The sequence below is a fragment of the Hemitrygon akajei genome, chromosome 5, assembly GCF_048418815.1.
Source record: "Hemitrygon akajei chromosome 5, sHemAka1.3, whole genome shotgun sequence".
In the NCBI taxonomy this organism is placed as follows: domain Eukaryota; kingdom Metazoa; phylum Chordata; class Chondrichthyes; order Myliobatiformes; family Dasyatidae; genus Hemitrygon; species Hemitrygon akajei.
The window spans coordinates 32,309,782-32,453,960 of NC_133128.1; the positions used below are offsets into that span (position 1 = coordinate 32,309,782).

Genomic DNA, 144,179 nt, shown 5'->3' on the forward strand with positions numbered 1-144,179 from the left:
AGAGATGAGGAGGACTTCCTTTAGCCAGAGAGTGGTTAATCTGTGGAATTCATTGCCACAGGAGGCTGTGGAGGCCAAGTCACTGGGTATACTTAGAAGTGGAGATTGAGATTAGGTTCTTCATTAGTCAGGGCATCAAAGGTCACGGAGAGAAGGTAGAAGAATGGAGTTGAGAGGAATGACAAATCAGGTATGATGAATGGCAGAGCAGACTCGATGGGCCGAATGGCTTAATTCTACTCCTGCATTTTATGGCCTTAGATTTTTCACTGTATATGTGACAATAATCAATCAATTCCAATGCCTTTTGCCCAAATATTCTGGCTTTATATAATTAAAATTTGATGCTCAATTGTGCTTGGCTAATTTTCAAACTAATTGCTTAATACTTGAATAAGCAGTCGACCTTCTACCAATGCTTCCTTGACCAACGCCAGCACCGACACCCTCCCTTCAGTTTTCTCTTCTCATATTTTGAAGGTGATAATAAGAGAAGAGCACCTCTAGTTCCAAAGATTAGATGTTTCTCACACAAAGATATCCTAATTACTATATGAACTGCAATGAAAGCCTTTCAAATACGAAGGCGTTATCGCTTTAAGTGACTCCTGTGCAGATAGACAATGCTATCCACATCAAGGGACATCAAGTCTGCTCTTTATTTCCTTGATATTTAAATAGAACCAGTGAATATGAACAGAATGCTGGAGTCCATGTATAGATTAGTGAACCTTAGAGTCAGAATTGATGTAAGCAGGCTTACAGGCTTCTATATTGCATTATATTTTAACAACAGACACTGGTGAGTTTTGTATACAATTTAAAAATAGCCAAGCTACCCTTTTGTTGACTAACCTGAAGTGATGAAGACCACTACCAGAAAGCATTATTTGAGTAATTTTTAATTTTATTATAGAAGAAATTCACTTGAATCAACAGTTCTTTTTAACTGTGACAGTACAGTACTCGCACTAATTTATTTAAAAAGTATAAGTAAAAACAAATAAACTTACTGGCTTCTACATTGTGTAGAACTGTCTGCATTAATTTCAAATAGATTTTTAACACAATACAAAAATTAAGACAGAAAACTTGATGCATATTTTGTTTTTATATAAACTGAACCAGGAAAGATTGTCTTATCTAAAAATAATGAGGAAAAGACAAGTCTGTGACCCTCACAATCTACTATCAGGAAACATCTCTTGCAGTTTCAGCGCAAATTCAGTGATTTACATTAAAATAACAAGGTGCATCTTACAAAATACAGAGGATTGACAAATTGCTGTGCATGGGCCACACACATTGGTTGACATGCATTATAAGACCAGTAATCCTGTACGCTGGATTTATTTTTTAAATGTAACATTCAATATTAAACTTCAGGCCTTTTCTGAATTATACGGACTGTGTAAAATAAGCTCAACTCCGGTGATTTTTGTTGAAATTCTCAAAAACTTTAAAAAAAAACTGAAATGCACAGATGCAAGGATTAAAAACAATAATGGAAATAGTAAAGAAAGTTTAATAAATTGCAATTATTGTGTAGATAAGAGATTGGAGAAGAACTAAGTTGATTGGGTAGCACCAACAGAGGGAAAGTTAGATGGGTTCTCGTTGTGGAACATTGTTCCTACAAAAGGATTTTACAAAGTATTTATTAAAGAGGATATTTTGTTGTGTTGGCAGTTATAGTCTAGGAAAAGAATGCAGCATATTGTAAATTATAGGAAGTAAAGGACAATAGAGAGGCACCAGTGGGGAGTTCTTTGTGAAATTGTACTTTGTTAATAAAATCTGAAAATTCTATGGTGTGCTGACAATTACATCCTACTAAAAGAATGCAGTTTGCCCTGCTATAGTGTAGAGCAAGTACTAATCAAAACTATTATTTCACAGAAATAAATCCCTTTGAAAGATCGAACACACCTTACAGCAAGATTCATAAAATAATGTAGAACAAAGAAGCTCTCCTTACGATAACAATTGCTGTCCTTCTGTGGCATTTCAGTAGAGGCTTTCATTTTCCAGAAGTACGTACCTTTAAACAAACACTTGCACTCTAGTTTGTTAAAACTCAGTCCCACTGGTTGAATTTTCTCTAGATGTCAGTCATCCGCAGAATTCTGATTTGCTCCTTTTTCACATTGTTTTCAATTTGACCTCTGCCTCTGAATGAGGCCACTGAAGACGAGGCAAAACCACTGTCTCGGTTGTAGTTACCACAAGTGGCTTTCGCTCGGATACTTTTTTTGATTGCACTGTCTGGTAATTTTAAAAATGCAAACTAGCCATGCTTTAAAGGAAAGTCAATTTTCCCATTTACTTTATAATTTTGATTAGGTTTACACAATAAAGTTGAAAGCTTTCAGTGAAGTTTCATTGTTATAAAAAAACATTCTGAACTGAAACTGTCATTCACCCCAATCTGGTTTTTCAATTGATAGTATCTGATCACAGGGCACTTTAACCAATCTTAATTTAAACCAGAATTTCCTTATCACTGTGACAATCCAGTAAGCAACTTCTGTGCTTTAAGACCATTCCTTTCAATTCTATAAATGATGAAGAGCACAGATGAACTTAAGAACAAAGGCTAAGTGTAGCTTTGAAATAGTAAAGCCATTGGTGTGGAGTATATCAATGGAGCTAAAATATAAGGAGTTCAGTGACAGAAATTACACTGATGTGGAGAATCATTTCCTGGCTACTTCCTTAAATTTTCCTCTATTTAACATTTTCAAAATATCCTATTTGACAATAATAAATTATGATAATTACTTAACAAGACTAGGGTCCTACATTCAACAAATGTACCTGCTCTGGTATAGACCACCTAACACATAAAGTCTGAACATATTCTTGATCAAATTTACTTTAACGGGTTTTCTTACAATATGGAAATGTTAACAAACTGATTATGCTATTAATATTATCAGGAAGCTTATATGAATTCATCATTCATCTTCAGATTTCTAGATCCCAAATAGCCCTTAAAAGATTAGAAATACCCAAAATATGAGTGATATAACTAGAAGGGAAAAAAAAGGCAGCTAGCCCACTGTGTAATGCTGGATCTCTCAACTATCTATCAATTAATCTCACTCACCTACTCTATATGCCTCAATTATGAAATACATTTTTCCTTTTTCTTTTCTAAGAAGTTTCTTAATGTTTTCCTTTTCAAGAACTCTCTTAGGTTCCTTGACCATTTCAGGCAGAATATTCAAGTGTGGTTGACCAGGGATATTATCTTCATAGATTTGAACAATGGGGTCAAGCACATTTGCAGATAATTAACTTAGAATTAAATAAAGGAGACACAGATGTTGCATTTAGAACATAAGATGTTCAGTACCTTTCACGCCCACTCATCTTCCTCTGAGCTGATCTATTCCTCCTGGTCTTTCCCTCTCCAATTCTAAACAATATGTAGAAGAGACAAAGACAGGTACTCTACCTCCCCCTCCCCCCCCCCCCCCAACAACTTGGAACACATTTGCTTTATCACTTTTCCAATTCAACCCAAAACAGTATCTGTTTCTCTCTCTATAGACACTGCCTGACACGCTAAGAGCACCTCCAAGATTTTTTTGTATTTTACTACCATTACTGCATCTTATTAACTGTGGCTTGAAAATTAATTTTAGATGCATTCATTGGGCTGGCATGAACATTAGCATTTCAGCCTTACCTCATAGGCAACACCAGATATTCTGAACGTGCGTACCGTTTGATGCCTCTTAAAAAGGAAAGGTTAAATTGCAGTGAAATTCAGATACTGAGAAAATAAACCAAGTTATGTTTTAAAACAAATAGCCTCAACCTTCTGCAAAGGTCAAACCCAGCACCGGGTCTGGAATAAATTTAAGTCATTGCAGAGCACAAGGAAGATTCAACCAGTTGTAATTGAGACTGAGGGCTCCAATAATTTTCTATCAGTCAGTTACTCATCTGATAATCTATAAACATACATTTCAATCACATATCAAATCATCAAAAATTTTTCACTCTATGTATACAATCTAAATGCTACCAAAATATACAAATAATATCCTGACTACAGTACAAGTCAAGGTAACAAAAGGAAGTAAGTCTTTGCAGAGATTTGATTCATACTGGGGGCTTAATGATAAATGCTAATTTAAGGTGAAAAAAAAACATGTTATCTGTCACCAACAGGACAACAGAATGGGGATCCAGTGCCAAATGGAAACAATACTAACTTTTTTAGTAAATTACAAATGGTAGGAGTGCAAAATAATATTGTTTCATGTTTCTTTGTCTTGGAGGTTAGATAATCAATTATATGAAACTGAAGCAACTTGTAATTCAATGTCCTTTGGACTGAATCTTATTTCTTACTAATCCTTGGTATAGGTGACATGTTTAACTATTTACTTTCATTACAAACAGCCCTAAGGACAGAGAGAAGAGCTAGAGAGAGAATAAACAAAATGATTAATCGTAACTCAGTAGATTTTACTTATAATAACCCTGCCAAGATAGAATCTGACTCAAATAACTAGCAATTTTCTTCAGAGAATTAGGTATACTCTTCTCCAATTTGTCCTGTCCTTGAGCAACACTTTGTGCCAAGAGCTATTAGTCTGAAGCTTCAGTCTTACGTTTATGGCTAATTTGGTCAATACTTTGTGTTCATTTGCCAAGGGTACATGAGATTCTGAGACATAAAGGAATGAAGCTCTTTTCTAATTTATTTTATTTCAATCATTTACCACATGCTTAGTATTACAACCTTTAATTATTGTTAATGCTGTCAGATCACTTGAATAAGGGTGCAGGAAGAAACTTGTATGAATCTAATCTCTCCATCTTTCTCTCAAGGCACAATGCTACTAGTTGGCAGCAAGATCATATTTTCAATGCCAGCAACCATTATTGTGGGTAAATCATTAAGACAACATTTGCAGCAGTGTAACTGCATCAATTCAACTGTAAAATAATTATCTTTTGGCACTTGGTCTTTCCAGGAATGTGAGGAGTTGCGGGAAAAAAAGAGAAATAATTTAAACAGTTGCAGTGCTCTGCCACAGTAAATAAAGACAGAAACACTATTAGCGAGAAGAGGCTGGTACTAATTATTCTGTAAACATCCTAGGAAGTAGACAAAGATAATACAGTGAGTCACCTGCTGCACCCATGATCCAGTAGAAAGTTAAAATGAACTTGTCGAATAAATAGCATCGAAAATGTGACATTAAGAGGAAGGCACTGCAATGTAATGGGTTTCTTGGCTTAATTTCAATGGAATGCAGATGAGAAGAAATTCAACAATACAATGCTGCACTTTTCCACGTCACTTTACATTAAATGTCAAAATGACCATGTATACACTTATCAAAGGCTCCCTTATTAAAGGATTATGTCACCATGTCAGTTTCTTCACAGGATCAATGCAAAACTTGTACCTTTAAATGACAGGGCACTAGGAAATGTTAGTGGAACAGAGGGACTAAGTTCATAGTTAATTGAAAGCAGCATGACAGGTAGACAGGTGGTGAAAAGACATTTAGCTTCATTCAGGGCATTGAATATAGGAAATGGAGTATTAAATTGCAGTTAAGCAAATCATTGGTGAGGACGCACTTAAGAGTACTGTGCACAGCTTTGCACATACCCTGTTATAGAAAATATTTAGTTAAAATGGAAAGGGTACAGAAAATATTTAGAAGGATGTTGCAAAGACAAGAAGGCCTGAGTTATTTAGCTAGGCTACGACTTTATTCATTGTAATATAGAAGGATGAGGGGCAATGTTATGGAAATGTTTAAGATGAGAGTCATAGATAAGGTAGATAGTTTAACAGCTTTTACCCAGGGCAGTGGGGGACCAAAACTAGGTGAGAGAGGAAAGATTTAAAAGGGATCTGAGTGGCAACATTTTCATGTGGTGAGTATACAAAACATGCCAGAAGAAGTGGTTGAGGCAGGTTAAGCTGCATTATTTAAGATGCACTTGGATAAGTACACAGGGCTTATAGGGAATCTGGGACTAGCTGGCATAGACTCACTGGTCCAGTAAGATAGCAGAACGCTCAGATTCAGCAGGCACCCTGGGTCCAATCAAAGGTGTATTTGTTCAATGTGTTTGTCTTTTTTACAATCATAAGTCACTGCTGGATACGAAGAACATCAAGTACCGCAGGACTATTCCATCAGTGAATTGCTCGATAGCAATGGAGCTGGACTTATTGTGTACCATTGTTGTGTTGTCATATGGACTTGTCATGTACCACTGGACAGTGTGCAGTGCGAGTGATTATCTTGCACGTTTTTATTGTGATCACAAGACCCTGTTGGACATTGGTAACATAGTATACTGAAAGTACAGTTTACTGGTTCATTGGCGAGACTGATGACATGGCAGCTGCGTGGCCTCAGTTGAGCAAGGCTCATGCCACGGAGTTGCCTGTGGCAGCCAACCAGGAGAGGAGACACCAAGGTGGTGTGGGAGATCCTCTGTGGGGTTGTCTAGAATCTGTACTTGGGTTGGGGGCTGCACCTTCCCATCAGTGTAACCCTCCAGTGTTTGCACAGTGGTGTCCTCCAGCGTTCACTTGATGGAAGAGCAAGCTGGACCAGGCCAACTTAACTAACATCAATTCTACAGTTATGCCACTCAGGGATGAGAGCTATATTACTCTTTTTATCTTTGCTTCTTCTGTGTTTTTTTCTGAAATGGTAACTGTGTTACATGCAGTGTGCTATGTGTTGCTGGTAATGTGTTTTGCATCTTGGCCCCAGAGAAACACTGTTTCTTTTGGCTACATTCTTGAAAGGTTGAATGTAAAAAACTTAAACTTGAACTAGGGCCATGGGAGCTTATACCCATACTGAATTGCTCTAGGACTCTAACCAAACTTAGACTATAAAATGTTGTTTGATAGGTTCAAGAAAGTCAAACTAGAGTTGGACTTATCTTAGTTGAAAAATATGAGGTGTTACACCAATTAGCTTTGCACATAGTTAACACTAACATGAAATGTCTCTTAGATTTAACACTCATCTATGTCTCTCAATCTAAGAAGGGTTTCTCAAATGGAAAAGCTACAATTGCTAGTCTTCAGTATGAAATGAGGCAAACTGAACCTGATGGACTGACAGAATCAAAATCATTTCTACCTTTTAGTGCATTGCATTATCTAACCCTTTGGTATGTGATGGTGTAAAATACCAAGCCAGTATGAATCAACTACATTCCAGGCACATGCAATAGAATAGCAATCAATTAAGACTCCATGTTCCATCCATTAGCGGTAACAGGGAAAAGTCTCTCAGCAATCATCATGTCTACCCATTAGCTTTGGACAATCATTTCTTTCACCATGGGAATGGTCATCTGAACTCACTTCCTCCTCCGCATGAAAGTACACTCTGTGTGATGTTCCCTTTCTGAGTTCACTCAGCATGTGACGTTGTTGGTATCTGTGATACATTATTTGGTACCTGGTATACTTGTTCCTCTGCAGACACTGGGAGTATCTTTCCTTTTGGTGTATCATAGCCCATCGGTCCTGAAGGAGGACCCTCAGTCCAGGGTAAAGAGGGGCCCACATTACCCACCAATGAAGGCACTGTGCTCACTGTTGATTTGAAGGTGGAGGGAGCCATAGATCCCAAGGGTCCTGTTGGGTGTGCAGAAATTTCCATGATGATTGGAGTGGCATATTCAGGGCTTGAAGCTGGCAAGGGTTCTGCATAGGCATGGTAAATCTCTGACACAGGTGCATCATAGTGACCATTGCCATCGGGATCACTGAATCCTACTTCAGACTCTTCCTCTGGTTTGAAAGTGGACTTCTGCCGTAATGTTCCTGTAACTCCTGCCACAAGTGGCTGGGCATACTCTGTAAACAAGAAAGCACATGAAAGTGCACTGTTATGCCTCTGAATAATGTACAGACATCAGTGACCTTACCACTTCTGTCAAGTAATAATTGTTTCACAAATGGGGCTATTATTCTCATCCCTTCTCCTGTCACCTGGTGGTATAAATGGACAATTAGCAAGTGTAGCAGCAGATCAGCCATCTCCCAGATGAAGGAAGAAACAAGACTACTGTTGAATAAATCTCCATTTCCATTTCAGCTGAAACTATTTAGCATCTCACTTGGAATTAAGAGTGCAAGACAGCAATGTGTTTTTGCCACTATTTCTCCATAATTAGCATTGAGCCAAAGTCTGCTGACCTCAAACTACAGACCCACACCATTGTGCAGGAGCCACCAGAGGATAAATATTAATATGAAGCAAATAATTAATAAAGATCCCTCAAAATTATTCAGCAGAACTGGTTGTAGGGAATGGAGCTGTGAACTCTTTGAGCTAGTGGAGCCACAAGGGGAATGTTGTAGCAAGTGTCTTGTTAAAAGAACTAGGATTTAAAGATACAGTGGATTCTGGTTAATTGGGCCATCGGTTAACCAGAGCAGCCACATATTTGGTGACAACTCTTAAAAAACAAAACCTAATCAAATAGCTGAGATCTCCCAGTGGCCACCCATTTCAATTCTACTTCCCATTCCAACATGTCAGTCCATGGCCTCCTCTACTGCTGTGATGAAGCCACACTCAGGTTGAAGGAGTAACACCTTATACTCCATCTGGGTAGCCTCCAATCTGATAGCATGAACATTGATTTCTTGAACTTCTGGTAATTACCCACCGCCTCCCTTCCACCATTCCCATTTCTCTTTTTCACACCATCTCCTTTACCTGCCCATCACCTCCCTCTGGTGCTCCTCTCCCTTTCCTTTCTTCCATAGCCTTCTGTCCTCTCCTAATGGATTCCCTCTTCTCCAGCCCTGTATTTCTTTCACCAATCAACTTCCCAGCTCTTTACTTCAACTCAACCAGCTCCCGGTTTCACCTACCACCTACTACCTGTACTTCTTCCTCCCCCTGCCCACCTTCTTACTCTGACTTCTCATCTCCATTTTTCCAGTCTCGATGAAGGGTCTCGGCCTGAAACGTCGACTGTTTACTCTTTTCCATAGACGCTGTCTGGCCTGCTGCGTTCCTCCAGCATTTTGTGTGTATTACCGAGATTCACCATGACACTATGTCACTTAATTAGGATGAGACAGTTGCTGAACAGTTTCTGAGTAGTGTCAGTCGCATGCATTTGTGTGGCTGTTAGACACTACACACTAAGGGTGAACAGTTTTTAAATAGCATCAGTTGTGTGTGTTTGAAAAGCAGTGACTTTTGTCACTGATAGTTGGTGAAAAATAAACAGTATGACAATTTGGAACTGTTTTGCTCACTGCAGGTTCAAGCATTCAGGCTTGGAGATGCCAGATATAGCCGGGAGGGAAAATGAAAATGAACTTCAAAAAGTTACAAAAAAACTGCAAAAAATTTGAAGGTATCGATAATCATCTTAAACATTAAAATTAAAATGAAGTTTTGGAATTGTTGACAGCATTGTATCAAGGCAGTCCATTATCTGCACTAGATGTCTATGCTAATTTTGTCCATTTACAGTCAATCAAAAGAACACAGCAGCGTACCCTAGATGAACCCCAACATCTATAACTATTAGGAACGATACATACTTCTATAGTACGATAGTAGCATTTGTCGTTTTCTAATTTGATCTGTACTTCATTGAAGTACATAATTTGATAACCAATTAAATGGTAGTTTGTTTTTACACATTTTTAAAAACTATTTTCATGAAACTTCAGCTAAATGGAGGAGCCATTGATCCCAGTGTGCCCCAAGTAACTGGAATCCACTGTATTTGGATAAGGCCGACACCATGATATAAAGCAAGAGTAGTTGTTCTGGGAAGGGAAAAGATGGGTAGATCATCAATTCTAGCAAAACTAATTTAGTGGTGTTTGGAAAGGTGACTGGCTTAAAATTAGCTTTGTTCTGTAAATGTACATTTTTAATTCTATTGAGAACTGATTTTGTTTCTATGGCACATACAGGGAGGACCTTTCAGGTTACATCCTTTAATTTTAGTTTTACAAATTTGACATTTATCCACAGCTGATACTTTTACATGAATAAACTGTCAAATAATTAATACACATTTGAAATTCAATTATTGTTAAACAACAGATTGTCACATGTACTTGTTATCATTTGATTGAGATAGAAACAGTCGGAAAAATATTTTGCAAAAGTATTTGGCCCAATGCCATGAGGCTGAAGTGGATGAAACTTAAGAGAAAGAAAATAATATCAAGCTAAATCCCTCTCCCACAAATCTTAGACATTGCTAGATGAGGAAAAATGTACAGATGCAAGGAAAAGTTTGTGAACCCTTTGCAATTACCAAAATTTCTGCATTAATTACTCATAAAAGATGGTCTTATGTTCATCTAAGTCACAATAGTAGACAAACACAATCTACCTAAACTAGTAACACACAAACAACTGTACTTGTACTTGTCAATACTGAGTACACCATTTAAACAACCACAATCTAGGTTCAAAAAAGTTTGTGAACCTCTGGGTAATGCCTTCTACAAAAGCTATTTGGAGTCAGGTATTCCAATCAATGAGGTGAGATTGAAGGTGTGGGTTGTCGAGCTTTCCTGCCCTATAAAAAAGACATGAGTCAGAAATCTCTAGAACCTGCTAAAGTCTCTTGTTCATGTGTCCACTATAAGAAAAACACTGACCAAGAAATGTATTCATGGAAGGACACCATGGAGGAAACCACTATTATCCAAAAAAAAATTGCAGCATGTCTCAAGTTTGCAAAAGACCACCTGGATGTTCCACAACGCTTAGACCGTAAGACCATAAGATACAGAAGCAGAATTAGGCCCATCAAGTCTGCTCCACCATTTCATCACAGTTCATCTATTTTTCCTCAGCCCAATCTTCCGCCATCTGCCCATATCCCTTCATGCTCTGACCAATCAAGAACTTAGCAACATCTGCCTTAAATACACATAAAGACTTGGACTCCATTGTGTGAATTCCAGATCCACTACTCTCTGGTGAAAGAAATTCCTCCTCATCGCTGTTATAAAAGGACACCTCTCTGTTCTGAGATTGTGTCCTCTGGTCTTAGACACTCCCACCATAGGAAAAATCCTCTCCATACCCACCCTATCAAAGCCTTTCATTATTCAATAGGTTTCAATTAGGTCACCCCTCATTCTTCTGAAATCCAGTGAATACAGGCCCAGAACCATCAAACACTCTTCATACCACAAGCCATTTAATTTTGTAATTATTTTCATGAACCTCCTTTGAACCCTCTCCAGTTTCAACTCATCCTTTCTAATAAGATAAAGGGCCCAAAACTGCTCACAATACTCCAAGTGAGTCCTCACCAGTGCTTTATAAAGTCTCAACATAAGATCCTTGCTTTTATATTCTAGTCCTCTTGAAATGAATGCTAACATCACATTTACCTTCCTCACCACAGATTCAATCTGCAAATTAACCTTTAGGGAATCGGCACAAAGGATTGGCACCTCAGATCTTTGAGTCTTCTCTCAATTCAGAAAATAGTCAACCCTTTCATTTCTTTTCACAAGATGCATGACCTTGCACTTCCCAACACTGTATTCCATCTGCCACTTCTTTGTCCACGCTCCTAATCTGTCTGTCCTTCTGTAGCCTCTGTAATTCCTCAAAGCCACCTGCCCCTCCACCTATTTTTGAATCACCTGCGAACTTTGCAACAAAGCCATTAATTCCTTCATCCAAATCACTGACATATAATGTAAAAAGAATCAGTCCCAACACAGAACCCTGTGGAACGCCATTAGTCACTGGTAGCCAACCAGAAATGGCTCCCTTTTCTCCCCCACTCTTTGCCTCCGGTCAATCAGCCACTGCTTTATTCATACTAGATTCTTTCCTGTAATACCACAGGTTTGCAGCTTGTAAAGCAGGCTCATGTGCGGTACCCTGTCAAAGGGCTTCTGAAAATCCAAATACACAACTTCAACAGATTATCCTTTGTCTATCCTGCTTGTTTTTTCTTCAAACAATTCCAACAAATTTGTCACGAAACATTTTCCCTTGAGAAAGCCAGGCTGACTACAGCCTAATTTATCATTTGCCTCCAAGTACCTCAAAGCCACATCCTTAAGAATCGAATCCAATATCTTCCTAACCACTGAGGTCAGATTAACTGGACTATAATTTCTTTTCTTCTGCCCCCCTCCCTTCTTGAAGAGTGGGACAATGTTCCCAGAATAGAGCTTCTGAGATAATGTTCTGTGGGCAAATGAGACAAAAGTTGAACTTCCTGGCAGAAATGCACATCAATACCAAAACCTCACCCCAACTGTGAAGCATGGTTGAAGGAGTATTATGGTTTGGGACTACTATGCTGCATCCATGCTTGGACAGCTTGTAATCGTTAAGGGATCAATGAATTCAAAATTGTATCCAGACATTTCACAGGAGAATGTCAGGGTGATGGTCCATCACTTGAAGCTTAATAGAAGTTGGATGATGCAAAAAGACAAACTGAAACACAAGAGTAAATCAACAACAGAATGGTTTAAAAAGAAGAAAATTCGTGTTTTGGAATGGCCAAGTCAGAGATTTAACCCAATTGAGATGCTGTGGCATGATCTGAAGAGGGCTGTTCATGCAAGGTATCCTACAAACATTGATGAACAGAAACAGCTTTGTATGGAGGAATGGTCTAAAATTTCTCCTCCTTGTTGTGCATGTCTAATCAGCAGCTACAAGAAACAATTGTTGGAGGTTATTGGTGCTAAACGAGGTTCTACCAGTTATTAAATACAAGGGTTTACATACTTTTTCCAGCCTGGACTGTGAATAATTATTTAAGACATGAAAAGTACAATTGTTTGTATGTTACTCATTTAGGCAGATTGTGTTTGTCTACTGTTGTGAACAAGATGAAGACCTGACCAAATTTTATGAGTAATTATTGCAGAAAACCAGGTAATTTCAAAGGTTTCACAAACTCTTTTTTGCAACCATTATACGTATTACACATAGCAAAGTATTTTAAGGTATTCATAGGTTAGTTATCACACAAAAAAATTGACCTTGAGGAAATATTGGAGAAGAAAAATTAAGATGCTTGAACTAGAATTTAAGGAGTTTTTCAAGACGGCAACAAAATGGGAGATAATTTAGTTAGAGACGTACTTCTACAGTGTTGGGCTTGTCATCAGCAAAGTTCGCAGTTGTTAAAGATGGAAAAAACAAATCTGGGAACGATCAAAACACTGGAATTTGAACTGCACACATACATGGGATTCAAAGAGAAAATGACATTAAGATCAGAAGGAATGAAATTGAAGAGGGATTGGAAAATAAAGATATGATTTTTTAAATTGATGATTTGATTATCTGAGAGATAACTGGGTCTTGATGAGTTAAGGCATGCAGCAAAGTTTAGCATATGGATGCTAAAGGCAATATCATGAATGATATAAAGATTGGTGGATTGAAGTCTGGTAGGTAGTCTTAGGCTGCAAAGTGATGTCAACGTTTGGATGAAACGGGCTGTAAAATGAGAGCTTTTTTCTCCCAAATGCAAGATGATGCATTTGGGAGCATCAATGAGGATAGAACATGCTCCTTGAATAGTAGGGCTTGAGCGGTTGTTGAGGAACAAACAGGCACATAGATCCTTGAAGGTGGCAATGCTGGGACAGAGTGCCTAAGAAAGCATACATTAATCTGAGCACTGAACACAGTAACTTTATAAAACCATGGTCAGACCTCAGCTGGAGTACTGTGTGCAATTCTAGTCACCAACGTACGGGAGGGATATGATGGTGCTGTGAGAGAGAAAATTCACCAAGTTGTTGCCTGGGTTGAGTAGATCAGTTATGTGGAAAGAATGGAGAAGCTAGATCTTTTCTCTATGAAGCAAAGGAAGTTACGAGGGAATATGACTGAGGCATATAAAGTATAAAAGGTATAGATAGGATGGACTGCAGGAGCTAGATAAAACTACATGACAGAGATTTAGAGTAAGGGGAAGAGGTTTAGAAGGGATATGAGGGGGAAACTTCTTCACACAGTGGCGAGTACCTGTAATACAGTCTAAGTGAAGATGGGTCACTGACCGCATTTAACAAGTGTTTGGATGAACACTTCAATTGCTTACGCACAGAGGGTTATAGACATAGTCCTGGGAGATGGGGTTCATAAGGATGCCCACTGCTCAGTGTGGACAAGTTGGGCCAAATGTCTTGTTTCCATGCTGTATGATTCTATGATTAATATTAAATATTCTACATCAAGAATTTTCTGTACCTTATTCCCATCTAAGAAAATTAAAGCAACAAAGGAAACAAGGGTTCAAAACCCCTGAGTTAGGAAGTACAAAAGTCAGCTATGGGTCTCTTATAGTAAGTCTGACTGTTGTGGACCATTGCTGCAAGACCATCTCTAACGAACAGAACCCGGCTGAATAATTCATATCTATGGATCAGAAACCACCTTCCAGAAGGAAAAGATATGAAAGTTAAAGCAAAACATGAAAACAAAGACAAGACAAAAAGCATTTAATCTCTTTCCACCAAGCAGATGCAGCCCACAGGACAGGTGCTAGATTCGCAGCAATATATTCTGATAGGAAAGGTGATTGAAAACAGCAGCAATTTTCCTGTACATCACTTCATTCTGCATTTGAGACCATAAGCTTAAATGCCATTAAGTTTATGTTATGGTGAGTAGCTTCATGGCATTAGGCCTTTAGTAACCAATTATCCTTCTGGAATACCTGCAGATTCTGTCTGGATCACTGTACTGCCATTTCGGGCTCTCAGCCGGTTCATCTCACTGCTGGTGTAGCGCACTGAAGCGTCGTCAGACTCAGCGTTCTTTGCAGGCAAAAACTGCTTCATTCCCTTCCACCAGCCTGTACCATAATTCCAGGTGAGTAACATTGTGACATACTGAGTGAAACGGACTTACTTTGCTCTCCAAATATCATCAACTTTGGTAGTTATAAGGAGAGATGCACTTTGCAACAAGTAGTCATGATGATGCAGGTAGATCAACTCTGAGCCTTTCCTATCTAATCCAAAGATCATTTTCTGTCTAAACCAGTAACTTAGTAAATTTGCTGCAACATACATTTGCTTACAGCGATTTCCTGTTTGGACTTACTATTTATTTAAACTGCCTCTGTCTGACCTTCTTTAGAATTTTAGAACGATTTTAGCGAAAGGACCTTCAAGAGGACCGCAACTTGTGGTTTGGAGCAATGACCCAGACAGCTATGATGGCTGGAGTCACAGCTTTATGCTGTGGCTCTTAGTAGGGTCACCCATGCCAAAAAGGTCAAAGAGTAGAGGGCGGACTAAGTGTGGTCAGCTGGTCCTCCAAGTTCGGGGGTTCAGCTCAGGGCTAACAAACATGAGTGGTGAAACAAAATTGTTACAGAAACAGCAATGAAGAATCCTTCTGCATCTTAGTGAGATGAAAAACGAGAAGAAGCTCTGACACAGCCTGAGATGGAGGACCTTCATTGCTGTCCTAAGTGCCAGAAGGCATAATGGGCAATAATTTAGTTAATGGAAGGAGAACCTTACAGAAATTTTGCCTGTGTCAGTCCAAGTGAAGACTTATCCAGTTAATCTCACTCTCCTACACATTAGCCAGTGTCATCAATTACCTCTTCTAGTACGTATCCAAGTCTCCTTACTATAAAATCAGATTAATGGTTTGTATTTATACTATCATAGTTCCAGATCATGAAAATTTGTGAAAAAAATGTTAACGGAATCCCATCTTTCATTTCAAATTGCAAAAAGGCCTGGATTGGAAGACTTTCTTCTTGTATATATTTTTAAATTTTTGTTCATAACAAAAATGTTCCTGTACACCTCTGTACTTGTGTGTATAAGAATCAGCAATAGAGAACTGTGCCATCACCTGCTACCAACATGGCCCCCTCATGTTAAACTAACAGAATTCTTTGATCATGTCAGCTTCCCCTCACATCTACTATACTTAAAGCCAGTTTTGTTTAATGGAGTTAGACCTCTGTGCTTCACAATGTTACATTATGGATTGCATTACTGTGCCCCTAACTTGTTTTGTTACTGACCTGAATCGTAAACTCTTTCAGCTGTAGCCCCATCATGTATATTCTTTTTAAAATCCCTATGGTAGGAATCTTAAAACTTTGAACTCTACTGCACCAGAACAAAATGTAGAAATATTACTTCCAGTAAAATAATGGATTGTATAGAATAGAGACAGTTACAAGGGCGTATGCATTCAGAAAGAACTATTGACAACCAGTAACTCAAAACTTAAATATATTTAATAAAAACAGTATCTAGTGTTTTATTGAATGTTTACTTCCTTTTTTTCCCCCTTTGAGGCCCATTTCAAAACACCAGCTTTCTGTCTTTCAGTCTGTAATTCCTAGTTTACAACTTTTTGTGCCACCTGGTCAGTACTTTCCAATATAGTTCTGTTGGTGCCTACAGTGCGGGTCTTGTCCCTATACCTTTAAGTTTTTCTTAAGATTTTCAAAAAGTAACTATAGAGTCCACATGAATTTCACTTAGGAAATGATGGGAAACACTATAATTTTATGAATATGGTCTGAAAATATTGTTACTACAACAGCAATGGAATTGTTTTGTACCTTAGCAACTGCCAATCATAAAGTTCACTGAAGCTCCCACTGCAGAACTCAACACCCAAGTTGGAGTAATACATCAGTGAAATATCATTACTTTGGAAGAAAAGCTAGTTTCCCTACAGGCTCACTATGATGAAAAGTCAACACCTACCTGCTCGATCCCAATAAGGCAGACTGTATGGTCCTTCAACAGGTTTCTTTCTGTAATGGGCAAAAAAAACTTCAATTACTAGCTGCCCAGTTGTGAATAATACTTCATACATATACATACTGCATCAGACAGGAAATTAAAAACGTACATTACCAGCAATAAACAGTTGTACATCTAGACGTGAGTAGAGTCCACGTAAAAAATTGTGACAGCATAGAAATTATCTATTAAAGTTACAACCAATTTTTCCATAATTTTATTACATGCATTCCTCAAAAACAATAAGTTTCAGGGTTTCTTAAAACATACAAACAAGCAATTTACTGAAAAAAATCTTGCTACTTAATTACCAGGGCCAAAGGAAAAATATTCCAATAGCTTTAACAAGGCTCTTCATTTTTTTCCTAAAGTATATAAACATTATTTATGTGATTGCAGTGTTTTGGCGATCCACATGCTCACCTGTTTCTCCAATGCCAGCCACATACAAGGACCATTATAAAAGCAGTGAGCACCATGACTAATACAGGCACCAGGACAGCAGCCAACGCCACATCTGAAATCCATTGAAAACAGCTGCAATTCAGCCACAGCCAAGTGCAGACTAACATTTTTTTATATATAATAAAGACCTGCAATCTCATATTACTATACTTAAATTGGAAATACAAACTTAGGTTATATTTTAAATTCTGTTGAAGCATCTGGGAAACCTGTAATATTTGCATTTACAATTACTGATTGTGCACTGCAATCAAAACTTCAATGTCAGGTATATTTGTACAGTTACTGTAGATAGGATAAAACTCTGCAATCCTGAATTGAGTATGCATGATCGATCTTAAACATGAGAGACCAGTGTAAAAAACTTTAAAACTTTATCAACCTATCTAGTAAAACAAATTGAACATGTGCAAAAGTTACCTCAACTGATGTACATCTCCCGCAAGCTGATAATGAATTAATGATTTACAAAATATTGGGTGCACATGTAAGAAATTGATCTTGTTATTCATCTAAGATCATGTCAAATTAGAGCTGGGAATGAATATAAAAAGGAAAAAAGCTTACAAACGTGCAGTATATAATGCACTGGAAAAGTTTATCCTAGCAAGCCTTAGTTTGAAACAAACTGTGTGGTTAACTTTGCATCTTAACATTTATATTTTTATTGCAAACTGCAATTGTGGTCAATAAAACATCCTTATACTTGACCAAATTATCTGGATTACCACACTGTTGATTTACAGTATCATTTTGAATAGAAAAGCATTTAAAAACACCATCAATGAAAACAGGAGGTTAACAGTAGGCAACTGAGTTCCATTTGGGAATCCGCCACGCATCCTGACCCAAAGGATTAATAGTGGGGCATGGGAATAATTCTCGATAACTTCATTTAGTCAGTGAAGTACCCAGAATAAATCTTCATGTGGTGCTTTGTAAACCGATGTCAGCTGACCTGAATCGAAGTAATGGGGACCAGAAGTTCAACTTCTGCATTCGCCTTCTTTCTTAAGAATAGCTGGTTAACATATACTATTCCATATTATATACCAACAGTGAATAACTGGCAGGGTCTGGTGTGTCTTGCTATGGCGAATTACACTCAGCTATTGGCTATAATTTTCTGGCAAGGAGGTTGGGAAGAGTGAAAAAGACTAATCAAGAGAAGATTTTATCATGAAAATAGTTGAACATTAAAACAAACTGACCATTAGTTAAATTTTGCATTCACTTGCAGGATTTTCTCTGTTTTATTGGGACTGAATTAAGTACTACTGTTGTTTCTACTGATGTAGAAAAATGGGCTGTTTATCACAGGCAAAAATCATGATTATTTCCTGTAACACACACACACACACCACTGCTTCAAAATTATACCTTGAATGTTGTTTAAATGGAACAGTATTTTTAGTATTTTACTAATGCTTTAAGGATTATTTTACACAATTTCATCATTTTTTTCTGGTAAAATGAACACTGGTAGTCTTCTCCAATTATTGTGCAATGTTCTGCTGCACTGTCTATCATCTGACCTTAAATAAGTGTGAACTTGCCCACCACCATATATATTAGTGATTTGCATGTCATTCAGTCATCAATTACACTAAGAAATACATCAATGGACTTGACTTGCTACGTTTCTAACAGAGTCACATTTCACTTAATAAAGGACATCACAGATGGCTTTGGTTTACCTTTGGACACTTTGGGAGTCACTGAATTGTTCTTGACATCTGGTGTAAATGTAGTTTTTTCAAACTTTGGAGTGATTTCTGTCCTGAGCAAAGGAGGTCGAGATTGAGCTGGAGCTCGAGCTGCAACACATATCAGAAATTATGTAGTAACACAAGAGAATTAGTCAGGAAATCATTTAAATGTTTATTTTTATACAATGATTTATATAAATACATATAAAATATTTATTAAATTTGTGATGACTCTATTGAAAATACCAGTTTTCTTTTCTATACTCTGGAAACAAGTCTATGGTTTTGTGTTTTCCTAAGGAAACAACTGACCAGAATACCAATTATTGTACACTCGGAACCTCAACATGTAAGCAACAATGAAAGAACTTCCTACACTATCATTGACAAACATGTTTGCACCAGTTGTCCTGAAACAGACCAAGTCAGCAGTTCCAAAGAATAGAAGACCTGAGTACATCCATTGCCAAGGTAAAACCATTAGCCAAAAAAAAATGCACTTCAGAGAAAATCAGCATCAAATTCCCATCCCTGGGTTACCATTTAAAACAAAATTTTAAAAACCATGTTGGTGGTGCAGTGGTTAAATTACTGGATTACTAATCCACAGGCCTAAACTATCTATCCAGAGACTTGAGTTCAAATTCCGCCAAGGCAACTGTGGAATTTAAGTTTAGTTAATCATCTGAGATTTGGAAAAACAACAACAAAGATGATGTAAAAACATCTGGTTCCCAAATATCTTTCAGGGAAGAAAGTATCCCAAGCTTACATGATCTGGCCTACTCTGACAAAAGACCAACCTCAGTTGGTGACTTTTAAATGCAACTCAGTTGTACTATTCCTGCTACATTCAAATTGAAGTAGTATACATCCTGGACCTGACATCAAAGAGCGACTCCCATTTTCCAACTTCTGGCTCATATTCATATTGAATAAAAAAACTAGAAAGAAAGCCAGTCTTCAGCCAATTTAATTTACTCCATTGGATACAGCAAAGGCTTTGGGAGCAGGTAACAAAGCAGGTGTGTTCCAGAACTAGTAGTGTCTTCAGCCAGGCTGTTACAACCTGGCATCTATCCAACAATACTGCAAATTGCCCCCGTGTGTGCAGCTCACTTAAAGCAGGACAACTTCAATCCAGGTTGAATCAGGTAAAGAGAGCTAGACTGTGAATTAGAGAGAATGAAATTTGAGTGGGAACACAAACTATTAAGGAGTAGTAGACAATTTTGTTCTTACAATATAACTCAGTGCACGAGTTAATATGGCTCCTGCATTGTTTTGCCAAAGACAGCCTGCTTGAAATATTATGAAGACAATTGCTTCAAGTAGACTGCCGAGATAAGGCTACCCTCAGGGTGAAGGAGCAACACCTTATAGAAACATAGAAAACCTACAGCACAATACAGGCCCTTCAGCCCACAAAGTTGTGCTGAACATGTCCTTATCATAGAAATTACTAGGCTTACCCATAGCCCTCCACTTTTCTAACCTCCACGTACCTATCCAAAAGTCTCTTAAAAGACCCTATTGTATCCGCCTCCACCACCGTTGCTGGCAGCCAATTCCACGCACTCACCAGTCTCTGCGTAAAAAAACTTACTCCTGACATCTCCTTTGTATCTACTCCCAAGCACCTTAAGCCTGTGCCTTCTTGTGGCAGCCATTTCAGCCCTGGGAAAAAGCCTCTGACTATCCACACAATCAATGCCTCTCATCATTCTATATACCTCTATCAGGTCTCCTCTCATCCTCCGTCGCTCCAAGGGGAAAAGGCCGAGTTCATTCAACCTGCTTTCATAAGGCATGCTCTCCAATCCAGGGCAACACCTTGTAAATCTCCTCTGCACCCTTTCTATGGTTTCCACATCCTTCCTGTAGTGAGATGACCAGAACTGAGCACAGTACTCCAAGTGGGGTCTGACCAGGGTCCTATATGGTTGCAACATTACCTCTCGACTCCTAAATTCAATTCCACGATTGATGAAGGCCAATACACCGCATGCCTTCTTAACTACACAGTCAACCTGCGCAGCTGCTTTGAGCATCCTATGGACCCCAAGATCCCTCTGATCCTCCACACTGCCAAGAGTCTTATTATTAATACTATAACCTGCCATTATATTTGACCTACTAAAATCAACCACCTCACACTTATCTGGGTTGAACTCCATCTATCTGCCACTTCTCAGCCCAGTTCTGCATCCTATCAATGTCCTGTTGTAACCTCTGACAACCCTCCACACTATCCACAACACCCCCAACCTTTGTGTCAGACCTTATATTCTATATGGATAGACTCCACCCTGATAGCATGAATATTGGTTTCTCCTTCTAATTAAAAAAATCCCTCATTCTCTTCTTCTATTCCTCACTCTGGTCTCTTACTTTTTCTCACCTGCCCATCACCTACCCTGAACCCTCTCCTCTCCCATCAGATTCCTTCCTCTCCAACCCTTTATCTTTCCTACCCACTTGACTGTAACTACCACCTTCTAGCTCTCCTTCCCTCCTCCCACCTTTTTATTCTGCCATCTTTCCCCTTACTTTCCAGTCCCGAAGAAGGGTCTTGACCTGAAACATCAATTGTTTCTTCGTTTCCATAGATGCAGCTTGACCTGCTGAGTTCCTCCAGTATTTTGTGTGTCACTTTTGTAGTGTAAATCTGTCAACCATTGTCAGCTTCCAACTTATTTTTCTCCCCTTTATCATTCTATATGAATGACCATGTTTGCCATATATGAAAGCTTTACATCTGATAAACTACTCAACAAAATGCCTTGCCCAAGTTTATCCTGGCACTGGCCTAGTTTACATCTGTTTTTGACAAAGTTAAAGGTGAAGCACATGGGAAGAACTTATTTATTTTTGCTATGCCAAATTTGGCATTACCAAACTATCAATATTTTCTACACAAGGTTTAGCAAGCTGTAGTCCCAAGTTGGATTTCAGCAATTTTAAGCCCTATAAGAATAAAAGTTTCGTTGCATTCCAACTTTGAAGGAGACTGGCACTTTTAATCACCAGAAAAGATCCTGCCATGGATATTAGAAGTTTCATGTAATTTGACTTTACCTGGCACTTTAATGAAGTCTTACCCAAAGATGGTTGGAGTGGCTGACACCCCAGTAGCTCTACTTTTAGTGCTGCCTTCTGATGCCACTGCACTGGATTGATCTGGATGTAGCGGGCCATAATAGGTGGGATGAAGTTGTTCCGAACCTCTTGGTAATTGTTAGCATTTCCTTGGAAAATCTGAGAAAAATTGAAAAAAAAAAATCTGAAGTAGTTAGATTTTCTTTCTGATAGTGAATATGTTTCTATTATTTTGTTATTTCATTGTTTTTCCATTCCCCCCCCCCCCTTTTTGTTGTACAACAATCAAGCTAAGATCAGAATAGCAGATTGGTGGTAACAAGGAAGACTTCACAATCCTTCTGCAACCATAAACAAATCCCAATCAAATGTTTCTTTTCCCCCCCTCGTAAAACATCTAACTGACATCTCCAGCACAGCAGGTGGTAGATGTGAGCTTGTTCAATGGAATTGCAAACCTGTCCAAAAAATTTCTTTCAAGAAGTACATTGCAAGAAAAACAGTGATGCTTTGAGTTTACTCTCAGGGCAAGCAGTCTCAGTTAATTACAGAATTTGTCTAAACAGCTTGTATCCAGTATTATATCTGTGCTGTTCAGCAGAAGAACATTGGATCAGTGAAACAGCTGGAGTATCCGCTGGCCAGAAATGCTCCCTCACAGTGGACAAGGAGTTGGGTGAACACCAGGGCATCCAACTGAGTGTGTGAGGAATAGTCAGGGAGATAGTTACGAAATGTAGTGGAGTGTGGGAGCAGAAGATAAAATAAGATAAATATACTTGTCAGTATAGCTAACCACTTGTGCTTTCACATTATTTATGTGTAGGCAGATGCCTTCTTGTTGGATGGATAACATTGATTTATCAAAAAAATTCGTAAGAATATTGGTTACATAGTATTCTCTGCAATTAGAATAAATAAAAGGAAAACTGCAGTCACAAATATCTAGATTTTGGAAAAGTGATTTTTTGTTTGCATTATTGACACCAGGTCTTAAGATTCAGATTCACTGATTTTCCATGAAATCTATGATCAACTAGCCAAAAAAGAAAATCAAATGCTCTGAAAGGCACTTTTTGTCACTGTCCATTCATGAAAGTACGTTTAAAAAAGATCTCAGTTTAATTTTAAAATCCTAAATATGTTTATGCAAAATATTAAAAATATTTGTGCAGAAAGTCACTTAGAAAGTCCTGTTTTCAAAATCTTATACCACATTTCTATTAAAGTACCTAATCTACATTGTTCAGAGCTTAATATTATTGAATAAATATTATAAATTAATAAAGCATTCTTGTTCCTTTAAATAACCCATTATGGTTATACGCAAAAATATGTGAACTGCATATGTCGTCGCACTACCACGACACGTGCATGCCTAGCTTAAAGCAAAAAGACGAAGATATACCCGCATTCCCAGACTCTCGTGTCTTCCTTTAATTAATTTAATGTTTTTAAATTAAAGAGCTTTTATCAATACTGACCTTGTCCAGGTCACTGTTTGGTTCTTTATAAACCTTCCAATCCTCTCCTTCATCACGGGATAGGATTCGGTATGCGGAGACATAAAAAGCATATTCACCCAGAGTGGAACCAGTAGTAATTATACCTAAGAATGGAAACAGCATCATTTTGTTTTATAAACAAACAGACTTCAAATGTTACTTGCTCAAGTTAATGAGGTTAGGTTAGTCTATTTCATTAATCTATATAAACAACTGAAATAATCAAAAACCTTGCACCAAAGTGAACTGATGTGCAGTGTGTTTAAGGCCTGGAGCAATTTGCCATGGCGAGGCCTGGGTCCTCGTGCCACTCCTCACATTGCTTGGACAATCTAAATGCCAGCCCATATAGACTGGAAGGGCAGGGTGGTGAGAGTTGGGTGAGATTGTATTGCTCTGGATGCTGAGCTGATATGGAGAGGTTCAGCAGCAAAATCTAAGCCCAGTGCAGTTCTCCAGCTGCGGGCCCGGTTCAGACGATTTAAATGCCGGCCCAGAGTGTCTGAGGGCTTCTCTCTGCATGATGTTAAGGCTGTGTGACTGCCGGGCTGCTGTGCTTTGTGTCTGCAAACTTGGTGGCGATTTGCCCCTCTAATATGATGAACTGAATACCGAGGCTTTGGGCCTACTCCGGGGATTTGGATCTAAAGACTCAATTTGGTTCTGATTGTTGTTGTTCACTTGTATTGTTTATATGATTTGTTTTGTGTTTTTTTCCTCTTTCCCTGTGGACATGGGGGGGGGGGGGGGGCAGGGGTGGTGTTGGTCTCTTTTTAATTGGGTTCTTTCAGATTCCTTATTTTGCAACTGCCTGTAAGCAAACAAATCTTAAGGTTGTATAATTTATACCTTATTTGATAAAAAAAAAATTCACTTTGAAACTTTGATTTGCCATGGTTGTAAATGGCACTGTACAATGAATAGTGTCCTTATTTTCACATTTCTAGTCATCCCAACTTTGAAATTCTGATCCAATTCCTCCCTCCCTCTCATTGCCTAAAATCTAATTTTGTTTAAACTGTTCTTTCCAGTTATTACTTCTTGCAGTGTATCTATTCAATGCTTTAGGAATCTCCTAAGTGTGCTTATTTTTATTGTGATAGTTCAGAATCAGCTGATAACAGTACCTACCAATAACATGTGCAGTCATCAATCCTGAAGCGGCTACATCAACTATTTATGATCATGACAAATTTAAGATGCTCAAATGAAGTGCATGCATCAGCAATAATAATCCTGTCATGGAACTTTTATGGCATGGAAACAAATCATTTGGCCCCTTGAGTACGTACCAGAAACAAACAAAAGCAATCCAGCTAATTGCATCAGCTCTCTCCTCTAACTCTACAAGATATCTTTGACTTTCAGAGACTTTTCAGCTTTGTTATCATAAAATCAGCCTGCAGTTCACCCTTGACATTGCACCGCAGATCTTAACCATTCACTATTTAAAACACAAGAATCCACATTTCACTTTTGATTCATTTTTACCAATAATCTTCATATTCTGCCCCCCCAGTTCTCTCCACCATCCAGAGGGAAAATCTTAAAGCTCTTTTGTATTGAAGTGTCTAGTGTACTGACTACCCTATCTTTATCCGTCATGATTTTAAATCCTTTTACCTAGTCTCCTTGCACCCTTTGTTCCAAGAACAGTCCATTCACATTATTAAAATTCTTTTTATCTCTGGAATCATTCTGGTAAATCTCTGCTACACCTCCATAATCGTCACATTTTTCCTAAAACCCTGGCACCATAACTGGACATAACCCTCCTGTTGTAGCCAAAACATTCCCTGTGTTAGAAAGGTTTATCATATCTTCCTGGCTCTTATACTCTAATAATCCATTTATAAAGAACAAGACGTTGTTGCTTTTTTTGACAATTACTTAACCTACCCTGCCACTTACATCAAACTATGCACAGATCTATTCTCAGATCTCTATGTCCCTGTACTCCTTTTATATTTGATCTTATGGTCTAAACTTAAGTTGAACCTGATGGGCCTCTTCAGACTCAAAATATAGCACTGCATTAATTTTTGATATGCCACATGACCATCCACTTTCACAGCACAAGTCTACTATCATCTTCCTCACAGGTCACTGTGTCTCTAGGTTTTACATCATCTGCAAATTTCACCATATAAAAAATATATTAATATATATCAAGAAAAGCAGAGATCATAATACCAGTCACTGGACAACCACATTCTGAAAATCAATTTTTTACTACTACCGTTTCCTGTTAATGCAGCCAGCCTTGATGACGTGCATGTTAAATGCACATTATCAAATGCATTTTGACCCCGTTACTTCATCAAAAACTTCTAACAGGTTAATTAGACATCCCTTTATTAAATCTATGCTATCCTTCCCTGAGTTAGGTGACTTCTAACCCTGTCTGTTTATTAATAGTTTCTATTGGTCTCAAACTGAGAAGTCAAAAAAGGAGGCCTTTAAGCCTATCTTTCTGTTAGTTTCAAACTCCACATCTGATAAGGAAGACAAAAAAATAACATCTTTGGTCAAATTTCAGTGATGAAATATTAGAGCCAAAAGCACCATGATGCAGTAAGCACTAAATAGAGGTTGGAGAGGACTAGAAGAGGCTAAAACAGTATCACCAAGTGGACTGAGAGGCTTCAAAAGGGAATTGGATAGGCACTTGAAAGAGAATAAAATGCAGGACTATGGGGAAATCAGCCAAGGATTGGGACTGCTGGGACTGGTCTACTATGAAGTGTCATAAATTTAATAGACTGAATAACCTCATTTTATGCTTTAACAATTGTACAATTTTAAGATGAGGGAATCCATATTTTACAGCATAACCAGCTTCTCCATAAAGGGGTCTATAAGTTTTACTAGGTCTCCTCACAGGGCCATTGCACCTGAACCACACACCTGGACACAAGTTCAACCTCTATTAAAAGGACAATTACTGTTAACCTACCTGTTATTTTCTTTTCCTTCTTTAAGTCTATTTGTAGCCACTGGGCTTCATCAGAGTGAAATGCAGCCCAGGGGGAGCCTGGCTTCTTCAGGCGTGCTTTTTCTGGCCCCCAGACATGGAATTTTCCTGAAGGATCATGCCACTGTAAAACTGAAGATGCATTGATCTGGCTGTCTCTAATGACGCCAGATTCCATTCCCAATGTTCCATAGCAACCTACAGACCATGTAATAAGCACCCAAAATCATCAGTTTTCACATGTACATAAGTGTCAACCTTTACAAAATAAAAACACAAGCCAGTATCTTATAATGACGTAAGAATTACCCACTACTGGAGTTGGCCTGGTAGGCAAACTATCCTTTAGTAAGGCAAATTTTGCTTGGATGAGACCACATTCTACTTAGAGCCAAGAAGGAGGAAGCATCTCAATAACAGGTAAATCTACAGTGTTATCCAAGTTAAAAATCAGTGTTCCTTCTCATGAGAAAATTATTTGGTCCTTTATCCTTCAAATATGAATGGAATAAAGGCCCCCCTCAGAATATGAAACATCTAAATCATCTGTAAAAATGAAAGAATGCCTCAATTTAAACTGAGATAAAGTGATAACCTCCCTTGGAACTCTAACCAGCATGAATCACAGACTCGTGGAATAGAGAGAATTATATCTGTAGACCTAGGTGCCTGTATTTGGGAGGGAGGAGTATCCAAGCAAAAAAGATTAATATTTAACAAACAGCACAAATACAAGTTTATTATTGATCCCATCATTTTTAAATGAGAAGCTGAGTACTTAAAGCTGTATGTAGCACAAATAATTAAAGATGGTTATATTGAATGTACACTCACCATTGGTCTTGAATGTAAACAGATTAGCCGATAACGGTCCTCTGTAAAATTAAGGGAGACTGATAAGATTAAGTTATGCACCGGCAAAAAATTAAATTAGGTTACATTCAGTTTAAAATGCACTACTGAATATTTGTGGTACATTGATTGAGGCAGTCTCGTTGGGTTTGAATGAGTTATCTAGAGATTTAATCTCACTGCCGTGGAATAAAGCAACAGAGAGGAATACAACTCCAAACTGGGAGGTATTTCAGAAATTATATACAATACATAAACAGAGAATGAGGATTGTACGTCAATTCGCTGACTGGAGACATGTGCCCCAGGGGTCTGTTATTCATTGTTTTGCATCCATCATCAAAGATCCTCACCATCCAGGCTTTCTTGCTGCTGCCATCAGGCTGAAGGTAGAAGAGCCTCAGGACTCACACCACCAGGTTAAAGAATGGTTTCTACCCCTCAACCATCAGGTCCTTTGAACAAAAGAGGATAACTACACTCATTTGTTGAGATGTTCCCACAACCAATGACCTCACTTTAAGGACGGTTTATCTTGTTATTTTATGCACTTGTTATTTATTGCTGTTAATTTATATTTGCATTTGCAGTTTGTTGCCTTCTATGCTCTTCTTGATCTTTCATTGATCCCGATTACAGTAACTATTCTATAGATTTGCTGAGTATGCCCGCAGGAAAAAGTATCTTAGGGTTGTATGTGGTGACATATATGTACTCTGCTAATATAATTTATTTTGAACTTTGAACTTTAAATTATTTGGATGTTAATGTACATGAGGCAATTAGCAATTTTCCTGAGGAAATTAAATGAGGAGGTCCACAGTACACTGGATAAATCCGTAACCAAGCTTTTTCTCTTCGTTTTTACCCTCCGTCCACACTAAAACTGCGTTTTTGTCCCCTGAAACCGGAGCTTTTCAGAAACGCTTTCCAGGGTGGGTATTTTTGAAAACGCTGCTCGGGCAGATCAGTGTGGATGGGGTAACTGGAGAAATCTGAAAACGCTATCAGACAGCAGTGCGCTATTTCATTGTTTTCTTGAACGCAACCTAACAATTTCAGAACAGACAGCAACGAGACCGAAGCCAGAAGAGTTAGAAGTGTACTCACCAAACACTTTGACCCATAACTTACTGAATAAATAAGTATACTCACTTTGCCCTGTTTTCTGTCCTTGCTCGTATGAAGGTGGTTTACCTGTTTATGCAAGTACTTCTCTGACAATAGATGTGTAACAGCCTAATGTAACATCGTATGGAAATACAAGATAATACTGATGCTGACATGTTTTATACATTTAACAAGGTGCTTTATTAATGCAACAGAGTTAGTCAGTTTTTCAATGTTCGTCGTCAGCCGGGTCAATCTGTCTGTGAACTCCCTGTCGGTTGCCCCCATACGCTCCAGTATTTGTTTTTTTTACTTTTAAGTTCTGCTGCGCGAGAGTCAACAGCTGTCCATCATTTTAAGTTTTTCTAGTCTGTAACTACACAAGCACGCACTTTTACGGCGAGATTCAACACCAAACATGCTGCTTGTTTTCAGTAGATGTGTCCTGCGCATGCCCAGTAGGAGGAGATTCGCCGAAATCTCCGTTTCAATGTGGACGGAGATATTTTCAAAAATGCATAGTGTGGATGCCTATCGTTTTTACGTGAAACCAGCGTTTTCAAAATTATCCGGTCTCATGTGGATGTAGCCTTATTGACAGCGAAGCAGGTTGCAATGAATCACAAAGAGATGTCAACCAGTTAGGAGGATGGGGTGAGAAATGGCAAATGGTTTTCAATTTAGGTAAGTGTGAGGCGAGGGCTTACATAGTGAATGGCAAGCACTGAGCAATGTAGTGGAACAGAGGCACCTGGGGGTACAAGTGCACAGTTCATTTCAAGTGGCAGCACAAGTAGACAGGAGGAAAAAGTACCAGAAGGGAAAATCAGGGAAATCAATGTTCATGCCATCAGGTTGGAGGCTACCTAGATGGAATATGAGGTGTTGCTCCTCTACCCGGCGAGTGGCTTCATTGTGAAAAAAGAGGACCGAAAGGCCCGAAATGGAATGGGGATAGGAATTAAAATGGTTAGCCACTGGGAAATTCCACTTTTTGTGGATGACATGGAGGTGCTGGACAAAGCAGTCCTCCCCCCCTGCCCCCATGGGGGTAGATCCTGTTGAAGATGATGGAAGTTGCAGAGGCTGATGGGGTGCTAGGTGAGGTTAAGAGGAACTCTATTCCTGTTAAAGGTGGTGGGAAGATGCAATGAGCGCAGATGTCCAGGAAATGAAGGAGATGCAGGTGATGGCAACATCAGTGGTGGAGGAAGAGAAACCCTGTTCTTGAAGGAGGACATCGCTGATCTCCTGGAAAGAACAGCCTCATCCTGAAACAGTTGTGGCGGAGATGAATGAACTGAGAAAAGGGAATAAATATTTTAAACAGGTGATATGGTAGGAAAAGGTATAGTCAAGGTGGCTGTAGGAATTAGTAGGTTTATAAAAGATATTGGTAGATGCTTGTCTCCAGAGATGGAGACAGAAAGATTGAGAAAGGGAAGTGTCAGAAATGGACCAAATGAACTTAAGGTCAGGGCGGAAGTTGGAGTCAAAGTTGATGCAAGTGACAAGCTCAGAAGAACTCCCATCCACTACCACTAAACTCATTGTTCCCTTACCCGGCACTGTTCATTTCTACCTCCAACCCAAGATCCACAAGGAGGAAAGCCTTATCCTGGGAACAGATCAGCTACATCTGTTCCCATGATGAGGCCTTCCTTTCCAGGACATTAGGAATGTCCTTCTTCTTCAAAGAACAGGGTGTCCCTTCCTTCACAATTGATCCCTCGGTTCAGTCTCTTCCCACCTACATCTGTGACACTTCACATACTCTCGACTCCTCAATTCCCAGGCCCGGATCGCCTCACCTTAACTCTGGATGTCCAATCCCTATACACTTCTATCCCCCATGAAAAAGGCCTTAAAGCTCTCTGCTTCTTTCTCAACGAGAGATCTTGACAGTTACCCTCCACCTATCTCATCTTCCATCTAGTAGAACTGGCCCTTACCTGTAACCGTTTCTCCTTCAGCTCCTCCCACCCTATCCAAAGCCAAGGGGTAGCCATGGGCCCCAGCTATCTCTGCCTTTTTCATTGGGTACATAGAACAGTCCATGTTCCAAGCCTTCCATGGTAATGCTTCCCAATTATTCTTGCACCACATGGACAAGTGCATTGGTGCTGCTTCATGCACCATCATGAGCTCATCAACTTCAACACCTTTGCTTCCAAATTTTACCAGCCCTTAAATTCATTTGGTCCATTTCAAATACCTCTCTCCCCTCTTTTCATCTCTCTGCCTCCACCTCTGGAGACAAGCACAATCGATATATTTTATAAACCTACAGATTCCCATGGTTATCTTGACTGTATTTATTCCCACCCTGTCTCCTGTAAAAATGCCATTCCCTTTCTCAGTTCCTTCAACTCCCAGGATGAGGCTTTCCTTTCCAGGACAGAGTTGTTCCCTTTCCTCAAAAAAATAAATAAAAAGGGGTTTCCCTGCCTCCACCATTGATGCTGCCCTCACCTGCATGTCTTCCATTTCCTGGACATTTACACTCACATCATCTTTCCACCGCTTAACAGGGATTTTGTTCCTCTTGTTCTCAGCTACCACCACATGAGCCTCTGCATCCAACATTATTCTCTGCAGCTTCACATCTTCTGTGAGATCCTACCATCAAACACATCTTTACCTCCCACACTCCACTATCTGCTTTCCTTAGAGATCGCTTCCTCAGCGATTCCTTTGTTCATTCATCCCTCCCCACTCCCTCCTGGCACATGTCCCTGCAAGCAACAGAAATACTACACCTGCCCAGACACCTCCTCCATCACCTCCATGGCCTCTCTTCTGCCACGATGAGGCCACTCTCAGGGTGGAGGAGCAACACCTCATATACTATCTAGGTAACCTTCAAGCTGATGGCATGAATATCTGTTTCTCCTTCCAGTAATCTTCTCCCTGCCCATTCTCTTCTTCTATTCACCACTCTGACCTGTTACCTCTTCTCCTCACCTATCACTTCCCCCTGGTGCCCCTCCTTCTTCCCTTTCTCCCATGGTCCACTATCCTCTCTTAGCAGATTCCTTCTTCTCCAGTCCTTTACTCTTCCCGCCCACCTGGCTTCATCTAGCACCTGCTAGCTAGTCATCCTCCCCCTCCGCCCCATCTTTTTATCCTGGTGTCTTCTCCCTTCCTTTCCAGTCCTGTTGAAAGGTCTCAGCCTGAAATTTCGACTCTTCACTTATTTCCATGGATGCTGTCTGACCTGCTGAGCCCTTCAGTTTTTTGTTTGGGTTTGTACAGGACTTCCAGCATTTGCAGAATCTCTTGTGTTTGGTATTTTGGTCACCCTGTTATAGGAAAAACATTTTCAAGGTGGAGAGGGTGCAGAAGAGATTTAAATGAGGATACTGACTGCACTAGAGGGCCTAAGTTATAGGGAGAGGTTGGCTATGCTGGATCTTCATTCCCTGGAGTGTATGAGGATGAGAGGTGACCTCCTAAAGGTTTATAAAATTGAGGGGAATGGATAAGCTTTCTCTCCAAGATTAGGGAATCCAAAACTAGAGGGCACAGGTACAAGAGGGGAAAGAATTAAAAGGAAAACCAGTCATAGAGTCATAGAATCCTACTGCACATAATCAGGCCTTTTGGCCCATTAAGTTGGTGCCAGTTAGCTGATGGCATGAACATCTATTTCTCCTTTCCTCAGTGCCATTTAACTGATCCCAGACCATAGCCCTGTATCCCATCCACATACCTATCCAGATTGTTACAATTGAATCTTCATCTACCAATTCCAATGGCAGCTCAGTCCACACACATATCACCCTCTGAGTGAAGGAATTCCCCTCCAGATTCCCCTTAAATATTTCATCTTTCACCCTAAACCTATGATCTTTAGTTCTAGTCTCACCTAACCCAAAGGGAAATAAACTACATGCATTCATCCTATCTATACCCCCTCATTATTTTGCCTACTTTTATAAGAGCTCCCCTTCCTCTGCATTCAGGGGAATGAAGTCCTAACCTATTCAACCTTTTACTATGACTCAGGTCCTCAATTCCCAGCAACATCCTTGTAAATTTTCTCTGCACTCTTTCAAGCTTACTGATATCTTCCCTGTAGGTTTAGTGGCTAGAACTGCACATTTCGGCCTCAACAACTTCTTCTACAACTGCAACGTAACAATACAACTCCTGTAGTCTGTTCCCTGATTTATGAAGGCCAATGTGCAAAAAAGTTCTTTTTTATGACGTGATCTACCTGTGATTCCAGTTTCAAAGGATATTGGATCTGTATTCCCAAGCTCCTTTGCTCTACCACTGCCATTCACTCTGAAAGCCTCATGCTGGTTTCAGAGATAACTTCCTTACACAGAGGTCAGCGAGTACCTGTAACAAGCTGCCAGAGGAAGTGATTGAGGAGTGTACAAGTTTAGCATTCAAGCAGCGTTTGGGTAGGTATATGGTGGAGAAGGGCTTGGAGAGTTCTGGGCTGAACGCAGACAATTGGAGGTATCAGGGAGGTGCTCAGTGGCTAAATGGGCTGAAGGACCTATTTCCATGCTGCATTACTCTATGACTCAATAAGGGAATTGACGTTGGGCTAACCTGGTACATGGGCAGATGTTTTGATATATTTAACAAGTATATATTATACTGAGCTCTTCAATTACAATTAAGTTAAGAAATGAAGCCACTGGTAGCGATCAATAGAGATGCATGTACAATTGCAAAGGTAATGTCATTGAACAGGATGATGGAAGAGAGACAGGCTGCCAGAAGATATTTCTGATCTTAACACAGATGACAGATATGTTAAAGAAATTAAATATTCTCCAGCAAAATGCATGCAAATCTAGAGATGAGAATATTGAATAATGTGAAGAGGAACAGTTCTTATCATGTAAAGGGTCAAAACTAGAAGATACAGATATAACATGACTGACAAAATAACCAAAGTAGCCATAAAGAACTTCCTTCTTTTATGCAATAGCTGGTTCATTTCTAGATTACACTGCTTGATAGATTTAACCAGGGGTTTTGAAAGGAATTAGATGAATATTTGAAGGAAAAGAAAACGCAGGACACAGAACAAAAACAAGGGTGTGGGACAAGATTTTTCACTCTTGAAAGCTGATATAGATTCAAAGGGCTGAAAAGCATTCTGCTGAGTTTGATTCTACTAAATCTGTGTGTCCACTGTTGACTGTAGCTGGCTTTATGACCAGAAGCCCAAGAAGGGGAGAGATGAAACAATTTGTGTAGCCCTGCATACTCAGCAGTTCTAATGTTATAATGTTCCTTTCCTTTTTAGCACATTTTCTGCCTGTCATCTAGCCAGGGAAGGAATGCAAAGGAGACTGCAGACCAAAAGCAGTTAGGATCCTATAGCTGGGTTAATTATAGCACTGGGGGTGGTGGGTATGAAGTTTCTAGATCTTAGGAATGTTGATGAGTGATGTCTGATACCAGCAAAGACGTGGATAGTTGCAGTGGGGATGAGTATCCAATAGTGGATGGGAGAAAAGGTAAACCTGCTGCATCAAGTGGAATAGATAAGTTCCAAAGTTCTTATCCAATACCAATTATCACTTCTTGGTGCTTACTTTTACACATAAAACAAAATATTTTTACTCTATTTATATACATGACAATTTTATAAGATTATGAATCTCCCCTACCCAAGTGAAAGTGACATTTTTTTCTTAATTTATGTACTTACAATTTCGAGGACACATTATTTGCAAGAGTGCTTTCATAATATGGAATGCCTTTACTGATCACAACATTGATCCGGCCACCCAGAAAATTAGACACCACACCAGCATGAACACCAGCCATACATAGCAACGAAGACTGAAAAAGAAACAACAGTCAATGTTCATTGTGCACATTAACTCACTGCAGATTTATACAATAAGTTACAGGCTTGAATCGTGAAGGAAGGTTTCTCTTTCCTTTAAAGACATTGTTTTATTTAGAAACATTGATTTTGACAAATTATTCACAGTGCTGGCAACTCAGGGATTTAATACCTGAGAGATCAGTTAAAGATGGTGGATTTAGGAATATGAAACAAATTAAATTATTTGTTTTTACATAGAAGTTAACATGTTTGCAGAATACATTACCAAAGAGGACCTCTGAGAGCTAGTCAGAATTCCTGAAAGTAGAAGAAGTTGGGGGGGATGCATTAAGAAAGACAACATTGCAGTGGAAATCAATCAGAAAACTAACATTTTGGAATTTCCAAAGGGATTATCTCAATTTCCTGCTAAACTTCAGATGAACCTTAAGGGACCAGTATAAATGGTTAAAAGTGCTTATTTATATTGTTTTTCCAAAGTTTCTGAAAAATTTCCACTGGGAGGAAATTGGGAGAACCAAGCAAATTTTTCCCTCAAGCACGATAGGCCTAATGACTTTTTTCTGCTCTTAAAATATCCTGCTGGTTTATATTGTAATATAATGATGTAAGCTAAATTCTTGTTGATCACAATGTAAGCTAAAACTAAGTGTCTTTTTGCATTTTTAAAATCAGTACCTAGGAATTCATTCCAACTTTCTATTGGACAGTCACAAAATATAAGAACTCAGCAAGTCAGGCAGCATCTATGGAGGGGAATAAATAGTCATGACTTCATCAGGATCCTTCATGCTGGTTTGACTCCATAGGTGCCTCCTGACTTGCTGAGTTCTTCCAGCATTTTGTCTGTGTTGCTCAGGACTTCCAGCATCTGCAGAATGTCTTCTGTTTTTGATTGCATAGTGCATGGACAATGCATATTCTGAGACATCTTACTAGCATGGATAAAGCAGTGAGTGGCTGACTGGCAGGAGGCAAAGAGTGGGAATAAAGGGAGCCTTGTCTGGTTGGCTGCTGGTGACTAGAGGTGTTCCATAGGGGTCTGTGTTGGGACCGCTTCGTTTTACATTATATGTTGATGACTTGGATGATGGAATTGACGACTTTGTTGCAAAGTTTGCAGACAATATGAAGATACATGGAGGGGCAGGTAGTTCTGAAGAAGTAGAGAGGCTACATTAAGAGAATGGGCAAAGAAATGGCAGATGGAATACAGTGTTGGTAAGTAAATGGTCATGCACTTTGGTAGAATAAGTGAAAGGGTTGACTATTTTCTAAATGGAGAAAAAAATACAAAAGAATTGAGAAGCAAAGGTATTTGGGAGTCCTTGTGCAGGATTCCCTAAGGTTAATTTATAGGTTGAGTCTGTGGTGAGGAAGGGAAATTCAATGTTAGCATTCATTATGGGCGGGGGGGGGGGGAAATAAAGTATAAAAGCAAGGATGTAATGTTGAAATTTTATAAAGTACTGGTGAGGCCTCACTTGGAGTATTGTGAGCAGGTTTGGGCCCCTTATCTTAGAAAGGATGTATTGAAACTGGAGAAGGTTCAAAGGAGGTTCACAAAAATTATCCCAGGATTGAATGGCTTGTCATATGAAGAGCATTTGATGGCTCTGGGTCTGTTTTTGCTGGAATTTAAAAGAATGAGGGTTGACCTCACTGAAACCTATTGAATTGTGAAAGACCATGATAAGAGTGGATGTGGAAAGGATGTTTTCTATGCTGGGAGAGTTTAAGCCCAGAGGACACCCTCAGAATAGAAGTGCACCCTTTTAGAACAGAGATGAGGAGGAATTTCTTTAGCCAAAGAGAGGTGAATATGTGGAAATCGTTGCCAAAGGCAGCTGTGAAGGCCAAGTCTTTATGTATATTTAAGGCAGAGGTTGATCAGGGCATGAAGGCAGGAGATTGAGGCTGACAGGAAAATTGGATCAGTCATTATGAAATGACAGAGCAGATTCAATGGGCCAAATGGCCTAATTCTGTTCCTATATCTTATGGTCTAATGGTCTCACGCCCCAGGCTCCTTGGGCAGTTGCACGACTCTTTCCTTGAGTTTACACCAAGAGCAAGTCAGTTCAACCATAATTTGTGTCAACCATGGGATTTGGGGTCATACTTCCATCTCCCATGCATAGCCATTATCTTCTCTAGGACAACAACTCATTACAAATAAACTTTCATACAATCAACATATTATAAGCAAATAGATATACAATTGATTTACTAAATGAAGTTCGTAGACTGATTAGTTAAATGTTGATGTCCAATTAAAACCAGGTCCACATCACCTCTGCTCCATTTTTTAAAGATAGGTTTCAGCTGTTCCTTGACAGAGCAACTTCAAGGAAATATCCTATGATAATGTAACGGATGCACCTCCACCACATGGTACGAGGTGCAGCAATCTCTCATTTATATTGCATCCTGTAATTTTGCACGAATATGCAAATATAAGAATAACAAAAAGCATCGGTGCATTTTGGTGATGTGCACGTTACCTGCCACTCATCTGTTTGGGCAATTATGAAAATAAACCATGAAGGATTAAACAACCCTTGAAATTGTTTATATTATTATTTCAATCATCTATTTGCAAACAAGCTTCTGGAACTACAGAAGTTAAAACTGGTTTGAGAGGCTAGAGAAGGAAAACACGCACATCTAGTTACTCTTTGCTTTTTGATCATTTCAACTGGTGGTCAATTCTGACTTTGACTATGTACATCATGTGCAAGGGAGACTAAAGTACTTGTATAACTGAGAATGGAGTGAGGAAGCCATGGGCCGTTTTGTTTAAAAAGACAATAGACAATAGGTGCAGAAGTAGACCATTCGGCCCTTCGAGCCTGCACCGCCATTCTGAGACCATGGCTGATCATCTACTATCAATACCCGGTTCCTGCCTTGTCCCCATATCCCTTGATTCCCCTATCCATAAGATACCTATCTAGCTCCTTCTTGAAAGCATCCAGAGAATTGGCCTCCACTGCCTTCCGAGGCAGTGCATTCCAGACCCCCACAACTCTCTGGGAGAAGAAGTTTTTCCTTAACTCTGTCCTAAATGACCTACCCCTTATTCTCAAACCATGCCCTCTGGTACAGGACTCTCCCAGCATCTGGAACATTTTTCCTGCCTCTATCTTGTCCAATCCCTTAATAATCTTATATGTTGCAATCAGATCCCCTCTCAATCTCCTTAAAAGAGTGATGTATTAATTGTTCCTGTGAATATGATGGCTAGCTGCTTCCTTCAGTTTGATTGGAGGCACTCCATAACGTCATTAGGTGGAAGTACCAGCAATAATGTAGAAATAGGTTTATATTTTGAAGTCAAAACATTGTACGAGCAGGCAGAAATTGGGGGATAGCTTCACCTATATGGATCTGGATGGCACTGTTAAGCAAGCCTTGGTAAACTGCTGCAAACATTCATGTGGCAGACATTGTGTTATAGTGGTTGAGTTAATACCACTGATGGATACAGAGCCAGCTTAGTATTATTGCATCCGTAAATGGCATTGAGCTTCGTGGTAACTACATTTCCAATCACACTCATCCTGGGATACAGTTTATTCATCCACAGAGTCATGGTATGGAAACAGGTCCTTAAGCCCAACTCATTTGTTCATGCTCCTGACTTAGCCGAGTACGTGGAGAATTTATTATTTTTTTTTAAATTTTTTTTTATTAGTTTTTCAAAACATTTTACAAAATTAAAAACCCCAAATCCCAATGAGGAGCATTAATACAGAGCAAGGTTAAGCATACAATATCAATATGCTACAGAGGAAGAGAATTTAACAAAAAAGCACCTAAATTAAAGACAAGTGAGCTTAGTGTCCTCCCCAAACCCCACAACACAAGAAAAAAAAACAACAATTCCAGACCAACCACCACACAATATAGAGAGTATAAGTCCGGACAATCAAACTCCCAGACTGTGAATACACTTAGCAACAGAGGATAATAATGCCTACTACCAGAAAAGAAAGGGAGCTGAAAGCAAGGGACCGAAGGGAAAAAAAAACCCTAGTCAAGAGGAAGGTTATGAAAGTAGTCGATAAAAGGCCCCCAGATCTTATGGAACTTTAAATCCGAATTGAGAACTGAATAATGAACGAATATGAGTTTCTTGGAGGAAAGCAATGTCAGCTTTGAGTTGTTTAATATGTGAGAATACCTTCCTCCTTTTAACAGGGTGGTTCAGTCCCTTTACATTCCAGCTCACAAATTTAAGTGCACTAGCCATTATCAATTACTAATACATAAAAGGCAGCAGGCATATAAAAAGTCCAGCAGTACAATAGCAGTCTGGGAGCAGAGATGTAAACATAGATTCGTAAGGTCAAAATATAAACATGTCCTAAACAATAAAGAAATGTTGGAACTGGAAAATCCGCCCCACCCACACAACCCAAAACTAGACGGCTACCAAAACAAGTAGCTAGCTCTACCAAAGAAATTATCCCAAATACAACTTCCAGATCTGTGTCATTGACAGCAGTTCTGTATAAATGCTATAACAAACAGTAACTAGTTTATGCACTAGGAAACATAACTACAGATTAGAACACCTTCTGCCGAGATATACAACTTAATACAGAGAAAATCGTAAGAAAACCAAAACTAATCTACCCGCGAAATATTATAGGATAAAGTAAGAGAAAGGGGAAAAAAAAGGTAATAAGGAAAAAGAAAAAAAAGAGGAAGGGGAAAATTGTAAATTCAAGACGAGTATTTATCAACCGTTTACCGAGAAGGGAGAAAAAAACATTCAGAGAATGGAAAATAAAAGGGGGTGAAGAAAAGAAAAAGATAAAATAAATAAGTATTTAAAACAGAGGAAAAATAAATCAGCAGTTGAACTGTGAACCGACAAACAGGGAGGCCTTCACTAAAGACTTCAAACCTCCAAAACAAGTTAGATTTAGTTGTAGAACTCTGTAGGTAAAGTTATACAGAGGTGAAAATAGATTACACACACACCAAATCCCGGGAGAGATTGTCAACAGCCTTTAGAGTTTCAGTGAATAATGTCTGAGTGATTCAAGTGAATTCCGAGTCCAGAGAAAGTAATTTTACTACGAGGAGTACTTATCCACCATTTTAGGAAGTCCGATCAGATTCCGAAGATGACTGGATAGCCGGAAGACTTGCCACAAACGCTTCGGCTTCCCTCGCTGATTTGAACCACTTGAATTCCCCGGTATTAAACTTGATTCTTAGGTCAGCAAGATTACGAAAGGAAGGTTTGAAACCACGATCAAAAAGCACTTTCATTACGCCTTTATACTCAGCGCGCATCTTTAAGGTCTGGGGTGCAAAATCTTCCACAAAGCGAATGGTTGTATCCTGGAAAGAAAAAGAGCCTCTGCGACGTGCCTCCACAATCAGACTGTGTTTTACCTGGTATTGATAGAAACACAAGATTACTGGTCGCGGACGGGTGCCCAGAATTCCGGGGGGGACATTAACTCTGTGTGCCTGTTCAAGCTTGGGCGGGTTTGGAAGCAGATCCTTCCCGAATATCTCACAGAGAAACTCGGCGAAAAACTTCACGGTTGATCCCTTTTCAGTCGCCTCTGGTAATCCCAGAATTCTGATGTTACAGCGTACGATTTTCGAGATCCACCATTTTGGAAAGAAGTTTGTTAGATTTTTCCTCTAAGCTGGAACAGAGAGTCTCCAAGTATCGAACCCGACTTTCTAAAGCTTCAGAAGTCGAATCGATGCGAGATAAGTGTTCAGCATGTTTGTCCACTTTATCGTTGATCCAATCCAGTTTGTCTTCTAACTGTTTGAAAGCGGTTTTAATTTGCTTTAAGATTTTGTCTCGGAGATTTTCAAGCGCCTTCATCGTCACGTCTGACGAAGTCGTAGTTTCTTTTCTCCTGGATTTAGAACTCTTGCTAGACATTGTAGGTTAGATATGTTCACAGGCAAGTAAGAGATACCGAAAAAATTCCTATCTAAGCTTTATAAAATGGAGACATTTAGTGCAAAGGTAGCGACAGTAACGGAACAAAAGTTCGGAGCAGCTAAGCAATCGCCATCTTACCGGAAGTCGGAGAATTTTTGAAAGGCTTTAGGGACCATAGAGGCATGACTCAGCAAAATACTAAATCTCCAAACTACTCTTGGTGTCACAGTTTTGCTTCTATTCGATGGTGATCCAACAGGGTATTGATAGAAAAGTCAGTACCACTAAGTATTATGGAAAGGTGGTTAGAAGCACCTTTACTCGAAATGGTCACTGTCTTTGAACTTTTCTGGGCAAAATCATTTTACAATAGTGTTGTTTATGCCTCTGCCCATTTCATCGTATCAGGATTCCAGACAATAAGCAAATAATGTGTAAAAGTGCTTAACATTCCTGTTTGGGATGTTTTTTAATGTGGGAGTTAATTTTTCAATTCCCATACAGACTAGAATTTGTTCCACATACAATGAGGTGAGGTCCATTCTAAACATTTACAGATTCAAAATTTTAACATGCAACCTTTTCTGTTAATCTTAAGTATTACTGCATTGAAATGTTATTGCATTTACATCATATCCCCTCCAACCCCAGCCAGAATGAATTTTTATAAGCAGAAAAAGAAAGTTCTTTCAAGGACAGAAATGACTGAAGAAGAGGAGATAAATACATGCATTCACACGACACCCAGCTGTCCACAACTTTAAGGCAGAAGCTGTGCCATTTATTTTAAATTTCACTGAAAGAGGTAGTGAAGGGAATACATTAAGCTACAGTGCATCTTCTCTAGACGTCCATAAACCAACATGTCAAAACACAAAGTAAATGATTTGTATTGGGTCTCGTCACTGGGAATGATTCAAACAACGGTTTTGAAACAGGATGTTTCGCTGAGGTATGCTGCTAATTTGCAAGTGTGACCACACATCACTGGGCTGTACAGTACCAGTCACTATATCATCACATTTATAAGAAACCACATTTAGAATAAACAAGCATCATTTGAGTGAGTAATGGGCAGAATTTGAATTACACACCATTGCATTTTCCACTCTGAAATGACCTAACAGACTGGAAGTGTCTGACTCAGCTGGTTGTGCCGTACTTGATGAGTTTACCTGCCATCTTCAATTATCTGCTGCGTTTTATCAGATCCAGTTTAAAATGCTTTTAGTTTTTCACCCCTCAAAGTCTTCAATTTACTCTATTTGAATATTATAGATTTTTCAATCAGTAACTATAGTTTAGAATTGAGATTGTAAATATTTTGCATTAAACTTTAGGTAGCAGTTAAAAATTTAGCTCTGTTAAGAAAGGAAAGGGAGTGCAGTCAAAATGTGAAAGAGTTAAAGGACAGATTTCCCCAGAGCAAGGCTTAAGGAAATATATAATAGTGATGTTCAAAAAATTACAATTTGGTTTCAATCACAATAAACTGTTTCCATTGGCAGAAAAGTCATTAACTTGACGGCTCAAATTTAAAATAATTGTCAAAGCAATATAGAAATGCAGAGGGGCAGAAAAAGGAAAATACAACTTTTTAATGCAGGAAATTCTAATTATCTGAAATATACTGTCTTGCAGTGCTGAATGGAGATTGAAATGTCAAGTCAAGTCACTTTTTATTGTCATTTCGACCATAACTGCTGGTACAGTACACAGTAAAAAGGAGACAACGTTTTTCAGGACCATGGTGCTAAATGAAACAGTAGAAAAACTACACTGAACTAAGTAAAAACAACACAGACAAAAAAAAAATTACACTAGACTACAGACCTACCCAGGACTGCATAAAGTGCACAAAACATTTCAGGAATTACAATAAATAACCTGTAACAGGAAAATAGGTAATACATAGAAACTTTTAGAGATATAGCTTTAAAAGTTTAAGAGACTAAATGGAGATATCCTTTAGAAGCACCAAGACAATAGCCTACTGTAGGTTGAGTTCCACTCTTTCACAACAGTTAATAAACTGTAAAGTGTAGTACACTCTGCATGAAGCATTGACATCTTGTTATGATGGGCTAAGTCGCCTAATTCTGCTCACATATCTTATGGTCTTATAAAGCATTAGCAGTCACTTACTTGAACTGTATTAAGTCCAGCAGTTAAGGAGTTCAAATGGCAGGGCTGAGTGACACAGAGAATAAGACACAATGATCTAACTGCATGTTTGCTAGTGTGGTTCAGTTCTTCTCACCCAAGGACAGATCCGATACATACATGCTGTTACTGCATGTCCATTGACTGAGCAGGACAAAGAATTACACGAAAATCATGATTCAGACCCACTGGCAGCTCCAAGAAATGGTAGAAGAAGAAAGCAAAGGAATAGACGTATTCAGTGCAGGACAGTGGGGAGTTCACAAACTTCAAGATTTTTTTTAAAAAACTTTTTTTTAACTTTTAGAAATTTTAGACATTTTATTGTTTTCCAAAACAAATATTTGGCCTGTTTTTGTGTGAATTATTTCTAAGGTTTAATCTCATTAAAGTAATTAAATGGAGGTCTTCTCAGGGCTTCTGAATAAAAATATTACAATGACACCATTGGACTGGTATTTGATTCACCTCTGAATGCTCTTGATATTTCACAAAAGTAGCAGATGTATCCAGTCTCTGGAATGTGTGAAATACACGCACTAGAAAGTAAGTGTCTGGGCAAAATCAATACCTTCAGGCATGATTCAGAGATGCCCACTGACTCATGCGTGCAAATTGCTGCAATCAGGCTGGTTCTGTGTAAGTCCTGAAGCAGGATCTGATAAATCTCATCATGAATGCTTCTGTATAGTTTAACTGAATGCTCCAATCGCTTGGAACACCTGATAGGCCTGTAGCTGCCAGTATTAATTCTTGATGTGCTGATGTTGATTCCATCATACAAATGAAAATGATCTGAATTCATTGTTGCGCAGAATGAATCATAGACTCATCAATTTAAAAAAAGTACTTCAATCAAATATTTTCTTTTGGCTGATATAAATATTCTCTTTTGTCTATGAAGAACAATGTTAAAAAACCACACTTGGCTACAGATGAAAAGGATTTTCATTTCTTCAGAGCCTTTTGCAATCTCGGGAATTCTGAGGCTTTCAGAGTCAATCAGGAGCCCAGAGTACTCTTGACAGCACTTGAAGGAATTTCATACTTTATGAAACTGCTACTTTCTCGCCAAATCCCTTGATTCACTTAATATTTAAAAATCTGATCTCTGCCTTGGATACATTCAGCAACTAAGGCTCCACAGCACTCTGGAGTATAGAGTTATATAGATTTAATAACTCTGGGTGAAGAAATTTCTTAAAAGTCCTGAATTGTCAATCCCTTTGAGACTGTGAAACATCAGGTCCATACCTACCCCTTTAAGCCCTGTAAGAAACTAACATGTTACAAACGAGATCACAAAACATAAACCTCCCCCCATCACCCCAACTTTTCTAAGTTCAAGATTAGAGAGGTAGTCTGATTAATATATTCTCAAATGAGAAACTGGGAGCCAGAAATTAATCAAATACACACTTGCTGCACTTCATCCTATTGAGTATACCCTTCTAGTACTCATCATGTGCTTTCACCTTATTCATCAATATCATTTCCTATATCCCACTCAGTGAGAAAGCTGCATTAATATTTGCACTTTTTTCCCTTTTTCAAGTCAAGTCAAGTCACTTTTATTGTCATTTTGACCATAACTGCTGGTACAGTGCATAGTAAAAATGAGACAACGTTTTTCAGGACCATGGTGTTACATGACACAGTACAAAAACTAGACTGAACTACGTTAAAAAAAAACATAGAAAGCTACACTAGACTACAGACCTACACAGGACTACATAAAGTGCACAAAAGCAGTGCAGGCATTACAATAAATAATAAACAGGACAATAAGGCAAGGTGTCAGTCCAGGCTTCAGGTATTGAGGAGTCTGATAGCTTGGGGGAAGAAACTGTTACATAGTCTGGCCGTGAGAGCCTGAATGCTTCAAAACCTTTTCCCAGATGGCAGCAGGCAGAAGAGATTGTATGAGGGGTGCGTGGGGTCCTTCATAATGCTGTTTCCTTTGCGGGTGCAGCGTGTAGCGTAAATGTCCGTGATGGCGGGAAGAGAGACCCCGATGATCTTCTCAGCTGACCTCACTATCCGCTGCAGGGTCTTGCGATCCGAGATGGTGCAATTTCTGAACCAGGCAGTGATGCAGCTGCTCAGGATGCTCTCAATACAACTCCTGTAGAATGTGATGAGGATGGGGGGGGGGGGGGTGGGAGATGGACTTTCTTCAGCCTTCACAGAAAGTAGAGACGCTGCTGGGCTTTCTTTGCTATGGAGCTGGTGTTGAGGGACTAGGTGAGATTCTCCGTCAGGTGAACACCAAGAAATTTGGTGCTGTTTACGATCTCTACCGAGGAGCCGTCGATGTTCAGCGGGGAGTGGTCACTCTGTGCCCTCCTGAAGTCAACAACCATCTTTTTTGTTTTGTTCACATTAAGAGACAGGTTGTTGGCTCTGCACCAGTCCGTTAGCCGCTGCACCTCCTCTCTGTAAGCTGACTTGTCGTTCTTGCTGATGAGACCCACCACGGTCGTGTCATCGGTGAACTTGATGATATGGTTCGAGCTGTGTGTTGCAGCACAGTCGTGGGTCAGCAGATCAAACAGCAGTGGACTGAGCACGCAACCCTGGGGGGCCCCCGTGCTCAGTGTGATGGTGTTGGAGATGCTGCTCCCGATCCGGACTGACTGAGGTCTCCCAGTCAGGAAGTCTAGGATCCAGTTGCAGAGGGAGGTGTTCAGGCCCAGTAGGCTCAGCTTTCCAATCAGTTTCTGAGGGATGATTGTGTTGAATGTTGAACTGAAGTCTATGAACAGCATCCGAACGTATGTGTCTTTTTTGTCCAGGTGGGTTAGGGCCAGGTGGAGGGTGATGGCAATGGTGTCATCTGTTGAGCGGTTGGGACGGTATGCAAACTGCAGGGGGTCCAGTGAGGGAGACAGCAGGGTCTTGATATGCCTCATGACGAGCCTCTTGAAACACTTCATGATGATGGATGTAAGTGCAACGGGACGGTAGTCATTTAGGCAGGACACTGAAGACTTCGTCACGGGGATGATGGTGGCGGCCTTGAAGCACGTTGGAATGGTGGTACTGCTCAGTGAGAACATCTGCTAGCTGGTCTGCACGTTCTCTGAGCACACTTACAATTTATCTTCATGTTTCTTGCAACCCTACTTCTGTTAGTGCTTTCCCCTTCCTTATCAATATCTCTATTTTTCCCTTTCAGGGTTCTTTTGAAGACCCTGACCTGGAGTCACATGCTGACTTCGGTTCTTTGCGGGAATGGGACCCGCTCTCAGGGTTTCACAATTTGCTGTTATTCGATATGCCAAGGATGCGGCCTAAGAGATTAGCTCACCTTCAAAGTTCCGGGATCTCGTGGTTCTGGAGATGGATGCACTGAAGGTTGGTGCCTCTGCAGGAATCCGGTGTGTCATGAGAGACGGAAGGTCAAAAGCAGCAATCTGGCTGCTGGCCGTGTGCCCAGAGATCCGAGTTCTTTGGGCACAGAGCTTGGCAGAAGTGACGCGACAGACTTTTAACACCATAAATCAGCTTTGTTATGTCTCCCCTCTCACTATGAAATGGGGATACCTCTCTCTCCCCTTATTAGGGAGAGAGAGCCTGTGGTATGTTGAATGCTGGGTGAACGAGTAGTCTTTGGGGTGCTGCAAGTCTGTGTCTTTGCTGATGCTTTGATGCACGCTTGAGTACTCGGTGGTGGGTGGCAATGCTTTTTTTTTTGCTGGTGGGGGGATCGTTGCTTTGCTACTGCTTACGCGTGGGAGGGGGGAGCTGGGGGGGGCTTTGGGGTTCTAACATTTTACTGTCATTCATTCTTTGGGAGCACTCCTGTTTTTGTGGATGGTTGTGAAGAAAAAGTATTTCAGGATGTATATTGTAAACATTTCTCTGACATTAAATGTATTTTGAAACCTTTGAATACTTTTGCCCTTTGCTGAATTCTTGCTTTCCCCTACTGTTCAGTTCAGCTTACTAAGCAATGCTAAATCTTTTTCTTTGATCAAATATGATGTTAACTTTTATTAATAGCCACAGCTGGACCACTTTCCTGCTTTCTTTTGCCTTGAAGGGTTATGTATTATGTTTTAATTGTTTGACTTTATTAACAGTTAGCTTTTACATTCAATCATTTTCAAATCTTTATATAAAAATTCCATCATGTTATGATTATGGCATGGGTGATAAAATTCATTTTAACGCTCTGCATGTAAGCTATGCTTTTCAGCAGTGAGTTGTTGGACAGGAAAAATAACTTACAAAAAGTGTTACTGTAATGAATAAAAAACTGCTGAAAACATTAAGGGGGAATTTCTAAGGTCACAGCTTTAGTTAAACACAACAAATATCTGAAGTCTCGTGGACTGCAAATGAACCTACCTATTATCATTGACTTAATGGAGGAAACATAATAGTCATGTCACTTCAATATGTTTAACCAAGTAGATTGCTTTTTTATAAAATATTAGTGAATACGAAATTCTTAACAGATTTGAGTGCTAGAGAGAAGCAGTCAACAAAACTGAAAGCTGAACCCTTTAGCAAAATAGCAGAATGCAAGTCAAATACAGTTAATCGTACCTATGCATTGTGTATACTTTTTACAGTACAAAAGAGAAGCTGCATTTCTAAAGAAACAGAACTAATTATTCTGGCACACACATTTTTTGAGCAATTATTTGTACTTGAGCAATAAGACAGGGGAAAATGGGGGGAAACTGAACAGCAACCTTGCCCACATGAAATGAAAAGGGATCTAAATGAGCTTCTTTTATTTTGAGCCCAGGTCACAGAAAGACCATCTTTAACATCTACCCATTCTTTGGGTGATTTTATTCCCAAATACTTTCTCCTTACTTTACATGTAACCATGAAAAAAAATGGAAACAGAGCAATTTACAATGAGAATGGGACAAAAGTACACAGATGCATGATAGCAAAAAAAGCACAAATTTTGGACAGCTTTATCAGATACAATTTATATTCCTCAATGAGACCTTCAAGATCAAGTTTGGAAGGCAGTGCCAATGTGGAGAGATTTGAGACATTAAAGTTATTTCAAAAATGTAATTTTACAAAGCAATATTCACCTGTAGAATGCAAACAGAATACCAAAAGGAAAGGCATAATCTAAATATTCTTAAACAAAAAACAATTCAACTGCAGATATCAGAGTACAAATGGTGTATTATGCTTACAGGATTCCCTCTGGTAATTAATCCCCAGAAGCTTGCTCTCTCTTTCTATACTTACATCGCGATAACCATGAGGGATAGTTCCAGAGATGTCGCCAAAAGGGGTCAGGCATCCAGCAGGACAGTACCTGCTGAAAATGAGAAACAAACAAAATATCAACCCGGTAGTACTTAAAGAGATAATTCAGAGACAATAATGAGAAACTCATTTTAAGCAAACCACAAGGGCCAAGCAGGGAATTACAAAAAGATTTTTTTATACAGTGAATAGTTAGAAGGTGAAAGTTAAGGTTTGCCAACTATTGTTGCAATAACTCTCTTAAAAAGGGAATTAAATGCTCACTTAAAAAAGTTGCCACAGAAGTTAACAAGATCTGAAAGAGGGAACTGCCTTCTTGTCTGCTGAAAATTTACAATCCCAGGCTTATCGGTTAGCATAACACTATTACATCTCGAGGCATCGGAGTTTAATTCTGACGTCATCTGTAAGGAGTCTGTACGTCCTCCCCACTGAATGTGTGGGTTTTCTCCCGGTGTTCCGGTTTCCACCCACAGTCCAAATATGTATTGGTTAGTAGGTTAATTGGTCATTGTAAATTGTCCCCTGATTAGGCTAGAGTTAAATCTGGGGTTGCAGAGCGACTAAGTAAATAAAATCAAATAAATTAAATAGCTAGAGCTCCGTTGAACTTTTTACAGTACAGTTAGTTTCTTCAAGAACATCACACTGTCAGTGTAACGCAATTTAATCGCAGGGCTATAAGTCAGGATCAAATTTGTTCCACATATTGTTCCTGTACAAATGCAACCAGAAGACACGTGATTTGAGGACATAAATCTGAGCTGCAGAAATGAGTTCTTGGCTAATCAGTAAATGTTGTATGCTTGGGATGAATGGGTAATATTGTACTTGGTTCCTGTAGCTTTCAGCTTTTGGAGTTACCTCATAATGTTTCTTTGACTGACATAAACTGAATGATGAAGGTATATGGATGTTTAAGTCAATTGCATATTGTATCACACAATTATTAAGGATATCAAAAGGCAAACTAGATGGACAGCTCATTTTTCTTCTGGCAATTTCATGCTCTTAGTGCTGGGAGCAAAATCAAATCTGCTTTATAATTAATAAATGGCTCAGATAGGGCTGACAGAAGTAATAACAGCTTTATGCAACTTACCAGCCCAATTTAGACAGTTTTACCTCCCTTATCCTCAAAATTTCCCAAGGGAGGAGGAATTTCTGATGAATGCTACTTGAAAAACCAAGCTGTTGGAATACAGTTCAAAGCTCTCTGGAAAAACTACTCAGCTTGGGCCCAAGAATGAGGAAAGGCCCAAGTTTTGATCAATTTAAGCACCAGGCTGAATTGGAAACAAAATAACTCAGGCTGAATCGAGGCAGTGGTACCCAGGCCCAAGAATGTAGCGACATGGCAGGGTCCAGGTCCGAGAGTGAGGAACAACCTGAGGTTTGGACTATTTAAGCGCCGGGCCAGATCGAAAAGGTCGGGGTGTTGGGGCTGGAAGTGAGGGACGGGACATTGTTCAGCTCACTGCTCCAGGAGGTTAACTCGTCTCTGCACTGAACTGAGGCTGTGGTCTGCAATTAACGGGCTCCTGGATCGGCTGCAGTGGTGACTGGCTTTGAGGCAATGGACTCACTTTCATGAACTCCAGTTGTTTGTACAATTTCTTTTTTTATCTGCACTTTGGGTGTTTGACGGTCTTTTTTAAAATGCATCCTATTGGGTTTCTATGTTTTCAGGCTGCCTGTAAGGAGATGAATCTCAAGGTTGTATAACTTTGATAATAAATTTGCTGAACTTTGTACCAAATAGTAAAATAATACTAAACATAGATGGCACAGTATTAGAAAGGGCTTCCATGCTGACCAGTTTATGGGCCTCAAAGGACACTAACTTGTTTGTTCAGAATCACTAAAAACAGCAGCAAGTTTAAAAAAAAATTCTATACTTTAACAAGATTCTTGCACATCAGTTACAAAAGAGTTTAATGACCTGAACGCTGACCAACTATAAAATATCTATGCTGCTTAATCCACAGTAAATAGTTCCACATTTCAGTGGAATGAACAGTACGATTAATTTATTTCAGCAGATATCAGTAGCAGAATTTTTAAAAAGTACATGCTGATCCATTTAATTTTTTTTCTTCCTTTAAACAGTGACTCATACAAGGTTCAGAGAGTGCTTTACAGTGTGGATACTTAGAACATAGTTTCCCTCATGAGAAAATGAGCACTTGAGGACATAGGGATTTGGAATAAAGTTTGTCCATTAAGGAGGAATTCCTTCACAGTGTCAGAGTAGGTTAAAAGTTCGGCACAACATTGTGGGCCAAAGGGCCTGTACTGTGCTGTAATGTTCTATGTTCCATTATGATTCTTCTGTATGCTCTTCCCAGAGGGTCATTGATATAGAGTCACTGAACATATTAAAGAATGACACAGACAGATGCTTAGACTGCATGGATTTTAGGCAAGGATAGGAAATTGGAAATCATGGTCAATCGCTCATGGCCTTTCAAAATGGCAGCGTGTTCACCTCCTTGAGCTCCTATCTCTTACATACATTGAAATATGTATCCATATTTAACAACTACTCACTGATGTTTAATGTCAAACAATTCCTATCACATTAATAGCAAATGTAATATATTTGGTAATAATACATATCCTGACTCAAATTTACTAGAATATGAAATGCAAATACATTTCAATAATGTTACCTTGCATCCAAGTTGGCTGGGTGCACAGCTTCTAAACTGGGTCTGCTGCTGATAATGTTAGCAAGCATATCAAATCTTGCAGAAAAATACATGCTCGCCCACTTAATTATATTTGATTATACTTGACCTTTCCCATGCCAATCTACCTACAGCAGATGTATTTGCCTAAAAGAGCTTAGGTGGAAGTAACCACTGCACAGTGTTTGCTTGCGGAGACAAAAGTCGTGGTGCATATTCTGGACATCTCCATTGTGTTGTGTGGCACCAAAATTATGCTAAACGGGGTAGATTCAGAACAGAGCTGGCAGCTCAAAACTGGGCATTCTTCAGGCACTGTGCCCCATCAACTGCATCAGAAATGTACGTCAGCAAAATCTGAAAAGTTATGACATACCACAACCCTCACCCACTACTACCAAGATAAGGTGTTCAATGAGGAGTGCAGAACTTCTGCACAAGACATAACTAAAAATGAAATACCAGCCCAGTGAAGCTGGAATGAAGGACCATTTGTGAACCAAACAAGTGAAAAAACAGCAGTAGGCAATCTCACAACCACTGGATCATATCAAAATTCTGATGGCCACATCAAGCTGTGATGTGTGGTGGACAAAGGAGGCTTTAGGAACATCTCAATCCTCACGTTACTAGAGAAATACGGATGCATTTTGTTTAGCCAGAAATGCCAAACAGATCTTCTACCTCTGCTTCCTATGAAGATCCCCACCATCACAGAAGTCTTCCTCCAGCCAACTGAATAAAATGCACATAATATAAAAAAAAATACTCAATACACTACAGACTTATAGGACCAAACAATATTTCACTAGTGACACTAGAGACCTCAGCTCCAGAATTAGTGGCACTTGTAGCCAAACAATTCTAATACAATCTTCAGAGTAAAATTACTTAGGTACACCCTGATCACAAAGAAGTGGAATAAATCCAACCCAGCTGATTATTGCCCAGTGTCCACTCTCAATCGACAAACTGATGAAGGCTGTTATTAATAATGTTGTCATGCAGCACTCAAATCACCAATAAGATACCGAACAACACCCAGTATGGGTCTTGTCTCCAGATCTCAACACAAACATGGTCCAGAACAATCAGTGAGCTGAATTCCTGAGGGGAGGGTGTGTGAGACTGCTCTATACATCAAGCCAGCATTTGATTGATTGTGGCATCAAGGTTGGAATCACAACTGATAGTTTGCAGTTGTCAGAGGTCAATCAGGACATCACTGCACGAAGCTTTCAAGCCAAACATGAAAAAGTCTGCAAATGCTGGAAATCCAAAGCAATGTACACAAAAACCTGCAGGAACTCAGCAGGTCAGGCAGCATTTGTGGAAAAAAATAAATAGCTGACGTTTCGGGTCGAGACCCTTCTTCAGGACTCAGAGGAAAGGGAGGAGACGTCCGAATAAAAAGGTGTGTGGTAAGGGGGAAAGAGGCTAGCTGGAAGGTGATAGGTGAAGAGAGGGGACCATTGGAGAAAGGGAAGGAGAAGGGAACCCAGTGGAAAGTAATAGGCAAGTGAGAAGTAAAAGGTCAGAATTTGTGAGTATAACCAGGGAAGGCTTCAAACATAGACTGTTCTACAAAGAGGCAGGCACAGCTGAGGCCCATGTGAGTGCCAACGGCTACTACTCGAGTTTGAAGAAAGTGGGAGGAAAAATTGTTGAGGGTGATGACCAGTTCTGCCAGACAGAGGAGGGTGGTGGTAGAGGGGGATTGGTGGTTCTTTTGTCAAGAAAGAAGCAAGAGAGTTTTGAGGCCTTCTTGATGGGGGATAGTATAAGAACTGAACATCCATGATAAAGATAAGGCAGTCAAGGCTAGGGAATTGAAAGTCACTGAGGAGATCAAGGGGATGAGAAGTGTCGCAGATGTAGGTGGTAAAGGACTGGACCAAGGAGGACAGAATGGAATTGAGACATGAAGGCACATTCAGTGGGGCAGGAGCAGGTAGAGACAAAAGGCCTACCCGAACAGTATAGTTTGTGGATCTCGGGTAAGAGGTAGAAGCGAGCATTGCAGGGCAAGGGGACTATGAGTTTGGTTAGGAGTTCTCCAGAGTGGATGAGGTCAGTGATGGTGTCAGAGATCATTGGCTTTCAAGACAATATGCTAAATCCCTCCATCATCATTAGCTTCATCCATAGCCTTCCTTCCACCATGAAGGCAAAACTGGAGATGATTGCTGATGATTACACAATGTTCAATTCAATTTGCATCTTCTCAGCAAATGAAACAATCCATGCCTTAATGTAGCAAGATCCAGGACAATATCCAGGAAAAAGCTGATATGTGACAAGAGACATACTACATAGATCTTACTTGTCACTTAAGTATCAAACCATGACCTACTCCAACAAGAGCGAGCTGATCACCTGTATTTCAGAATTACATTAATGGAATTACTATTGTTGACTATCACACTAATATCCCTTGGGTTGCCATTGATTAGAAACTCAATGGACCAGCCATGTAAATTCAGTGCGTTCAGAAACAGAAGTTGGAAATTCTGTAGTGTGTCATTCATCTCTTGATACTCCACGGGTTTTCCACAAAAGCACAAGTCAGGAGCCTTATATCTTCCACTTGTTTGGCTGATCTCACAGGAAGCTCAAAATTCAGGGCAAAGCAGCCCATTTGATTGACTATCAACCCACTTTAACCTCACTTCCCTCTACTACTTATTTGTCCTGTCTTCTTTGCCAGTCCTTGCAACCACTACCACCAAGAAGGACAGGGACAGTAACACCTGTAACATTGGAACACCAACAACTGGGAGATTCCTCTCAATGTTTACTTCCTCTGCTCAAAGAATCGGACTTGGATCCAAATACAGAAAATCCCTTTCCAGTACATTAACTAGAAACAAATTGGGGCAATAAAAGGCAGCTCACAGTGACCTTATCAAGGGCATTAGGGGTAAGTGATAAATGCTCCAGTTGCCCACAACTCATTGATCTCAAAAATTAAATGAATTGAAAGCAAAATTTCTGGATATCAATACACCATGACTGAGACCTCTGGGCTTTTGATTCGAATACAACTGGATACTGAACACATAATGATGGTGAATTGAGGACCAAAAGTCCAGGTAGCTTATCTGCCTGCATGATAGATTCAAATATAAAAATAACAATATTTTTGCTGTTTTTACTCCGTTTTAGATGTCCTTAAGTGTGACAGTCAATCCTGTGTGGCTGTACTAAAACATGGGCTAGGATCCATTTCAATTATGCATCATGGCAAGTGGATAATTGAAATTAAGTTAACTGAATAAATTTGGAACAATAAAAAGCAACTGATTTCACTTATGGTGACCACCCGATCGTTACCAATATTTTTTAGGAAAGGGAGTCTGCTATACTCATCCATATTGAACAATGAATTGCCTCCTGAAATTGCCAAACAACATTCAGTGGAGTGGCAGAGCAGCTACATTGCTAGCGATACTCATGTTTTGTCAGTGACTAAATAAAACTTGAAACATTACTGGTTAATATGAAGGAATGCCTGGTGTCCATTTCATCCTCCTCCTTGTGATTAACCCAGTAGTTGAACCCTCTCCCTAGACATTAACAGAGGCCACATTTTTCACACATTACATCACTATTCTCCTCACACTGCCCAGCATAGCAGCTCATCGAACACAATGGCTGTAAACCTGGAATTATTTAATTACAGCTGTTAGATAATAGGGCAGGCACTATGATAAAACTGGATTAAAATTATGAAGGAAAAGACAGATAGAAATGGAAAGGTTGAGACAACTGGAATAGCAACTAATATTTATAAGACAGAATGTAACGTGTAGAAAATAAATCTGGAGACACTGAAAACCTTCAATGGCCTCCTAGAGAAACAGAACATTTCACCATTTACGTCTACAGATGGGGAAAGGGAAGCAGGAGACACACAGAAATGGAAAAGGCAGATGAGATTAGCCCACATGATTGAAAATTCTGAATTCAATGCAATTCGATAAATAATAACCATTACTTTTATTAATATTATGTGGCACATTACAGAAAGCTGAACAAAATAGTCTGCCTTAAAATGTTTGTAGCTTATTTATCTGAATGTAATTCAAAACCAAATCCCTGTAACCATCCACTAAATCAGTCATTACCTGAATTCAGGCTCTGAGAAATGGCTCCCTTTGTCTAAACAGGTAATTAGATCTGTGGGAATGAAGAAACAGCATTATTAAAAATTAAGCAAGAAATACAAAAATAGTAACCATTATTTGCATCTTGAGTATATATACATCTAAAATTATAAAATGAATCTCCAACATTTACCATCAACGTTTAAAATAGTGTAACATAATCTTCATACCCACATCACACCTCTGTAGCCTGGACAATAACTGTGGTATCTTAGGAGCAAGATACAATCCTATTAATGGAATCCATACAAGTAGGCTTTTAAATATTGATTTCTGCCTTATCCATAATTTAATAACACTCTGTTATACAGTAGATAGAGATTATTAAATCATTGTTGGAGCCAGTGAGATGCTATTGCACAATACCAATGGCTATATGGAAGATAATCTACGGATATAAATCATACCGCTGTGAGATTTCTATACGCAAGGAATAAGACGGCTGAAACCAAAGCACGAAGTCTAGTTTATTGACAATAATATGGCTGTAATATTAGCTTCAGAACTGAAACTACTTGGTTTACCTATTCCCTTCAGTAAAACATTAGCAGATACCACTGTAACACAGAACAGGTACATACCTGCAGGCACATATATGATCTTTGCACAACAATGCATGCATTCAAATAACACCATTCAAGCCTATTCAAATAAAACCATTCAGAGTTAACATGTCTGAACGACTGCCATCCTATCACACTCACCTCAGTAATAAGCAAATGCTTTGAGAGGCTGGTCAAGGATTACATCTTTAGCATGCTACCACCCACACTGGAACTCTTACAATTCGCCTAGCGACACAACTGATTGACAGACATTGCAATAGCCACTGCTCTACACACCGTCCTTACACATCTGGGGAAGGATGCTTATGTGAGAATGCTGTTCTTGGACTATAGTTCAGCATTCAAAACCATAATTCCCTCCAAGCTCGACAAGAAGCTCAGAGACCTTGGCCTTCATCCTGCCTTATGCAGCTGGATCCTAGACTTCTTGTCAGATGGCAAGAGTGGGCTCCCTCACCTCTGCCCCTCAACACAGGTGCCCCTCAGGGCTGTGTCCTAAGCCCCCTCCTTTACTCTCTATATACCCATGACTGTGTCGCCATCCACAGCTCCAACCTGCTAATTAAACTTGCAGATGATACTACTTTGATTAGCCTTATCTTAAATAATAATGAGGCAGCTTACAGAGAGTAAGTCATTACCCTGACACAGCTGTGTCAAGAAAACAACCTCTTCCCCAATGTCTCAAAAACAAAAGAGTTGGTTGTGGACTACAGGAGGAATGGAGACAGGATAACCCTTATTGACGTCAATGAAACTGGGGTTAAGAGGGTGAATAGCTTTAAGTTCCTCGGCATACACATCACCGAGGATCTCACAAGGTCTCTACATACTGGCTGTGTAATGAAAAAAGCACAACAGCGCCTCTTTCACCTCAGATTGTTGAAGAAGTTTGGCATGAGTCCCCAAACCATAAGAACTTTCTACAGGGGCACAACTGAGAGCATCCTGACTGGTTGCATCACTGCCTGGTGTGGGAACTGTACTTCCCCCAATCGCAGGACTCTGCAGAGAATGGTGCGGACAGTCCAGCGCATCTGTAGATGTGAGCTTCCCACTATTCAGGACACTTACAGAGACAGATTTGTAAACAGGGCCGAGTCACTCCAAACACAAACTGTTCCAGCTGCTACCATCCCGGAAACGGTACCACAGCACAGAAGCCAGGACCAACCAGCTGCAGGACAGCTTCTTCCACCAGGCCATCAGACTGATTCGTTCATGCTGATACAATTGGGTATTTCTATGGTATATTGACTGTCCTGTTTTACATACTGTTATTACAAATTACTGTGAATTGCACATTGCACACTTAGACAGAGATGTAATGTAAAGATTTTTAATCCTCATGTATGTGAAGGATGTAAGAAGTAAGTCAATTCAATTCAAATTGTTTCATCACAGATATTTCAGATTTTAACGTGAGCAAGAAAAGAATTCAAACAGAAGGCAATAATATTCCACACATTACAAGAAACCCAAGTAGGTAACCATTAAGCACATCGTAACTGAAATCCATTGGGTAATATTGCAGCCTTTTCCACTTATCATAAAATCTGATATGCAAGGTTCCTCACCTTGAGTGTAAAACTGAAAGATTATGACTCACAAGCTTACAGTGAAAACAATGTTAACTGATCAAATTGGTGCAGAATGTGTTAACACATCACATGTTATGAGCCCAACTGTTAAGTTTTCATTTATTTACTCACTTATTGGGTTCTGAATGTTGCTGACATGGTCAGCAATTATTATCCATGCTTAATTGCCCATAGGAAGGTTATGGTGAGCTGCTTTCTTAAACCACTACAGCTCTTTTGGTGTTGGTACACCGTTAAGCTGTAGAGGATTTGGACCCAGTGATGAAGGACTGACTGTGAATCAGGTTTAACATCACTCGCATACGTCATGAAATCTGTTGTTTTACATTGCAGTACAGAATAATAAAAACTATAAATTGCCATAAGTGTCACCAGAATAAGATGCCATACAAGATGTCACAAGACTGATAGAACAGACAGCAGAAAGTGTGGATTAATCTCAACTTTATGAATACTTCTCTCCTATCTACGTATTTCCTTGGTCTAGGTTCAATGTGGCACAATTTTGGTTATGAAACAATGAGGGGAGGAATTTGCTTTTAGTCACCAGTGCTAAACCTGAAAAGAGTTCTTGGCCAGTGGTTCTGCATTCCATCCAGTGGTGAGTTCTACTGAAATTAAAACCAAATGTGCAAAAGTGATTGCAGCTGGTGCCTAATAGCCAAACTGGCATCTTGTATGTGACTAGAGAAATAACTCCTTTCTAGAACATAAAATATTTCAGTCCGATTTTCCAGCTCTCTCCAATAATTTCTTTTGTTCACTTTTCCCAAAGCTACTGAAGAATGGTCATTAAGTTTTGCCTTTGACAACTATGTCCATGTCCCTGGAATGACTGAAAAACATTGTGGAGCCACAATAGCAATCCATTCTGAATTACAGTAAGTTGCTTGTTTAGGCGTATGAGGAATTTCCATGAGTTTTTCTTCCATCATCCCAAAATCTGAATACAGACAATTGCAAAAACATGATCTGGGAGATTAGATCAAAATAATTTTCCATCACTTCTACAGTCATGGAGTCTTACAGCACAGAATCAGACATTTTGGTCTATCAATCATTTTACTCAATTATTCCTGATATTACCTTTGTAAGGAGGAGGCTTATATTTCCTGTGTTTAGCCTTCCTTCCATATGGAATTAATTTGTGGTATCACAAAATCCATTCAAAGTCACATCAGTTCCTCCACAGTAGCCGCTGGTGCCAAGTCTTCCATGAGCTGTGATGCATCGAAAGTTCTTAAAATGATCTGGGATTCGTTTTGCTGCTTAGTTAAAACAAGATTTTTATGCTATATGTCTTCCACTTTACTGAAGACGTAACTTTTTCAAGTTAACCAATACAAAAGTCAACTTCTTTTTCAGCAATGTTTTTCTTTTATTATTCATTCAAGGGAATTTTTGGGCAGTCCCAAGCCCAGCTGTGAAAGGAGGAGGGTTGGGCATGGGCTAACAACTCTATCCCACTGAAACCAGTGCTACAGAAACGCCAACAGAAGTTCTAAAGACTTCATTCCTGGGAGAGGAAGGATTTTCAAAGATGGGCTAATTTGAAAGTCTGGCCCAATACAGAGGACTCTGCTGAGCTGCTGTCAGTACCCTATGCCCCACCCAGGTGGGGTGATAGGCTAAGAAGAAGAATTATTCATACAAGGGACACAGGCTTTGCAAGTTGATCTGATTATAATTGTAACATCAGTGCATGGTTTTTACATAACAGAACTACTCAATGATCACCACCAGGCAACTCTTTCATTTTTCTCCAAACCAGAACAAACATCAGGGGATACCACAGAATATCCCATTCTCATTGATCGTAACTGAGTCATAATTGAATTGGGAGCCTCATGATAGAGGTATACATGCCTTTAATTATTTGAATGAAGCATTTAACCCCTATTACACATTGCCCCTAGCCCCATCCAATTCAACAACTGTCAGTCTTGAGAAAGATCAACTATAGTGAATTGTAAACTGATGCAGCAAAGCAACCCTGGCTTACCATCTGCATCTTACAGCTCCAACTGAGAGCTGCAGAAGTAATGTAAGGAAATTGTATGACTACATTTTAACAATAAAAAAATTATATATGAATATTCATTTAATATGGAATATATATAAAGACATTTCTTGGGAGAGTTATTTTAAAGTTAGATTATCAAAAAGTTTAATTACAAAAGAGGTTACCTGAAGGTTGAAAAGTAGAGTGATGGGGGAAGAGGAAAGAATTCTAGTGGGTACACCCTCAGCCACTGAAAGCAAAACCATCAAAGGTGGTTTTTAGATACAAAGTAAAGGCCTGAACTGGAATAGTGCAGAAACCATAAAACCATAAGACAGAGGAGCAGAAGTAGGCCATTTGGCCCGTTGAGTCTGCTCCGCCATTCAATCACGGGCTGATCCAGTCATCCCCACTCCCCTGCCCTCACTCAATACCCTTTGAAGCCCTGGCTAAATCAAGAATCTATCTATCTCTGCCTTAAATGCACCCAATGACTTGGCCTCCACAGCTGCAAGTGGCAACAAACTCCACAGATTTACCACCCTCTGACTAAAGTAATTTCTCCACATCTCTGTTCTAAGTGGACATCCTTCAATCCTGAAGTCTTGAAAAGTTGGAAATCTACAGAAGATCACAGTGGCAGTGTCTGAGGGAAGGACACCCAAGAACTGGAATTCAAGAAGAGAATTTAAAACTCATGGTACCGCTTTACTGGGAGCCTATATAGGTCAGTGGGTAGGAAGGTGATGAGTTAATAGGATTGGAAAACAGACATCAACATGGGAAGCTGGCCTAGAGCATGTTGGAATGGAAGATGACTGCCTCAAATGTTCCTATGGTAAATGCACTGAGGCAATGGTAGGGTGAGGTAATGTTTGGGGGGGGAGGGGGAAAGGTAGTCATCTTGGTGGTATGGTTATAAGGTTAGTGGTTTGACACTATCCAGTAGGACATCAAGCTGCAATTACTCTGGTTCAGCCACAAATACAAAGGGGGAGGAATGGAGTAATAGGGTGAAAAATGGCAGATTGAATTTAATGCAGATAAATGTGAAATGTTGCTTTTTGGGAAGACAAACAAGGACGGACAATGAACAGTAGGACATTGAGGAGTGCGACACAATAAAGTGATCTGGGAATACAGATCCATAATTCCGTAGGAGTTGTGCCACAGGTAGATAGGGTTGTTAAGAAAGCTTATGGGACATTGGCCTTCATAAATCATAATACTGAGTACAGGAGTTGGGATGTTATGTTGAAAATGTATAAGACATTGATGAGGCCAAATTTGGAGTATTGTGTGCAGTTCTAAAGGTAAGTTCTTCACCCAAAGTGTAGAACATGCTGCCTACAGAAGTAGTGGATATGAATTTGTTATATAAACTTTTTTTATTGTTTTCAAATTGTTACAGAATAAATGTGCATGGAAAAAAAAGTGTTACCCAGCCCCCTCCCCTTAACCCCTCCCCCCTAACATCCCTATTAAGAAAATAAGAAAGAGAGAAAAAAGGAAATGCCTGGATGTTGGAAGATCCCCACATGCTCCACGGAGTTCTCATTTTTTTAAAAATATATGTTAAAGTTCTTTTTCTTTTCAATCTATAATAATACCTAATCTTTCCACTTTCGTGGTATCCTGGGAAATCTTTATAAAAGTCTCCATGTTGCTATGTGTGTCCCCACCATTCATCCAGGCAAAAAGATAGAAAAAAATTAAAATATAAAGGAAAAAAAAAATAAAAAAATACCCCCCTACTAATGTTGTGGAAAAAAGACACAACATTACCCCCCTCTGCTGTACGGGTCATGGCAACCGCCATGATTACACACGTGAATCCCGCAGTAACCGATCCACAGCCTCCCAGCTCCCCCGCAACATAAAAAAGCATATGTATAAGAAGAGAAAAAAAAATACTATTCTCATTTAGTATTTCTAAAATTTTGCTTTTCTCTTCTGTAATATCCATAAATGTCCATCACTTCTGTTCCTTGGGTCTATCTTCATCTTTAATCCATTACGTTTGGAAGCCTCTATGTGTAGTTAGCGAATAGATGGAAGTTCTTGTACAAACTCCTCCGCTTTTCGATAGTCGGAAAAAAAAAATTTTCTGTCCTCCAAAAAAATTATCAGTGTTGCTGGATGACGCATTGTAAATTTATAACCCTTTTCCCATAAGGCTTTTTTCGCTGGGTTAAATTCCTTCCTTCTCTTCAACAGGTTGTAACTTATATCAGGATAAAAAAGAATTGGTTTCCCTGCTATCATCAGTGGCCCGTTTCTATTTTTGGCACTTTGGGCAGCGGCCTTCAGGATCTTTTCTTTGTCTTGGTATCGTAAGCATTTTATCAAAATTGATCGTGGGTTTTGGTCAGCTCGAGGTCTTGACCTTAAAGATCTATGCGCCCATTCAATCTCAATTGGAGTTTCTCTTTCCATTTTCAATTTTTTAGGGATCCATTTTTGAAAAAAATTTATTGGATCTTCTCCTTCTATATCTTCTTTAAGTCCAACAATTTTAATATTATTTTGTCTACTGAGATTTTCAAGCTTATCAATTTTTTCCATAAATTGTTTTCTTTCTGATGTCCAAGCAGTATTTTCCTTTTCCATTTTGTCCATTCTTTCAACCATGTCTTCCGTTGTAGTTTCCAAGTTCGTAATTCTTTTTTCCATTTTTTCCTGTCTCTTTGTCATTTTATCAAGCATAGTCTCCATATTGGTCATTTTTTTTTCGAGTTTTTTTTGGTTATTTTTAATTACTTTTAATGTGTCTAATTTACGCATTATTTGCCTCAAAGTCTTTTCTATATTTCTAGAAGGACTTTTACCTCCTTCAGCTGATCCTTCCGAGAGATTTGATTCTCCCTCCGATTCACTATCACTTTCAGTTGCAGTGGTAGCTGGGCTTTGTAGTTCTTTTTGTTCCTGTTTGCGCATGCTCCATCCTTCGCGTTTGCGCAGTTCACGATGGTTTTTTCCTTTGGAAGTGGCAAGCGTTGCCACCATCTCCTGTTCAGTATCACCGGCGATACAATGTACCTGAGATCGCGGCTCCTCGGTAGACGTGGGCCTCGCTCTTGTTCCAACTTGCGTAGTCTTCCCGGTATTAGTTTTCTTCATCTTCTTTCCTTGAGGCATAGCTTGACACAGTCCGGAGTCGTTTATAAGCAACTTTTAGAGAGTATTGACTAACTTTTCTTCATTTAAACATTAATTTATTAACTTTTTACGGGAGAGCTGGGTCCCTGCGTCTCGATCCTACGTCATCACGTGATGTCCCCCCGTGGATATGAATTTGATAGCAACATTAATGAGATGTTTAGATAGGAACATTGACAGAAGGGGTATAGAGAGCTATGGGCAAGGTACGTTCTTAATATGGTGATGAGACATGTTAGAATAACAGTATGGCATGGACCATATAAGCCAAAGGGCCCGTTTTCTGCTGTAGTGTTCTATAGCTCTATTAATAGAGTTGGAAGCTGAGGCAATGAACTGAAATTAAAACATCCACAATGAAGAACATTCAAAATGTCAAATTAGGAAAAGAAAAACAAGTTATTGCTCCTGTTGCACATCTCACTGGTGTACAGCTGACAACTCTGTTCTAAGCTCTGCCACAGAAAGAAATTACCGTACCAGGCTGAATAAATTAAATAAGTAAGGATGTTCTTGAGGGGTCTTTGAAAACATCCTAAAAATCCTTAGTGACCTCTGACAATTCCTGACCCACAACCACTCAATGTGGAAAATACATTCAGAATTGCAGTGAGGACCACCAGTCCATTAATTAAGAGCCCAATGCAAAACACAGAATGCACCATCTTACATAATACCCAAGTACCTGTCTGCTGAAACATTCCTGGCCCATTTGTGATTGATTCTCAGAACCTATAGAAATAGGGTTAAAGCAGTAAATGGAGGAATTTAAGGTGGGGGGGGGGGAGTTATATGGGAGGCAGAGTTTAAGTGTTGGCACAACATTGTGGGCCAAAGGGCCTGTACGGTGCTGTACTATTCTATGTTCTATGTTCAGTTCATTCTTGCTTAAGAGGACAGCCTAACAAGAAAAAAGACAGTGACATCATGGTTGGTTTTAGGATAGGAACAGCTGTTGACTAAATGCAATACACAGACCTACAGAGAAAAGGGATTCAGTAATAAAATTTCACAAATGCCATCTAACAAAGCAAAACTGAGATTTTTCATCCAATAAAAACATTTTAATGACTGTTCTGCTGTCATTTATTTGAAAAATTGACAAATGCCACTCATGCGTATAACTGCACAAAGTATTTAGAAAATTCTAACTCCAAATAAGATATCATATTAAGAACAATATGTAAATGGTTCCTGAAAATTCTGGCAAGCAGCTAAAAATGAACAGAGATGGACTTCATCACAGCATTATGATGAAAGGGACAGGCAGTAAAATAATTAGCCACTCGTGAATGCCCAGTGGAAATATTTCATGCTGTAACTTGCCACTGGAATGCCTCATCCATTGGATTTGCAGAGGTCCACCCACAGGCTTGAAGAGAAAACAAAGTCACACCATCATAACTGCATGTTACCATGGGCAAAGCAGTGGAAACAAATTAAAAACTATTACAGTATGCTGCTATGCTTTGATTACAGTTTAGCCCAAGCTGGAACTGATCCAACTGTTGCCAACCAGCTTCACTCAAATTTGCTTCACCCAAGAGCACAAACTCTTGGATCAAGGAAAGGCCAGTAAAATATCTTGCAGAAAAGCTTCTTTTTCTTTTTAAATCCGAGGTCCATCATTCAGCCAAAAATATAGTTATCATGGTCTATCTGGCTGAAAACATCAGTTTGTAAGTTAAACAAGCAACAGGAGCTTACTGAATAACATGAGCCAAATAACCCACTGACAGGAAGTTCAAGATGCAGTATTGAGCTGGATTGATGCTGACCATGGAAATAAATGGCATACCATCACAGCCTTCCATGTGGAACAGTTAATATGGTGAACTTCCAATTGCATCTGTCCATGATATAGTAGCCTCTGTTTTACTGCCATACGAGGTACTGCTGATTTATTTTCTATGTTTGTTAAAATAAAATTTTAAACTGCATTTTTCTCTCTTAAAGATCATCAATTTCTCTCAGCAATTGACTTATTGTCATGACTGATTATAAAAATATAAAAGATGCCTATTTGTAAGCAGACATAGGATTGTTAAATACAAACTCAAGCATTTCAGGCCAGTTATGAGTACACTTTGCAACACTTTAAGGGGCCCACATGGCATTAAAAACAATTCCTCAATCCTTCAAATACCTCCAATTTAAATACAGCTAATGATCAGGCCTCCACTACCTTAGGGGCAGAGGATTCCAGGGAGTCACTATCCTCTGAGAAAAGAACTTTCAACACATGTAATTTTTAAATAATAGGCCCCTTATGTTGTGGCTATATCCTCTTGTTCACTACTCTTCCACTGTGAAAACATCAACATTTGCCCTGTCAAGCCCCTTTAGGATTTTGTACATTTGATTTAGGTCACCCGACATTCTTCTAAATCCCCAGAAAAATGGACCAACTGCCTAGCTTCTCTTTACAGGACAACCCTCTCTTCCCAGGATTTAGCCTTTTGGACTACCCCTGCTCTACTAAATCCTTTTGTAGTTAACAGGACTAAAACTGTGCAGAGTATTCTGGGTGTGCCTTCTCCAACAATCTGTACAGCTCAATTCTTAAATCCCCCAAATCTTCTTGTTTTGCTTCCTAACTCTGTTAACTCTTTCATGATTCATGCACTAGAATTCCTATCCATATTGTTACGATTCGGCAACAATGAATATAGAATTGAGACAGTTTTTTTAAAAACAAATAAAACCTTTATTAAACACTGCTCAAAAAAAACCCAAAAGTAAACAAACGACTAACTTAACCGGAAGCTAACTGCTATATGGCAACTCAAACAGTTCTTAAAGCAAGAAATGCGAACACCGTTCTTAAAAAGTAGTAAAAGTAAAAATGATTTACACAGTTTATTAGGAGAGATTTTCCTAGAAGTAATGAATTCCTCAACGACGCGATGTTATTGCTGATCCCAGCCGAAATATGCCTTGCCCGAAGGATTTCCGACAATGGAAATAAAATGGCTTAAAGGCACTGACCTTTCTTTGGCGAAACCCTGCTCCAGTTCTTTCTGCTCTTTAGCAGGGACTATCTGGGATGCAGGTTACAAATTCCTTCCGAATGAGGATCAAATAAGATCGAACCTGTTTCACCGCCAACCACACCAACTTTTCTCGATCCTTCGGGTTTTACGTACTTCAATAAATCCTTCACTCTCCAACTGGACTGCAAAGGTGGGAATCAAAACTGGCAGTGGTTTTAAAATCTGCCGGCATAACTTACAATAGAAAGTAAATCTCCACTTTAAAACAAAACTGTGTCAAGAGACGAACATACAGCATAACGGAGTCACTGACAAATTAAGCCACAAACTGACCTGCATCACAGCAAGGCTTTCTCCTTTTATACCTGTTGAAACAGGCCATCACATGACCTCTCACTGGCGGGAAAATTACATCACTCTACCATCACAAGACCATTACACCATGCCCAGCAGAGACTCAATTACATCACGGTCATGTGACAGTCACAAGATACCCACGTGGTATGTAACAATCTTTTGAATCACTTATTAAAATGCATGAGCTCACACTTCTCCACTTTAAGTTTCAGTTTGCCAATCACTCAATCTATCTACATCAGTGATTCCCAACAGGAGCGGTTATGTGTCCTAAGGGAGCGTTAGGGGAAATAGAAGTTGCTGGGGAGCGTTCAAAATTCTTGAAGGGGGTGGTCGGTAACTGGCATCCTAGCTTGAGGCACAAGACCTGACTGACTATTAGTGCAGCAGACATTTCCAAACAAAAGGATGAGACACTGGAACACAGGAAGAACCACTGTTCTGCAGGCAGTGAGCACTTGTCATCACAACACACCTGAAACCTGGCAATCTCATCCAATCTTACCAACCAAACACATTATTTGCGATGCATAAATTAATGACTCGTGATCCCCTTGACTCGTGGCATGCACGGAATTAATTCATGCAATTTAACAGTTGGTAAGTCAAATACACTTGTTCTACAAATCTACAGAAAACAGGTACAGCGCTGGTTCTACAAATCTACAGGTACAACTATACAGCGCTGGCCGGAACCAAACGGTGAAATAGAGCCAATCAGTGAACATGCCGACCCTGAAGATTCTTTTTGACGTGTTCGAAGCGACCTCGGCTTCATGTGTGTGATCAAAAACCACATTTGGGGATTATGAGATCTTACATGATTGGTCAATTGTGCTAACTGGAATAGTATAAAGGTTGTAATCTTCCTCACCTTCGCCTCGCCATTCCTTTGCACAAATCTACCATTGTTCCACCCGTGTTAACTCTGAAAGGCATTCCCAGTTTGTGTTTTTTTAATTTTAATTTAGTCCTGTTAATAATGGATAATATGTATGGCATGTTCTCTATGAATCTGAATGTGGTGAAGCCTTGAATTCTAATCCTGCTAAGAAACAGAAACTACAGAATGTGTGTCAACACAATGTTACCTACCTGATGAATAGTTTTATTCCGTTCCCATCAGATCAGCGATGCACATTGTATCTTATTTGTAATACTGTATGGTCTAATGAAGCCATGAAACCATCAAGATTGCAGGAACACTTCTGTAAAAGACACCCTGAAGAGGCTACTTATGGTATTCCTCAGATCCAGTCTTCCACAGTGAAGACTGATGCAAAGTACTTAATAAATTCATCTGCCATTTCTTTGTCCCCCATTACTACCTCACCAGCATCATTTTCCAGTAGTCCAATATCAATTCTCATCTCCTTTTTACTTTTTATATAACAGAAAACCATCTCTGCTTTGCCTTCATTCCCGCTAGTATCCCCCTCCAATTCACCTGGAGAAGCTCCTCTCTCATGCCTTTGAGAATCACTGTTATCAAATTGAATACCAGTATTTCAAAATCAATTCCCCTGAATAATAACTCTGTAGCTCGACCTGTTGATGAAATGAGTGAAGACATTGAGTATCAACTATGCACAGAGCTACAAAAAACAGAAATTTGGATACAAGTGGATGAGTCAACTGTGTGAGACAATGAGACATTGCTAATGACATAAGTATGGTTTATCAAAAATGAAAAAATTTATGAAGAGATTCTCTTGTAAAAAGAGAAAAACCAGTATTGATGGAGAATCAATCTCAAAATGTATATTGAGGATAAAAGTATTCCAATTAGGAACATGATTTCTTATGAAAAGATAGAGCACTATATATGACAGGTCAACATGCTGGTTTAGTGGCATTTATGAAAAAAGAAATTCCAAATCTATTCGCAATCCATTGTGTAATTCATTGTCGCAGCCAAAAACTTTAGCCAGCTACATTTTTCAAGCATGACTGTTGTAATATCAGCTATCAACAAAATTAAAGCTCATCCATTAAATAGCAGATTACAGGTGACCCTCCTTATCTGCGGGGGATTGGTTCCGGGACCCCCCGTGGATACCACAAAACGTGGATGCTCAAGTCCCTTATTTAACCTGTCTCAATGCGGTGGACTTTAGGACCCGGGGAGCTCCGGACGTGCTGCCCGCGGCTGCTGCTGAATCTGCAGTGTTTCTGTTCCATTGACAGAAAACGATCATGAATGAAAATAAAGTGGAAATAATAAAGTAATTGGAAAGAGGTGAAATGCCATCGGTCATTGGAAAAGTGTTAGGCTACGGTCGGTCAACGATCGGAACAATTTTAAAGGATAAAGTGAGAATAATGGAGCATGTGAAAGGCCCTGCCCCGATGAAAGCTACAACTATTACTAAGCAACACAGTGGTTTAATTATTGAAATACATACGTTTCTTAAGTGTTTTATATGCATAGAAAGGTAAAATATATACAATATACTAAGATAAACATTTGACTAACTGACACTGAATAATACCGGATGTACCTGTTCTGAGTTATGTACAGATCCGACTTAAAGATAGACTCAGGAATGGAACTCGTTCGTAACCCGGGGACTGCCTGTACTTTAAATCATCTCTAGACTACGTATAATACCTAATACAATGTAAATGTTATGTAAATAGTTGTTATACTGTACTGTTTAGGGAATAATGACAAGGAAAAAAAAATCTGTACATGCTCAAACAACAAGTTTGAGAGAGAACTTCCGGTTTTCCCGATCCGCGGCTGGTTGAATCTGCACATGCGGAACGTGCGGATAAGGAGGGCCGACTGTATTTCGCCAGTTATGCCAAGATAACGATGAAGAGTTTGAACGCCTGCTTCTTCACTCTGAAGTGCATTGCCTGTCTAAAGACTGCCGCTTAAAACATTTCTTTTATCTTTTTGACAGTGCGGTTGAATTTTTGCTCAAAGTCAACGAGAGCTTGTGAAACATGATTGAACTTCTAAATGGAGAATCAGAATCAGGTTTATTATCACTGCATGTGTCATGAAATTTGTTAACTTAGCAGCAAATGTTCAATGCAATACATAATATAGAAGAAAAATAATAAATATGTAAATCGATTACAATATATGTATATTGAATAGATTAAAATTGTGCACAAAAACAGAAATAATATATATATTAAAAAATTGAGGTAGAGCTCACAGGTTCAATGTACATTTAGGAATCGGATGGCAGAGGTGAAGAAGCAGTTCCTGAATTGCTGGGTTGTGCCTTCAGACTTTTGTACCTTCTACCTGATGGTAACTGTGAGAAAATGGCATGCCCTGGGTGCTGGAGGTCCTTAATAATGGATGCTGCCTTTCTGAGACACCGCTCCTTGAAATGTCCTGGGTCCTTTGTAGGCTATCACGCAGATGGAGCGGACTAAATTTACAACCTCCAGGTAAAAATGCAGTGTCCACTTTTATGAGAAAATTGGAAATACACATGCAAAACACTGGGAAAAGAATGGTCTCACAGTTTCCCTGCATGGAAAGTATGGCACTCCCTTTCACAGGTGGTGATTTGCAAAAGCACTGCTTATACCTGCAGTCACTGAAGGATGATTTTCAGAATCGATTCATGGATTTGAACAATCAGAAAATTCCGGATTAACCCATAATTAACCCATTTCTTTGCAAGGTGGAAAAACAGAAAAAGAGCTTGCAAGGAGAAATTATCGAAATTCAGAATGATGAAAAAGCAAAAATGCTTTTCAAAAATGTCGGCTTTTTGCTATGTGGCTACACAGTCATATGAAGTTTCCTGGTCTTTGGGGAAGAGCCAAACTGCTCTTCATTGCACTTCCATCCTCCTACCTTACTGAAAGAGGCTTTAGTGCAGGGAACCACACACAAAAAACAGAAACCGCTTGGACATTGTTATGTGTGGGAACTTAAGGCTTTAGATGTTGCAACTTGAATCACATTTCAACTCTTGCTAAAAACCATCAAGCTCAAGGATCACATTGATATTGAAACTGTTACAGAGCACACAGGTACTGTGTAAGCTAGGTTTAAAGACAAATAATAATTTAAGGCAGAATCATTTTTCTCATGTTAGCATATGGTAGACATGGTTTTACACTGTGGGGGCGCTGGGAAGTATATTGTGCCTAAGAGAGGCGTTGGTAAGTATGAAGGTGCTTTAGGGGGGGGTGTTGGGCTAAAAAAAAAGGCTGGGAAATACGGAACTATATCCTGTTTCAGAAAGACGATGTCCTCATCAGAACAAGCTCTTCATGCTCTTCCACTTTTTCATCATGTCATCAGTAAACTAGGAAACCTTACATTTTGTTCCCTGGTCCAGGTCATCAATATAAATAGTAAACAATCTAGAGACATGTACATATCCCTGGGGTACTCCACTAATTACAACCTTCCAGTGAGAAAAGAACCCATTTACTCCAACTCTTTGTTTCTGTGTGACAGCTTGTCTTCAATTGATGCTAACACACTTCTTTCAACTCCTGGACTTATGTACTAGCTTGTCAATTGCCTTTTGGAAATCTAAGTACAAATTATCTACAGGTTCCCCTCTATTAATTCTCAGTATCACATCCTCAAGGAATTCAAGCACACTTGTCAAACATGATTTATCTTTTATTAAACCATGTTGACTAGAGCTAAAATCAAACTGCTATAGGAACTCAACAGGTCAGACAGCATTTGTGGAGGTAGAATGGTTAATGTTTTGAGTCAAGACCCTGCATCAGCTGGATGGGATACAGGTTTGATAACAAGCAGAAAGAGGTGACAGTGAGGGGTGAGGTGGAGGTGAAACAAAGTGAGGAGGGGGATGATGGGGAGATGAACCTATATTGGGGATTGGGAGTGGTGGCAGGGGAGAGAGGGGTGTTATTGGGAGACACTGGCTGATGGATGATTGGCTCAGTGCGGCATGGGGGTATGGAAGGGTGGAACAAGAGATAGAAGCTATAAGTGGAGACACAAGAAACTGCAGATTCTGGAGTCTGATGCCACAGTGAACACTGATGCAAAAAAAATTAATTTAACATATCTGCAGTATTAACAACCTTATCTTACAGTTTAGGTTGTTTTCTGGAGGTCCCACAACTACCTTAGCTGTGTTCCTCCCAGTTGTATATCCACTGAAAATATTGCTGTTCCCTTTAATATTGCACACTCACTTCTTATAACCTTTCCATTCTTTTGTTGCTGTCAGAAAACCTCCCAGTACTCTGGCTAACCATGAGCTCTTGCCACTCTGTATGCCCTGTTTTCCAATATAACATTATCCTTCACAGGGGGCAAAATTCATCTAGTACTTAGTTACTCAAATATGAATTTCATAATGACTGCTAGTGCACTGCAACAGTAAACTCATGAACTCAGTCATTGTGGGACACACACCAGGAAGTAAAGGTAGAAATGTCATTGACATAACAACAGAAACGCATTTCAACAAAGAAGCATTCAACATTTTAGGAAGTCTCCACACCACTGACTTTATATTTCCGAGACCTATTCTGGGTTAGAGGATAAGAATATGTCTCCTTCCAAATCAAAATTTATCTGACAGTAGCTATAATAAGGTAAAGGAAATTAATGTGAGATTAACCTGAGACCACTGACCGCAACACAACTTTGTAGTGTCTGTTTTTTAAAAAAAGGATTTGCAACTATTTTATAGTTAATCAAGTATTCTGATACCTTATTGCAATGTACAAAATACAGCAACCACTTGAACACAGTAAGGTTCCACAGCACAATATGTTAAAAGACCAAAGTCAGATACTACACAGTGTAACTGAATAATATGGTGCTCATTGAAATAGCACCATAAGAATTTTAAAACCAATAAAAAGGTCTACAGAGCCTTGGTTAATGCCTTAATTTAGCAATGGTACATCTAACCACGTAAATTTCTTTGTGCTTCATCGTGATGTCAGCCTAAAAGTTTTGAGTTTTCGAGGAGGCGTTGTCCACCAAAACACTGGCAGTACCAATGTATATTTTTAACCTCTATTTCTTTAAAGCATACCTTTAATACAGCAGTCACCTGTAAAATTCCAATATATCAGAGTTGGAAGATGCTCTGCTTAGTCTCAGCTAACTAGAATGTTCATCTGTATATGATAAAGGGAATGTCCCTTTAAGCCACATCACAGATTCAAGTGTGCTAATGTAATGCCCAGGACAGGGACTTCAGTGTCCACCTCAAATAGTTCACTTTGAAAAACATATATAATATGCTTAACCTGTTTTCTGTTGTTGTACATTATGTCACTTTCAGAATGGCCAGCCCTACACTACCTGTTCTGGCTACTGATAATACACAAGGGAGACTAGAACATTAAAACCTAAATAATAAGGGTCATGTTGTAATGATTAGGTGATGTAGAAGCTATATAACAGGATATTTTCAGCTATGTGGCTTGTAGATAAGAGTTAGAGCAGAATCTGGCCATGATGTCATCAGTGTACAAGATGTCGAGCAGACAGTTGAGGATGCAACCTTGTGGTCTGCCCCTGTTAAGAATAATCGTGGCAGATTTGTTACTGCCTATCCTTATTGACTGCTGCCTGTTGGTCAGGAAGCCAAGGATTCAGTTCTAGGGGGAGGCGTTAACTCCTAGGGTCCAGAGTTTGGTGATGAATTTGCTTGGAATTATGGTATTGAAGGTGGATTTGTAGTCAATCAGCAGTAGTCTGAAATAGGTGTGTTTACTGTCCAGATGCTCCAAATATGAGTGCAGGGCCAGGGAAAATGGCATCCACTTTAGACCTGTGTTGGCAGGAGGAGCATTGTGCTGAAGTTATCTGGAAGGTCGGAGTTAATGTGCACAATGACCAGCATCTCGAAGCACTTCATAATGGTAATGTCAGAACTACTGGGCCGAAGTTGTTAGGGCATCTTATCTTGTTTATATATTAATCCTCCAGGATTCAGACTAGAAACATCTTGATAAGCGATGGATGAATGTTGTTAGCATGGAGAAGAAACACAACTGAAAACAAGTGCATGAAACTTCATTCAGATCATGCAGGAATAATGGTGTGATCTCATGGATCCCATGTAACTAACCCACTGAAAAATTAGTTTCAAATCCTGCCTAGTTTTCAATAAGAAGGGTCCTGGCACTAGTTATCATATCCCTCAAGTTTTATCAGTGAGTCAACTAGTTGGTCAATCACTAACTGAACCAGCAAAATGCAGTATCAAATTATCCCAAAGACACCAGCCTATTTTCCTAGTCTCCAGTTTTTTTCAAGGCAGTTAGCAGTTGATTATCAAATAACTGATAAATATGGATTTTAGCATCTCCCTGTATAATTAGCAGACTTTAAAAAGCATGGTGAACAGTAAAATTCACACAAGATGTACACAGTCCTTGCCAGCATCCTCCTCTTCAGACATTATATTGAGGATGCAGTAAGAAATGCTTAAGTCTGCAACCATCTTGCTGCTGTCATCAGGAAGAAGGTACAGGAGTCTCAGGATTCATGCCACCAGGTTCAGGAACAGTTATTACCCCTCAACCATCAGGTTTGCATTTGCAGAGATTTTTTTTTGCATACTGGATGAATGCCCAAGTTCATGCGGTCTTTCATTGATTCTATTATGGTTATTATTCTATAATGGATTTATTGAATATGCCCACTAGAAAATGAATCTCAGGGTTGTATATGATAACATATGCACTTTGACAATAAACTTACTTTGAACTAAATCAAAACCTGGATGTCTGGCTTTCTGCTTAGGGCTATCAAAGAAACCTTGCTGCAGATATTAGCTTAACATTCAATTTTCTCACCTCTAGGCATCTTTAATCAGCAGAATTCAAAATCCTACATGAGGCAGCTTGATTGCACCAGCCAACAAGTCTAAAGACCAATTTCTATACTGAATTAAATTAAAATGATATCCTAATTTGACAAGAAGATAGCATGCCACCAGGTTGTTTACCATTCTAGGGCAACGTTTGACAAGTTGGTGCAGATCTGAGCTACATAACCTTACCCTCAGCCTCAGCTCCTAAGATATGTTTGTCACTTCAAAGCTTCAACTTAGAACATGGGTTCCTAACTTAGGGTCCGCAGATCCCTGACTTAATGGTTTTGGACCGTGGCATAAATATGATTGGAAACCGTTGACTTAGAATGTACATAATGACTTGTGGAAGAAGACATTCCATCAGACTGCTCACAGTATTCAGCCAAACTTCAGCACAACCAAATAAATAGATTTTCAAAGAACCATCTGCCTGATAACATTAATTTCTCTCTAATGTCATCTGATTTCAAATTCCAGCAGTAGTAGTTATATTACTGTTTTAAAAAGTTTTGAAATGATTGGTGCTTCTTTTTCTGCTGCTAATTAAAACACAATGGTTCTTATGGTTTTATAGAGTTGAGTTTGTTCCTATTAAGGTATATAAATTTTCCTCAATGATGGCAAATCCTGATATCCAAACAAAGAGACACCCACTGAGGATTTGGCAGGCAAACCACATATCCTAGTGACGTCTCAACTGGCTGACAGCCAGCAGATTCACTGAACTAATGAGCCTGCCTCATACTCAACATCTTAATGCTGCTGAAAGCTAGAGGACGACAAAATCTGGCTTTTCTCAAGTGTGTTCTTATTCAAAAGAAATAAATATTATTTCCAATACTTCACATTCTTCCTCTGGGATCTCAATACAGTACATAGATCAGCCCTCCTGTCTATAAAGGCAAAATTTCATTGTGCTTTATACTTCTGCATCCACACACAGGCCACAGTTTTGATCCTACTTTTGCCTTAGAACAAAGAAATCTACAGCATATTACAGGCCCTCTGGCCCATGATGTTGTGTCGACCATGTAACTTACTCTAGAAACTGCCTAGAATTTCCCTATTGCATAGCCATCTCATTTTCTAAACTCCATACACCCAAGAGTCTCTTAAACGACCCTATTGTATCTGCCTCTACCACCGTCACCGGTGGTGCACTCCACGCATCCACCATTCTCTGTGTGAAAAACTTACCCAACTGCCCCCTGTATCTATTTCCAAGCACCTTAAAACTATGCCCCCTCACATTAGCCATTTCCGCCCTGGGAAAAAGCCTCTGGCTATCCACATGATTGACGCCTCTGGCTATCCACATGATCAATGCCTCTCATCATCTTATACACCTCTATCAGGTCACCTCTAATCCTCTGTTGCTCCGAGGAGAAAAGGCCAACCTGTTCTCATAAGGCACACTCTCCAATCCAGGCAACATCCGTGTAAATCACCTCTCCACTCTCTCTACAGTATCCACATTAGTCCAGTAGTTGACCAGAACTGAACACAGTACTCCAAGTGGGGTCTAACTAAGGCCTTATAAATCTGTAACATCTCCTCTCAAACTCAATCCCATGGTTGATAAAGGACAACATACCGTATGCCTTCTTAATAAGACTGTCAACCTGTGTAGAGGCTTTGAGTGTCCTATGGTCACAGACCCTAAGATCTCTCTGATCCTCCACACTGCCAAGAGTCTTACCGTTAGTACAGTATTATATTCTGCCTTCAAATTTGACCTACCAAAATGAACCACTTCACACTTATCTGGGTTGAATTCCATCTGCCACTTCTCAGACCAGTTCTGCATCCTACTGATGTCCCACTGTGACCTCTGACAACCCTCCAGACTATCCACAACACCCCCAACTTTGGTGTCATCCACAAACTTGCTAACCCACCCTTCTACTTCCTCATCCAAGTCATTTATAAAAATCACAAAGAGTAGGGGTCCTACAACAGATCCCTGCGGAACACCACTGGTCACCGACTTCCATGCAGAATACAAACCATCTACAACCTTTGCCTTCTGTGGACAAACCAATTCTGGATCCACAAAGCAAGGTCTACTTGGATACCATGCCTCATTACTTTCTGAATGAGCCCTGCATGGGGAACCTTAGCAAATGCCATATACACTACACCCATGGTTCTACCTTCATCAATGTGTTTCATTACATCCTCAAAGAATTCAATCAGGCTTGTAAGGTACGACCTGACCTGTCCTTGACAAAGTCATGCTGACTATCTCTAATCAGATCACCTCTCTCCAAATGGTCATAAATCCTGCCTCTAAGGATCTTCTCCAACAACTTGCCCACCACTGAAGTGAGACTCATTTGTCTATAATTTCTTGGGTTACCTCTATTCACTTCTTGCCCAAGAGAACAACATTTGCAATCCTCCAATCCTCTGGTACTTCTCACGTCCCTACTGATGATGCAAAGATCATCGGCAGAGGCTCAGCAATCTCGTCCCTCACTTCCCACAGTAGCCTGGGTATATCTCATATGAACCTTGCGACTTATCTAACTTAATGCTTTTCAAAAGCTCCAGCACATCCTCTTTCTTAATGTCTATATGCTCAAGTGTTTCAGTCCACTGCAAGTCATCCCCACAATTGCCAAGGTCCTTTTCCCTGATGAGTACTGAAGCAAAGTATTCAGTAAGTACCTCCACTACCTCCTCCGACTCCATGAACACTTTTCCATTATTGCACCTGATTGGTCCTTTTCTCACACGAATCATCCTGTTGCTCTTCACATACTTGTAGAATGCCTTGAGGTTTTCCTTAATCCTGCTCACCAAGGCCTTCTCATGGCCCCTTCTAGCTCTCCTAATTTCATTCTTAAAACTCTTTCCTGGCAACCTTGTAATTTCCTAAAGCTCTAACAGTACCTGGTTTCCTAAATTTTTTGTAACCTTCTTTTCTTCTTAACTATATTTTCTACATCCTTTGTACACCATGGTTCTTTTACCCTACCATCCTTTCCCTGCCTCACTGGAACATGCCTATGCAGAATGCCATGCAAATGTTCCCTGAACATTTGTCACATTTCTGCAATGAATTTTCCTCAGAACATCTGCTCCAAAGTTTCTGCCTAACAGCATCATATTTCCCCCTACCCCAGTTAAGTGCTTTCCCAAATCGTGTGCTCCTATCACTCTCTAGCGCTATAGTAAGAGATAAGCGCTGTGATCACTACCTCCAAAATGCTCTCCCACTGAGAGATCTGACACCTGACCAGTTTTATTTCCCAATACCAGATCAAATACAGCCTCTCCTCTAGTTAGCTTATCTACATATTGTGTCAGGAAACCTTTCTGAACACACCTAACAAACTCTACCCCATCTAAACCCCTTGCTCTAAGGAGATGCCAGTCAATATTAGGAAAGTTAAAATCACCCATCACAACAACCCTATTATTATTGCATCGTTCCAGAATCTGCCTCCCTATTTGCTCCTTGAAGTCTCTGTTACTATTGGGGGGGGGGGGGTCCTATAAAAACTCCCAGTGGAATTATTGCCTCCTCCTTGTTTCTGACTTCCATTCACACTAACTCAGTAGACAATCCCTCCATGACTTCCTCCTTTTCTGCAGCCGTGACACTATCCCTGATTAGCAATGCCACACTCCCACCTCCTTTGCCTCCCTCCCTGTCCTTTTTGAAACATCTAAATACCAGCACACTCAGCAGCCATTCCTGCCCCTGAGAAATCCCAGTCTCTGTAATGGTCACAACATCATAGTTCCACATATTGATCAATGCTCCAAGTTTATCCACCTTGTAGATAATAATCCTTGCATTAAAATAGACACATCTCAAACCATCTGGCTGAGTGCATCTTTGCTCAATCATCTGCCTATCCTTCCCCATAAACTCCCCACAAGCTGCCACTACTTGAGCGCCAACCACCCCATCTTCTGCCTCTTCACTTTGATTCCCACCCCATGCAATTTAAACCCTCGCAAGCCCCCCCATCCCAGGATATTGGTTCCCCTCCAGTTCAGGTGCAACCCATCCCACTTGTACAGGTAACCCCTTCCCCAGAAAAGGTTCCAATGATCCAATAACTTGAACCCCTACCCCCCTTGCACCATCTCCTCAACCACTCATTTGTCTGCACTACCTTCCCTAGCTCGTGGCACCAAGAGTAATCTGGATATTACCACCTTGGAGGTCCTGCTCTTCAGCCTCCTTCCTAACACCTAAACTACTGCGCAGGACCTCTACCCCTCTCCTGCCTATGTCATTGGTATCAACATGTAACACGAGTTCTGGCTGCTCACCCACCCCTTCAAGAATATTCTGCAACTGGTCAGAGACATCTGGACCTTAGCACCTAGGACCCAACTTAGTGTCTCTTTTGCTGCTGCAGAATCTCTTATCTGTCCCCCTATCAAGTCCACTATTGTTCTGCCTGACTTCACTCTACCCTTCTGAGGCTCAGAGCCAACCACAGTGCTATTGGTCTGACTGCTGCTGTTTTGCCTGCACTAACTTCCTTCTCCCTTTACCTCTCTTGGTGTTCACCCATCTACTCCCTGAATTCTGCACTCTGGATGTAACCACCTGCTCAAAAGTCGTATCTATCAATTGCTCTGCCTCTTGGGTGATCCTTAGTTCATCCAACTCCAGCTCCTTAATGCAGTCTTTCAGGAGCTGAAGTTGGCTGCACTTCCTGCAGGTGTAATCATTAGGTTCTATAAATTCCCACATCCTACAGGAGAAGCATTCCATTGCCAAATCCGCCATCCTGCCTGCACTGTACAATGGACAACCAAGACCAAATCAGCAGCAACGAAAAGAAAAACCTACCCTTCTTACTGGCTTCTTTGGCCTCAGCCTCTTGAGTCAAAGCCTCTAAGTTCCCACTCTGACGATATCCATTCTGCTAGACCTACTCTTCTATGGTTTAAAAAGTTTTTTAAAAAACCCATGCAAAGAGAAATATCTCACCCCATTTGGTGGTGCTCCACCTGCCTTCCATTGCTGCTGATGCTTCCCACGCCTCTGCAGTGGCTACTGTTTTTAAGAGAAACCCCCATGCAAGGATAAAAACCACACAAGCCCTGTCACTCATTGGACCTATCCCTGGTCCTCTGTGGATCTGTACCTTTGCCTCACCCAATATTTCAGTATTAATCCAACTCCCAATGAAACCATCACCACATCTACAGGCAGTGCTTTCTAGATTCCAAAAACACGCTCTACCAAAGAACTTTGCTCCTAGTGTCACTTATTTTCCCCTTTATTTTATACTGTGACCTCCAGCCCTCAACCCTCCACCAAAAGAAAACAGCTTCCAAAGATCCAGGCAGGGTAGGCTCCTCATTATTTTCCATATCTCTTCCCAGCTTTCTCTTAGTTTTCCCTCCTCCCAAGAGAACAGTTCCATCCTTTCCGATCTGTCCCTCATCCCAGGAACTACTCTCTGGCATATTGCGATATCCTCACTTCCTTCCTATGATGTGACAATCGGAAATTAAGACTATCGTCTGAAGTTGTGCCAGTGTTCTAAAAAGGCATGGTTTTCCTGCTTTTGTACTCTAAGCTTCAGTGGAAAATATGTTTTCAATTGCTTTCTCAACCTGCCTGCCGCTTTCAATAGACATATAACCACATCTTCCACTTTTAGAACAATATTCTTTAGTCTATATCGTCTGTTCTTGGTTTTCCTTTAAAAATATTTTACTTCACATTCCTCTTAATCGAACTTCATCTGCCCTTTCCACCAGATGTCACATCCTGCTGTAATTCGGTTACTAAATTCCTCATTGTTCACAATACTGCCAAGATATGTGTCATTTGCAAGCATAATTTTGTCTTGCACACACAAAATTATTTCATAAATACAGATGTAAACAAAACAAAACTCCTAACACAGTTTAATTGATTTCTCAACCCAAATTATATGGTAAATCTGAGGCTTTCCAGAAATTGAGCCTTAGGTCTCAGGTTTTTGACAGAATCTGAAATGTACATAATAAAGAACAGTCCATGCATGCTTGCTGCATGATCACTACTGTTGTAGGACCAAGGTGGGCAATGATGGGGTAATGACAGATTGTGAAAGATTGGAAGTTGTGCAAGTCATTAGATTGTTTGATCTTGGATTAAGAGGAAGACTCAAACCCAATTTAGCTCCTCTGGTCAAGGCATTACTCTGGGCATTGATAAATCAATCTTACAGAAGGGAAAATGAACTAGCCTACTAATTGTATATACAATGGACCCAACATCTGGCTGAGGTGTTGTTCAAGGACATTCATCTCTTTTGTCCTCACTCATGCGATGCATGGTACATTTCTGTGAGAAACAGATGCATCTCTTCTGCTAAACACACTCCAAACTTAGCAGGTCAACATTGAACATATCTGTCCCCCAAATAAAGGCGTTTATGACTTTTATATCTACCAGCTATGTCTCTTTGGTGACTTGATTCACAGTTACAACACAGTCACGACAAGTTGTGAACACTATAAAGCATATTAAAAAGAAATATGAAAAAAGAAAAGCAACCACAAATTAAATACTTTTAACATAAGGCATACTTCATTTTATACACTGGGTGCTTTCTAAAAATACACACAGTATAATTGATTTTCTCAGTAGAATAGCAAAGGTATCATAAAACAAATAGTAAATTGAGGCACGTTAAATAAAATGACAAGCAACCAATAATGCTAATGCAAGGTCAGATGGCTCTGAGATCACACTGTTAATGGATGGAATTCAAATCTTCTCATATTTCCTACCTACAGATCAATATCTGAGTGACTGAGTGGAGTTGCTAGATGGAAGCTGCACGTGCTTGGATGCACTCATAATTTACAACTGCCAAATACACACTAACACAAACTGTTAGCTCTTAATGTAAAATCCAACAATTGTGCACAAGTGTATTTTTCACTGGCAGAAGTCTTGAACTGCAATTAAAACATGATGTAAAAGGAAGTTTGCAAAGTAAAACTTCAGGATTTAGACTGAGATAACTTTGCACACACCCTTCAGTTGGTATTATATATTAAATTAAGAGTCAATGCAACACGCATGCCCCAATGGATTGACAGAAATGCTGTTTCTAATATTTCTGGCTAGCAAGATCCAGTTTGTTTTGCATGATTCTGGAAAGTTTGGAAGAAATATAGCTATTCAAAGCCAAAAAAGAATAAACTTTTTTTTAAAAATCACACTTTTGATTGCCCTAGTAATTTCCCAGTGGGAATGAGAATTGGAGTGATTTGCTAATCACTGCCTGCTGACATTTTGCTGATGATCAAATAGTTTTAAATGCCAAAGTGTTCCAATTCTGTAGTCTGGTCCTTAAAACAATGTCTGGCTCAACAGAAGTTCCTCGCAATTGGGAAAACATCAGCTACGATCTTATGTGATCTTGAATGCTATGTGGAATTTCCATGTCTTCTCTGTGACCAGGTGGATTTTTTCTGGTTTCTCCAGTTTTCTTACACTTAAAACTGCAGGTGTTGGTAAGTTAATTGGCCACTTTAAACTGATCCTACTGTGCGAGTGAGTGATACATGGGCATTGTGTTGGGTGAAGTTGATGGGCACACATGAAGAGAATAAAATGAAATAAAAATAATTGTGTGTCTGATGACTAGCACAGACTCAGTTAATCAAAGGGCTGGTTCCATGCTGTGTGATTCTATAACTCTCCATATTTACAATGAAATGAGGAGGAATATCTTTAGCCATAGGGTGGTGAATCTGTGGAATTCATTGACACTGATGGCTGTGGAAGCCAAGCCATTGAGTGTATTTAAAACAAGGAAGTAGGATTAGAGAAAATACCAAGGCATTCTACACATATATGAAGAACAGGAGGATGACTAGAGTGAGGTTAAGACCACTCGGGGCTAATGTGCCTGAAGACAGAGGAGATAGGGGAGATAAGTAATATTAATCTCAGTTTTCAGTGTTCACCATTGAGAGTTACCTTGACAAATGCAGGTCCATGTAGAACAGGCTAATGTGCTGGAGCATCAGGTCAAGAAGTTCAAAGATAATTTATTATCAAAGTACATTTATGTCACCCTATCCTACCCCAAGATTCATGATCTTCTGGGCATTAGCAGTGGATACAAAGAAATACAATGGAATTAATGAAAAACTGCACACAAAAGCAAACAACCAACGTGCAAAAGACAAACTGTACAATACAAAAATATATATATTAATAAAATAATAATTACTTATTAGAAAGAGGTAGTGTTGGAGTTTCTTAAGGGTCTAGATATACCACGTTACCGTAGGAAGCAAGAAAAGAGATTACAGGGGCGTTGACATCCTCACTAGTCACAGGAGTGGTACCAGAGAATCGGAGACCAGTAAGTCTTACATCAGTGGTGATCAAACTAATGGAGAAGCATAGTCATATTACAGATAATCAACATGACTTTGTGAGGGTCCAGCCATACCTCACGAGCCTAAAATTGCGTTTTTCAAGGAGGTGACTAAACAAATTGATGAAAGCAGAGCAGTAGATGTGGTGAATGTGGATGTTAGAAAGGTGTTTGTTATGGTTCCCTATCATAGGCTCATCTACAAAGTTATGAGGCATGGAATCTATTGAAACTGGACAGTGTAAATTTAGTATTAGCTTGCCCACAGAGGCAGAGCGCATATGGAGTAGATGGAGCATATTCTGCCCGGAAGTCAGTGACTAGAATGTCCTGTAAGAATCTATTCTGGGACCCCAGATCTTTGTGGTTTTTATAAGTGACTTGCATGAGGAAGTGGAAGGCTTAATTACTATATTTGCAATGACACAAATTTTAAGGTATGTCGATAGGATAGAAGGTTGTTGTAGGTTACAATGGGATATAGACAGAATGCAGGGTTGGCTGGAGAAGTGGCAGATGGAGTTCAACCTGGAAAAGTGTAGTGATACACTTTTGGAAGATAGAACTATGTAATATACAGAGTACAAAGTTAATAGCAGGATTCTTAGCAGTGTGGAGGACTAGAAGCATCTTGGGGTCCAAGTTCATAGATTCTACGAAGCTGCTGCACAAGTTGTAGGATGGTTAAGACATATGACATGATGGCCTTCATTTGCCAGGGAATTGAGTTTAACAGCCACTAGGTTAAACTCTGGTTAGATCACGCTTAAGAGTATCTTGTTCCATTCTGATCACCTCATTATAGGAAGTATATGGAAACTTTAGAAAGGGTGCAAGGAAATTTACCAAAGATTAGACATTAGCTTTATATGTCATGTGTATATTGAAGCATATAGCGAAATGCAGTTTGTATCAAATCAGTGAGAATTGTACTGGGCAGCCCATAAGTGTTCTCATGCTTCAGACGCCAGAATAATATGTCCACAACTCACTAACCCTAACTTGTATGTCTTTAACCTGTGGGAGGAACCACATGCAGTCATGGGGAGAATGTACAAACTCCTTACTGCCAATGATGGGAATCAAGATCCAATTTTACCAATGAAGTGTTGTGGTAATCTCCACAGTACTGTGCTATCAGGATGTTGCCTGAGTGAACATGTCTCATGAGGAAAGGCTGCACAAGCTGAAGCATGGAGTGATACAAGACAAGGGGCGACTTGACATTGTATATGACTGTGAGAGGAATAGAGTGGATACCAGCACCTTTTTCACAGGGCAGCAATTGCCATTACCAGAGGACACTAAAGTAAGTGGAGGACAGTCTAGGGGAGTTGTCAAAGGGAGGTTTTTTTTTCGATTTTATTTTTCAGAGAATGGTGGATGCCTGGAAAACACAGCTGGGAGTGTTTGCATATATAACAGGGCCATAAAAGGACTCTTAGATAAGCACACGGATGTAAGAAAAATAGGATAATGTGCTGTGTAGGAGGGAAGGGTTAGATTAATCATGGAGTAGGTTTATATAGTTGGCACAACCTCATGAGCTGTAGGGCCCATACTGTTCTATATTCAATGAAGTACATAAAAAGATACACAATCACTATTATAGAAGATTTATATCCAACTTCTGCACAGTAGATTCCACAAGCAGCCTTGAGATTTTTGACCACAGCATCTGCTTGAGGGGTAAAAGCTGACTAGGTAGGAAATGAAGGGGTGGCAAGGGCTGGATGGAATTCCCTGCTATTCAAAGTTCATTAAGGTCTGCGGCAATTACCTAACTGGATAGATGGGACCAATTTAATATTTCACAAGAAAGACAAAATCTTCAACAGCATATTACGTTTCAGATAGTTCACTGAGATTACACAAAATAATGTAGAGGCTGGAAATGTAAATGAAATGTTGAGGATGCCCAAATTCCTTCGCAGAACATGTTTCTTCACTACGTGGTGAAGATTTTGGAATTGTACACACAATCTTCTAACTCATATGGAAGAATTCGTAGTTACCTATACTCAGAGGAGAAACAAAATATAAATCAATTTTATTCCTTCATTTGTTTAAACAACAGGGTGTTTCACCCATTTTTTAAAAAACTTTACTACTTCAATGCTCTCATAAAAGTTTTTTTAAAATAAAGGTTTTATTTAAATGATTGCATTTTGCTTTATTGCATCATTTAAAACACAGAAAAAGTAAAACTGAAGGGTGTCGTATGCTTTCTTGTGTTTGAGCGATGTGTATTTGCCTCTGGAAGCAGCTGATTGTATTCCATCTGTCAGAGTTCCTGCAGCTGTTGAGGCACAAGTTGCTCAGACTGAATTTAGCTCCCAGTGGACATCAGCTCTAAACAAGTTGCTGCTAAATCTGCCTCCATTAGCACTAATAATGCAGTTCAGCTCAGAGAGGTCACAGGATAGTCAATGCAGGAAATGGGAAAGACATGGAGTTACTGCAGAGATTTCCTTCTGTCAAATCAATTTGCAGCAGAGTGACCAAGACTACTCGGCAATACATTTAATACCACAGATAAACAAGCTTGAAGCTATTAGTCATTTTTAGGCAGAAGAATGTTTTGTTTATTCCCAAATCATCTTAATGAAAATCAGCAAATACTTATTCAGAACATGTACTCTTCTGGCTCTCAAAATGAATTCAGAAAGTCACTGGGCCTGGATTGCATCTCATTTGGACATCTGCTTAGACATGCACTTAGGTGTTTTATGGAGCAAGATCAGGGTATTTTTAGCCATATGTTAACATGTCATTGTAGAAACTACACAGATGTCATTTGTATTGTTGAGGATGGATATTCAGGAGCTTTAGCCAGTCAGAAATTAAAAGCCGGGTATCAAATGATGCTAACCAGTTAAAAAATTGCTCGACATAATTTAATGCCAGACTTTATTTCTACTTGAAAATACTAGTACAGGCAGCTTAAATAAAAGATGTGGAACTTGAATAGCAGTCAAATGTGCTTTCATTGCAAAAGTACATTGAGACCAACTAAGTAAAATACAACACAAATTTTCAGATTCAGGTTTATTTCTCACGTGTACATTGAAACACTGAAACAAATGTGTCATTTGTCTTCACAACAATCTGCAAGTGTCACAACACATTCCGGCACCAACACAGCATGCCCACGATACTGGACAGAACACCACAATAAAACACAATATACTCAGCAACAACAGTGAAACAAGCCCTGTTCGTCCCTCCCTCCCAACCACCCCTCCACGTACACAGTCCTCCAGTGGACTCGAGGATTCGCAGACACCTTCCCCAGCAGTCTTGGGCTCTGGCCATAGACCATCAACTTCTGGAACCCCCCACCCCCTCATCAACCTTCAGTCTTCAACCCAGTACTTGTAGATGATGACAAATGAGAACCCAGGATGAGGGCCTGAACTCCAGTCAAGCTTGTTAGATTTGTGGAAATGCTCTCAATATTTATAAATGATTTCCACAGTTCTTAGCTATGAAGAATTTCCAATCAACAATGACTTGATAAGGCTGGCATGTTCAAGATTGCCAGGTCTAAGAAAATAATGATCATGTAATATTTCTGAATGAAAATAAGGCCATGTTAGATATCTGACTGGAAATCCAGCACCTAGTCAATTTGAATCATGCTTAGGAGAATCCAGGCTTGAAAAACAGTAGGCTGGATCATTTTGTTTGAAGTCTGTAGGAATTTAGCTACTTTACCAGCCATTAAGCCCTGTTAGTTTATTCTGCTACCAAACTCTTTACTTGCTGACATCGCTTATCATCATTTCAAAGAAAATACTTCTGAGTTAGCATCACGTTAGATACTTCCATTTAATAGATCCACTTGTTTTTTTTTCCATTATTGATGTGTTTTAAATAAAAATTTTAAGCAAAATTAAAATGCATTTATTTCAATGGTAATGGTTTTCCAATGTTGCTTAATGCATGGAGTACCATCTTTGAATTCAAGACTAAAAAATAATTAGTTTCTATTCAAAGAAGTCCAATAAAAAATGGCTGAAATATTGAAAATCAAACATCAAGATGGAAATTCTTACTTTCCTCTTCTATTGCCTTAAGCTTCCTCCTACTATTAAAATGAGTTAAATTAACCAATTATCTACCCTTCCTATTTTTTGCAGAGCTACACTGGTACAAAATGAATTGCCTCCATAACATAATACAAAACATTTTGAAGCATTTCATTGTGATAAGGTAAAATGAGCCAGCTATCATTAATTTTAGATTTTATCGACTTAACCCATTGCAATTTACAGTCCCAGCGGACTTTATTCCTAATTTAATCTCATGATGCAAGATTGCTGCTTACATTTGAAATCACTAATGTGCTTGAACCATTTAACAACAGTTATCATAAATCATGCAGCAGTGAATAAAACGTATTTACTACATCAGAAAGGTGAAGTGCAGGCCCTTCTATTTACCAAGGGAGTTCACTGCTATTGTGATTGTGGCTCCATATATCCCCCCCACTTGCTACCAGAGGTGAGAACACATTAGCAAGAAAAAGTGGGATCTCCTGGTAGTCACCTATCTCAATTCTACTTCCCATTCCCATTCCAACATGTCAGTCCATGGACTCCTCTACAGATGGAGCATCAGGATGGAGGAGCATCACCTTATGTTCCATCTGGGTAGCCTCCAACCTGATGGCTTCAACATCGATTTCTTAAACATCTGGTAATTGCTTCCCCCTCACCATTCCCATTTCCCTCTCTCACCTTATCTCCTTACCTGCCCATCACCTCTCTCTGGTGCTCCTCTCCCTTCCCTTTCTTCCACGGTCTTCAGTCCTCTCCTATCAGATTCCCCCTTCTCCAGTTCTTTATCTCTTTCATCAATCCACTCTCCAGCTCTTTAATTCATCCCTTCCCCCTCTCTAGGTTTCATCTATCACCTACCACCTTGTACTTCTTCCCCATCCCCCTCACCTTCTTATTCCGACTTCTCCACTTCCTTTCCAGTCCTGATGAAGGGTCTCAGCCTGAAACGCTGACTGTTTACTCTATCGATGCTGCCTGGCCAGCTGAGTTCCTCCAGCATTTTGTGTGTGTTGCTTAGAACACATTCAACCTGGTTTGTACCAACATCCACCTCACCTCAGTTTTTGACCACTTATTAAACATGTCAAACGAGTTCAAGGGGAGATAAATGCCTGGACAGAAGGTGCAATCTCTGCGTAACAAGACTGTTTTGAAAACACAGACTGGAACATGTTCAGGGAGACAGGCAGGGAGCATCTAACAATCATCAGGTTAACATCGATGAATAGACTACAAAGAAAAGTGCAATCAGGACATCATAAGGGGTGGAGCTTAGGAAACGATGACACCTGACAACAACTTCTTTGCTTGCGTCTTCGGAAACAGCTCTGTTTCTATCTTTAATATCTCTATTTTTCCCTTTCAAGATTCTTTTGAAGACCCTGAACTGGAGTTACAACTGGACTTCGGTTCTTTGCGGGAATGGGACCCACTCTTGGGGTCTCACAACTGGTCGTTATTCAATATACCAAGGATGCGGCCTAAAAGACTAGCATGCCTTCAGGGTTCCAGGAGGTGGGTGGACTCATGGTCGGTGCCTCTGCAGGGAATCTGTGTGTCATGGGAGATGGAAGGTCAAAAACAGCAAGCTGGCTGCTGGCTGTGTGCCCAGAGCTCGGAAAAAGCGACACAACAGACTCCTAACATCATAAATCAGCATGTTGTTTGTTATGTCTCTCCTCTCACTGTGAAACAGGGACACCTCTTTTTCCCTTATATGAGAGAGAGGGAGAGAGGGAGACTGTGGTATGTCAAATTACTGGGTGAACAAATAGTCTTTGGGGTACTGCAAGCCTGTGTCTTTATTGATGCTTTGCTGCACACTTGAGTGATCGGTAGGGGGCTACTGATGCCTGTTTTTTGCTGGTGGGGGAGAGGGGATCATTGCTTTGCTGCTGCTTACATGTGGGGGGGGAGCTGGGGGCTTTGGGGTTCTAACATTTAACTGTCATTCTTTCTTTAGGACACTCCTCTGTTTTCGTGGATAAAAAGGATTTCAAGATGTATAGTGTATACATTTCTCTGACATTAAATGTACCTTTGAACTCGGAACCATTATTAAACACATCACCGTGAGGGCAAATCAGAATCCATGTTGTCAGTAGAGATCCAGGCATGACTGAGAGATTGGGTTGCTGCTTCAGATTGGGGGAATAATCAGCTCTCAGGTCAGCAAGAGCTGCGCTTTCCCATGCCATCAGAAAGGTAAAACAGGCTTATTCACAGAGAATATACAGCCATTTCTTAACCCAGAGACATGAGACACATGTGGCAGAGCATTCAGACCATAACAGACTACAAATCCACGTTGAATGTCAACAACAGAGACAATTCTCCTCCTGATATGCTGAATGTCTTTTACGCTTGGTTTGATGCACAGAATGATGTGCTGGCAAAGAAGGCCCCCCTCTTCCGCCCCACCCCCCACAGGCAGAAATCTGCTTGATCACACTGATGTGAGGAAGACCCTAGCCAGGGTCAACCCACGTAGAGCCCTGGGGCCCTGGTCGGGTGCTGAGGGACCCAGTTCACAGAGGCTCTAACAGTTATCTTGAACTTCTCTCCGGAACGGTACCCTGTCCTCTCAGGATTTAAGGGGGGGGGGGGGGGGGAAACCATCATCCCGGTGCCCAAGAGGGTAACAATAAGCTACCTCAACGACTACTGTCCAGTGGCACAACCCACAACAATAATGAAGTGCTTTGAGCGGCTGGTTATGGATAGCATTAACGACCCTTTCCCATCTGCTTATCGCTCAAATTAGTCCACTGGTGATGCCATAGCCTCTACACTTCACTCCGTTCTGTCCCACCTGCAAAATGGTGCATCATGTGCCAGCGTGCTGCTTTTTGACTTCAGCTTGGCAGTTAATGCAATCATTCCTCAAAAGCTAGTGGGTAAACTGCCCTCGTTGGGTCTCACCACCTCTCTGTAATTGGATCTTAGACCTCTTGGCAGAAAGGCCAAGTCAGTCCGTGATGGCAGAATCATCTCTAATTTCATCACTTAGTGGCGGCGCTCCCCACGGCTACGTGTTCAACCTGCTGTTGTACATGTTGCTGATGTATGACTGTACTGCCGAATCCAGTTGAAACTGAATCATCAGAACACAACATTGGTTGGCCCCATCAACAACGACAAGACAAGAGTGGAGAGGAGATAGGGCGCAATTTGAGTCTCAACGTGGACAAGACTAAAGAGATGATTGTGGGCATAAGGAAGGTTCAGGCTGACCACTCCTCACTGTACATAAACAACTTCTCTGCGGAGAGAGTTAGGAGAAACACATTTCTGGGAACGCGCGTAACTAACGATCTCACCTGGTTCCTCAACACTACCTCTTTGGTCATGAAAACACAGTGGTGTCTTGTCTACCTGAGGAGATTGAGACGAATGAGGCTCCTCCCATTTTAACCAATTTTTACAGGAGTAAAATTTACAAGTGTCCTGACCAGCTATATCACCATCCGGTACGGGAATTGCAAAGCATCTGACCGCAGGTCCCTACAAAAGATTTCAAAGATGTCTGAGAGGATCATTGGGGTCTCTCTTCCATCCATCAGAGATATTTATCAGGAGTGTTGCATACGTAGGGTCCATAGCATTGTTAAATTCATCCATCCATCCATCAATCTCTTTGACACCCTACCATTAAACAGGAAATACTTTAGCATTAGGACAAGAACTGTTAGGATGGGGAGAAAGCTTCTTCCGAGGCTGTAAGTCTACTGAACTCCCTGCCACAACCCAGGTCACACGAAATATGAAGAGGCTGTAGTGGTTTACTGTTTACTTTTTAAACTTGTGTCATATATGCACCTTAATATTTGTTAATTTATTTGCAGCAATATTACTTTATGTATGTGTGAGTTATATGTACTGAGTCATGCACATTGGTCTGGAGGAACACTTTCACTTGGCAGTATACCTATGTACAGTTGAATGACAATAAACCGAACTTGAGAACCTTGTTCTCCACGGACAGCAAGTCATAGTATAAACCCATAAAGATGGGAACTCCACCCCAGGCTGAGTGAAGTAAAATTCGGGTGCTTTTTTGAACAATTCAAATCTCACCATTCTTGACATCTAATAGTTAACTGAATGATGTTTCTGACTAAAACTCTTAGTCCCTGGAAGATTCTGTGCTGGCAATTTGTCACACAAACTATCATGATTGAGAACACAAGTGTAATAAATCAGTCCGGAAGATGGTTCAAGCAGGAAAATACAAAATACACCTAAAATACCTGATTCATTTGACGTAGAGTAAGATACGAGGAACCCTCGACCAGAAATATGAGTCCCACTCATAAACTGAACAGTGACTTCATTGCTCTCTGATTCTATAACCTTTTCCCTCTGAAATCCAGGTCCACAGTATTTACCTGGAAAGTCAACAAGAGATGAATAAAAAGCTTTTGCAAACAAAGATACTGCATTACATTTCAGGCAAAATACAAAAGGAAGATGTTTTCAATTTTATAGCTGCAAAGATCAGAAATTTATATAGAAATTATTTTATTATATTACTCAAGTCTGAAGCTTAGTTTAGTTTAAAAGACAACTCACGGAAATATCCAAACGCTCATGATACAAATGAATACAAGTTATGCAAGAGGTCACTAATTTTTTCCAAACCACTATCTCTCTCGTTCTATTCCCAAAATTATTGACTTCCTTCTGCAAGAGTTATTCTTAGTTTTGAAGTGATTCCAATTTCTTACCCGCTCAGGCATTCTGAACTCACAATTGTTAAACACACCTTATACTGCAGATTGTTGCTCCTCTTCCTGCCTTGTGGTGGATCGGGCAGCAACCTTGCCATTTCTTTTAGTATTTGTTTTTTTTTTAATGAGGGCTGAGTTGCTAGCTCAATGCTCAACCCAGCACAGATGGAAAGTGAGCAAGGAGCCGGCCGAATCTGAATCCGGGACTACTTGCCTCAAAGTCTGGTGCAGATGCCACTACATCACCTCCTTGGTCAAGGAAGCACAGCAGCATCTTTACTACCTGAGGAGATTGAGGTGAACGTAACTTCCCCTCAGCCCAGCCCCATTTTAACCAATTTCTACAGGAGCACCATCAAGAGTGCAGAAGTTACTCTTAATATTAGTCAAGCATTAACAGGTTACATTTTACTTACCAATTTCACTTCGGCCTGAGCCAATCCCATTGTAAAGCCTTAGGTAACTCAAATGACAAGAGGTTGAGTCTTCAATGTCAAAGTCTCCAAACTTAAAAATAATTCTCTGATTGGGCTGTACACGAATCTCCCAGACACAAACAGTGTTATTGGGATATGTCTCTGGATAATTTATTGATGCAAATGTTCCACTCTCTGGTCCAAGAACAGTGTGTCCACAACCATCACCTGAAAAGAAACAAACATTAAATGTTCTAACAATCAAATTGCAAAATATAGGAAATCAACACATCATGCAGTAAAAGCTACCTCAGTAGATTAATATTTTGTCAGGTTTGGAGGTCATCAGTGGGAGAGCAATGAATGCAACATAGCATCACATGAAATTCTCAGCATCAAGCAGTGAAACAGATGCTGACATATCCTCTCATTGCACCAAGAGCATTTGTCAGTCTTGCTCAGTGATAGCACTCTTCCCTTAAGGTTTACCCCCAGTTTCGCTTAATTCATCTGTCAATATCACTGCGAGAGTCCCCCCTCAGTGGGATATAATGTAAACTTCCTATGCTACAAAAGCATAATGAGACAAACTAAGAAAAACAACACACACAAAATGTTGGAAGAACTCAGCAGATCAGGCAGCGTCTGAGGAGAGTCCACATTTTAGGCTGAGACCTTTCAGCGGGACCGAAAAGGAAGGAAAGGAGAAGAGACCAGAATATGAAGTTTCGGGTGGGGGGGGGGGGGGGGGAAGTAATACAACCTGGTAAGTGATAGGTGAAACCAGGTAAGGGGGATGGTGAATGGGTGGGGAAGGGGATGAAGTGAGAAGCTGGGAGGTGAAAGGTGGAGGAGGTAAAGGACTGACGAAGGAGGACCCTGATAGGAGAGGAAAGTGGACCATTGAAGAAGGGGAAGGAGGGAGGACACCAGAGTAAGGTGACTGGCAGATGAAAAGAGAAGGGGTAAGAGGGGAGCCAAAATGGAGAATAGAAAATGAGAGGAGAGGGAGGTGAAATTACCAGAAATTAGAGAAATCACTGTTCATCAGGTTGGAGGCTGCTCAGACAGAATATAAGGTGTTGCTCCTTCAAACTGAGAAGTGGCCTCTTCTTGGTAGTAGAGAACGCCATGGGCATACATGTCAGAATAGGAATGGGAAGGCTATTGGGAAATCCTGCCTGTCATGGCAGACAGAGCAAAGGTGCTTGGCAAAGCAGAGCTCAATGCCGCAGAGGAAACCATACCGGGAGTGTAGGATATAGTAGATGACCCTGACAGACTTGCAGGTGAAATGTTTCCTCACATGAAAGGGCTATTTGGAGCCTGAATGGTGGTGAAGGGGCAGGTACAGCACTTGTCCTACTTGCAGGGATAAGTTCCACAAAGGAAATCAGTGGAGAGGGACAAGTATTCATAGAGTCACATTAGAGAGTAATTCCTGTGAAAGTGGTGAGTGTGGGGGGGGGGGGGGTGCTTTTAGTGAGAGAATCCTGTTAAAGGTGTCTGAAGTTATGGGCAATGATGTGCTAGATGCAGAGGCTCATGGAGTGCTAGGTAAGAACAAAGGGAATTTTATCCCTATTAAGGTGGCAGGAAGATAGAATGATGGCAGAAGATAAAGTGTGGGAAAGAGAGATGTGGGTGAGAGCAGCATCGATGATAGATGGAGGGAAATCCTGTTCTATGATGAAGGATGACATCTCAGAAGTTCTGAGAACAGATGCAGCGGAGATGGAGAAACTAAGAAGAAGAAACAGTATTTTTACCAGTAGCAGGGTGGGAAGACGTATAGATAGATAGATACTTTATTGATTCCAAAGGAAACTACAGTGTCACAGTAGTATTACAAGTGCACAGATAATCAAATATTAGAAGAGAACATATATTAGAAGAGTCATGATAGCTATGAGAGTCAGTAGGTTTATAAAAGATATCAAGGGACAAGACTGTCTCCAGAAACATAGGCAGTGATTGAAGACCACAGCACCAGTCATGAGAACTGTGAAGGTATGGTTAAGGGAGCTGCAGAAGCATCTAATATGCTTTGAATCAGTGGACTGGACCATATTCACAGATTCACCTTCTGATCTCAATATGCCATGGCCATCACTAACTTCTTCCAAGATCTCCATGGATGAGAGTGTCCCAAATCAGATGCCCTGAAAGGATCAGGAAATTTGCAGTGTGCTGAGGGCTGGTACTGTGGTGATCAAGAGTTTCTTTATCATTATCAAGGGCTCTGCTTGATTTTAGCTTCCTAAGCTTTGCATGTGTTCCATTTTTCTTCTTACTCTCTTGACATCCACAATCCCGACCTAGCCATCTTGTCCTTCCTTCGTACTGGAACATACCTGTCCGGTACTCTGTGCAGTTGACTGTTGAACACTCTCCATATGTCAGAAGTGGACTTGCTTAAAAACACCTGTTATCATTAACTCTCAATAGTTCCTGTCTAATATCTCGTAATTTTCCTTGCTCCAACCTAATACTCTCCTGCAAGGTCCATACTTATCCTGATTTATACCTATCTTAAAATTTAAGGAGATGTGATCACTGTTCCCTAATTGTTCTCCCACTGAAAGGTCAATTATACAGCCAGGCTCATTACCTAACACCAGATCCTTTACAACTCCTCCTCTTGATGGACTCTGCATATTGATTTAAGAAATCCTCCTGCATGGACAAAACAAATTCTGCCCCAATCACCAAACTTCAAAAGCTGGGCCCTTGCATAGTCTGCTGCAGCTGGAGCTCGACATCCTCAATGGGAGACTACAGTAAACACAGATCAGTTATGACATCTTGTCAATCAACACAGAGCACTTCAAGGATTGCTGATGGAAGAAAGTGGCATCCATCACTAAGCACCCTGGCCATCCTGGACGTGTTCTTTTCTCATCACTTTCAACAGGCAGGAGCTACAGGAGCCTGAAGACACACACTCAATGATTCAGAAAGAACCTCTTTCCCTCCACCATGAAACAACAAATTTCATGTCATATAGTGATAATAAATCCAATTTTGATTGAGAAGTACACCACCAACTCAAGGACCATTATTGATCAACAAAATCTGCTGGCCTTTACAGTAATTCCACATTGAAAAAAATAAAAACCTGCTGAAATCTTGCGGGACTTATGAACGCTGCTTACAGACACTAGCTAAAATGACACTACCTTATAAATAAGCAGCATCACCTTAGGTATTTACAAAATCGACACAGTTCATTCATGCACCAAATTATAGCATTTCCTGTACCAGAATGGGTAAAATATAAAAGAATGGCAACAGTACATAGGCAACAATTACTTTTGTACCCAGTCAGCAGTGAATGATGGTGGTGATGATACAGCTGTCTGCATGGGGGCTGTCTCACAGGGAATTCCATTCAGATACAGACACCAGGCTGCAGAGCTTAAAAGAATAAGCTGTAAGTGAATCAGTATAAACATGTCGACTGGGCTGACATATAGATAGTCAGTGTAGACAAATGCCAGTTTTAAATGGGGGCATAAAGATCAGAGGGATGTAATATTTAAAGAATGTGCATGAGTGTGCTGATTTCTGATAAACTGGAGGTCATGTTACAAAAGTCTCAGTCGTGGTGAGCATAATGTATCTGTTCCTGAGATGCATTAAAAAGTCATTCTAAGCGAAAATAGTAAGAGCATGCTGCTAGTTTGTAAATCATTGGTACAACATTACTTGGAATACTGTAGTATTCATCTCACTGATGGATTAAAGTGATATTGCAGCTACTGAAAAGGCATATGAGCTACTGGAAAGACACAAGTGATCAATGAATTATACTCTGTGGATTAATTAGGTTGACAGATGTGATAAGTGCTGTTTTTAAGTCTGCAGGGTTAGACAATATGAGATGCAGCATCCTATTTCACATTGTCAACCAAAGAACTAGAACACAATGATTTGAAAGGGGTAAATTCCACATGAATCTGGAGATGTAATAATAAAATGTGCAATAATGCAAGTTATCGGAGTGACCTGGTGGTAAGGTGGTGGAAGTGGTTATTAGTAATTCAATTGAAAAATACGCAATTTTATTTTCAAATGGCCTATTGGCTGTATTTATAGTATTGGTTTAGAATTGTCCTGTGTACTGAGATGCTATGAAGAACTTTGTTCCTGCTCCACCTGGAATATTTTCTGCTGCAAACAGAATGCAGAATCAGATTCTGGTGTTGCAACGACAGAGAAAGAGCAGTACAGACATGCAAATGAAGTGTAAGGACCATGATGAGGTACAACTGCATATGAGCCATTTGTACAAGAATCTGATCACCAACCCAAACATTTACATTGCATGATAGCAATCATATAGAATTTGCTTTTGCTTAACCTGACTGCAATCAAGCTAATTTGTACTTTGAACTATTAGACCACAAAGCACAGGAGCAGAACTAGGCCATTCATCCCGTCGAGTCTGTTCCGTCATTCTATCATGACTGATCCCAGATCCCTCCCAACCCCATACACCTGCCTTCTCGCCATATCCTTTGATGCCTGACCAATCAGGAAACAATCAATTTCCACCTTAGATATATGCAAGACTTGACCTCCACCACAGTCTGTAGCAGAGAATGCCAAAGATTTACTACTCTTCTGGCTAAAAAAATTCCTCCTTACCTCTGTTCTTAAGAGTCACCCCTCAATTTTGAGCCTGTGCCCTCTAGTTCTGGATACCCCCACCACTGGAAACATCCAACTATCTAGTCCTTTCAACATTTGGTAGGTTTCAATGAGATACCCCTGCATTATTCTAAATTCCAGTGAGTACAGATCCAAAACTGCCAAATCCTCCTTATATGTTAACCCTTTCATTCCCGGAATCATCCTTGTGAACCTCCTCTGGACTCTCTCCAATGTCAACACATCCTTTCTGAGATATGGGGCCCAAAACTGTTGACAATACTCTAAGCATGGCCTGACTAGTGTCTATTTATAAAGGCTCAACATAATCTACTTGCTTTTATATTCTATTCCCCTTGAAATAAATGTTAACATTGCATTTGCTTTCTTTACCACAGACTCAACCTGTAAATTAACCTTCTGGGAGTCTTGCATGAGGACTCCTAAGTCCCTCTGCACCTCTGATGTTTGAACCTTCTCCCCATTTAGATAATAGTCCACACTATTGTTCATTTTACCAAAATGTGTTATCGTACGTTTCCCAACATGTATTCCATCTGCCATTTTTTGCCCATTCTTCCAATTTGTCTAAGTCCTGCTGCAATCACATTGCTTCCTCCACCTATCTTTGTATCATCTGCAAACTTTGCCACAAAGCCATCAATTCTATTATCCAAATCACTGACAAACAATGTGAAAAGCACAGTCCTAATACTGACCCAAGGAACACCATTAGTCACAGGCAGCCAACCAGAGATGGCGCCCATTTATGACACATTAAACCAGACCTTGTGGTCATCAATGTACATTACTTGCCAGGTAAATGATTTACATTATTTCATTTGTGTTTTCTAATCCCTCTTTGTCTCTTGCCATGCTCGGTAGACTCCATGTCCATAACTCTCTGGAACATCTGTATTCCTTTGATTCTGGCTGCTTCCCAACTGAGCTCAATGTAGACTTGGCTTCTCCTCTCTACTTACCTGCCTTTCCCATAAGAGCTACCAAGCTTTTGCAGATTAGGGTAATTTTGCTTTGTTTGATAATTCCATGGAACATTAAAATATAACTTGCTTTTGTAAATGTGGTACGTGCACAGGGAACAAACATTAGTGCTACATAGTTTTCCTCTTAACATTTATGTGTTGTAGTTGCCTTAATAGACTGCTAAATGATTTAAACCCCTACCCCCATTATTGTTGCCATATTACCAGAATGTCAGAAAGAAAACTAGTTGGACCTTAGATCATCAATAAGTATCTTCATTTAACAAGCCTGATACTATTTAGAAAATTGGCATATGCGAATCTAACAGTATGTATAATCTTGATGATTTATTCCACTGTCTTTTCTAAGACCACCGATCAAACAATGAAATATTTTCATTGCATGATAGTCAATCATATAAAATTTGCTTTTGCTTGCCCTGAAGGATGACATGATGATCAGGCCAATTCGTACTTTGAACCATTTATGAATTATTAAGCAAGAAATGCAGATTTTGGTTGCATGATTCACAGAACAAACAAAGGCATCACACAAATCTGTGCTAATTCTGCATCTGCTCAGCCTCAGCAACTCTCCTTCTACATTCAGTGTGACTAAGGCTTTTCCAAAGGAAAATATAATGAGCAATATTACTCCCCTCTCCCTTCCTTGACCCCCACCCCCCACCATCACTGCCGCATCTCCCAACTTCACAGTCAATGTTGAAATAATTCAAAGATAATTTTTTTTTTAAATGGGGAGTCCATGATACGTTTCTTTTGACTGTCCTAATGAAGCTTCCCTTCATTTTATTTTGGCAGTTAATAACTTGCGATCCTGGTGACATAGCATGCTCATCTATCAAAATCAGTATTCAAATGCTTGGAGCTTTCATTAGATTCCTCAGGGAGCTCATTTGGAAGTAATTAATATTTGAAGTGTGGCATCTGTTCACCATTGAGATTTTACGTTTGTACATCCTAACAATGAAATAGTTTTGTAGACATTCAGTGTTGCTAGTTATCTGATTCCATCACATTTCCACAAACTTGCCCATAGTCTGTTGATATCCACATTGGCTTTATCAGTCCTGTGGCTGACTTATGTAAACTGCACATGAAAATTTAGTCTCAGGATAGGTGAACTTGTCTACTTCCAGGATAGTACAACCTTTCAATAAGGGTTCCCTGGAGCAGCCTGGTGCATCACTTTGTTCAGTTGTTGGCTGTGAAGAACAAATCACCACAAGCCAGAGAAACATTCCATGCTCCAGGGCACATCAGGCTCAATCTGCTGTTCAAGGAACAGTCATGTCCTGTAACTGACTTCACTGATAGCCTCCTCAAACAATTACTTCATGTCAGCTGCATGATAAAAACTTAGCACAAGGATGCTTAATACTTTAGGAAGTGCTAGTGTTTTCAAGCAATGGCAATTCTGGTGCTGTTTCTCTGAAGACAAATGAATAATGTGTCTGTTCTCACAAGCTACGAGGTAGCTCTTTATAAAAGATGGCAGCTACAAACTATCCCTTTGAATGCAATAGCACATTTAATAAAATGCCATGTGCTGTTTAATAAGTTGCTTCAGTATTTCATATAAAGACTTTAATATGAGGAGATTGGGGCTGAGAGGGAAAATGGACCAGCCATAATGAAATGGTGGAGCAGACTCGATGGTCCAAATGTACTAATTCTGCTCCTATATCTGATGGTCTTATAATTGTAACTGTGTTAAAATGATGTTTAAGGCAGATACTTATTCCTGCCCAAATTCCAAACATAGCCCATATGATACTTGAAAGAGCTAAACATCTAACCTGAAGCAAAAAAATTACTGTCATTTTAGAATTACAATAGTTATTGTCAAAGTAAATATATTATCAAAGTACATATATGTCACCATTCACAACCCTAAATTTGTTCTCTTGCTATTCTCCGGGTGTTATTGAACCCAGTGATGCTTATTGTAGATGTATTTCACCACCCCACCCCAGAAATCCCACTGAATGAATGGAAAAGTTGGCTGGGTTACAAAACAGATAGTGTGCATTTTAATCATGATTAAACAATGGCAAAATACCATACTTTATATAGTAGCAAGTTTCAAGGAGCCTGTTACAAGTGATACTGAACAAAAGTGGCTAACCTGAAACATGAAAATATATTTCTCTAAAAGACTGGTTGAAAAGGAACGTTTTAAAAGTAACATTAAAGATATTAAGGAAGAGGTTTTCTAAATTTAGGGATTGGCAGTTGAAGCATTAACCACGAATGAAGGAGCAAAGGAAATTGGGGACACATAAAATGTCTGTAATTGCAAAGGTCGTAGGGTTCAACTAGTCTTGGGAGAGAGGTGAACACCATTAGGGACTTGAACAAAGGATATGAATTTTAAAACTGAGGCAAGAAAGCAAAGCAACATACAATGGTCATGTGATGGAGATTGGATGTGAACGAGCAGGCATTTACACATGGATTACAGGGGGGGGGGGAGATGGTCAACTAGGAGAGTATTAGAATATTGAATAACAAAGCAGCAATGGCAGACAGCTTCAGAGGCAGACAAATTACTAATCCAACATCTACTGGCCACAGGAGAGCTAGGCAGAGAAGTTTTATCATTATTGACCTGCTCTTCCAAGTCTAAAGAAATAATGTGGATCACTATCACTGTCTGCATTCCTCTTCCTTGCTCTGAATCTACTTTCCTCCAATGACTTTAGATAACATGCTTTCTTCCTGCTTAACTTTGTTTCCGCCTGCCAGTTTTTAATGCTGTTCCTCACTGGCCTCTACAAGTAGATGGACTACATCTCTTCAATTTATTAATTTACCATTGTTGCCTAACCTGTGTTTCCCATAGCCTAATATTAACAATGAATATTGAATGGAATTTCAAGATATGGCTTCTCTCATGATTTTCTTTAAATAAATATAACATGGCCTGGTATGGAAACACCAATGCCTTTGAATGCAAAATCCTACAAAAAGTAGTGGATTCGGCCAAGTACATCACAGGTAAATCTCTCCCAACCATTGAGCACATCTATACAAAATCCTGTTGCAGGAAAGCATCCACCCATCAGAGATCCTCACTGACTTATCGCAGGTTGTTTAAAAACAACAAACACCAACAGCCTATATATCCTGGCATCACTCCTTCTGATAGAGGAACAGTAGCCAGCAAGAAAGAACGTCAAACATCAGATGGGAGGCACCCTCTACATGGTTATACACCTACACCCAGCCGCCTAAAGTCAATGAAGAGCTTCATGAACAGTGTTCCATTATAATCAACCCCATCTGAAGCCTGAATCACCTTGTGGAAAGACCGGCTTGCCAGTCTCAGACAATCCCCAATGATGGAAATTCCACCGGATGAAAGCCTTCTCCCAGGAGCTAATTGCAACTGGACAACCTGGAAGTGCTTTAACAGACTTAGGACTGGTGTAGCCCGTTCAAAGGTGTCACTGAGCAAATGGGGATATACAACCAGCCTGACAACTTGTGAATGTGGAACTGAGCCAAAAACTATGCAACATCTCCTGCGATGCCCATTGCTAGAGGAAACCCGTACTGTTGCAGATCTTGCCGAATTCAACAACAAGGCACAAAAATGTGTCCAGTTCTGGCTGGGCCATGTATAGACTGTCCGTGGACAGGATAAGAAGATGGCCACCCAGGCCATGTTCTTGTCTCACTGCTGCCATCAAGTAGAAGGAACAAGTGTCTCAGGACTCGCACCAGCAGGTTCAAGAACAGTTACTACCTATCAACCATCAGGCTCTTGAACAAAGGGAATTACAACATTGACTTGCCCATCTATTGAGATATACCCACAATCAATGAGATCATAATAAGGACTCTTTAACTCGTTATTTTATGCTCATGTTATTTATTGCTATTTATTTATATTTGCATTTGCAGTTTGTTGTCATCTGGTTGATCTTACATTGATCCTGTTATAGTTACTTTTCTATAAATCTGCCAAATAAACCCGCAGAAAAATGAATCTCAGTGTTGTATGTGGTGACATATATCTACTCTGATAATAAAGGTTACTTTGAACTTTGAAAAACTTTGTTCCCTTTAGATGATTTAGGTTTGAGTCTGTGCTTATATCTGGGAAGATATTATTTCGATCAGATCAATATCAGAAATCTCTGAACCATACTTGTGTGTATTACAATGACCTGTACGGAGCTCTCATCTTATTTAAGATAAGATGATCACTTGCCAACTGCAAACATGACCCTGAGCTTCAAATTGGCTGCCATATTAACTTTCTATATTACTCCCATTCTGATCTCTATCCTCTTCACAGGACTCTGTTCCAAAGTAGCTCAATAGAGAACATCCCATTTTCTAAGGAGCCATATTACATTCTGTTGGACAATTTACTAATTTCATGCAACAAGCAGAACCAACATTTTATTTCTGGATTTCTAGCGCCTACCCCACTTCCCTCCAGTAATTTGAGATTATTCTATTAGTTAATTGACCGCTGTAACTTGCCCTTTGTGGGCAGTTGAATCGAATAGGAGTCGATGGGATTGTGAGTAGAGTAAAAACTGGGATTAGCGTAATTGGGTGTTTGATGGTCAGTGCAGACATTTAGGTCAAAAGGTCTATTCCCATCCTTTATGACAATTTAACTCTTATCAATGCAGTTTTGACCTTTGTTGTTCTTGCTCTATTACATCTCCTGGCTTTCACCTCCACTTTACATTTGAACATTTGTTTTTGTCTCTACTGGGAATAGCCCAGTTTTGAAGAAAGGTTATTAACCTTAAACATTCATTCAGTTTTTCTCACCACATGCAGATGCAGCCTGACCTACCAAATATTTCCAGCATCTGCAGTTTTTGTTTTTTTTAAATTAAATCCTGTTAGGCCCCGCATGAATATGATTCCCCCAAAAATGCTGAATTTAAGCTGAATGCCATAATGGTATGAAAATCAAAGCATATTAGATGAATGAACATTAATGTTGATGTGACAAGCACCATCTTTTTTTGGTCAGTGACAGCTCACAATAATAGGGTGTATGTTCTTGGGTTACATAATGAGTGTTACTCTCTGCTTTCTAAATAAAGATTCAGTAGAAAACATTAAGATTTTGTACTCAAAACAAAGAATAATAATCTAGCAGATTCAGAGCATATCTATGGCAAATATGCAATCTGACACTTAATCAATAATGTGTGAAGCACTCTTACACACATATGATATAGAATATTATTTGCATGGTTCCTAACATAATTCGGATGTGGTTTCAAAACATGTAATGCTCCACTGTTAGCAATGCAATGCACCTAGCATATTCAAAATGGCATTTCAACTTCTCTACCATTGGTAGCCTTGAAATACCTTTCCTACTCATTTGCTTGATGGCCACCTTAGCTTGATTAATTTTTTTAAATCTAGAGCACACACACCACTTTAATGTATTTTCAGATGCCATTCAAGAGGATTTGTGGGATGTGTAATAAATATTTGACAGTATCAACATTTTCACTGCCACTGATATGTATTAAAATTAATTCAATATGTTGTATTATGGTATTGATATTCTCATAGGAGTTGGATCTCTCTCTTATCATCTTAACAATGTTTTCCCGTCTAGCTTAAAAATTCAACTTTATGATCAGTTTAATATAAATCAGTGACCTGTGTTTCTGAATTATTGTATTTCCTAGTTTAAAAAGTTACATTTTCTTTCTCTGTTAAAACTTGGAAACATGAAACAGTGAGCCAGGACTTAACCTTCCCCAGAAGTCTTTTTCTGCTATCAACACATCTGCCAAAACTCACCAATTCCCATCACCACACTCCCGCAGTTTTTCTTTCGAGTCTGATGTGACAATAAATTATCTTACTTTAATTGCAACCTACAGGACAAAATAACTTGGGAAATTAAATCTACAGAAGTGAATAGCAGGCATTACTTGGTCTCCATTTAAAGAAAAATTTGGGCCTATGTACTGCACATACAGATTTTTAAACGTATTAGAAAACAACTGCTCAAATGCAATATGCAGCTAACTACTTTTCAATACACTAAGCCACTGTGTTAATCATTCTTGCAATTTAAAGACTGCGCACAAGGAAGTGCAATGCAGCTGTTCCCTAAGCTCTTTCAAAATAGTGTGCTAGGCACATCAGAAATAATATGGAGCAGACTTTAAGGAGATGTTTCTTAAAAGTTTTTAACTTTATGCCACTTAAGAGCTGTAGCACAGAACAAGTCTTACTTTTAAGACTATTTTGGAATAAGTCAGCGATTTACTTTAAGTTGTGAAATTAATTGCAATAAACTAGTTGACATGACAGCAAGTAAAGTTGGCAGGGTTTTCTGAATTAGTGACTCCTGCAGTTTCTTGGCCACTGAATCCTAACTTGCATAAAATAAGTATTTAGTCACACAACTCAGGATTAGTTGGTGTCAAAAGTTTTTGGAGTAGGAACCATTGTTTATATGAAATACAAGTTTAATTTCACTGCAGTAGAGTATGGCAGATACAACGAAAATGGAATCTGCTGTAGACTTGCAATAATTAATCCATGTCTGCTGTAGTGTGAGGTGGTCAAACACAGGAGTTGAGGTTATGTTTCTTTTGGCTTGAAACATACAACTGTGTCAAACTCAGCACGTCAGGCAGGATCTACAGAGAGCAATAAAGAGTTGACGTCTCAGCACAAAAGGTCAACTCCATATTTCTCTCCATAGATGCTGCCTAAACTGCTGAGTTCCTCATCTTGTATGTGTACTTGGGATTTCCAGCATCTTTGGTATCTCCTGTTTACCGGGTGTGTCAGAGAAGCAAGCTGCAGTTGTACTGATCCAGCTATCTGCAATGTCGGGATTGAGAATGAGTGAGTTGGTTTATAGGAGAGGGCTATAGCTTGATGGCACAAAAGTGGAGATGAGATCCTAGAAATGCCAAGTGCAGCTGTCATTGGCTGAGTGGGAGCTGGAGTGTGGCAAGAACATATGAACTTACAAGAAACCTGGACAGAGAGAAGATATCAGAATAACAGAAAAACTAAAAAAATATATATTTTTATATTTGCACAACACCTTTCATGACCTAACAGCACCCTAATACACCTCAAAATATTTTTGAGGCACAGTCACCGTTTATATGAAAGTTGAAGAACAGCTGTGCTCAGCAGAAATAGCAATAATGACCAAGTATCTTCATTGAAGCCCTTCTTTATTAGGTAGTGCTTTGGTTTAAGACATCAACCAGAATTCAACATTACTGACACCGGATTTTTGACCATAAACATTAACTCTCTCTTGCAAGCTGCCTGAATTGTTGCGAGTTTCCAGGAGTTGTGTTTTTATTTCCGATTTCCAGCATGTAGTTTTTGGCATACAAAGCACTGGAGAATCAGCTTTAGGTTTTGTGCTTACTTCTTTGAAATGGAAATTTGAACCAATGCCCTTCTGACTCAACAGCGGCTGTACTACCCACTAAGTCACAGCTGCAGATATACATGCAGATATAGGAACGAAAATTAGTGAACTGGAGTCAAGAACTTTAGCAAATTGGACTGAACAGGGTAGCTGGAGGAAATCAGCAGTAATACACAAGCTAAATTAATAGACTGCTTAAAGATGCAACGTATAAAATATTATCCTTTTATTGCTTATTACAAAGTTAATCAAGGGACTGAATGTCAGACCCACACAGATTTTTTTTCTCTTTCATATATGTTACCATGCTTTCAAGATGGCTGACATAAACATTACTGATAATTGACAACTGCTCCAGTTCTACAGCAGAACAATGCACCAAAGGTGCACCTGGGGCAAAATTTAAACAGAAACGCTATCTTAGTAGGATTCAAGAAACAATTATATTCAGAATGGACATATTTAGCTGTGCAGCATGTCGGAAGAAGTTTTGGGGGGTAATTTAGTTTAACAATGCATTCCTTTCCTTACCTCAAATGAAAAGAAAGTTTTTCATATTCATGGTACATTGCATATCTTTTTCAAGGTGTCAAAACGCTGTAAGTTTGTAATCAATAAAATTTTGCTCGTATGTAATCACTGCAGTAACGCAGGAAACCTTGTTCAAAACTGTTTTCTAGAGTTGGTGCACAGACTGTGACATCACAGAAAAGGAAAGTAGGTACAGATAAGTTGTAGATTCATTACCTTTGACAAATTATTAACTCATACATGCTGACCACAAACCTCAAAAATCGCCACCGTTCAGATGTAACACACCTCTATTATCTTAACCAGTTGACCGTCTACAAACTAGACTGAAGCAGAAAGCTTGAGAACTGGAAAGGGAAAACTGGCCTGTAGGCCATAAAAAGAAAACAGATCCTACCACTTTAAATGTTCAGAAAAGCCCCATCCCCCATCATCAGCTTTTGCTCAATCTCTCAACTATTCCAAAAAAGTACACTTCACTGTTTCCCTGGGGGTGGGGTGGGGGGGGGGGGAATAAAAGTGCATAAATACCAAACACTTTGGAAAGTACACAAAATAGACTCAAGTGAAGTAAAATAAAACTCAATAGAAACCCACCCCGTGTCCTCACCGACTGGAAACTACGAGAGAGAAGAGCCCCGGGAGTTTTACGGACGCTGGCTCTATACAAGACCCACCTTTCTGGCCGATCGCGCCGCTAAAAATCGCAATCAAGCAGAGAAGGACACCGGTCTTTCTGGTGTGTTTTCCTCTCACGATGCCTGCCTCCATGCCGAGAGGAGAAGGGAAGGCATAATGCGGCGGAGTCGTTGAGCGATCGCGCTGCGGCTGTCTGCGCTCGCTCGCGGGGTCCGCACTCTCTTCTCAATCATATTCAATCATTGGTCAACCGCTTCCCCCGCTCCCGCCCGCCCATCCCACAATGCAGCCCGCCTGCCGGACACACTCCCCCAGGGTGGACACGGGCGGGGAGCCTGCCCTGCCCTGCCCTGGACAGGGCTCCATTCCCGCAAGCCTTCTCTCAGCACGCAGCGGACAGTGCAGAACTTATCACCTGGACTTGCCTTTTCAAACAAAACTGCAGCTATTGGAAACGGAAATAAAGAGAGAACGTGCGGGCCAGGTAGCCCTTACAGAAAAATCAGTGTTAATGTTTGAGACCCTTCATCTGAAACAATAATTATGTTTCTCTTTTCTCTGGCCCGCTGAGAGTTTACAATATGTTCTGGATTTGTTTCAGATACATCGTCTTAAGCAATGTAATTTTTTTTTTATTATACTTGTGGTGTGCAGCCGATAGAAATGCGATGACATGTGGGGGGTAGAGGAGAGTGAAGATGCCTGTCTACCATTCGTAAGGCGCTTGCCCAGTCAACCGCAGAAGACACAAAACGTATCTTATTACAAGCAGGGTTTTGGCCCGAAACGTTGACTGTACTTTTTTTTTCGATAGATGCTGCCTGGCCGCTGAGTTCCTCCAGCATTTAGTGTGTGTTGCATGTATTTCATTACCTCTTCTCTCCAAGGACGCAAGTAGTCTTTCCACATGAACAAGAGAAAATCTGCAGATGCTGGAAATCCAAGCCACACACAAAATGCTGGAGGGACTCAGCAGGCCAGGCAGCATCTATGGAAAAGAGTACAGTTGACGTTTCAGGCCGAGACCCTTCGGCAGGACACATGAAGCAGTGAATCTCTTTTAATCTAGTGTACTACATTCGAGTTCACCATATGGACTCCTCTACAATGAAGTCATGAAGCCACAGAAAATGGTCCTTCAGCTAACCACATCCATGCCAACACATTTGCCCATCTACACGAATGTCAGTTACCTGCACTAGGTCCATATTCTTCCTTGCCTTACCCATTTGAGCACATTTCTAGGTGTCTCTTAAATCTAGTGATTTATCTGATTCCATTTCCTCCCTATTAACTATATCTTAAGCACAGGCCTTTTTGTTTTTGATACCCCCTACCAATGGAAAAAAGATTCTGATTACCTACCCTATGTATGCACCTAAACAGGTCACACTTCAGCCTCCTTCTCTCCAGGTTAAACAAGCTTTACCCATTAACTAAAGTCTTTCCATCCTGATAAATCTCCTTTGCAGTCTCTCCAGTAGAAACATATCTCCCCCCCCCCCCCCCCCCCAGTAATGCAGAGGATCCAAATGCCAGTTGGGTGACTGAGTCCCTAGTTGCCCGCCACTTTGCTTCCGCATTCCATTTCCACCTGACCTTTCTCTCTGTGACCTCTTGCACTGAAGCCCGACTAAAGTTTGAAGAACAACACCTCATCTTCCATCTGGCCACACTACAGGACTCAATGTTGAATTCTCCAAATCAAGGTAATTCACTCTCTCTTTCTGTCTGCATCAAAATTGATTATTCCCACTTGTCATCAATTTGGCTCAGTTTCTTTTTCTATTACTTGTTTTTGTTGTGTAGTCTAGCATGCTGAGCATGTCCAATGGCTTTACTACTGACAACACATTACACAGACAAAGAAACTTAATCTGATCTTAATAAGTGCACACATTCTATTCTATGGTCTGGCCACAGCCAAGATCCTAACCACTGAATCAATATGTTCACAATGTTATCCCATCTCCTTTTCACTTTTTATTCCTGGCCAGGAGGATCCTGGAATACTCCTCCTTAGCTTTGGTCACCCTACACCCATACTTCTGTAAGGGTAATTAGAAACATAGAAAATAGGTGCAGGAGTAAGCCATTCAGCCCTTCGAGCCCGCACCGCCATTCAGTATGATCATGGCTGATCATCCAACTCAGAACCCTGTACCTGCTTTCTCTCCATACCCCCTGATCCCTTTAGCCACAAGGGCCATGTCTAACTTCCTCTTAAATATAGCCAATGAACCAGCCTCAACTGTTTCCTGTGGCAGAGAATTCCACAGATTCACCACTCTCTGTGTGAAGAAGTTTCTCCTCATCTCGGTCCTAAAAGGCTTCCCCTTTATCCTTAAACTGTGACCCCTTGTTCTGAACTTCCCCAACATCGGAAACGATCTTCCTGCATCTAGCCTGTCCAATCCCTTTAGAATTTAATGCGTTTCAATAAGATCCCCCCTCAATCTTCTAAATTCCAGTGAGTATAAGCCTAGTCGATCCAGTCTTTTGCAGTACATCATATCGAATTTGAAATATTTGAGCTACAAAATCAGTCAGTTTGCTGCAGATGCAGTGTGTAAAATATAAGATAAAGATTAACTCTATTTGTAACACGTACATTGAAACACACAGAGAAGTGCTTCGTTTACACTAATGACCAACACAGTCTGAGGTCTGTGCAGGGGGCATCCCACAATTGTTCCCACGCTTATGTCTTAGGAATGTGGGAAGAAAATGGAGGAAAGCTGCACGATAATGCGGAGGACGTACAAACTGCTTCCAGACTTTTTACAGGTGGGAATTGACCCCCAATCATGATTGCGAGATCACAGGCACCGTAAAGAGTTATGCTAAACTATACGGCTGTACTGCCCTACATATAGTGCCTTTAAATTGTTTGCTTAATATATATCTAACTTCCACTGTCAGATGGCATGGATGTATTTCTACAATTATACATTCTGAAGTCTATTTTTTTAACATCTTCCTACCTCCCAAAAATATGCTTGAATGAATTCATGCCTCTTTCTCTCTCAGTGGTCGACACCAATGCAGATCACCTGTTCCCTTCAGTGTGATCTTTTCGATCAGTCCAAGGCATCCTTGACCTTGCAATCAGGGAAATGACATTTCATCTCACATTCATAGCCACAGAAGCACTTGTTGTTTCTATTGAATCCCCCGTCAATATTGTATTCTCACCCTTCTTTCACCCTGCAGTGCAGTCCAGTTGCACTTCACCAATATCCAAAGTGAGAGTCTAATTAGGTAAGATGTTGAGCTAGCTTTGGAAATAATGTGATGTTAATACTATTAATATGGTCTCATAAAAATTGAATTCAATAACATTTGGAAGTTGCATCTAAAAGCTTCTCATTCATTTACAACCATTAAGCTGTAGCAGTTGCACCATAGAACAGGAAAACTTTTGTTCCGTATAATGCACAACTACTTCCTGTAGCAACGTAAATATTTCCTAGATTTTTTCCCCTTCAAAACAAATACATCAAGCAAGACAAGGAAGGGTGTTAATATTATTGGATTGCTTTTCCCAATGTGGGAAAATTTTGTTTGATCTACTTATTCCAAAATAGTGCAAATTGAAATAATAGGCACGTCAGGATTGGCAGCAATCCAACTGTGATTTCAAATGTATGCTGCCACAAGCTGTTAGTGGATTGTATCCTGTCCTGTGCTGTCCAATATACTAATGTATGAGCTACCGCAATTGCCCTTTTCCTTGACGTGCTTCCTAATCTTTCTGACAAACAATCTAAACATATTGAATTATCAAGAATATTTCTAGTCAGTGAGCAGGCACTGACTGGCTGTTCTAAATGGCCTCTAGCAGAGCTACATGTTTTGTATTTATCATCAAGTAACTCTAAAACCTTCAAATCACAATACCATTATTCTGTACCTTGAATATTTTAACCAGAAGGAGAATTTCACTGAGACACTACTTCCTGGATTGATTTCTGCAATTCTGCACTGTTATGGTCCAGGTTATAGTGCAAGGTGTATGCTTCCTACCTTCAAAATATTATAGATAATCAACTCTATAGTCATTAACAACTAGTAATCAGAACATTGTGTGTGCGATTTTACTGCAACTATATTAGGAATAATAGCACGGTGACACAATTGGTAGAGCAGAAATCTCACAGCTCCTGTGACCCATGTTCAATCCTGACCTCAGATGCTGTTTGTGTGGAGCTTGCACGCTTTCTGTGTGACAGCTGGTTTTCCTCCAGGTGCTCCAGTTTTTCCCACGTCCCAAAGACACGTGCCTGACCTAATGACTAAATTGCCCCTAGTGTGAAGGTGAGTAGGAGAATCTGGGGGAATTGATGGGAATGTTGGGAAAATTAAAAACAGGATTAGTGTAGGATTAGTTTAGGTGACTATTTGGTGTTTAGCACAAACCCAGTGAGTCAAAGGGCCTTATTCTGTGTGGTATAACTCTAGAATTCTGCAACATCAGTCTCGGTTATTTGTAGAAGTATTTCTGTCAGTTTTTCAAGCGATTTTGGCAGATTTGACAGTTTTAGGATATGAAAGGCTTGTATCTGGTGATTCTATGCGATCAGCAATGGGGGTTCAATTCCACCACAGTCTGTAAAGAGCTTGTAAGTTCTTTCTGTGACCATGTGGTTTCCTCACGAGTTGGGTTTAGTATGCTGCGGGCATGCTACGTTACCGCTGGAAGTATGGTGGCACTTCCATCAGCACATCCTCAGATTGAGTTGGTCGTTGATGCGAAATGACTCATTTCACTGTATGTTTTGATGTACATGTGACAAATAAAGCTAATCTTTACCTTTATTTATTTATTTTTTTTCTTTGGGACTGTAGAATCACCATTCATGAAATTATACAACATAGGAATGAGTCCTGTGCCCCACCACATCCATGCCAACCTTCTTGTCCATGTACAGTGTTCTTATTTGCCCACACTGTCTGTGTCCTTCTGTGACCTGCCTATTTAAATGCCTGAATAAATGGCTCTTAAACACAATGATAATATCTGACACCACTACCTCCTCTGGAGGAAAGTTCTAGGTAAAAGATATAACAATACAGCACAGGAAAAGAACCAAATAAATTAGTAATCGAGTTGCCAAATAACCTAATATCTTATGTCTACACAATGTCCATATTCTTCCTTTTCCCACACATTCATGTTCCTATCTAAACATCTCTTAAAAGTCGCTAATAAATCTGCCTCTACCACCACCCCAGGCAGTGCAGTACAAGATGATGATGATGATGACGTTGGCTCAGGCCTGAGAGGCCAGCGTTGGGCATTTTCATGCCTTACAAGGCACCGATCGAAAGACTGGGGCGCGCCACTCCTCACACAGACATTTTCGCAGTAATTCTTTATTTTACGAGGTCGAGTTGCGAGCTCAACACTCAACCCCGCACAGATGGAAAGCGTACTCGGGATTGGCCCAACTGGATTCGAACCCGGGAACCTCTGTTCCAGAGTCCGGCGCTGATGTCACTGCACCACCAGCTGGTTAATTACAGTGCGTTACAGTTACCCACCACTCTGTGTAAAAAAACTTGTCCCTTACATCTTCTTTGAAATGATCCCCTCTTACCTTAAATGCCTTCCCTCTGGTATCAAATATTCACCCTGGGAAAAAGGTACTGTCTTTCTACTCTATCTATGCCTTTGATAATCTTATAAACCTCTATCAGATCTCCCCACAGCCTCCATCACTCCAGAGAAAACAATCGAAATTTGTCCAACCTCTCCAAATAGCTCATGCCCTCTAATCAGGCAACATCCTGGTGAATCTCTTCTGCACCTTCTCCAAAGCCTTGACATCTTTCCTATAATGAGACAACCAAGACTGCATGCAATACTCCAGATGTGGCCTAACTAGAGTTTTATAAAGCTGCAACGTAACTGCTTGACTTCTGAACATTGCCTCAACCAATAAAAACAAGCATGCCATATGTCCTCTTAACCATCCTATCAACCTGTGTAGCCACTTTCATGGAGCTATGAATTTGAACCCCAAGATACTTCTGCTCATCAACACTGTTAAGGGTCTTGCCTTTGACTTTTTTAATACTCCTACTTTGGTTCTCTAGTAGGATAGACTAAACTTTTAGCTTCACAATCTACCTCATTATAATCTTGTTTCTTATTGCTTTTCTGCACTGCACTTTCTCTGTAGCTGTTACACTTTATTCTGCATTATTATTGTTTTACCTCACTACACTGTGTAATGATTTGATCTGTATGAACAGTATGTAGGACAAGCTTCTCACTGTGTCTTGGTACATGTGACAATAATGAACCAGTTCCATTGGGAAAAAAATTCTAATTATCTACACTATCTATGCCTTCATGCAGATCTATCAGGTCAACCATCAGACCCATATGAAGAATTCATTTTCTTGCAAGCATACTCAGAAATTCCAAGAACCGTAATAGAATCAATGAAAGACAGCACCCAACAGGGCAGACAAGCAACCAACCGTGCATATACAAAAGAAAAAACTAAATGATAACAAATAGAGAACAAGTGAACCTACTGGTTCAAGAGCCTGATGGTTGAGGGGTTATATCTGTTTCTGAACCTGATGGTGTGAATCCTGAGGCTTCTTTCCTACCTTCCTGATGGCAGCAGAGAAAAGAGAGCATGATCTGGGTGTGGGGATCCCTGACAGTGGATGCTGCTTTCCTGTGACAGTGTTTCATATGTGTGACAGTCTGGAAAGGGTTTTACCCATGACAGACTGGGTGATATCCACTGCTCGCTGTAGGAATTTTCCACACCAGGTGTGTGATACAACCAGTCAATATACTCTCCTCTACACATCTACAGAAGTTTGTCAGCGTTTTAGATTTCATCACTGAATCTTCACAAGCTCCCAAGGAGGAAGAGAAATTTCTATGCTTTCCTCATAGTTGCCCATACAAGACATCTGAAATGAAAACATTGAGGTTGCTGAACCTCTCCACCTCTGATCTCTCGATGAGGACTGGCTCATGGACCTCTGGTTTCACCCTCCTGAAGTCAATAATCATCTCCTTGGTCTTGCTGACACTGAGTGAGAAGTAGTTGTTGTGACACCACTCAGTCAGATTCTCAATCTCCCTCTTACATGCTGATTCGTCACCACCTTTGATCCCGCCAATGGCAGAGGTGTGGTCAGCAAACTTAAATATGGCAAAGGAATCGGAATCAGAATCAGGTTTATTATTACTGGCATGTGACGTGAAATTTGTTAACTTAGCAGCAGCAGTTCAATGCAATACATAATATAGAAAAATATAATTTAAAAATTCAATAAATGCAATAAAAAGTAAGTAACTAAACAATTACAGTATATGTATATGGAATAGATTTAAAAATTGTGGAAAAAAACAAATACTGTATATTTTTTTAAAAGTGAGGTAGTGTTCAAGGGTTTAACATCCATTTAGGAATCGGATGGCAGAGGGGAAGAAGCTGTTTCTGAATTGCCGAGTGTGTGCCTTCAGACTTCTGTATCTCCTACCTGATGGTAACAGTGAGAAAAGGGCATGCCCTGGGTGCTGGAGGTCCTTAATAATGAACGCTGCCTTTCTGAGACACCACTCCCTGAAGATGTCCTGGGTACTTTGTAGTCTAGTACCCAAGATGGAGCTGACTAGATTTGCAACACTCTGCAGCTTCTTTCGGTCTTGTTCAGTAACCCCACCCGCATACCAGCCTGTTAGAATGCTCTCCACGGTAAATCTATAGAAGTTTTTGTATGTTTTTGTTGACATGCCAAATCTCTTCAAACTCCTAATGAATTATAGCCTCTGTCTTGCCTTCTTTATAACTACATCGATATGTTGAGACCAGGTTAGATCCTCAAAGATCTTGACACCCAAGAACTTAAAACTGCTCACTCTCTTCACTTCTGATCCCTCTATGAGGATTGGTGTGTGTTCCTTCGTCTTACCCTTCCTGAAGTCCACAATAAGCTCTTTCATCTTACTGACATTGAGTGCCAGATTGTTGCTATGGCACCATTCCACTAGTTGGCATATCTCACTCCTGTATGCCCTCTCGTCACCACCTGAGATTCTACCAACAATGATTGTATTGTCAGCAAATTTCTAAATGGTATTTGCGCTATGCCTAGCCACATAGTCATGTGTATATAGAGAGTAGAGCAGGGGCTAAGCACACACCCCTGAAGTGCACCAGTGTTGATCGTCAGAGAGGAGGAGATATTATCTCCAATCCGCACAGATTCTAGTTGGGAAGTCGAGGATCCAATTGCAGAGGTTGGTACAGAGGCCCAGGTTCTGCAACTTCTCAATCAGGATCGTTGGAATAACGGTATTAAAAACTGAGCTATAGTCGATGAGCAGCATCCTGACATAGGTGTGTTGTCCAGGTGGTCTAAAACCTATTGTGGCGATAGGCAAATTACAATGGGTCTAGGTCCTTGCTGAGGCAGGAGTTCGGTCTAGTCATGACCAACCTCTCAAAGCATTTCATCACTGTCGATGTGAGTGCTACCGAGTGATAGTCTTTAAGGCAGCTCACATTATTCTTCTCAGGCACTGGTATAATTGTTGCCTTTTTAAAGCAAGTAGGAACTTCTGCCCGTTGCAGTGAGAAGTTGAAAATGTCCTTGAATACTCCCGCTAGTTGGTTGGCACAGGTTTTCAGAGCTTTACCAGGTACTCCATCGGGACCTTCTGCCTTGCGAGGGTTCACTCTCTTTAAAGACGGCCTCTGAGACAGAGATCACAGTGTCATCAGGTGCAGCAGGGTTCTTCACAGCTGTAGTTGTGTTTTCCCTTTTAAAGCAGGCATAGAAGGCACTGAGTTCATCTGATAGTGGAGAATTGCTGCCATTCATGCTATTGGGTTTCATTTTGTTGTCAGACTTGAATGCCACAGATCTAGCCTTCAGCAGACGATGTACCTCCTGGTTCATCCACGGCTTTTGGTTTGGGAATGTACAGTAAGTCTTTGTAGGCACAAACTCATCCACACAGGTTTTAATGAAGTTGGTAACAACTGCAGCATACTCATCCAGGTTCAAAGATGAATCCCTGAATACTGTCCAGTCCACTGATTCAAAGCAGTCCTGTAGGTGCTGCTGTGCTTCCCTTGCCCATACCTTCTTGGTCCTCACTGCTGGTGCTGTAATCTTCAGTCTTTGCCTATACTCAGGGAGTAGAAGTGCAGCCAGGTGATGGGACTTCCCAAAGTGAGGGCATGGAATAGCACGGTAGGCATTCTTGATGGTGGTGTATCAATGGTCCAGTGTGTTGTTTCCTCTGGTATTGCAAGTGATCTGTTTATGGTAACTGCTTAGTGATTTTTTTTCAGACTGGCCTGGTTAAAATCTCCCAAAACGATGGTGAAGGCGTTAGTGTGTGCTGTTTCATGCACGTTGATCCCATTGCTCAGATCATCTAAAGCCTGCTTGACATTGGCCTGAGATGGAATGTAAACTGCTACCAAAATGATCCAGAGAACTCCCGTGGTAGGTAAAATATAACAATCGGTGTTGTTTCCGTTGGTTTTAAGCAGCGATAGTTCATTTAAATGCAGTAAGACATCTTTGTTGACTGTACTGACCTTGGAAGCAGTTGTGCTTTTTAGCTGTATCAGGCTGCAACTTCTCAATCAGGATGGTGGGAATGATGGTATTAAATGCTGAGCTAAAGTTGAACAGCATCCTGACATAGGTGTGTTGTCCAGGTGGCCTAAAGCCATGTGGAGAGCCATTGAGTCTGCCGTTGACCTACAGTCACAAGTTTAAATCAAGTAGAGCAGGGTTCTAAGCACTCAGCCTTATGGTGCACCTGTGCTGATGGAGATTGTGGAGGTGATGTTATTGACAACAATGTTTCTCACCATCCACAGCAGCACAAGCTTTGTGTCATCAGCAAGATGATAAATCACATCTCCAACATGAATTTACATCCATGCTGTTGATATTGATCACAAATGATGTGTCCTTCTGGTCACAGACTTCCAGTAAGAGAAACATCCTTCCACTGAGAAACTCTGCTTCCTATTACCAATCCAAATATGGATCCAATTAGACAGCTCACCTTAGGTCTCACATGCCTTTTACCTTCCAGATGAGCTTACCATGCAGGAGCTTGTTAAATGCCTCACTAATGTCCATATTGACAGCATACACCACTCTGCCTTTGTCAATCTTAGTTATCTAATCAAAAAACTCAAATTGGTAAGGCAGGATTTTCACTGCACAAACCCATGCTAACTATCCCTGATTAGATTCTTGCTTTCCAAATATACACAAATAGTATCCCTTAAGACTTTTTCTAATAATTTTCCTCCTACAGACTTAGATCATCATCATGCAGTTACCTGGCTTTTCCCTGCTGCCCATCTAAAATGAAGAAACAACATTAGCAATGCTATGGTCTTCTGGCACTTTACGCAAGACTAATAAAAATGCAAAAATCTCAGTTATCTCCCCCCTTGCTTCCCATTGCAATAGGATAGATCTCATCCAACCCAATTTTATTTATTAAGATAACATCATGGCGGGGATGAGGGAGAAAGGGTTTGGTGTTCAATCATAAGCCTACTAGTGATACCGTTTAGTGTTTGTTTTGTGCTCAGTTCTCAATCCATTTTGATACCGTGTCTCAATCCTTGCTTTGGATACTCCAAACCATCCTTGTCTCAGACTCCTGAAACCATACAATTAAGCCCACGTTGATTAAGTGGGGTATGAGGAGTGTAAGCTGCAGTCGCCTGGAGAACTGCTCAGATCATCCAGTATCAGGAGGACTGTGACAGTAGCAGCTACTACCCCCAATCCCATGGATTCTGGTTTCATGCTGAAGGTGGAGATTACCTGGGGTAAGAACTTGAGGAAGGTAAAGGCTCTTGTGGGCTCTGGGGCAGCGGGTAATTTTTTGGACCTAGGAACCGCCTGTCGGCTTGACATACTGCTGCGAGAGTTGAACCAGTCCATGCCAGCAACTCGGATGCCTGCTTGTTGTGTTCCGGACAGACCCAGCAACAGACTGTTGATTTGCAGATGAGGATGTGGGATCATGTTGAGGACATTAGTTCCTACATCATTGACCGCCACTCATACCCCTGACCCTCAGGTATCCTTGGCTGTCCCAGCATAACCCATCCATGGACTGGAAGGAGGAGAGAATCATTGCTTGGTCCAGTTATTGTAAGAGGGTATGTTTTTGGCGTGGTGTTCTGATCCCCAGACTCTCCTGAGACCTATAACCAGCAAGGGGACAGACTTCAGTACGAGGTAACCTGAAGCCTAAGAGATCCTGCCACCAGGTCCCAACCAGAGAGAAGACTCTTGGAGTCCAATGCAGATCCTTGGAGCCTGTTCCTGGCGGTGCAGGGCCCATCTGTAACACCTTGTTGCTGTCTCCTGAGAATACGATGAACTCTAATGAACCTAGGGAGGAGACTCGAAGGTCGATCGAGCTACCTCTGCCACCTGAGAAGCCTCGGGAATTGTCCATGAAGGAAGATTCAGAACAACTTGCAGAACAAAGTGGTAGAAGAATAAAGACCACCTAGCCTGCCTGGAATCCACTCTCTTAGCCTCTTGAATATAAGCCAGGTTCTCGTGGTCTGTCCAAACGATAAAAGGGTTCTTGGCCCGCTCTAGCCAAGGACACCATTCTTCCAAACCTAACGTAACTTCCTTCCATACACAAGGACTTGCAAAAGGTCTTTAGCAAAGGAGAAGCCTCGACTCTTTCACCACACTGACCTTATAAACATGCTATAGATCTTTTGCCTGACACTTACCCTCCGCATGGTCGATTATACATGCTCGCGTTGAAAGAAGTGCAATAGAAGAATGTATAAAGAAAGCTCTTGCTATGGGATTCATTCAGCCCTCTGCGGGCTTCTTTCTTGTATAAAAGAAGGATAGGAGCCTATGGCCATGCATTGATTATAGAAGATTAAACGGCAAAACAGTCAAGAATTGTTACCTTCTTCCACTCATGATACTACCTTTTTGATTCTCCAAGGGGGCAAGAGTATTCACTATGCTAGACCTGCAGACTGTGTACAATCTGCTCCGTATAAGGGAAGGCAGTGAATAGAAGATTGCATTCAATACACCGACAGCGCACTACGAGTACCTAGTTATGCCCTTCAGCCTTACAAAATGCTCCAGCAGTTTTACAGGCCTTTATAAATTATGTGCTCTGGGATACTCTCCATAAGTATGCCCTCATCTACTTGGATGATATCCTAATCTTCTCAAAATCCATTGAGGAGCATGTTGCTCACATCAGGGACACTTTTAAGAGGCCTTTATATCATGGACTATGATCTAACATTTCTCATGTTGGAGAAATCCGACTTTCACATGATGACTGTTGCATTTTTGGGATTCCAATGTCAATCTCAAGCTGGTCCCTATGAAGACCTAGACAGTCAGAGATTGGCCACAACCATCCAGTGTCAAACAAGTCCAACGATTCCTGGGGTTTGCAAACTTCTGCTGGAAGTTCGTCAGGAACTCAGCTCGGTGGCAGCTCGACTGATGGTGCTAACTAAGAAATCCACAGTCCCTTTTGTCTGGACTACTGAAGCAGAAGCTGCTTTTGCAGAGCATCAACAGTGGTTCACATCAGCTCCCTTCTTGGTTTCCCCTAACCTGGATCTTCCCTTCATTGTGGAGGTGGACACCTCAGACATCAAAGCGGGTTCAGTGTTGTCCCAGCGATCACCTTCAGAAGATAAATTGCACCCGTATGCATTCTTCTTCAGGCAGCTATCCCCAGCAGAGAGAAATGATGACATCAAGAATTGGGAGCTTCTTGCAGTTAAGTTAGGTTTGGAAGAATGGTGTCCCTGGCTAGAGTGGGCCAAGAACCCTTTTATCGGTTGGACAGACCATGAGAACCTGGCTTATATTTGGGAGGCTAAGAGAGTGGATTCCAGGCAGGCTAGGTGGTCTTTATTCTTCTACCACTTTAAATTCATCCTGACCCATCAAAGCCAGATGGCTTGTCCTGTCAGTTTGACAAGCCAGAATGAGAGGAGAAGCCTACCATCATTTTGCCCCAAGCCAAGTGGTAGTGCCAAGTCATTGGGGAATTGATGCTCCTGTTCGCAAGGCTGAAGTGCAAGGGAGATTCTGAGGAATGGTTCTCTGGGTGAGCTGTTGGTCCCGAGTTCAGTCCGGTCTCAGGTACTCTAGTGAGGACATTCATCGAATGACCGCTCACCCAGGGATTGCCAGGACCCTCAAGTTTATCAAGAGAAGGTTTTGGTGGTCCAAAAGAGGTTTGGTAGTTTGCGCAGGAATGCGAGGTGTGCGCCAGAAACAAATAGTGCCATACCCAACATCAAGGGCTCCTCCACCCCCTACCTATTCCAGAAAGACCATGGGTGCACATTTCCATGGGCTTTCTTACGGGTCTTCTGCCATCCAAGGGGAAGACTGTCTTCATAATAATTGTCGATCGTTTTTTTGAAAGCTTGCAAGTTTATTGTCTTGGAGATGTTACCATCTGCGGCGGAGATGGACCAGATCTTCAGGGTCCATGGATTCCCGATGGACATTGTCTCAGATTGTGGTCCACAATTCACATCACATTTCTGGAAGCTTTCTGTAAACTGATTGGGGCAACAGCAAGTCTTTCCTTTGTGTTTCACCCACAGTCCAACAGCCAGACAGAGTAGACCAACCAAGATTTAGAACATACCCTAACATGCCTGGCCTCAAAAAGACCTGATGCATAGTGTGACCATTTGATGTGGGCAGAGATCGCACACAATACCTTGCAGCATTCGGCACACAGGATGTCACCATTGAGTGCCGGTTTGATTATCCCCCCACTCTTTCTGGAACAGGAAGCAGAGGTTGAGGTCCCTGAAGCCAAAGATCTCATCCAACATTGCAAACAAAAGTGGAGTAGGACAAGAGAGATTTTGGAAGGTGGAAACCAAGGCAAACTGAAGGAGAAGAGAAGGACCTGCTTTGTAGTCTTGGCAGCAGGTCTGGCTGTCCACTCATGATTTGCTTCTCCAGGTGGAGTCTAGAAGGTTGGCAACCAAGTTCATTGTACCCTTCAAAGTCCTGAGGAAAGTAAACCTGGTGGTTTACACCTTGCAGCTTCCCAAGACCCTAAACATTAATCCCACCTGCCACATCTCTAAATTAAAACCTGTCTGCACTAGCCCCTTGGCCCCACCACCATCAGCCCCGCTGCCACCCAGGTTTATTGATGGGGAATTGGTCTTAACGGTGAAAAGACCCTTGGACTCACGTACTGCTCAGGGTGTTCAGCAATAACTCGTGGTAAGGATTTTGTCCCAAAGAGAGGTGCTGGGCACCTGAAAGAGACATCTTGGACCTGGTTCTCATCCACGACTACCATCACCATCTCGCTGAGCAGCCAGAGCCATCTAGAGTTGGCTGTAGGGGAGATGTTCCTGTTACGAGATGCCCCAACAATGCCAGCTTCTGGGATTTAGATGCTCTAACTCTCCAGAGTAAGGGTTCAGAATGATCTTGTTAATTGGCAATCATGTTTTGGGTGCCAAGAATTGAGTATTTAAAGAGCACCTGAACTTAAGAAAGGATATACTGGCTTTGGAGGCAGTACAGAGGAGGTTCACCAGGTTGATTACAGGGATGAAGGGGTTAACTTATGAGGAGAGATTGAGTTGCCTAGGGCTATACTCTCTGGACTTCAGAAGAATGAGAGAGGATCTTATAGAAACATACCAAATTTTGAAAGGGGTAGATAAGATAGGAGTAGGAAAGTTGTTTGCATTGGTAGGTGAGACTAGAACTAGGGGACATTGCCTCAAGATACAGGGGAGAAGATTTAGGATGGAGATGAGGAAAAACTGTTTTTCCCAGAGAGTGGTGAATCTGTGGAATTCTCTGCCCAGGGAAGCAGTTGAGGCTTCTTCACTAAATATATTTAAGAAACAGTTAGATAGGTTTTTACATAGTAAGGGAATTAAGGGTTATGGGGAAAAGGCAGGTAGATGGAGCTGAGTTTATGGACAGATCAGCCATGATCTTATTGAATGGTGGGGCAGGCTCGATGGGCTGGATGGCCTACTCCTGCTCCTATTTCTTATGTTCTTAAGCTCTTATAAGCCTACTAGTGATATTGCATTGCGTTTGTTTTGTTCTCAGTTCTCGATGCATTTCATGCCGAGTCTCGATCCTTGCTTCAGATGCTCCAGCATTTGGGTCCAAACCATCCTCGTTAAGGTCTCCTGTCACACATTTATATCCCGCATTCTAGCTTCTATCAGGGTCTTTTTACCCTTGCAGTTTCTTAACTCTACACACAAAGATTCATTCAACATCTTCCAATCCAATTCACCTCTTTCTAAGTACTTGATTTCATTTTCACTAACAGAGTCACCCCACCCCTCTGCCTTCCTACCTGTCCTTTTGATATAAGGTGTATCCTCTGATTTTAAGCTCCCAACTATGATCTTCTTTCAGCCTTGACTCAGTAATGCCCACAGTATCATACCTGCCAATCATTAACTATGCTACAAGATCAATTACCTTATTCCAGATTCTACGTGCATTCAGATATAACACTTCCAGTATTCATTATTCTTTTTGATTTTGCCCCCAAGCTACACTTCAATTCATCCTAATGCTGCAGTTTTGCCCTCTCATCTGCCTGTCCTTCCTCAGAGACTCACTACACACTGCATTGGCTTGTATACCAACTTCCCTCAGATTCCTCAAACACCTGCCGAATTAGTTTAAACCCTTCTCAACAGTTTTAGCAAACATACCTTTAAGGATATTGGTCCCCCTTGGGTTCAGTTGTAACCCATTTTTTAAAGGCTTGGAGCACCTTCACCACATAAGTCCTGTAGGCGGCGTGGCACACAACAGCAGCGGCCTTTCGGATATGGTGCTACTTTAATTTAGTTTGTTAATTTAATTTTAAGGCACAATTAGGGTTTAGGGCAAATGGATAACAGAGCGACTATCTACCATCGCCAGATACTGCCACAGTACAGAGATTGCCCAAAAACAAACCTTCATGAAAATCTGCTGGTTAGATTGCACGACCTCGGCTTGCTGAGGGAATCGGGCCTGCAATCCTCGGAGTCGCCTGATGCCGGTGGCCGGGGGTGGGGATGTCATAAGTGGTGTGCGAGGAAGCGGAAGTGAGGCGAGCGGGCAGGAGTCCGTGCCAGGATAAAAGCAAGCCCTAGCCGGCCGGCCCTCCCGTCCATTCTGCTCTCCAATGGACATTAAACTGGACTACATCTGTGGCAATGAAATACTCGGCGGGAGTACAGAAATGGACGGAATCCTGGACGCCACCATTCAGCTGTTTATTTATGTAACAGATTTCCCCCCAAGCCATCGGACTACCAACCTACTGCTCTCTGCTCTGCCTATTGTCTTGTTTATTATTTATTGTAATGCCTGCACTGTTCTGTGTACTTTATGCAGTCTTGGGTAGGTCTGTAGTCTCGTGTAGTTTTTGGGTTGGTTTATGTATTTCAGTGTAGTTTTTGTATGTCCATATAGCACCATGGACCTGAAAAACGTTGTCTCATTTTTACTGTGTACTGTACCAGCAGTTATGGTCGAAATGACAATAAAAAGTGACTTGACTTGACTTGATATCTGCAGATGTTCGAGGATAAGGACTGATCACAATACTAGCTTTCAAATGATGCACATTTTTAAAGATATTGGTAAAAATGATAATGAATTCTAGTATGCATTCTAATTGGAACAACACACACAAAATGCTGGAGGAACTCAGCAGGCCTGAAACGTCAACTGTACCTTTTTCTATAGATGCTGCCTGGCCTGCTGAGTTCCTCCAGCATTTTGTGCGTGTTGCTCGGATTTCCAGCATCTGCAGATTTTCTCTTGTTTATGCGTTCTAATTGGCTATTCATGATCTCAGGATATCTCAAAAGTTCTATCAAGCCAATGTTAGAATTTTTTGAAATATAATATAGGCAACATGGCGTGCAACTTGTCCAAAACAAACTCCCTCAAGCAGCAAAAGTGATTATGAACAGATTATCTTCTAGTGATCTTGACTGACGAGTTAGTATTGGGCAGGGGGCTGTGTGTAGGTATGTGTGTGTGGGGTTTGAGAGCATGCATCCATTTATGAGTATATGCATACTTGGAGAGTCGGTAGTAAGCAGCCAGCAGGTAGGGAAGTTATAAAACAGCAGAAAACATATGTACTCTCTTGTTACTATAGAACCCCTATATTACAGGAAATATGGGAAAGTAACAGTATTTTCAGGAGAATATTCATTGTCTGCTGCCACAGTACAAACAGCTTAACATTTCAGTTGCATTAAACTTAATCACTTTCACCTTGGCAGAGGGCAGCTTGGCCTTTTAAACTTACAGTGATACACAACTTAAAGCTACCATTTATTGTTGTGTATGTGAGGCTGGGTGGTGACTGGCACTTGGGGACGTGGTGATTTTAATTCACTCTGCATGCTGTTCTTCCTTTATTATAGTTGGCATGAAATATTTGGCACATATTACAAGGCTGCACTGAATAAACTTTTGTTTTTCATTGAATGCCAAATACTCAGCAGTTATGAGCAAACACCATCTGCCTAATGAACAGCTAGACAATTGCTTGATGTATTATCACGAGTACTGTCATGATCTATTATCACTGCAGTGTCACTTATTACTCAATTACGGAAAGTCATGTAAAAGTAATCAGTAAACTGTAAGTACTTACTCAGAAAGATTAAATATATAATTTTAGCTCAAAACCAATAATCAAATAGCTTCATAATAGAAGCAAAAATTTTTGGAGACTCTCAGGAGGGCAGGCAGTATCTGTGGTAAGGGAAGAAGGTTTACTATTTCTGGATGAAGATCCTTCATCAGAACTTTTCATCATGCCAGGTGGTGTAAGCTGATACTTCATTCGACGTTCAATGGAGCAATCGCGTTAATGTACAATTATTATGAGTGTAAATAATTGATCCAGGAGTAGCCTAGCTTCTTGAGCCCATGAACTTGCTCTTCTCGTCGATAAAATAATTGTCAATCTGATACCTTAAAGTACTGAACTATCCCCAGATTTCCCTTAAATCCAGAATCTCCTCTTCTCAGTCTTTGATATATTAATTGACAAAGCATCTACAGCTCTCTGTGGGTGAGAATACTTAAAAAATTTACAACTCAATCTTAAGTGGACACTATTATACTGAGACGTTGTGCCCTTGTTTTGAACTCTACCGCCTATGGAAACAATACCTCAGCATCGGTTCTCAGTACTTTATAGACTGTTTTAGATAATTTATCATTTTTCTAACTTCCAACATGTAAAAACCAATCGTATAGACAGTAATGAACAAGGACTGAAAGATATATAGGTATTAGGGAGAAAATTTTGGAGAAATGAAAGGTTTTCAAAGCCAATAAATCTTCAGATCCTAATGGCCTGCATCAGAAGACTTTTGAAGAGATGGTTTAATCCAGCATTAATATGGTCATGGTTAGTTTACTGGCTTTTCACTACTTATAAAGTATTCTGGTTTTTTAGTTCTCACCTCATATTTTTCCAAATTTTGTTCTGACTCCATGCTACCCACTCATTGAACCTGTCTATGTCCTTTTGCTGGTTGTTTCTTTCTTCCTCACTGCCTGCTTTCCTTCCAAGCTTTACATCAACCACAGGCTGGGATGTTTTACACGCTGTATTTTCATCTAAGTTAGCATTATGAACAGCTTGTTTCTCATGGTTAAGTATTAATGATAGTAGTAATAACCTAATAACATGAAAATGACATTTAATTTCTCCTCTTTCCAACTTTTAACTAATTCTCATTTCATGTCAAGAAAATGTCATGATCAATTATTATGCCTCACAACAAATTAAAACTCAGATTTTAAGCTAATACTTGCCATAGATCTTTCACCTAAGCCTTTTATTTTTCAGTGGTATACACAATCATTGAGTATTATAATGTGTTTCCTTAAATGTTTCTCATTTCGTACACACTGTTAAATTTTATAATCTAATTTACCAATCAACAGCTAATTCCACCCCCCCCCCCATTCTTAGCTAATTAGCTTTCTTCAAATTCAAGACTGTGATTTCTGACTTGTGAAGCTTTTTAAAAGATCGAAACAACTCTTGTTCATGTCAAAGATGTTATTGAATCTGTATGTGGTTGTCTGGGTGCTTAATAAATAAACCACCTTGTACATTAAAATTGAGTGCTTTATAATTCCAGTCACTCAGACAGTAACGTTGTTTACTTGATGTTAATCTCCAGATGTGGCTCAATGTGAACATTTGAATGACAATACTTCTTGCAAAATTCCTGCTATAGTCATTGTTGTTTCAAATTTAATAAGCTGTAGAAGTTATTTCTTCCTAGATTGGGAAAGCTTAAAAGAGGTTTATGAGGCAAGTATTTTACACAGAGAGTGGTCAGTACTGAGAACAGGGGGCATGGTGGAAGGGCAATCACAGCAATGTTTAAAAGGTGCAAGAATAGGCTGGGAATGGAGGGATATTAAACCGTGTGAAAGCACGTGAGATTAGTTTGTGTAGGCGTCATGGTCAGTACAGACGTTATAGACTTTTTCTGTGCTGTACTGCTCTTCTACTGCCAAAATGTCCATGTTGGAGTCACAAGAGACAAGAGATGATGGAATCTGAGGCAAAAAAAAAGACAAACTGTTGGAAGAACTCAGGCATCATCTATGAAGGCAAAGGGATGGTTGAATTCTCCTACATCCACAGCCCATAATGTATGTCAACAGATATCAATGTCCATTCTTAAAATAAACCTCAACAATCTAATTATCTGAGTGTGGCAGCAACAGCAATGTGAAATGGAAGTAACAATGAAATATTACGGCTTGAGTCAACCCAGTGATAATCAGCTTGGACAGCCCAGTCTATTTCACAATCCTCAGCTGGAAACTGTGAATCACTCACCTCAACCTCGCTGTCCGTCTCCACCAGCAGCAACACGATCCTCATTGTGTGTTCAACATCTGATTTCATTTCTCACCATGTGACACAGCAACAAATAGTCCAGAGCTGACGGCTGGAAACCATCACAAGTTGCGCACGCTGATGGTGTTCCCAGGACGATCCTCCTCCTCTCATTCTAATTGCTTCACGGTTCCCTCTGACTCACGAATTTCCGATGGTGTACTCATTGTGATGTAAGCTGATGGGCATGTAGAATGAAATGCTTGTACATTGGTAGACCTACCATAATGTCAAGGAGCAGGGGTAATGCAGCAACATTCTTGCAAAGAGCTTGTAGCGAGCTTGGAGTCCATCGTTTCCAGGACAGAACAAGCAAGCAACCCCAATTAGCATATGTGTGAACCCAACCCCAGCACGTCAACCAGTCACCACAGTCACAGCTTCTTTTGTGGCACAGGATACACTCCATCATGGCCATTAGTTACCTTTGTAGCACAACAGTCCACTCTTCTAGAATATTGGCGTTAGGAAATGTAGAGGAGGCTTGACCCAAAAGCAGAGCAGCAGAGGTAATTTATCAGTGAACGATAACTTTAAAAATTGGAAGCCATGAAGGGCCAGAAAACACGAGAAAACAGAAACGATTCACAACAGGCATCAAGGTAAATTTCAGGCACAGAGAGTGAAAGGTAGGAGCAACTGGTCGAGGCTGGCCGGTTCGATGAGCGAACAAGAACTGTGAATGAGGACTGGGGTTAAACAGGCTGCACACGATGAGGCTGGAATGAGCGGCAGGTGAATCCTCTTAGCTGGGTGGCAACAAGGAGGTGTTAGAGGGAGCAGGTCTGACTGGACCGTGTCCCCTGTGGTCAGCCCCCGACAGCCCAGGACATTCCAGATAGGTTCAGTGGAACTCATCAATGATCAGTGGGTCCAAGATATAACTGGACGGCACCCAAGACATCTCCTCTGGGCCATGCCCTTCCCAGTTGACCAGGTACTACACTTCCCATCTACTGTGATGTGAATCAGCAACTGGTGAACCATATATCCGGGATCACCTTCCACCATCCTGGGGTTCCGGAGGTGCAGGCTCAGGTGGATTGAGTGGTCCGTGGACGACAGGCTTGAGGCAGGAAAGTGGAAGATAGATGTGATCCTGAGGGATGGTGACAGGTGGAGATGGTAAGTGATGTGATTAATGTGATGGGCCATCTTGTAGAGACCGAAGAAACCGAGGTGAGAGCTTGTGAGAACGGGGCAGATCTCAGGTGGACATGTAGTCTGGCTGGGCACCAACAGCAGTTGGCCTGGTGGCAGTTGGCACAGTTGGCTTCCCAGACGGTTCTCTATGCCCTCTTTCAAACATTCTGGCAGTGGCGAACCAAGCCCCTGGCAGACAGGACTTTCACCATGGACTCTTCCATGGGGAACAGTGGGGTTTTGTGGCCATGAAGCTAAGGTTGCCATTCCCTTGTGTGTAGATTGTGGGACAGTGCAGCCCAAGCAGACACTTCTTCCAAGTGGAAGGCTTAGAGGCAGCAAAGCATTGCAGAAACTTCTCCACTTCCTGATTGTCTCTTTCTGTCGAAGAGCCATGGGAACCATTACTCCCACTATGGTTTGCTCAAATGTAAATCACTTAGCCGACTGGGGTAGAATGAAAATATCACAGCTGTTGTATGGTCGCTGGGCACTAACCTGCTCGATTTATTGTGAAAGGCACTCATCAGCTTGGCAGAGAAGGAGTGGGATCCTTCCAACAGAACCTCCATGTTGCCATGTGTTAGCTTCAGAGAACATTCAATAGCAGCCTACATTTGGGAAAACCTGTGGTTTTCATTTACCATAAGCTCTCTTTGGCTGCAATTCTCAGAAGAGAGAATGAGTCAGCTACTTATGAACGCAGCACATCAACTACTTCCCTTAGTAGACATACACTAATTATCTTTGTGATGGCATTGGTTTTGCTGACCGCAAAATTCTAAACTCTAACGAAGACCTTAAGCCCCATCCCATATGGATATCTATGGGTACCCTCACTAAACTGTAGCAACAAAGACTAGTTTACTTCACTGTTTATCTTCCATGGTGAGCTTAGCTGCCAATACCTGCTATTTGAGTAGTGGGTTCCCCCTCCCTACCAAGGAGGAGATACTTCCAGCTAACCAAGTATGCAGTTTAAACACAATTCATTTATTTTCAGTGATACATGTTTAAATCCAAATAACATTCTTAAAACACATTTAAAATGCACAGAGTATTTCTAGCTTATGAAAGATTTCTAAATTACAAACTATTTCTAAAATGCAAATGATTTATAAAACACAAGTACAATTCCTATAAGCTAAAAAGACATACCACTGAGCCGGAGATGAAACAGTCATCCATTGCAGAAACTGAAGGCAGAAGAATGGATTCTAGTTCACCCTGTCTTTTTGTCATTCTTCTTGATGTTCCCTGATCATTCCAAATGACTGACTGCTCTGTTATATTTATATATTTTTTGCTACTTGAGTGACTTCACACATGTGTCACACACAAACTGCTGGAGGAGCTCAGCAGGCCAGGCAGCATCTATGGAAAAGATTACTGTCAAAGTTTTGGGCCGAGACCCTTCGGAATGTGTGACATTTTTTCAGATACCTACAGTCTAAAAGCTTCTGGAGACAGAATTCCCAGGAACCCATAATTAATGCTGAGTAGCTAACTCACAGAGTACGCAATCCTTCCAACTATTAATCGATTGGTTATTTAATGAGCTAAGTGTTAATGTCAGTTTGGTCTGCAAACTTCTTTGAACTAAATAACTTAGATTGTCTTACACGGCATCTTCTAAATCTCCTGAGCAATAAGCCCAGGTGCTCTGGGCCTTCAAATCTGTTCTATGGACAGTGCATGCTTGCAAAGCTGTCCTTTTCAAACTGGTTATTGCTTGCCATTTACATTCAGAACTGAAGACTGGCTCCTGTTTATGACAAGAAGCTAATCTATGAATATTGGTTTGAAGTTTAACTTAATCAAAAACAACGCTTTGATCTTTAGAAGTATCAGCTGCTACGTTTAGAAAGCTGAGCTTGGACAAAAAGAAAGGCCCCCTGGTCTAGGACAGTGACTATTCATTATATCTGCAAAATTAGTCTGGAAGAAGCTGATGCTTCAACACTTATGGTTATGGTAATCTTGATGGTGACTAATAAAAATGTCCTTGCTCAGCTCTTAGGTCAGGTTAAAAACACAAAATGCTGGTAAAATTCAGGTCAGCAGCATCTGTGGAAAGAGAAATAATGTTTTTGGTTCAAGAAATTTTCTAAAGCAGAGTTAATGTGTCAGGTCAAATTTAGAACCAGCATCCTATAGAATCTGCAGATTCTTGGATTGTTGTCGGGATTTCCAGCATCTGCAGATTTTCGCATGCTTGTGAACTGCAGAGTCTCTTTTATTTTGAAATTTTTATTTACTTGAAGATTAGCAATGTACCTGGAGCACGTGACTTATTTCAGGACAGACCCATTTACTGAAGGGTAGATAGTCTTTGCTGAGACCTATGTAAGGATCTTTCTTCTTGAAGGTGTTGGGTATATACGTTCCAATGCAGAGACCCAGACTTCTTCCTCCTCCTTTGCTCTCTTCGAGCAGCTGTCCTGCTCTGCGTGCTCTCTGCTCCTTCACCCTGTCATTCCTGCACTCCAAGGTGTATGCCTGGGATTAATAGTTATTGCAGGGCATTTTAAATCAAGACAAAGTTGTTATCCTTTGCAGTACCACTCTGGACATCTTGCACAAATCTTGTTACTTTGTTCTGTGGATAGTTAGCGGATGGAAGGGTAACATATTAGCAATATAAAATAATTCTAGGAAGCATTAAATGCCTGTAGTAACCCTCATTAGAAATCAATTAGCATCTAAGTAGATCCTCTAAATTTTGCTGATCAGCACGTCCTCCTGTTGCTGAGTATATGTTTTGTCATAGGATTTTGTCACATGACCTTAAGACCTCAGTGAATTGTTAAATATGGATACATACTTCAATGTACAGGAGACAGGAGCTCGAGAAGGTGAACGTTCTGCCATTCTGAAAGATCACGGGTGATTGACCTTGACCTCCAGTTTCCTACCCTTCCCCAAAACCCATGTAGTCTAAATGTCTATTATAGTCAGCAAAGTTATCCCACATACTATAGCTGCAGTTAGGGTATTGGAGCAAATTCTACACCTGAAGATCTTGCCAGTTGGCATCACTAAGCCATATCTCATGGGCGGAAACTGACTGCCATAACCCGACTGGGCTGCATTGCAGGAGGAAGAGTAAACACAAAGTACACTGCAGATGCTGTGGTCAAATCAACACGTACAAACAAGCTGGAGGAATTCAGCAGGTCGGGCAGCATCAGTGGAAACGAGCCGAGACCCGAAACGTTAACTGCTCGTTTCCACGGATGCTGCCCGACCTGCTGAGTTCCTCCAGCTTGTTAGTACGTGTTGCAGGAGGAAGATCTGCTTCTCTGGCTGGGCCTTATTGATCTCGAGAACCTGTTTTGATCTGAATGACTGAATCAGGGACAGTGGGCTCACTTCTGTCGATGGCATTGCAGGTCACTGCTGCCCTGAACTATACCTCTGCTGGAGTCTTTCACTCTGTCATAAGGTAAATTCTGTCATAATGCAGTCAGCAGAACACTGTGGGGTTTTACAGGGAAACCATGCAGTGTATGCCAGCACCGAGCGGTACCTCAGCTGTCTGTACCTCTGACCTCAACAGCCAAACAGAGTGTGTAACATTACAGCTGTTACTATGGTTTCTGAGTGAAGGGGTGATTAGTATTTCAATCATGATCAAACAGGCAGTGGAACAAGAGCCAAGGAAGGAGGACATCAGTCACTGTGTCACTGGCCACTGATCACAGCAGCCACTCCATGACAGTTTGTGCAAGGTGCCTGGAGATTCGCATAGTGCCGATCAGTTTCCTGCTTCACAGGACGGCCCAGTGAGGAGCATCGCAGTGCATCATGTTGCAGGTAGCCGTGTCCGAAAAGGAAGAACAGGAGCTGGCGCGGTTATCAGATGAAAGAAACCACAGGAGAAGTGGGAGGACAAAGAACAGGAGACTCGTTGGGGCTTGCAGCCGAACATGGCAGAAATCAGCTTCTTGCTGCATGGCCTACTGAACATGCTGCCATCCGGAACCCCGCTGCTCAACGGTTCACGAGTCATTCACCCTACTGAAGCGTACTTTCTATCCGAGGATTTCTGACCGTACAGACCCAGAAGCTGCTTTTAAGCCACTTTAGTCCTAAAGATGATCACCCTTGATATATACTTGACTTTCTTGACCAGGTGTTAAACCCATAACTTTCTTTTAAAAAGTTTGGCCAAAACTGCTGCTCAGCAAAGTGCCACCTGAGCAGTACCTGCAGAGCTGATATGAGACTGTCTTGAACTAGCCAGCCTGTGACTCCTAGATGCTCAAAGTTGTGAGGGTGGAATCACACAGGCCAATTGACTTATTGCATCAGGTTGGACACTGGAGTGGGTGAGGTGTCTGCAGGGAGATTAACTTTCCTGACAACATTATCATTTCCTGTCATGTAACAACATTCCTGTACCTTGTGTCACTTTATGAACATACAATTTATTCATGTATATAAGTTATCTCATATATTTACATTTATTGTGTTCTTGATCTTATTGTGGTTTTTTGGTGTTGCATATGTTTCTATCTAGAGTAACAATAATTTCATTCTCCTTTTACACTTGGGTACTGGAAATAACATCAAACTATCTTGAATCTTGAATAATTCACACCCACCTGTCCCATCCCCACAAAGCCCTCATCCATTCAGTCCATCATCCGTTCCACATTTTGATAAAAATCAAGGGAAGCTTTGCAACGTTGATCTAAGTGTCACTAATCATAACTGTGACTAGATGCTAACCAGAATAATAAGTGAAATTCCAAGCTGCCGGCATTTGTATGCATCCTTTCTAATTTTTCAGTGCTGATTTCAGTGCAACATTGGTCAGACATTACCCAAGTGTCTTCTTCACCAATTTAGCTATTAGGTGAAACCAATTAGCAAAAGGGGGGTAAAATTCTTTGAAAAATTAATCATACAATCACATTCTATTTGCTTTTTTACTGAATGGTCAAAAGTATGTGTTCTGAATGACATTACACAAAAAAACACAAGAATCAAATGCTCCACCATTATTTTTAAAGTTCAACTAAATGGTGCCCCCACACAGTACAACCTTCAATGTAATTATCACATATACTCAGTTGTGCTCAGTTTTTTTTTGGGATTAGCTCAGTGTCCATTTTCCACTGAGAATTATACACAAATGAACTTAATGACAGATTGGTTATGGTGTGAAGCTTAGCCCATATCTTTTCCATTGACTCAGTGGGAATGCTGGAGTGTTGACTTACACAGGAAGTATGATGTCAAATGATATCACTCGTCCATAATTTCCAACAGAAATTGAATTCTAGTGGCAGAAGCAGACAGGGCTTTGGCTAAAGTATTGAGAAATAGGATGGAATATTCTAATGTCATTCTAACAATGTTAGTGTAATAGTACAATTGATCTTAATAACAATGGAATCAGGTACAAAGAATACTTTATTTGGACTTGATAAATATTGTGATCTCTATATTAGGCAAGGAATTAATCATTTTTGATATACACAAAGACATGATAAATTATACCAAAAATAAAACTAGTTGGTTATGAAGAATCTGTACAGGAAAGATCAATTCAACTGAATCTACCTTTACCTCTGAGCATTAAGCTTTACCTATCAATGTATCTTCCCATATCTTCCATGACCCAAAATGTAAACCTTTCCCGATAGGTTTCTATTCCTGCCAAAGCACAGTGTTCAAGTTCATAAATTATATCTTCTAGTTTTGTCCAAAGATTCCTGCCACTGACAAGAAAACTTGCATGATAAGATTTAATCTTCAGTGAATCCACCCATAGTGAACTTACTCCCCAAAACCTGATTATCAGTGGTGAGGATTTATGTGCTGGGCAAATACCACAATCCCTGTCAGAGTGCGATGTCAGAACACCGTTCAGAAAACATTTCCGAAGCGTAGTCAGCAAGTTCAGAACTTTCACATTTATGTGGGATCTTTGTATTGTGGTACTGTACTTTCTTGCCAAATCTGGCCCGATAGCTCTTATTGGATCACTAACAACAATAAACAGATGGTGGAGAGGTTGTGGGCAAAGATGTTGTTAAGCCCATGTGCAAGGCCAGAAATCAAAGGGTCGGGAGCAAGTTGGGACTAATGTTCTGAATTGTGTATATTTCACTGCAAGGAGTACTGTAGGAAAGGCAGATGAGCGTAGGGCATAGATCAGCACTTGGAATTATGACATTGTAGCCATTAGTGAGACTTGGTTGTAGGAAGGGCAGAACTGGCAGTCAATGTTCTGGAGTTTGGTTGTTTTAAATATGATAGAGTGGAAGGAATTAAAGGGGGAAGAGTGACATTACTAGTCAGGGAAAATGTCACAGACTGGAGAACTCATCTAGTGAAGCTTCATGGATAGAAATGAGGAATAAAAAAGGGTTGATCACGTTAATACGATTATATTATAGTCCATGGGATTTAGAGGAGCAAATTTGTAGAGAGATCCCAGACTGTTGCAAGAAACATAAGGCTGTGGTAGAAGGTGATTTTAATTTTGCACATATTGACTGGGACTCTCATACAGTAAACGAGCTGGATGGGATAGAGCTTGTCAAGTACATTCAGGAAAGTTTCCTTAATCAATGCATAAAAGTCCCATCTAGAAAGAGCGCAATACTAGATCTCCTATTAGGAAATGAGACAGGCAAGTGACAGAATCTAGTAATCATAATGCCATTAGTTTCAAGGTAACCTTGGAAAAGATTGTTGGGTTGAGATTCCAAATTGGAGAAAGCCCAATTTTGATGGTACCAGGAAGGATCTGGCAGATGTGGACTGGGGCAGGTTGTTTACTGGTAAAGGTGTACTTGGTAAGTGGGAGGCCTTCAAAAGTGATATTTTGACACTACAGAGTTTGTATGTTCCCGTCAGAATAAAAGACAAGGATAACTGGTTTAGGGAGCATTGGTTTTTGAGAGGTATTGAGGGCCTAGCTAAGAAAGGGAAAGAGGTGCGTAGAAGGTATAGAGAGGTAGGAACAAATAAGGTACATGAGGAGTATAAGAAATGCAGGAGAACACTTAAGAAGAAGATCAGGAGGGCTAAAAAAGACATGTGATTTATCCAGCAGACAAGGTGAAGGGGAATCCTCAGGGCTTCTGCAGATATAGAGAAGAGCAAAAGGATAGCAAGGGACAAATTTGGTTCTCTGGAAGATCAGAATAGTAATATATGTATGGAGCCAAAAGAGGAGGGGAGATCTTAAATGGATTTTTTGCAACTGTATTTACTCAGGAGATGGATATACAGTCTGTAGAAGTGAGGCAAAGCAGCAGAGAGGTCATGAACCCTATACAGATTACAGAGGAGGAGGTGTTTGCTGCCTTGAGGCAAATGAGGGTGTATAAATCCCCTGGGGCTGACAAAGTGTGCCCTCTGACTCTGTGGGAGGCTAACTCAGAAACTGCAGGAGCTGTAGCAGAGATACCGCCACAGGTGAGGTGCCGAAGGATTGGAGGACAGCTAATGTTCTTCCACTGTTTAAGAAAGGCTCTAAAAATAAGTTCTACGAAATCATTGGCCGGTGAGCCTGACATCAGTAGTGAGGAAGTTATTGGAAGGTATTCTAAGGGACCAGATATATAAGTATTTGTGTAGGAGGGGACTGATTAGGGAGAGGCAACGTGGCTTTGTGCATGGCAAGTCATGACTAATCAATCTTATAGGGCTTTTTGAGGGAGTTTTCAGGACAGTCGATGAAGGCAAGGCAGTAGATGTTGTCCACCTGGACTTCAGAATGTTCTTTGACAAGGTATTCCATGGGAGATTGGTCAAGAGGTTCAGTCACTTGACATGTACGATGAGGTAGTAAATTGGATTAGACATTGGCTTTGTGGGAGAAGCCAGAGGGTGGTTGTAGGTGGTTGCTTCTCTGATTGGAGGCTTGTAACTAGTGATGTGCCACAGGGATCGGTGCTGGGTCTGTTGTTGTTTGTCATCTATATAGATGATCTGGATAATACCGTGATAAACTGCATCAGCAATTTATGGATGACACCAAGGTTAGGGGTGTAGAGGACAGTGAAAAAGCTTGCATCGGGATCTGGAAAAGCTGGAAAAATAGGCTGAAAATGGCAGATAGAATATAATAAAGACAAGGGTGAGCTGTTGCAGTTTGGGAGGACCAACCCGAGTAAGTCTTACACAGTGAACGGTAGGGCACCAAGGAGTGTGGTAGATCAAAGGGATCTGGGAATACAGGTACATAATTCCTTGAAAGTGGCATCACAGATAGATAGGGCTGGAAAGAATTAGCACATTAACCTTTAGAATTCAATGTATTGAGTACAGGAATTGCAATGTTATGTTGAAGTTGTATACGACATTGGTGAGGCCTGATTTGGAGTAGTGTGTGCAGTTTTGGTCACCTACCTACAGGAAAGATGTCAAGAAGATTGAAAGAGGCTGAGAAAATTTACAAGGATGTTGCCGGGACTTGAGGACCTGAGTTATAGGGAAAGGTTGAATAGGATAGGACTTTATTCCCTGTTATGCAGAAGAATAAGAGGAGATTTGATAGGGGTATAGATAGAGTAAATGCAAGTAGTCTTCTCCTACTGAAATTCGGTGAAGCTACAACTAGAGGTCATGGGTTAAGGGTGAAAGGTGGAATGTTTAAGGGGAACATGAGGGGGAACTTCTTCACTCAGGTCGGATGCTGCCTGACCTGCTGAGTTCATCCAGCTTTTTTGTACGTCAGTGCTAGTAGTGGATCTGGGTTCGGAGAGAGGAATGGAGGGTATGGTCCAGGTGTAGGTTGAGGGGACTAGGCAGATTAATGGTTCAGCACAGTATGCATGTGTCAAACAGCCTGTTTCTGTGCATTGGCGTTGTAGGACACTAATAAACTCCATCTCAGTATACTGGCTCCATCTAGTGGCTATAATGCAAACTACACTTCATCTTTGCTCAGTCACTAAGAATATGAAGTGAGTCTTTCTGTGGTGAGTAGATTCTTAATTTTTAGCTTTAAGATTTATTAATATTTTGAACATATTTTGTAGATGCAAGTAGGGAAATGGATTGACAGAATAATGTAGTATTTCACATCTATTTGCAAAGGTATGGAATAAAGAATTGTTTGAAAAAGATAAATTTATTCAATGTGTTCCACACTGTTTTACTTCTGCGATTTTGTGTCTCCACTACATGAAATCACACCAGAGGAAAGAAATAATCTTTTGGAACTGGAAATGTAGATAGGATTATTTCCATCAAAAGTTGCAAGACAAATTATATTTTTTATTGATTATTGGGCAAACGATGTCAATAGCAAGGGTTGGTATTTATTACCATCCACAGAACTCCTTGAGTGGCAGCAGTGAGGCACCATCTTGAATGCTGTAGTCCCTGGCATGAAGGTACTCCCACAATACTAGAAAATCTGCAGATGCTGGAAATCCAAAGCAACGCACACAAAATGTTAGTGGAACTCAGCAGGACAGGCAGCATCTATGGAAAAGAGTAAACAGTCGACGTTTCGGGCTGAGACCTTTCATCAAGACTGAAAAGAAAGAGGAGACGTCAGAGTAAGAAGGCGGGGGGAATGGATGAAGAACAAGGTGGTAGGTGATAGGTGATACCCGGAGAGGGGGAGGGGATGAAGTAAAGAGCTGGGAAGTAAACTGGTGAAAGAGTTAATGGACTGGAGAAGGAAAAATCTGATAGGAGAGGTTAGAAGACCATGGAAGAAAGGGAAGGGGGAGGAGCACCAGAGGGAGATGGGCAGGTAAGGAGATAAGGGGAGAAAGGGGAAACAGGGATGGGGAATGGTGAGGGGGGCAATTATTGGAAGTTTGAGAAATCGATGTTCATGCCATCAGGTTGGAACCTACCCAGACAGAATATAAGATATTGCTCCTCTAACCTGAGTATGATCTCATTGCAGCAGTAGAGAAGGCCTTGGACTGACTTGTCGGAATGGGAATGGGAAGTAGAATTGAAATGGGCTGCTACTGGGAGATCCCCCTTTTTTCTACGTGCTCGGCGAAGCGGTCTCCCGATCCACGTCCGGTCTCACTGATATACAGGAGGCCACACCGGGAGCCACAAACAGGAGAAAATCTGCAAATGCTGGGAATCCAAAGCAACACACACACACACACACACACAAAATGCTGGAAGGACTCATTCAGTGCACCAAACAGTCCTTTCAGGTGAGGCGACACTTTACCTGCAAGTCTGTTGGGATCATCTACTGGATAAAGGAATGGCAATAGATTTTCCACATCGAGAGTGTGTGATTAAGAGAGGAACCCAGAAATAGTAGTGGTATAAAGTATATGCTATTCTTGCCCTTCTGGATAATGTCAATGAAACTTTAGATAAGTACTGCACTGCATCTTATAGATACGAATTAACTTGGCTGCTTTATCCTGGATGGTGACAAGTTTGTTCAGTATAGTCGGAGCTGGCCTGATTTAACCAAGTGCAGAGACTTGTGCCTTTCTGATTGTATGAAAGCTTTACTCACCCTAAGGAAACCAGCCACTGATCAATGCAAGTAAAATCAGTGGAATATAAAAGGAACAACTGTTCCAATTGCATTCGAAGGATCTGAATTTCCTTTACACAAATACATGAAAGTTAAGGTGTGGGTATATCCAAATATTAGGAAGGAAAGCAATATTATATCAGATTTTTATTGGAAGGGGTTGGAGCGTGAGAGGAAGGAAGACTTGTCACAATTAAATGGACTTTTGGTGAGATCATTGCTGAAGTTTTCTTTCCTCCCTCGATATAAAAAACGGTGGAAATAACTCATAGGGATTGTAAACAAAAGTTCAGCAGGTTCTTTCCTGCTAGGAGGATAATAAGATTGTTAACTGAAATTATTAACTTTTGAATTAAAGCCCTTTGAGTAACACTTTGGATTGTGCCCGGTGCAGATCAGTGGTTGATTACTATCAATCATTTGAGGTGACACATTTATTGAACACATCTGGCATTAGTGCCTCATTCAGCTGCTCCTTGTTCTGCCAATGTTGCAGAATACCCTTCAGACTTTCAATAATTCATTGGCCAGTGGCCATTTTGGGGTATGATTGCATCATCTTTCTAGTAATTATCATTTTCAAATAAAATTTAATCATTTCTATCGCTGCTTAACCTCTCAACATCATTGCCCCCTCAACAGATAAAACAAAATAGTAAGAATTGTGATTTTATATATGCTGAACAGGCAGTTATTTTCTAGGCTGATCAGCCGGCATTGCTTTAGGAAACAAGAAAATGTAAGCATTCATGTAAATCTTTTCTGTCAAATATCATTATGACATGATGCAAAAACATGCATTATTTCAATTGAAAGGGAGCATCAGGACTACAGACCTCTGCAGGATGACTGCATCATTACAGCCTGGAAAGATCACCTCCTACATTGGTCACATAACAGCGATTAATATCTTTTCCACTGGCAGTTAAGTATTTTAATCTTTGTAATTTGCAGCTGTCTCAGAGTTCACTTTGGAAGGAAGTAGATGCAAAAGTGACAGCTATTCTTACAATGTGAATAGTGTACTAGTAAAGCTAAAATTGGAAATATTTTTCATTTCCTGAATACAGTTTTAGTGCATGACTTTAATTAGATGCATTCTGGAAATGAAAATTCTTTTTACTCAACAAGAAATTCAATAAAATCTCTGTAATGAAACCAATGTATTCCCTTTTGTGAAACTGTTTTCCTGAAAATAAATGAATATTAGAATGCCCATTAGAAAGCAGATGAATTGCTCATTGTGATATTTGGCATTGTTGGTGATGAGTGTCTGATGCTGTGAAATGACATTGTCCTATTTTCAATGTGAGCAACCAATTTATAACCTCAGATGTAGAGAGGTCAGATGTAGAGAGGCTGGTTAAATTGTTTATTTAGTAAAACTGGTAACCATAATTTTGAGCTTTAGGTTACTAAACTATGAATGTTAACTGTTCTGATCTGTAACTCCAAAGCATAGAACTAATTGAAAGAAAAATATGGAGCTGGGAATAATGTGTCTTAGTTTTGTTTTTACTTGAGCAGGGCCTGCACTTATGATGTGGTGGCATAATGATGCATGTCATTCGTGTACGTTTACATATAACCCATAACAACAAAGAATGCTTAATCAAACAATATATTTGCAGTATTACTGAAATACTAAATGCTTAACCCCTCCACTTAGCTATAAACTCCAACTCAATTAGGAATGCATCTCAGCATACATTTATACACAGTATGTGCAAAAGTCTTCAGCACATGTATATAGCTAGGGTGCCTAAGACATTTACACAGCACTGTAATAATTTTATGAATTGCACTGTACAGCTGCCACAAAAAAAACAACTTTCATGACTTATGTAAGTGATGATAAACCTAATTCTGGTATAGATCTCTTTTTGGACAGAGAGTGGGAAGGGGGCAGGGAAAGGGGAATCATGGTTCGGAAAAAGGGAAAGAAGAAGGGAGAGAATGGGAAATATCAGAGAGACATTATGTAATGATCAATAAGCCAATTGTTTGGAATCAAATAACCTTGTCTGATAATTCAGGGCTGTGTGTGTCTGCACCTGTGCCACCCTAGCTCTTCTCTGCCACCTCTCCCACACCCTTCCTGCCATTCCCAACATCCATTGCTTCTGAAAGATTCACAAATTCGTTCTATGCTCCACATTGACAAATACAGTACTCTGCACGAGTCTTAGGCGCCCTAGATGTACAGTATATATGTGACTAGGACCATATATATATATATACACACATACATACACACACACACACACACACACACACACACACACACACACACACACACACACACACACACACACACACACACACACACACACACACACACACACACACTGTGTATATAAATATATCTGTATCTATCTATCCATTGTGTGTGTGTGTGTATACAGTGTACTGTTGTGACATAATGTAGTTCCTGATGTGTGTGGGGGTGGTTGGGCAGGTGGGGTCACCTTTTTTGGCAGGTGAGGCTTTCTTTTCTTTTTTCTTTTTTCAATATTTTTATTGAATTCTATATACACAAATACAGAGTTCATAAGGATACTTATTATAAATCACAAGCAGATAGCACAAAATGCACTATATATAAATCATAGTGATTTATATCACTGTGATCAATCACAGTATCCCACATTGATGATCTATCAAATAAAATAAATTGAATAATGACATACATCAGTGTGATTGATTCTTGGTGAGGCTTGTGGTTGTGAAACAATCTCGGGTTCTGGGGCTTCCACTGTTGTGGTTGTAGGGGTTGACTGTGGAACTGTAGGAAGAGGTTCTGACAGCTCTGGATATTCTTCTTCTCTAACAATTGACTCTGCTCTCCGCAACTGATTGGTGTGTAGTCACCAGATGACATCAGATGCAATCTTCACTGCGTAGGAGAGTGGTGCATTTCTGTCCTTCACCTTGCCAAGTACCTACTTTTGATCACCTCTGCAGTCCCTCACCAGGAGTGAAACGTTGAGTCTCCTTTTTCAAGGAGCCTTCAGTGTGTCTTGGCTGCTTGTCCTGCAGACTCCTCCTGAGACTGGGCTTTGGGAGATCCAAGTGTGAGTGCAAGGGACGACCCAGGAACAACACTGCTGGTGAGTTGTTTGTTGGGGAGTGTGCTGCACTGTGAGATGCAACAAAGAAATTGTCGAGCTTCTGTTTCAGTGTCGGTGCAGTATGTTCTGCTGACATTGCTTCCAACAGAATTCTGTAGGCTCTGGACAAAATTCTCTGCCAAGCCATTTGTAGCTGGGTGGCACGGTGCTGATGTAATCTGTCTGATTCCATTCGTTTTCAGGAATGACTGAAACTGTTTCACTGTCACTGAGTTAATGTTCTGGAACACCAGTCATTGAGAAGAAGCTTTTCAACATATCAACAGTGTGCGAAGCTATTGGGAGAACTTTTGGCCACTTTGTAGCTGCATCCACTACTACCAAGAAAATTGAGCCCATGAATGATCCAGCAAAATGGTACCTCTGCCAGGGCAATGCATATCATTCCCAGGGATGGAGAGGAGCTGCTCTTGGCATCTTCTGGAAGCGTTGGCATTTTGAACAGTTTACGGTGAGCTGTTCGATCTGCTGATCAAACCCAAGCCACCACACAAAGCTTCATTTTGACTATGCCCAGACAACCAGCATGTTGCTCTTCAAACACTTTAGCTCTCAGCTTTAATGGTACAACAACTCTTCATCCCCACATAAGACAACCCCCATCATGGGCAAGTTCATCCTGGTACTGGTAAAAATAGGGGAACTGGAAATGGGGGAGTTGGACTGTTGCACCTTCCATTCATTTTGTGTGTCCATGTAAACCCGAGATAGTGTGGGGGTCTTTTCCTGTTTCCCTTTGCATCATCTTTGCCGTAATAGGAAGACTTTCAGTTTGTGCTTGGGAGAATACGTCAAGAGGAGTGTCCACTTCTGAAAAATTTTCAGGTAATTCCTTTACCAAGTGTAAACAGGACAACCGTCAGAATTTCCATGGTTAGTCATCCTTCTAAATTCACTCTTGCAATTGTGTCCTCCAGGAAACAGAGCCCAACTCTTGCTGCTAGTGGAACACCCTTCTGTGGATTGAAAATAGACACTAGCGGTTGATGATCAGAAATGAGGATAAACGCTCTCCCATAAGGTCCTGTTTCAAATGTTTTACACCCCACACCAGACTCAAGGCCTCTCTGTCAATCTGCATATTTTTTTTCTGTAGCAGCAAGGGAACATGACACAAAGGCTATGGGGCATTCACTTCCATCATTCATAATATGTGACATGACTGCACCTATACCATAAGGCGAGGGGGTCACAGGCAAGGTTCTCTAAATGATGTGGATCATAATGTGTGGGTACTGTGTCTGTATCACTATTCCCTTTAACTTTTGGAAAGCCACCTCACACTGCTTTGTCCATTACCATTTCTTCCTAATCTGTAGTACTGAGGTCACGGGGTGGAGCACTGTAGCCAGGTTTGGCAGGAACGTGTTAGAGTAATTGACAAATCCTAAAAAGGACTGCAGCTATAACATATCCTTTGGCCTTGAGGCATCCACCGCTGCTTGAATTTTCTCAGCATATTTGTGTAATACTTGTGTGTCAGTGGTGTGATCACAGTTAGTGATGCTTGGTTTAAAGAATTCACAGTCGTTGCCTTGTGATGTGAGTGCATAACCTTCTAATCTTTTTAACACTGTTTTGAGATTTTGGAGATGTTCCTTGTCACCCAGATATCAGCGATGTCATCCAGGTAACACTGAGTGCCTCTGCAGCCTTGCAGCACCTGGTCCATAGCTTTCAGCCAGAGTGCAGGTTGAGATACTACTCGAAAAGTAAGCTTATTATAGCAATAAAACCTTTTGTGAATATTTAAGGTGAGAAGCCCTTTGGACTCTTCTTCCACCTCCATCTGTTGGTAGGCCTTAGCTAAGTACTCCTTGCTGAAATGTTATTTATTTATTTATTGATTCTTCTATATTATGTGTTGCATTGAACTGCTGCTACTAAGTTAACAAGTTTCATGACACATGTTGGTGATAATAAATTGGATTCTCATCCTCCAGAAAGGTTTGCAAAATTATCCTCTATCCTGGGCAGAGGGTTTTGATCTGCTTTCAGTACTGGGCTGGTGGTGACCTTAAATTCACCACAGATCTTGATAGGCCCATTCTTCTTGGCAACTGGGACCACTCGCAATGCCATGTGCTGCACTCAACCTTGGAAAAAATTCCTTTAGTCTCAGTACGATCTAGCTCACTGCTACGTTATCATGGATAGTTTAAGGTACCAGGTGGGCTTCGAAAGCATTATTTTACCCTTGTAATGTTTGAGTTTTCCAATGCCACCCTTAAACACTGCTGTGGCATCATCCAGTACCTTTCTTAATTTGCTTTCAGTTAATTGTATTGCAAGGGAATGGAGCATACAAATGGTGGATGGTTCTCTAATCAAGTTGTAGTTGTCTCAGTTATTCATAACCCCACAATGTTGGCCCTCCTGTTTTTACCACATACAAGCCCAATGTGGCTTGTTGGTTGATATGTTTCACTGTATAAATGTCATTTAAACAGGAGTAATCTTTTCACCAGTACAGGCTCTCAGTTGGATATCTGCAGGCTTCAGTTTAGTATCTTTGAAATGCTTCTCAAAATCATTTTGTGGAATGGTTGAAACAGCCAAGTCACTGTCCAATTCAATTTTAATTAATTTGCCGTTCACTTCTGGTGTAAACCATATTGGTTGTCTATTTTTAGTTTTCTCATTGTTTAACTCAAGACTATTCAGTCCTGTGTCACTCCCATCATTATCAGACTTTTCATCCACAGCATGCAGATTGGTGCACTTTTTGAAACGGCAGTTTGAGTTTTTAGCTTTTTCTCTTCCCTGCGCAGTCTATTTATTTTTGTCTGCCCGGTATGCTCTTTGTATGTCCCCTACTTTGTTGCATTTTCTGCACGTTTCACCTTTAAATCTGCATTGGTCTGGTGTATGTGAGCCCCTGTAACACAACAGAACCACAATTTGTTCAACCAGGCAGGTTTCCGTTTAGACGTGCAATTTTGTTCATGCTCACTTTCCTTCCCGATTGCAACTCAATTGTGTCTCTGTCAACTGCTCTTTTAAATATGAGTTGTGATACAGTTGGAGGCTGTCTTTGAATGCTTTCTCGTAAGATTCCAAACTAAGTGATCTCTCTGTTTATCATTAAGCCCATCACTGAACTGACGAAACTCAGGCAATCTCTTCAATTCAGCCACAAAAGCTGAAATGGACTCTGCTTCCTTTTGATTCCACTTACTTAGAACCAAAACCATTATTGATTGCAGAATGCTTTACATTTCATGTCTCTGCATTGCTTTCACAATATCAGCAAAGCTAATTTCGGCTGATTTGGTTGCAGCAGTTAAACCTCTGAGCAAACTGTATGCCTTTCCACCCAAAGTACTCAGCAAAACTGGCACTTGCTTTTCATCGGCTATTTCATTTGATTTAAAATATTGCTCAATTTGCTCAATATACATCAACCAGTTATTCTTTGTGCAGTGGAGCACATCTATATTTCTGATGTAGCCAGCATTTCTGCTTTTTGTTTAAAGCTATGATTATTATCACTCGGTACTCAGTGTTTATGAACCCGTGAATTTGTCTGTTTTCTGCCTTTTTTTTTAACTTGAACGTCTTTCTCCTCCTACAAAGAAAAAGAAATGTGCTACAATTTTTAAAAAAACTTGAATGTCTCGCTGAATTTGAACAGGCAGGTTGCCATCTCATTTAAAACGTTCTCGTTGACATTGGTAAGTTTTGTAACTCCAAAATATAAGATTCCACAAACTAAATGATCAAACATGTCCAAAAATTAAAACTAATTGAAAGAAAAATACGGAGCAGGGAATAACATGTCTTAGGTTTGTTTTTACTTCAGCGAAGCACGCACTTATGATGATGTGTATAAGATGATGAGTGGCATTGATCATGTGGATAGTCAGAAGTTTTTTCACGGGGCTGAAATGGCTAGCATGAGAGGGCACAGTTTTAAGATGCTTGGAAGTAGGTACAGAGAAGATGTCAGGGGTAAGTTTTTTATGCAGAGAATGCTGAGTGCGTGGAATGGGTTGCTGGCAATGGTGGTGGAGGCAGATACGATAGGGTCTTTTAAGAGTCTCCTGGGTAGGTACATGGAGCTTAGAAAAATAGAGGACTATGGGTAACCCTAGGTAATTTCTAAAGTAAGTACATGTTCGGCACAGCATTGTGGGTTGAAGGGCCTGTATTGTGCTGTAGTTTTTCTGTGTTTCTATGTGGTGTAATGATATGTGTCATTCACATACTTTTACATACAAGCTGTAATGAATTATGTTAACAACGAATGCTTGATCAAGCAATATATTTACAATATTACTCAAATGTTACTGAAATATTAAATACACGACATTAACCATTGATAATTTCACACAGAAGTAACAAATTCTTGAATCATAGAAACAGGAGAGTTAGCACTTTGATTTTGGAATTAACATGGGGCCAGTTCTACTTCTGATTTCCACTCAGTCTGGGCAGCCATTAATAAGCCCCATGGAATGCCCTTGCTGACAACAACATTCACAAGAAAACCAGCAGCTGGTTGCAAGAATGTCATGCCTAAGGTTGCACCAAAGGATTACTAAATCAGCAGTGGACAGCTGAAGGAATAAACAGGAATATTATGAATTTAGGAACAGGAA

General features: G+C 40.4%; 1 protein-coding gene across 2 annotated transcripts; it reads right to left on the bottom strand.

Moving 5' to 3' along the window:
• Positions 1 to 886: 886 nt before the first annotated feature.
• Positions 887 to 105,029, bottom strand: dcbld2 (discoidin, CUB and LCCL domain containing 2). Of its 2 annotated transcripts, XM_073045144.1 has the most exons (15): positions 104,849 to 105,029; positions 90,576 to 90,803; positions 89,680 to 89,817; positions 54,478 to 54,529; positions 47,640 to 47,712; positions 34,181 to 34,314; positions 27,373 to 27,413; positions 26,521 to 26,736; positions 23,544 to 23,668; positions 22,062 to 22,218; positions 18,949 to 19,068; positions 17,210 to 17,303; positions 16,748 to 16,797; positions 14,719 to 14,856; positions 887 to 7,870 (listed from the first exon to the last, which is right to left on the bottom strand). In XM_073045144.1, exons 1-15 carry the CDS (start codon positions 104,940 to 104,942, stop codon positions 7,422 to 7,424), a joined length of 2,109 nt encoding a protein of 702 aa, XP_072901245.1. In that variant the 5' UTR covers positions 104,943 to 105,029; the 3' UTR covers positions 887 to 7,421. The 2 variants fall into 2 exon arrangements, with proteins under 2 accessions (XP_072901245.1, XP_072901246.1); XM_073045145.1 differs by lacking the exon at positions 14,719 to 14,856.
• Positions 105,030 to 144,179: the final 39,150 nt, after the last annotated feature.

Coding starts and splice junctions, on each gene's coding strand:
- dcbld2 (XM_073045144.1), bottom strand. CDS start 104,942: ATGGAGGCAGGCATCGTGAGAGGAAAACACACCAGAAAGACCGGTGTC. Junction 26,737..27,372: donor GTTTACATTCAAGACCAATG/GTGAGTGTACAT, acceptor CATGGTCTGTAG/GTTGCTATGGAACATTGGGA. Junction 16,798..17,209: donor GGCTGGCATTGGAGAAACAG/GTGAGCATGTGG, acceptor TGCCCATTACAG/AAAGAAACCTGTTGAAGGAC.